Source organism: Raphanus sativus, chromosome 2 (genome assembly GCF_000801105.2).
Source record: "Raphanus sativus cultivar WK10039 chromosome 2, ASM80110v3, whole genome shotgun sequence".
In the NCBI taxonomy this organism is placed as follows: Eukaryota; Viridiplantae; Streptophyta; class Magnoliopsida; order Brassicales; family Brassicaceae; genus Raphanus; species Raphanus sativus.
The window spans coordinates 9,929,386-10,031,794 of NC_079512.1; the positions used below are offsets into that span (position 1 = coordinate 9,929,386).

The following is a 102,409-nucleotide window of genomic DNA, read 5'->3' on the forward strand; positions in this document are numbered from 1 at the left end:
TTCTCTTTTAATATATAGGAGGATTAACATGATTTCATTTTTAACCATGATTTCATCTCATTATGACTTACACTGAATTTCATGTCCGGAATTATAATAATTATTATGTTTCATTTTTTACACATATTATGATTTCATTAGATTTCAATAACATTTTTTTACTATAATAATTATGATCTTGTGATCGGTAAATAATAACATATTATGGTTTCTTCTAATTTCTTTTCTTATAAATTATAGTTTCTGAGACATTTTAAATTATTTTAAATTACTAATACTCTAATATGATTTTTTTAAAATTACCATTACTCTAAACATATTATGGTTTTAAATTATTTTAAATTACTAATACTCTAATATATTTGCATTGTCACTTAAATATGTCATTATTAAGTTACCATAATAGTACCTTTGAAATATATATCGATTAGTTAAAAACGTATATAACTATATTAATTACATGGTATGTGTTTTTGGAAAGGTTTGGCCGATGGAAAAAATAATTCAAAAAGAAATTAAAAAAAAATCGACCAATAAGATTATAAGAATTAATCCGAGAGTGTCTTGTATGATCGCCACATAAGCAGAAATCACTAAAGTGACTTCTCTTTTAATGTATAGGGAGACTAGGCAGTAATTCGCGCAATAAAATAGTTTATTAGATTATTTATTGTATGTTGTACTAAAAAGTTTGTTGTATAGTTTTTTCAGAGATGTGCATATATTTATACATGCGTACCGATTCAAGTTTGGATACTTAATATTTTAATTATGTATTTTTAACAAAATTTTAATTATACTTAAATCCCAAAATTCAAAAATAAATTAATATAAAACAATAAAAATTAAAATATTGTAAGACTAAATATTTAAATTTACATAAAAATAATTGAACTTAAATATTTGGATGGAGAAAAAAATATTTTTTTAGTATTTTGAACATTTTCGGTTTTTAGATATATATATGTTTGACTATATTGATAAATTTTTAGATATTTTCATATTTTTCAATATCTAAAAAAAATTTAAAATAATTAACATATTTAAATATATAACTGCAATTTAAGATATTATTGGTATCCAAAATATTTTAATTTGGATGAAATTCGGGTATGTTTATCTGGATATTAAAATTTTAGATCCATTTGAATACTTAATCAATTTTTGTTTGCATTTAATATTACATTGAAATCTAGTTCAGTTCGATTCTATGGATTCAGATATTTTATCCAAATTTTTTTCTTCTACTAATATAAAGAAAAACAAAATAATTTTAAAACATATATTTCAGTTTATTTAACATACATAATTATTAGACTATACTTTAATAATAGCAATGAAAATGGTTCGCCATTATGTCAATATTGTTGGGTATATTGCAAAATTGGCGTAGTCTATAGCCATTAATATGTATTTTTTTATAAAAAAATTTTAGTAAATATAATAAAACACGATACAATTGAGTAAAAAGTGTTACAAATGTGTGGAAAATAATGTAATCTCTACATTCGGCACCTGAATTTTTCAACCAATTTCACGAATCTTCCGTTTTAAAAACCTTTCTTATTTCTTATTTTTCTAGTAATTTGATTATGTTTCTAATTTTTGGTTAAGTGTAAAAATTCCATAAAGAAAAGCAATATTTGGCTGAACTAAAGATTCGACTTTGTGTGTGTAGTTTTTTACCTCGGTTTTTTTAATTCATAACCAATCACAATTATTTATTGCATTTATATACAGAAGTCTCAACCACTGCTAAGTTCGGCAATATATGAAACTTCCAATTTTTAAAAACATTCTCATTCCAATATTTTAGTTGATATGAATCTTAATAATTTTGTAATTTTTTTAAAAAATGATATTATTTAATAATTGTACGGAAAGAATTTCAGTCCACTAATACACATATTAAAAATGCGAGAATTAAAAATAAGTTGATTAAAAAATTAGTATAAACATCTTAAATTTTCTACAGGTGAAGTTAAAAAATTAGAATATAAACACATTAATTGTCAAATGATTGTGAGTTCAATCAGCATATTCAAATTGAAATCGATTTGAAACTGTCATATAACCAATATAATGTGAAAATATTAAATGACAATATTTTTCTTTTAATATATAGGGAATAAACATATCATGCCAATTGAGCATTCTTTTCCGGAGAAATTACGCCAACTAACAAAAAATACACAAATTCATTAACTACCTAAAATCACCCTTTCTCTCCTACTATCAGTCTATAACTCTTTCTACCTTTTCTGTACATATGTAGTTTTTATTTTTTGGTTATTCGAAAAATAAACCCTTCTTTTTTAACCTTACCAAAAACCCAAAATCATCCTTTTTTCCTCCTACCAATGAGGAGAAAAGTTCCCTTATTTTTGTACTGTTTATAATTATTTAATCACCTAGATAGAGTAGCGACAAAACTATGTTGTTTTAATGTTATTCTTTTTTTAACTGCAGTTTACAAATAAACAATACATTTACATTTGAAATAATCATCGACTGTTTTTAACAATTTTAATGTTACCCATTGGTACAATATTATATTTGAAGGTTGTGGAACCACTATATCAATTTTAATGTTACCCATTGATACAATATCATATTTCTTATTTAAATTTCTTATTTTTATTGAAAAGGTTACTCTATAATAGAAATAAAATGTAATTCAAAATTTACCATGAATATATTAGTTTCCATAAAGACTCTGATCCTAGTAGTATATATGAATAAAAATATACATAGGAAATAATTATATGTGTTTTAAAAAAATATTTATAAATTCTCATATCATATTTCTGTGTATCAATCGCTTTCTTCAAGTTTGGTCACACAAAAATATTGTAAACTCAATATAGATTGCACAAAATAAAATGTAACATATATTAAATAATTGTCTCAAATAGCTCCACAACAAGTGTTTGTTCTCAAACTAATACTCAAATAGTTAAAATAACCAAAATAAATTTTATTTAAACTATAAAAGAAAATTATATCATTTTCTACAAATACATAAAATTAAAAATATTCAAATGATTATTCATAATAAAACTGAAATATTATTTTTGAAAAAAAAATAATTTAAAAAAAAATTCAAAGATCTTCCTATATTTTATTTCTAATTTTTCTTTTTCAACTTTTTCTTCCAAAATTTACCAAAACAAAATTTATTTTAAGAAAGTTAGGAAGCATTTCCTAAATCTATATGATATTTTTTTTAAATATATTTTCCTGATTAGGTATAGTATCTTCACTAAATATGAATTTTTATTTATTTGCAATCTGAGTCGTTAATCACAGTATGATAGATTTTTGTTCCGAACAGTTGTTTAGTCCACTTGTAATCTAAGTAATAGAATATTTGTTTGATGAAAGAGAAATTCGATAGAGTTTTAGAAGATCACTGACTTAAGCTTAACAGTTTTGATCTGCCGTTAAAACCAATACAATTTGAACAAAGATGATGAACTTTGAATCCAACACATGTACTGTGCAAAGAGCTGCAGAGGCAAAGATACTTGGTGCGTGGGTGGAGAAATTGCCCACCATGATCTTTTTATAGGTAGTGTAGTTTTATAGAAAATGCCAATGTCTCTGTTGGAAACTTTTATTTGTATGTGTATTAAGAGTTATTCTTGGGTTCACCCCCTAGGGTGAACCTTTAGGTTCACCCACCAATAGAAACTTGTCATTTTAGATTCAATATCTTTTAATTAAGGAAATAAATAATTTGTCAAATTATATTATTTTTTCAAAATAAAATTTAAAAATAAATAAAAACAGTATATAAAAACGAATTAAAAAAAAATTAATGTTGTCAACAAAACACTAAACCCTAAACTCTAATACTAAACCCTAAACTCTAATACTAAACCCTAAACTCTAATCATACACCCTAAACCCTTGGGTAAACCATAAACCCTTGGAAAAAACACTAAACATGTTGTCAACAAAACACTAAACCCTAAACTCTAATCCTAAACCCTAAACCCTTGGGTAAACCCTAAACCCTTGGGTAAACTCTAACCCTTAGAAAAACACTAAACATTTGGATAAATTCTAAACTATAAATCTTAAACACTAAACTCCAAATCTTATAAATAAATATTTTTAAAAATAATCTTTACTGAGAACTATTGTTATTTTTATTTATTTAATCTTTTTATTTATTTTAAAAGTATAATATAATTTGGCAAGTTATTTTTGTTTCCTTAATTAAAAGATACTAGATTTAAAATAACAACTTTCTATTGGTTGGTGAATCTAAAGGTTCACCCTAGGGGGTGAACCCAAGAAAAAGTCGTGTATTAATAGTGTTTTTAAATTTTGTCTCTGATAAAATTATTTCTAGATCGCATACCAGAGGAAGGTTAAATGAAAATTTTTCGTTTAGAGCGTCTTCAAAAAAGCTCTATCTCTTTAAATATAGAGGTTCTTGCTTTCCAAAAACAAATTTTAAAATTTTAAATTTAGAGTTTCGAGAAATGAAACTTTATATTTGAAATTTCACTAATCAAAACTTCAAATTTGAAGTTTCATTTTTTATTTGCATTTTGATCCTTATAGTTAGTAATATATACATTTATGATTCTTAAGTATTTTTTTTGTTTATCGTTTAATCTTCAAGTTTTTCATATTTCATAATTATTTTAGATTTATTTTTATAAATTCAAGTTTTACAGTAAAATTATATTAAAAAATATTTAATAAAATTTATTATTTTAAAACTAGAATTAGACAACAAAAATATTACAAAAGAAATTTAATAATTTTTTTTAAAGTTACATGAAGACAAAAATTATTAAATATAGTTAAATATTACAACAACACTAATGGTCAAAAAAATTTGCTCCGGAACTTCACTAAAATATTGTTCAAACAAATTTGTATAACTGAAGATGAAGAAGCATTACAAAAATATTTTTAGAGAATAATATGGTATTCTCTTGTATTTTAATATATGTATATCTATTTATAATTTTATATTATAGTGTAAGATTTTATTAATTTATATTCTTGTAATATGTTTTATGCTCCTTCTTTATAATTTTAAGAGGTCTTCAAGGTTTTTGCACAAATATTAAGAAAACACAAAATTTTAAATAATTTATCTTGGTTACATAAAATAATAGTAAATAAAATTAATTTAACTTATAAAAAAAATATTTTGTAATTGGTTACAAATTTCAAATGACATTAAATTTTATCTAGAACTATGAAAATATCACTTATTTGAGATAAAATTGATAGATAAACACTTTACAATTTTGTAATTGGTTAGCTATTTATATTTCTTTTATAGATCTACATTAATTTTAATAAATATAACAATTATAAAATAAATTACAAACAGTTTTGAAGTTAAGATTTTATAGAAGAATACTTTATAATTTCGGATAAAGAATTTCACAAACTCTAAAATAAATATTGTCTTTAGAGATGCTCTTATAAATATATATATATATATAATGAACCGGCACCGCAACACCCCGTCAGAAACAAAATCCACCGAACTCCAACCAGATTGCATGTTCATTTCTCACGCTAACCCCAGCTAATGATCAAATCCCTTGCAACCGGAATTAAAATACAAGACAAAACTCTGAAATATCAATTCTACTGAGTCCACTTGAAATCATTCGGAGTTGAATCATTATAATACTATTATTCTTCCTCCGCAAAAGTAACTTAACGCCATATATATTTTATCCCATCAGTAAACAAGGAACTTTTTAAAAAATAAAGAAAATTCTTGAAAATCTGAAAATCAAAAGGACGAGAAGCCTATCTTTCTTTGAAAATTTAGGAGAGAAAAAAGTAAAATTCGTAGAGCTTTCAACAATTTCATATTTTTATTTTAAAACTCCCAACTAATTATAAGAAATATCCATTTTTCTTCAACAAAATAATAATTAAAATCCAAAAGAAAAAATCAGTTTCTTCTTTGTTTTTTTCCTCTGTAAAAGAGAAAAAAATAAACGAAAACAAAATTTAAGAAGAAAAAATAAAAGAGTCCCCTACCAATTCGCCCACACACGACACAACAAAGCACAGCCTCTCTCTCTCACATAATCACATGTAGTCATGTACCAACTTGGTCAAAAGTCACTTCTTTTTATACAACTCAAAACTCTCCTCACATCTTGATCTCTTTTCTCTCAGACACACACACACACACACACCTTCTTCATCATGGGAAGGTCTCCATGTTGCGAGAAAGCCCACACAAACAAAGGAGCTTGGACCAAAGAAGAAGACCAACGTCTCATCGATTACATCCGTAATCACGGCGAAGGTTGCTGGCGTTCACTCCCTAAATCCGCAGGTTTGACAAGTTCTCACCGATCATATTCTTAAGTTCCAATTAAAAAAAACCATGCTCTTATATATAAATCTTTTGATTGCAATAGGATTGTTACGGTGTGGTAAGAGTTGTAGATTGAGATGGATTAATTACCTTCGTCCGGATCTCAAACGTGGAAATTTTTCTGATGAAGAAGACCAAGTCATCATCAAGCTACATAGCTTACTCGGCAACAAGTAAACAAAGTTTCTATCTCTCTTCTTCTATCTTTCTTTCCCGGAAAAAAAACTTCAAAATTATTTTTTCAAGAAAAAAAAAAAGAAACTCTTCAAAAATTTTCAAGAAACAGAACAGAGTCACCATCAGTTTACGAAATTTTAATATTTTTTTTTTCAGATGGTCATTGATCGCTGGAAGATTACCAGGAAGAACAGATAATGAAATAAAAAATTATTGGAACACTCATATTAAGAGGAAGCTTCTCAGCCACGGAATCGACCCCCAAACTCATCGTCCGGTTAAAGATAACGTCGCCGTGACTGATGCAAAAACGGCGTCGTCACGATTAACAACCACTGTTATTGTTTCACCTCAAAACGACACCGTTGAATACGCTTTTATAGTCAAACCGAAGACGGAAAATTCCTCCGATAACGGCGCGTCCACAAGCAGCACGACAACGGACGAGGATCTCCGACAAAACGGAGATAGTTATTACAGAGATCATTCAGGAGATATGGAGCTGAATCTTGACCTAACTCTCGGGTCCGGGTCCGGGTCGACTTCTTGGGTCGGGTCTAAGCCGTGGCGGGATACGGCGATGGCGGCGCGTTTGTCACTCTAGTAAGAATTACGAAACGGCAAAAATCTCCCAAAAATGGGTATTTTTTTAGATTTGTCTTCTTGTGTGGGTCCTTTTTGAATATCTATAGACATTGTTTTACTTCAGTTCTTGGCATTTTGTTTTGATTCTGTTACATACTATTATTACCTCTTGAAGTAAACAATATTACAATAGTCATTTTGATACTTCTAACCAATTGTGATGATTTTAATAGTTAGTAAACAATATTACATTTTGTACGAAAGATATATTATTTTACCGTTGTGGTAAATTTTTTACATTGTTTCTTAAATATTAACTACTTACCAGTCGGTAAAACAAGAAGTCAAAACATGCTTTAAACCGGTATCAATTATAACATCACTATCTTCTACTTACTTTTTTAACTATCCTACAATCGTTTTTTTGTTTTTTTGGTAAGAATGTTAAGTTCTTAATAAGTGTCGATTTGACAAAAACCATCAAAACTCTCTCTCTTGAAATCCTCTGACCTCTCTCTAAGACAAAAGCTCCGCCGTGATTACCGATTCCGGCCGACGGGTGGGCTATCATAGCCACCGTCGGTCCGGCTCTTCAATTTGTTTTTTTCTCTTTTCTTATGTTTAGTAGTTTACCGGATCGGTTTTATCTGATGTTTTTGACTCCGGCGGCGCGCTTGTCTAACGGTGGTCGTCTGGCTTCGATTCTGGCGTCGCCATCTTCTCTATGGTGTGTACGGCCGGTTTTCGGTGGTTCTCTGACGTTTCCAAGCTTTCGTATCCAGGAAGAGATCTCGATTACTTATCGATTGATTCTCCACGCTGGAAGTAGTGGGGTGATGAAGTTGGATGCGGTTTTCCCGCATGCCGAAAGTGTGGTCTGGTAAAGCGGCGCTCGTCTAGCGGCGGTCTTCAGCTGGAGATGACTCGCTGAGGAACCCCGCTGAGGAACCCTTTATCTTCAATACTGTTGTTGGAGGTGGATTGTTGGCGACAAAGTTGACGGAGAAAGAGTCTTCGATTTGGTCTAGTGGGATGTCGGGATCCGGTGACCGGAAGTCTACACCGGCGGTTTCGGTTTGATGCGAAGTGGAAGCGACACGTGTAGCGTGCGTTGGTCAAGACGGACGCGTGGAAGCTTAGCATCGATCTCGGACACGTGTGTTAGGATGGCGCCGTTTAGTTTTTATAGGTTGGGCTTAGGCTCATTTTCGTTTTAGCCTTCTCGGACTTTTAGTTTGTCGGGCTGTTGCCTTGTTTGTATGTATCGGTTTGGGCTCGTCCTCTTTTGGACCTGTCTGTTTTTAATAAAATCTTCAGATGGCAAAAAAAAAAAAAGTGTCGATTTGACAATCACCAAAAGAGTGTAATATTGCAAAGTATAAAACTAATATTATAGAGATATATATGAACATTTTTGATTTCCAAAAAAGTATTATAAAAAATAATAAGCATTACCTACCAGGAGTGAAATGTGAACAGAGTTTTGGACTATTTCGTATATTACTTTATTCTTTTCTTACATGTCGATCTAGATAGGTCATAGATAATGCTGATGCAGAAGGCTTCCAGAAACTTGAACTAGTTTATAATTACCGGGGAACTAGTGGCAAATTGTACCTAATTATCTATTACTTTAAAGTTATATTTTCAGCGTAATGGCAAACCAAATAAAATTTTTCACAAAAGTAATTCAACTAAATTATTTTAAGTTTCTTAATATTTAAATATTTTTCCTATCCAATTGAATACTTAGTTAACTATTCTTTTATTTTAAATGCAAAATTGTAAGACTATATCTATTATACTTAAACTATATTTATTTTAATCGAAGATATTAATAAATTTCAAATAAAATACAAATTTTCTCTAAAAGTTTTACAAAGAAAGTTAACTAAATTATGAATAATCTTAAAATGTGTAGAAGTTTTAAGTTTTAAATATATTTTTTTGTTTAAATAAAAAAATACTTTCCTCTGAATTGAGTTTTTTCTTAACTTAATATTTTTTCCGTAGTTTACTTATTTTCTTTCTTAAAATTTAAACTAAAATTAGAATTTTTATGATTTTTCTTATATCATAGAGATTTTAAAATTTTCATTTGAAACTTATTAATATTTTTTTGAAACTACAAACTTATTAATATTTTGACTAAAATAAACATAATTTGGGTTTGAAAATAGGTATAGTTTTAAAAGTTTGCATATCAAAATTAAAAAAATAATTAGTATACATATTAAAATGCATAGCAAAATTGTTTAGGTATTAAAAACTTAATAAAATTTAGTAGAAATATTTTAATAGAATTCCCCTACTGTAAAATTACAATATGGACTCAACCCGACATTGCTGAATGCACAGGAAATGGAAAGTGAAGAAGCAGCTGACTGATACGGAGAGACGGAAAAAGATAAAAAGAAAAAGAAAATTTATATTAACAAATAAAAATATAAAAGGAGAATAAGATAAGGGAAAAGACATGTGACATGTTTTATGAAGGTAGGTGGCCGAATCTGTCATTATAAGTTATAACCATACTGTTACCAAACTAATTGACTTTATCTAATTTGTTTTCATCTAGTCTTGATATATATATATCCGAAACAAATATAGTAATCCGAGTCTCGATAGAACACATAATATCAAGAAACTCTAATATCAAAATGGTCCTAAAGGCAAAGCAAAATATTAACCCACATAAATGTTTCTCTAGCCAATGTTTGGTCGACGTCACATAGGAAAAAAACAATATAAATGTAAAACTATAGAAAGAATCATGTGCGCAAGAGGAGGAAGAGGGTATGGGAATGTGGATTTAGGTGAGATCCAGCCAAACATGATTCCCTCCTTTCCTGGAAATAAAAAGTTGTCACACTCTATTTTATAATAATAAAAACTTCCCATAACGACTTTAAAGTTATAAGAATTGATATTTTCTTGTTACATCTTCTAGATAGACTAGATAATGAGCTTTATCACCAAATTTAATCTTCAATATTCGTATTCTGTAGATTGGCGGTGAGGGATTCTCAAAACAGATTCAAAAATCTTAATATTAACATAAGTTTTGTAACAGTCTGAAATTTCAACTTAATTTTTTTGGGTTTAAAGGAAAACCTACCACAGTCATGGTCCAACATGATAAAATTTAAGGTCTTCTTTTCCCTCTTATAAATAAAAGAGGTTTCAACATTCTCAGATTGTAAAAATCTAATCATAATGTTAACGGAACTACAAGTATGGCCAAACTTCTCAACTAAATTAGAAAGATTCAAAAACTCTTAAGATGTGCTATATGGATTTCAAGAATCTGCTACATTCCAAAGACACATAATGTGATAGCTGATTCATTAGTTAAGACTGCTCATACTTTTTATAGATTTTTTTGCTACTTTGATTGTTTTATTTCGATCTGATTATTCAGGCCATCTCAAGTTTGAGTAGTAGAATAATTGTTTGTTGTAAAAAAATAAAATAATAAAAGAGGTTTTCCTGTTTTCTTTTATTCGGAAACTAAAATATAACTTTGTAGAGATCTAGAGAAGCCAAGAGAAATCTAGCCAGTGAGGAAAGAGAGAGTGGGAGGAAAGATGAAAATCTAAGGAAGGAAAAATCATAAAAATGAAAAATATGAACATGTATCTAAAGTCGAGAATATGTAGAAATGCAAAGAAAAAAATAATAGGATAAAGATAATGAAAATATATTGAATGCTAAAAGTTCTGCAAATAGATAGAGTTACAGATATAATATCAGTAATAGTTTCTAGTTTCAATGTATTGAGCCTAATTTGAAAGCTTTCAAATTTCAGTGGTTTAAATTAAATTATTTAAATTAGTTTTTATTTGAGTATTTGAAAAAACCAAGCAAACGTCTTCTTAAAATGCAAACACATGAGACTAATGTTAAATTGCTCCCATTTAGTTTGTTTAAAGCAAGTTCCAATGTATTAAGCCTGGAGTTATAAAAATCGGTCTAGGCGGCGTCTAGACAGCCTAGTTCGGTGCTACCCGAAACTATTTTCTTAAATCTTTTTTGTACTGATTTATGTGATTCAAATTGGTTTAATCTATTTTAAATCGGTTAAAACGGTTTAAATCAATCTAAATTAGTCTAAATATGTTAAATTAAATAATAATATTATTACAAATCTACAAAAAAATTTCTAATTTCTTTTTTTATATTAATTTTGATAACTAATCACAATAAAATAAAATAAAAAGTTAAAATTACATTCTTTATGAAATAGAATGCTAAAAGATAATGAAAATATATTGAATGCTAAAAGTTCTACAAATAGATAGAGTTACTGATATAATATCTGTAATAGTTTCTAATTTCACTTAATTTAAATATTTTGTCATACTCCATTTATTTCATAAAGAATGTAATTTTAACTTTTTATTTTATTTTTGACACTACATTTTCAATCCAATTTTTATTAAATATCTTTATTACCCTTTTAAATAAACGATAGATATTTATTCAAATCATTTTTATTTAAATAATAGTTAATTAATTTTTTAAGTTTAATTATAAAATTATTGTGATGAATTATCAAAACTAAATATACAAAAAAAGAAGTTAGACAAATTTGTAGATTTGTAATAATATTATTATTTAATTTAATATATTTAGACTAATTTAGATCGATTTAAACCGTCTTAACCGATTTAAAATAGTTTAAACCAATTTGAATCGCATAAATCGGTATAAATAAGATTTTAAGAAAATCGTTTCGGATAGCACCGAACTAATCTGCCTAGGCGCCGCCTAGACCGATTTTTAGAATCCCCGGGCTTAATACATTGGAACTTGCTTTAAACAAACTAAATGGGATCTCATGTGTTTCCATTTTAAGAAGACGTTTGCTTGTTTTTTCAAAAACTCAAATAAAAACTAATCTAAATAATTTAGTTTTAACCACTGAAATTTGAAAGCTTTCAAATTAGGCTCAATACATTAGATTTTTTTGAGACGACAAAAAAAAAACATTGGATTTTTTTGAAAATCAACTAAATGGGAGTAATACATCATTAAACTCATGTATTTCCTTTTCCAGAAGACGTCTGCTGGTTTTTCTCAAAAAAAAAAACTCAAATAATAATCTAACTAAGAAAGTTAACAGAATCTTGCTAGAAATGAAATACCAAATTATAAAAAAATGTAAGCTTAGTAAGTTTTTCTTTTTCTTTTTTTGCCTAGAGTAAGCATAATAAGTTTAAAACCTTTAAAACTAAAGAAGAAAAATATGAACTATAAGACGCACAATATATTTAATAAATAATTGAAGAATAATAATGAAAGTAGAGAAAATAATATGAAAAACAAAAAAGAGTGTATGAACAAATAAAAATATAAAATTTCAAAAATGAAAAGGAAAGGAATCAATAAAATAAAAGTAAAACATAACAAACATCAAAATGGTTAATCGAAATGTTTTAAAATATTGTAAGATTGGGATTCTATGAGCCAAAAGAATATGACTAACAAACAAGGATAGATTCCGAATTTGTAAAATATTTATTCTGCTTACTAACTTTGTATGTTCCGGGATGTGTAAAATATATAAAAAGGATTGGATGGAAATGGCGGTCCATTATACATTGGAACTGGATGGTTTCACAGGCGAGATGTGATCTGTGGAAGAATGTAGGGAGAGGTAAAAGAAGAATCAGAAGAAGAGGCTGCAGATAGGTACGAGAAAGAGGTAGTGGAGTTTAGAGTAGAGTCTCACGTGTTTCTCTTGCTCCCTCCAAACTCTCGGGATGCTCACCTCTTCTGCTTAACCGCACTTCTAGAGGGGCTGGAGGAGATTTACAGGGATGGGTATGCAGTATGTGATAACAGGAGCACTTGTGGTAATAAACTGGCCTATATATGAGGGCATGTTGTTGAGGAAAGACAAAATGGAAGATGCCAAGGACCGTTACAGTCAAAGCATTTGTCTTGCCTTTGTCTGCTTGCACTTGTATCGCGTTGTCGTAGTGGAAGATAAAAACCAATGTATTGATACAATGGGCATCAGGATTGCAAGTACTAAATAGTGTTTGGGAAGTTTGCAACATCAATTCTTCTATTTTTAAAGATTTTTGCTTTACAAAATCTAAAGAAGAAGAGAGAAATCCTAATAGTCTAACATATATGGACAGATAAAAGTAGCCTCTCCAGTTTTCTATCTTTATCCAAGCTGCCTGCAAATCTTAGAAGATCTGCCATGGAACCAATGAAATCTGAATGGTAGAAACATTAGTTACAAAATAGCACTCTATGGAAGAAAAAAAAGGAGGATGTACAAGTATGATGAAGCTTACTTGCTTGTATATAACAGAGAAGTCGTCACTGGTTCTGAAGGTGACCTGTTTCAAGAAGCTTTGTTCAAGCAAACCCGAAACCTTCACTGGCTTCGTGAATGGCAAGTAGCAGGCGTTCCTGAAGCTGCTCCTTAGATGGATACTCAGGGAGGTCTAGTTGGTTAAAACTGCAGCAGAACAAGTAGAGATGAGAGAGAGAATTATTAATCGGTTTATATGAGAGTAAAGGCTTTGTAGTGATTTCCAACCATGTATGAGCTGATGGCAGCCGCTCTGGACCTCCATATGCTTTGTGGATTTGTAATCTTTGAGGGCCAGATATACCTTGCAATGCCTTGAAACCTTCTAAAGGAACCTGAAAAAACAGAGATACAAGATTTCTGAGGATATGAAGATAATCATATCAACCAAATATTTCAGGTGAATTCGATAGAAGCTGCTAATATTTGGTTTACCTTTGATGTTCCGGTGACAAACTGAAGAAATCTAGCCATGTCTTCTTTGCTAAAAGCTTTAACGACCTCCCAGAACCAATGAATAACAGGGGATCCTGCCGCATAGCTGGTATACTCCGTATTGGCTTTAAGATCATCGACTGAACCAGAAAAAGAAAAGGGAAGATTGTTATTATTACTTAAATGCATAGACAATCACATGTAAACAATATTGAACAATACGATTCAACATACAATCAATCTCAGGCAATCCACTGATGAGGAGCTCGAGCTCTTTATCATTAAAAATGGATACGAGCTCACGAGGTATCAACTCATTAAAGCCTTCAAGGAAGGCGTTGATTTGAGGCCGAATCGCATTGGTAAGTATATGTCCGGCCACAAGGTCGACATATTCATGTTTTGTATCTTCTGTCACCCGTATGTTTCGTCCTCCAGGTTTAAGCTCATAGTCCGTCACCTTTTTTCAGTTAAAATAAAACGAACAATTCAATACGACGGTATAATGAACAGAAAAGCAAACATTTATTTTATCACACACCTCAGTCTTTTCGTAAAGAATGTGTTTTTCCTCATCTGCGTCCATACTAAATGTGAGATCGAGTATGTCATTCACATCATTCTGAATGAACAGAAAAAGGGTCAAAGATGCTAACTTCAATTTCTTGACCTTTTTAATAATAAAGAAGAAGGTAAAATTAAGACTAGCTCCACAAACCTCTAACAGCCACTTCAAATTCTTGTAGTAATCAGGATCCACGGCCTCGATGTCATGATAAGTCACCTTCACACCGAGTATGTGTTTATAAAAGGAACGAGTGAAATAAACATCCAAAAGCTGCCCATCAAACAACGCCTTCGCCACCTGCAATGACATCACAAACACATCAGATAGACCCAAAAAACAAACAATTGGATCACTGCAACGACAAGATCCTGCTATTACCATGCGACCAACAAATTTGAAGTATGACAGATGCTCGGTTTGGTAAACAGAATTGGGATTAGGCTGGAAGGTGGCATCATTTCCAACGGTGGTGAAAAGCAACGCTCCTTTGTCAAATATAACTCTTGACAGTAACTGATACCATTCTCTTGTAAGACCACCAGCATCAATACCTTCCTCACCTTGAAACTGCACATTCAGACGTCCTTTCAGATCCTGTGGGGAGCGCATGCGTAACTGGTTGTATGAATCTTCCAACAAATAAGCTCGGCGGACGCTAATCCGCAATGGCCCAGAAATGTGTTGATCATGCTGGTGTCTTATCCTTGATCTGAAGTAGACTTTCTTGTTATCAAAATCAATCAGCCTTGGTGCCTTGAGCATCACTGAAAGGGACTTCTCCAGTAAACTTGGATTTTGCCTAACAAACGAATTCAACAGTCGCCTATGCTTCTCCGCAAACTTTGAAAAGGTAAAAGAGCCATCAGTTTTTTTCTGAGACTCTGCACTGGTTTTAGATGATGAACTGTGAGAAGACTCCTTTACTTCTCCCGCTGTCACATTCCCATGATCCTGCTGTAATATTGACGGAGTTTGAATTTTCTCACAGAGAACAAAGAAAGCCTCAATAAGAGGTAAGAGCCTTTGAGTTCCTGGAGAAAGAGAGGACGGAGGAGAGACCCCTAGGACATGATCACCGGAGTTTGCATTGGAAACGGTTGTTGTAGCGGCAGTATGATCCAGCTGCAACTCATTCATGCTGATGCACTGGCTAAGTTCTTGCCAAAGGGGCTCCAATGCCACGTTTAGTCTCTGCATGATGTTCTGTTCCTCTTGCTCTGTTTCCTTTTCGGTTCCCACGTTGCTATTATCAATAGGGGAAGTTAGTGAGCTAAGCACTTGTAGAACACGGAGAATTGAAGCACCTGCCATGGAACCTGTACTATGACTAATCTTCTGCGTATTGCTCAGTGTTGCTAGCTCACGCACAGTTGAGGCACTCAAACCACTTGCCAATTGTGAGAGTTCTTTTGTGAAAAACTTGCGATGGGCCACATCTATGGCAGCCAGCTTCTTTAATACCTCTCCTGCTAATGAGTAAATTTTATCCGATAACCTGTAAGGTATTAAAAAATGTGTCAATCTAAAGAATTCAGGGATATAACTGAAACCAGGGATAACAAAACACCTACGTTATGTAGACTACTACATAAATAAATATAAGAAGAAAGAGTGAAGTAAGGAAATCAATTAACAAACGAAAAGAGAGGTTCTTACCCTTCATATCCAAGTAGAAGGCAAAGATTGCAGAGATCTGACTCTGGCAACTGAAGGAATATGTTATATATATCAGTACAGTTCTTCCTACTTTCCACAGATAGCTCAGCATCACCCAGTAACTCAGGTTCTGCATCTTTTTGTGTTTCAATCGAAGCTTCTTCCCCAACCGGATTCTTCTCTGATTTCTCAGGTATTCCTGAGGACGGAGACCAACCCTCAATTCGGGATGCTGCTGTGTAGACAATTACTTGCAGTAAACCCATGACCTGAAACATACAGAACACTTATCTTGTAGATAGACAATACTGATAAAATAAGAATCACAAAAACTATCTAGAGACTGTAGCGAGAAGATTCCTACTCTGCAAATCATGCTGAACATACCAGTGCTAGATGAGATGTACTTTGCAAAAGCTGAGGCCGATTAAGCAATTTTAGGAAGACAACCAGAGGTATCTCCAGATTCTGAGTGTCTGTCGCATGAGTAGCTTTCTCCTTACCCTTGCCTTCACAGACAGTGGGTTTCTGGGACAGCAGTGACGAATCAAAGTAAAATAACATGTCAGCAACAGCCGAATGATTCGTAGCCAAATAGGTCAAAACCTCAAGCACCCGACGGAATACTAAAGGAGGAAGACCTGTGTTAGGAACAAATAAAGTCAGACTATGCTCTGGAAGCCAGCATGAATAGTAACAACGAATATCAATAGGAAGTACTACCATTCAACAGCTGGGATCGTCCATAAACAACATTTGATTGACATCCATAGAGTCGTTGCGGATTACTTATCGCCAACTCGCTCGGTGATGTATCCATCTCTGGCCTAATCATATCCAATAAAATCTGAACCAAGTTTGCTCTTGTAACACTGTGAGCACATAGATTTAATAGAAGTCTCTGCAGAAGGCCTTTCCCTAGCGGCTGATACATTAAAATAACATCATCGTGAGAAGCTATAAATACATAAGATAGTTCCATTAGAATAGTCAATTAGGCGTTTAGAAATAAGAACCAAAATTATTGATTTATTTCTTTGCCAGAAAGGGGTAGGGAAAAAACTAGGAATGCATCTTTACCTGTGCAAGTCGTAGTAGCCTAATAAGAGATTTCAAAGCATCAGCATCCACAAGAGGTGTTCCTTCCATCTCTTTTACTCTCGAGCCATCTGCAGAAGATGAAACATTCCTCTGACCAATACTGACTCCAACACCCCTGTCCATACCCGTCAGTCTATTGTAACCCAAACCATTCCTTCGATTACTCAGCCTATGGCTACTTCCAAAAAGATTACGAGCCTGATAGTGACTCATTGCTCGGTCTCTGAGCATCCGCGCTTCCGCAAGCAAAGGTGAAGGCAAAGCTGCCAAAACTGCTTCCGAAGAAGTTAAGAGAACCTGAAAGTAGAGATACAAGTCTCTTTCACGTTACAACCAGCTCCTAATTCAAATCCAATTACAAAATTCAAATCAAGCTAGAGATACAAACCTCTTCACGCAAATCAGCAGGTAGAGTAGCAATAATTGAGGCGTTATCCATGTCAACTGGTTGTCCTTGTGACTGTTGTACCATCCTTTGGGCTCTTTGTTGAGCAAGAACTTCGGTTTGGATATCTGGGGGAAGGGCTGCCAAAAATTCAGGATCTATGTCGTCTACTGCAGGGGGTTCATAAGTTGGAGGCTGGACAGACTGAGCTTGCTGGGAAGCAAGGACTTCTGCCCGCAAATCTTCAGGGAGCGCATCCAAAAAGGTAGGATCAATGGAATTTTCTCCAGGTGCCCCACCGTCCAAGCTACCTTCAGCAACTTGTACATCATTCCTTGCATCTTGTGTAGCTTCCATGGATAAGAGCTCATTGTTGTCACGAGCCAAGAGTGAAGGTTCCACACTGTGATTTCCCTCTACATCATCACTACTCATATCTACATCCACACTTGGTTGGCAATTAGAATTAGGATCATTTACTGGAAGAGGCATCCCCGTACCAGACACGTTTTGAATACTATACGTATCAGATTGATCCTCGGCAGTGGAGACATGATTCACTGCTTCGAGGCCTGCTTGCTCATTAGGTACTCCATCACCTTCCCCAACTTCCATTCCGTCATTCTCATTTAGTGTACTGTTCAGAGGAAGAGGCTGCATAAGTTCATGCTCCGGTGGACATTCACCTGCATCTTGGACGACAGGAGAAGCTAGATTAGCTTGATCTTGCGAGATACTTCCAGCTGTTACACCAGGTGGGTTATTGACATTGTCATGGTTATTCAACAGTTCAGGCGCTTCGTTCTGTTGACCCGCGTCATTACTATCTCCCAAAACGGTTTCGCTTTCAACAGATGGATGATGCTGCTGCTCTTGGACTTCTGTGCTATTTATTTCCCTTTCGACAATAGTATCTGCTGGAGCACAAACTCGAAGGTTGGAAATAAAATGTTCTTCTATCAACTGGGCAATCGACGCAGATTGGCTACTTGGCTGAGGATGACCTATATCAGTCCAACGACTGTCACCAACCCCTCTTCTTGATGAATCCATACCCAAAACAGAATAGTCAGTCAAAGGAGGAGGTGCCAAACTACCTCCTGAACGATCACTGAAAGGATTGCCTGGTACTTGATCAAACGGTAAGACTGGTGTATCAAACATGTAAAACTGTGCTACATCATAGTTTCCCGCTTCTGATTGTCTGGGTAAACTGCCAGCACTTGCTGAAACTGAGGCTGTATTGTTAGTTTGCAAAGGTCTCGAGAAGAGCGGATGCTGAAAGCCATGTACTTCTGAAGCAGATCGATCAAAAGATCTGCCTGTTTGACGTCTACGCTCAAAACCCAAGGGTCTCCGCAGAGCAAACAGATCGTCCACATTCACTCCTTCAAACGGCTCCGCTGTAATATCATCAATAAAACCGTTTCCACCACCAGATCTCCCAAGAATTTGAAAGTGGTCTAGCCCATCAAGAGCTTCCCTCCACCGCACCTCTATTACACGATTCTCATGGAAATCATCCTCATCTTCGTCAATCATGTCATCATTATATTCATCTTGAAGGCCAGTATCTTCAGGGTCTTCCACATCAGTTCCAGCAAGAGACATAACACCAGCTCCATCTTCCACTAAATCTGCATCCTCATCATCCTCCCCTTCGTCTCCCATGTCATCATCTCCATCATCTTCGTCCCTATTTTCAACATGAAAACTCATTTCGATTTGATCACCCTCAATCTCTTCTCGCATGAAATCCATCTGAATAGGTTCAGGCAGTGTAGCCGCTGTCGCCGCCTCGCCTTCTATCCTCATCTCCTGAGGCATAACTTGGGTTCGACTCAAACCCCTTTCACCTTCGCTTTGAGAAGAAACTTGAGACAACTCTTGTCCATTCTCTGCTGCATCAGTTACTTGCTGTAGACAGCCATTGTTCTGGTTTGGCACATCGGCTTCAGCCTCAGTTGGAGTTCCAAGACTGTCATGTCTCTCATTAGAATCTGTGTTCCTTTTCCCGTCTGGTCCTTCTGATTTTAGCTGCTCGGCAGTATTTGCAGCCCTCGTCAGTGTCTCGAGAGACTTGAGAATAAGTGTGACAAGCTTTGGAGCATCAGGGTGGTCAAGATCAATCACGTGAAGAATGCTGGTCAGACATTGGATAGTTCCCCCATCTATCATGCTCTTTGCAACATCAGGTGAGCAACCACAACCAGGTAAGTTGCTGGAAGAAGAATTCTTCATTAAGATCGAATAAACCAGGTTGGCAAAAGCAAGAACTCTTTTATCAGGCAACAGAACACTTTGACTAGAACTCTTTCCCAATAAAGCAAACCCAGATAAAACTCTCAAAAGCTCACTGATTATTCTTCTACGTCCTTCACTGGAACGGCTGCACAAAACGACCAGAAACCAAGACGCTTTTTCAGACAACTTCTCCTTCCATTCTTCAGGTCCAACAAGCTTTTCGAGAGATATAGGAAGCAATCGATGAATGACATGGTAGATTAACCCTCCATTGCCAGGAGAATCATCATGCAGATTGGTTCCCCGAAGCTGAGATATCTCTGTATCCTGTCTCAGTATGACACCGGCACCATGCAAGTACATGAGAACAATATCACTCAACAACTTCAATATAAATGTTACCCTGGCCAATTCTTCAGATTTTTCAGATCCAAGTTCTGCCTTCTCCGGATCACCAACTTTTGATTTACCCTTTACTTTAATTGCTGGCTCATCGACCTCCATCGAGATTAAACCAGTTTCAACATCTGCATGCCTCTTCACCCCAGGAAAACTTAAGACAATGTCAATAAGCTGATCGATAACTTGAACGAAGTTAGGAGAGACTCTTCTGTGGCTTTTTGAACATTTCCCGGACCCATCATGAAGCTTATTTTCAGATATTCCAAGGGGTTCGTTCAAAGATAACCCATGGTCACTGCCAGAAACTTTTGGCTTTTCTTTTTCCTTCGACAGTATCACAAAGTCCCTCCCTCCTGATGACTCAAGCAGACAAGTAGAAGCCACAGCTTTCATAAACACCACAGGATCTCTTGATATTACCGGTGCCATTGTTGTCAGAAATGTCAGAGGTAATATCTTACCTATATGTCTCTTCCCACACAAGGTCTGTCGTATTTCTGATTCCATGGCAATTTGGAGTGTTTGTGGATCTTCAACCAGATGCCGTACGATAACAGACGCAAAAGTATCATACCCAGGGAAAAAGCAATTTTTGGGAAGATTAAAAAGTGAAGATAAGCCTCCATTTTCCAGAAACTGGATAGCTAAAGCATGAGATTTTGTTAGACGAGCACATAACTGAAGAGCAGCCTGCATGATCATTGCTGGAACACACTGCTTTATAAGGCCACATGCGATTAGTAGAGCTTTTCGACCCTCTTCCATGGCCAGATAGCCTGTAGATTTTCCAAAAATTGATTCCAAGGCCTCATTTGAATCCCCGTTAGCAACATCAAAAGATAACGCTTTCTTTAAAGCTGCTGAGTCTTGCTGACAACCGCTTAGCTTTAAAGATCCACGTTGATTTTCTTCCACACTTTCAGACGAGATTCTAGTCTGTGCCTGCAACATCATGCTCAAGATAAGAAGCAAAGCACTAATGCATTTTGGAGCCAGAATCTTAATTCCAGATTCACTCTTTAGCTTGAACTCTGTTAAGATATCAATTACTACAGTCACAATACCATCCTGTGCAGCAATTTCTCTGGTGTGATCATCCTCTGAGAGAACTAATGCTAGAATGTGTGGTATCATAGTCAACGCACCAGCATCCTTGGAGAAATCAAGTTGTACTAGCTTCAATTGCTGAATAAGATAAGAAATGATTTTCGGTCGATCCTCTCCTTTGTTTCGGCTACAGAGTGTTACAAACAAATCCATCAGTGGAAAAGCCATAGAATCATCACTCTGAAATAACTTCACTGATGCAGCAATAACTTCATCACTAGATGGTTTTTTTGGAACCAATTCTTCCGGCAGAACATCTACTAATTTTTCTGAACCATCAAGTTTTGGAGTTTCAGATGCATTGCCAAGAGATAGTGCCAGTGCTTGAGCCAGCTCATTATCTTCTTGCACAGGATCCTCAGGATTGGTAACCAACCACTCCATAGCCATTTCAACATTGTTTGTTCCAACTCTTCTTAACGCGTCTTCTGCTCTTGACCTTGAAAATCCCATTTCAACAATTGTACCAACAATGTTTTCATCAGGCTGTAGGGGCAAGGCTCTTTGGTTTGTACCCCGGGTAACACCACCTCGATTTTGTGTAGCATCCACAACACCCGAGTATATATGTGTAACAAGGGAGGTAACTGAAGCCACAAAACTAGGATTGCAATTGGGAAACATAGGATGGTTCCATACAGGTAATATGACATCCAGGACCTGAGACTGCAGAACTCGCACGAAAGTCTCGGGTTCCCTTGGTACAGGAAAAAGTCCGATCGACAAACCAATTGAAGCTTGCTCTTGCTGGACAAGGAGTTGCGTTTGAGAAGTGGGGGCTGGAGATAAAAGAACTGTAGAGTTAACAAAATAGTCCAGTGCTCGGCAATAGTTTTGTAGAGTATCCACCAGCCACGCACTGTGAGACCATGTGTTCCTTTCACCGGGTTTCTCATTCTCAGTTCCAGATGCAGGAATAGAAAACAGCACTGTCCAAAGCAACTGGCTTGTTGCTTCAAATGTGGTGAGAAGTTGCTTAAATGTTCCATGGACGTAAAAACTATTTACCATAGCTGTGAAGCATACCCTTCTTCGAGAATCAAATGTTAGTGAAGTCATGTCATCAACCACTTTTCCAAGGTACCGGCATTTGCATTTTACGGACAGAGAGCTGTCAAGCCCAGTAGTAACACTATACCCCACGAAGTTGAGAGCTTCAAGAAATACTTTAGCTAGGGCAGTACCAAGCGTCTTAGATGCTGAACTCAATGGTGCTCCATCAATTCTGCGACGATTAGAAGAAGTGAATCCTTTCACAAGGGCAGTGAAAAAATAACGTAGGGTACTATTCAGCCTGTCCAAAATTTCAACAACGAGAACTTCAGTGCTTTTCTTATTCAGCTCATGGGAAGATGACGTTTCTGGTAGATCAAGTGGAATCTCAGAATCAAAATTAAAAGGCTCCAGGTGTCGACGAGCTCTCCCACCCCTCATTCGGGCTACTGCATGTCGTGTACGACCATGAATACCTTCGCCAGCACGCACAACGGACATATATTCACGATCCCCACGCCAAATGGACTGAGAGCTACTGCTTCTAATGGATACAGGGTTCCTGCATCTAACTGTTGAAGCATTGCTTGAGTCCTCATCATTCTCTCTTTCAGTAGTACTTGATGATGCTGAAACTGAATTATCAGGTCCTCCATCAACACTTTTTGTTTCGTCATCCTGGGTATCACCACTTAAAGCCATCTGCCAAATCATTTCTTTGTATGTTATACCAAGTGCTTTCAGTACATCAGCATCAGCAGCACTTAATTCCGAGATAGCCGAAGACGTTCCTTTCAACAAAAAGTTGGAGAGAGACAACATGCTTTCTAGGCAAGAAAGGGATCTCAAAATCTTCATCTGGACCGCAGACTCTAACTTAAGAAGCTGAGTTCCTTTAATGGCAAGCAAAAGGTCATTGGTGCTATTCAGATGTTCTCGTAGGTAGGAGCACACTGTCCGGGAAAGACCAGCAGAGTGCTGAGGGGAGAACTTCTTAAAAGCAACAGAGAAACCTTGACCAAGAGAGGCTGACAGAGGCATAAGAGGTAAACAGAATAGCTGCAAAACAGCATCAATTCCTTTCTTCTCAACAAAAAGTGAACATACTTCAGCATTTTGAAGAACTGTTTCAAATAGCCGAGCAACATTACATACACAATCTGGAAGAAACAACTCAATGTTTGCTGAAGCAATATCAGAAGATGGTTCCGCCTCATATGGAACCGCCAAGCTCTTCTCATCTGCGTCAATTTCCATCGGAACGGTAGCAGCATCAATAGCCACGTTTGCTGAAACAGAAGTGGTGGCATCCATCCCAGATCCAATAATCAATATGGAGTTCAGGATTTCTATGAACATATCCACTCCATAAGTGCGCAACGAAGATTGGTGTCTAAGGAGTTCATCAAGCCCACTTGACAAAGAACCAGGTGTATCGCCAGTAAGTGCCCGCAGATATGATGGCGAAGTAAAAATTTTGATAAAACACCTCAATGCGTTTTGGTCCTTTACAGCTTGAAGACCGCTACTGTTGAGACACAGAGCATCCAGACACTGCGGAATGCAAGTTATGGCTTCTGCGGAGCAGATGACCTCATCACATATAGCATCCAGAAAGGCAGAAGTTAACCCAGCCGAGTCTAAAGCATTGAAACAAGTGGGATCTTTATGAATGAGATCACTCATGACAGTGGCAGCAAGCGAGAATACTCCACCCCCAAAATCTTTTGCTCTTCGGAAGATAATGCATAAGCACTCAGGCAACAAGCTCTCCTCGGAACCATAGAGGTTAGTGTTACCGGGAGCATAAGTTCCAAGAGATATTGCACGTAACAACGCTTTTAACAGCAATTTCCTGTGATACAAAATAAATGATTCAGAATAAGGAAGCTGTTCAGCATCAGAACGATTAAGAGAACTACCAAGACTATGTGAATACCTCCCATTACTGTCTGGATTGCAATTTTTGTCTTTTGCATCGTCTTCAGTACGAGAGACTTCCAATTTCAACCGAAAGATCGTATCATCTAAGCCACCCAAATCTCTGAACAAAGCAGCGGCTGGATTGCTGTAATCCATAAAGGCTTCTAGTATATGCACAGCGGTACTGACCAGATGCAAATGCTGGGGATCTGTATCTTTGATGAGAGGCACTAAGGTCGGAATAAGACCAGCTTCTCGCATGGCTGAACATCCAGAAGATGATGAAACCAAGACTGTAACGAGGGATAACAAGGCTTCCGCAAAAGCCAGAGACAACTTGGAAGTATTACGAATAACAGAGTCAATCGCTTTCTGCATAAGGCCAGATAGCAAACCACGATGCCCGCCAGAGGTGACTGCAATCAAAACAGTTGGCTGCCGCGTTCGATCTTGCGATAGTGCAACCAAGGAAAGCAAGCATAGTATCCTTATTCTCTCTGGAACAGTATCCTCATAGCTCACCATTGTAACTAACTCATTTACAAACTCAGGTTCTCCATTGAAGAAAGAAACAACATTCTCAGTGTCGCCACTTGCTTGAACCAAGACAATGACAGCGTATAAGCGAATGCATGTAAACTGCTGCCGGGTTGACAAAGATGGGAACGCTCTTGCAAATCTCAATCTGGTCAACAAGGCAAACCTTAAACTGGGAGGAACATTATGATCAATGACTAATTTGTTCAGTAGTTCAACGTCAGACTCTGCACGCAAGCTGACATCAGGTACATGGATTACTTGCAAACCCCCCGGAAGTTCACTTAATTCATTACAAGCATAAAACTCAAAATGAAGAGTACACCCTAGCTGGTGAGAAACCTGATCGCAACTATTTTCTGTAGCACATGATGTCAAGCCAAGACCTTCCTCTTTTCCTCCCCATCCTTGTGCAAGGGAAAACAGTTTTGAATTCAGAGAAGCATCTCTTATGGAGTATTTTCCAATCTGCCTCTTCAAAAAGGCAGCCAGCGTCTGCAGACAGGCTTCAACGACATCTGCATCAGTAGACGCAAGCAGAAGAGAAAGATGTTGCTGCAGCATGAAGGAACAAGTGTGTCAGAATTAGTCAGGTGTACATATCAACAATTAGCATATAAAGCTCATAAGGGCTTTGTGGCGTAGGTTTACCTCATAGGAACTGTAAAAATGTTTGTTTGTGCAATTCTCTAAGACAATTCTAATGACTCGGAGAACTTGAAGAACAGCATCTTTTGGAAAAGAAGGACCAGATTCCTCAAAGTCTTCCTCAATATGCAGATCCTTCCTGCCTTTTATGTGCTTCTCAAAATATGTGTCAAAGTGATTGAAGAGATCCACCCAATGATGGAAGTCACCCTATATCCAGGACAACCAACCATCATCACAAATCTAAACAACGAGAGTAGTAGACAGAATAAAAAAAAAAACTGAATATTAAGGTACCTTGCCGAATTCCCAGCGAAAAGATGAAAGGGGTTCATGTATTTGGTCGAGAGGAACCGCAGTAACAGCATTGATGAAAGATTTGATTTCGGGAGGCTGGTAAAAAAAAAATGAATCAAAGAAAGGTTAACACAGAGAATAGATACAAGATGAAAATAGAATAGAAAAAACCGCATTGTGTTACTAGTGGACCTCAGTTTTAACCTTAGCACAGCAGCCCACTCCAAAACCCATCTTCATAGATAACTGCTGCACACACACATGAAAAAAAAAAAAAGTTAATACGTCTAGTGTATGAATTAGGAAGAGAAAAGAGTATAAGTGAAGTTGAAATGGACAAAGCTGATAAGCAAGTAAGAATGGTCAGTTACCTTGCCTTTTAAGAAGTTATCAGCAGCAAAATCTGAAATCAAAGAGAGATATTAAAGTATATCATAAAAATATTTAAGAAGAAATAGATTGAGAGGGGAATCTAACCAGAGAAGAGGGAGGATTGAAGAAACTGAAAGAAAGTCAAGAGAAGGAACACTAAGGAACGCCCAAAGGAATTTCACTAGAATCAATCAATCAATTAGAAAGGGGATTAGAAGAGTAGTAGGCTTCAGCTAAAGATTTGATTGATCGATCAAGGGGATGGACTTACTGCAGAATTCCCGAAATCATTCTCTTCTGCACGGAGTTTTCACCATCAATCTCCCGATCTTTTGTGTGTGTACGATGATGATCAATCGGGGATTTCGTGAACGGAAAGTCACTCCGGAGCTGAAGCTATGGACGATCAAGGAAACGATTCACGGTCTGTTATCAGCGGCGAAGATCGAATCAATAAACTGATGGAGTCGCGTTGGTCGATCAAACGTGGTGGTGGTGGAGCTGATCTGATCTCTGGATTATCCGATGGAATCGAAGGAAAGACAAGATTGAGAGGTTAACAAGTCTGACAGGTGGAGACTGTTACTAGCGAGCGGGCCTCGATTTTATCCTTATCACAGAAGCCCACTCCAAAGCCCATCTTCATACATACACCTGTAAATAGAGCTTACTGTGAGTTTGGTAATCCAGTTAGTCCTTTGGAAGCACACGTGGCAGCACTTAACTGAACAACATCCTATACATGTAGCAAAAAGAGTTTAACACACTTTAACTGAAGTCCAGCGGCTTCTTAAAGAGAATTATAGGTCTTTGGTAGATTATCTAGAGATGCATTTGCCTGAAAACCCATTTTCACAAGAGATATCTAACAGTGTCATAGAGATAGGAGTTAAATTTTTGACATTGCCAATGATGCTCTGAAGAATGAAAACCTTTTCTTTTTTTTTTTTTTGAACATTATGAAAACCTTTTCATGTCAACGTATTACGAGCAAAGGAAAACAGATGTAGCAATTTGTGAAATCAGTTAAAAAAACAGGAAGGGCAAGCTCTTCTTCGTATACGGGCCGAGTGGAAGTGGTAAAATATTTCATTTATCTGCATGGATTTCAGTTTAAATAAAATATCGGATAATTATGATAAATTAAAATATTCTGGATTGAAATCATACTATATTAAAAGGTACTATATTAAAAGGTAAATAAGCTTCATAGATAGAGTGTCCACGTCACACTAAAAATTCCACCAATCAAGTGCTTCTAATTTACCATGTCACTTACTCAACACAAAACAGGCCTCTCATGTGGGCTGTTAGTAATTTGTGTTAGCCCATCAGACAAACTCTCCTGTTTACAAATGTCGATATGTTTTGTCTTTTCCAATTCTCCATCTTCATTGCCGATCGTTTCACCTCCCCTTCTTTTTCCTCTTATATAATTTAAACCACTTCGTCAATGAATCCAGAATGACCATCACCCTTCCCTCATCATAACCTTCTTCTTAATCTTCTACGTTTTCTCATACATCTGATTGTTCCCCAGAAACGACCTTAAAACACTAACAATCGTCCAATCATAATAATCATAACCGAGCAAATCGCAACTTTGGTGGTCTTTTCTCATCAGACAGAGTAAATAGAACTCATTTTTAGCATCCAAGTAGCTTAAAGGTAAATTTTAGTTTTAGAAGCCCTTCATTTTATTCAAAATTGCTTCCAAAATATTGGTGATTCTGATATTGCATGCGTCACACAACTATAATGTAGAACTCAAGTAATGGAATAGTTTCATTGGTGTTTTTTCATTTATGGTTTCGGTAGTTTTAAAATTCCTAAAGTTCATATATTCAAAATCTGAATCTTCGATGACCCTCTCTTTGTAGTTACATGGTCAACTCTGAGGAGAATGTCAAATTTTAGCAAAAAAGAAAAAACTCTTGAGGAGAAAACAAAAAGGGGAAAGGTAACATCTCCCTTCTTAGGTTTTCAAGGTCCTCATAACTATCTCTACTTTTCCGATTCATGTAACATGGAAATCCTTTAGAGCCGTTGTCACAATTTTGATCTAAATCAAATGCCATTCATCTTCGTACAGCATCATTTCCATCAAGGGCACCCAATTTGATATATGCGCTTGCCCATCAAAAGCAAACAATGGTGAGTACTGATCATGTTCAAAACATGATCATGTTCTGTTAACAGGGGTATGGCATGTAACTGCAGCAGGCTTGAACGGTTTATCCAGATGAATAAGTACCGGTATGAGGTAAACTACAACCATGATTTATACAAGTTAACTAATCAAGTTTCACTAACCAATGTTGACGCAAATTTTGTGTGCTCTGGTACATGGATTCAGAAAAGCGTTCCAGCACATGCTTGATGCTTGTGGTGTGAACAAATCGCTGAAGAATATATGAGATTTAAAGATATTGATTCCAGAGTCGTTTCCGTATACACAAATTGGAAGGAGCATTCACGAATTGCTGCCACTTTGGATAAGGCTAAGTTATTGCTCCTATGCTCTGTTTTTAAACCAATCTTCTTACTATGAAAATAATATCTAAATCTTTCTTCTTTTCTTTTCTTTTATTTTCTGGGTTTTCTGTGTTTTTTGAGCTGATCTGTGTGATTTTTTTTAAAAACCAGAAAATAGAAATGGAATTCTTTTTTGGGTTTCCTAGAGATTCAAAATTTTTCAAATGGGTGAAGGCCGGAGAGGAGGCAAATTCTCGCCAAAAATTAGGTGTATCTGATGAGTCTGGTTACCCGGTGAAAAAGCCAGCAAGGCAACTAGACTTCACTGGTGGTTCTGATGAGATGCTTCTAACGCAAATACTGTAAGTTAGCAGTGTAACTGTACGCTGCTTAAAACGTTAAGTCTGCCCATTCATGTTTACGTTTACTGAAGCTATTACATGTTTATATCTTTACCTTTATCTACTGCCGTTTCTGTAGTCGCAGAACATATTGTGATGGTTGTAACTGTGTCAATCGTTCAACAACGTTGACAACGAACCTGCAAGATGAGATCTCGAAGCAACTCTGGAGTGGAATCCAAATGTGTTCAAGCCGAATGTTGCTAGCAGTCCACATGGGGTTAAAGATAAAAAAAGGTACGTGGTTTGAGGATCATCTACTGATTAAAAAAAAGCATTTACATTTTCAATTGTTGAAAAACTTCAGTCAACTTCTGTTAGATTGCTGGGAAGTTCCTTTAGCTTCTAAGGTATAATGAGATTTAAAAAAAAGTATAGTGAGATACTTAAACTGGGAATTTTTCTTTTGTAGGAGGATATTGGTGAAGTTGTGTTGTTAGGGAAACATAACAAAGGATCCACTGTAAGAAATCATGATGCTTTAAGAAGTATTGTGAGTACTTCCAAGCAATCATTCTTCTGAGAACTGCTAATGCTTTGATTGCAAAAAAATTGAAGGGAGTGAGTAGAGACAAGCTCTGTTTCATGGCGAAAATGCCAACAACATGGCTTATCTCCACCAGTGCATACATTATTGGTGCTATTGGTTCCTCTGGCTTTGCCCCTTCTCCCAACACCTAAGTGAAAGCTTATAGCGCCTCCAAGAATCTAAACATGAAGAAGCTACTTCACTTGTTTGAGGTTCAATTTTACCAGCATTTAAGTCAGCTCTTGCTTGGTAATCTCCTTCTCCTTCTAGACTGGTTCGTTAGTGTTTTCTTATCTCTTGATTTATAAATTGGATTACAGGATAAAGAGGTTTACTTTCAGTGGCAGTGTATCTTCTAGAACCTGGAAAACAAGCACGGTATGCCGTTTCATCCTCCAGAATCTTCAGTCAGAACTTTCTTCTGTTCTTCAATCCCTAAGGTCTCATCCTGATGAAGTTGTGGCAAGTTGGGTAACTTATTTTTTATTTCTTCGTATGTAATTGTCTGACCAGATGGGACCTCGAAACATTTCTCTATTCCCTACATAATATCCTGTTAAATAGTAACAATTCATACAGTGGTATGCATTTGGTTTATTTTTGGTTTATGATTTTATGTAGGAAAGATGACTATGGCCCTGTTTGTTTCTCCATTTAGATGAATTCATTTAGCTGATCCATTTGTGTGCTCCATCTAAATGATCCATTCAAAATTTTGGTCATGTTTGTTTCTCCATTTGGATGAGTCATTTGAATGAACCATTTGAATGTATTTTATGTTTGTTTCTCCATTTAAATGAATCATTCAAATGAGTTTAATAACCAAATTACATATATACCCCTATTTTGGTTTAATCATATATTTGATATCAATTTTAACTACACAAAATTTTATTATTCATTATAAAATATATTTACACTAAAATTATTTTAAAATCAACATTTTGACATTTATAAAATTTTATTTCATAAAATATACTCAAACCTTAATTTTTTTTAATAAACTTTCAAACAACTCAAAGTATATATTCAAATTTTAATAAACTTTCAAACCGTTCAAAGTAGATATTCAAATACTAACAATAATGTTTATAAAACTGAAATTTAAAAGATGTCTAACAATTTAAAGAAACCCATCAAAAGAAAACAATGTCATACGTTTTCCACACTGTCTCATATCTTTGGACCACAAACAAGAACTTCCACATTCTTCACTCATTGCTACAACAATCCAAGAAGAGAAACAACCTGCCATATAAACCATACAAAGAGTTCTTGGTCAGTCAATCAACAATGAGAAAGACATACCTACAAACATAAAAAGACCATAGACACATACTTGTATGATGCTAGTATGGAAGTCTAGTTCCTCTTGCCATCTCCATAGTAATACAGTGACGCACACTCTCCATCAATCTATCACCCTGCGGAATGTATCCGACATGTTCTTCTTCATCATCACCATGTTGTTCATATGATTCCACTCCTTCCCAATATGAAAAATCAGTATCTCTATGTTGCGAATCTCGAATAAAGTTGTGGAGGGCCATGGTTGCTGTCACAATCTTTATCCACTTCTTCAGCTTATACTTGGGATGTTTTCTGTCTAAAACTCTCCATTTGGCTTTCCAAACACCAAAAGTCCTCTCAATCATTGATCTTAAACCGGAGTGCTTGCGGTTGAACAATTCCCTAGTGTTTGATGGTGGACCTCCTCTGTTGAACTGATCTATATGGTATCTAGTCTTGCGATGAGGACCTAAGTAATTAGTTCTGGTTGGATAGCCTGAGTCGACCAAGTAGTATTTTCCAGCTGGTGGGTGAGGAAAAGAAGCTTCTTCAGTAGCACAATATGTTAGCACCTTCGTGTCATGTGCTCTCCCGGGAACTCCAACATAAGCGTAGATGAACCTCATGTCAAAATTACAAATAGCCAGCACATTCATGGTTGGTTCACCTTTTCTACCTCTAAATGGCTCACTATTCCCACATGGTGGACGGACAGCAATATGAGTTCCATCTAAAGCACCTATGCAGTTCCTAAAATAAGGCCAATACTTCTGATAGCACCTTACACAAACTCGTAAATGTTTCCTGGTTCATGCGTAGAATCTCATAGCATTGTACCTCTGACCCATTCATAAAACGTTGCACACGTCGCCAACCTTCACCTCAGTTTGTCCTGACTAATTGCCTATCAGCATCAGCTTCTGTTGCTCCACCCATTTCCTCCAAAAGAGCACACATGTACTGATTCTCATCAAATAACAAGTCCAACTCATCATCCTCAATTAAAAGTCTTAATATGCTCTGCAAATACACAAAGAATTTAGTAACATATATCAGAAAAAACCAAGTCGACGTGTGCAAGAAGCTAACGGATCAACATCAGAAGGTTTAGACTTACGTTACTGTCCATCTTGACTTCTACTTCACCAAGCCGTATCCTCTACTTCATCAAACCTGGAATATCAAAACCAAATGGTTCACCAAAGGTCAGAACCATTGCACTCCAAACAAAAGCTGATTCTCATATAATAAGATAAGTCAAACACACAAGTTAAAAGTTGATTCTCATATAATAAGATAAGTCAAACACACAAAAAGAACAGTAGAGTTTTGAACATATCAAACTCAAACCAAAAGAGAAACACAAAGCATAATAGTAGCAAACAGAAGCACAAGCATAACATAGTCTTCAAGCATCTCTACTTTCACCAGTAGCATACTCTAAGTAGAGAACCTTGTCCTCATCATCTTTGTAGAACAAGAAAGTCTGACGATTGGTAGGGTCCTGCTTGAGATGGTCAATGGCTGCCTTGTACAAAGGAGACCAGTGCCTGATAGCAGACAGTGAGTGTAAAGCTTCCATAGCTGTAAGCTGGTTGCAACTGAACTCAGGCTGGCTCCCTATCATCTTGTTCTTGTCAGTAAGACTATCTGCTACAGCCTGTGCTACTTGTGCAGCCCTTGATCTCTTCCTGTTAGCTTTTGTTCTACTGGATGAAGGGCCTCTACTGGATGAAGGGCCAGCAGTTCTTGATTCAGCTGGAGCACTGGTTTCCTGAGTAGGAGGAACTTGATCCACATCAGTGTCTTCAGCATCATTATTTTCGCCTTCCTGATCCACATGGTCGTCGCCTTGCTTATCCAAACTGTCTTCGCCTTGCTGAGCAGTCCATCCTTCACCTCCACTTACGTGAACCGCTCCAAACACATTCTCCAACAAGTCAACATTTGCTAGTGGATTCTCTTTAAGCTTTCTAGCTGTTGGAAATTCCTAAAACCCACAACAATAGACAGACATCACATCAGGAGACATCAATAACAGACATACATCACTTAACATAAACAAGCAACCACAAACAATAAATAGCAAGCAGAGACTGTACCTTACAAAGTTGATCCCACCAGTCATCGGACATGTTTACATACCCATTTGCATCATAGCCAAGTCCGGTCCTCTTGTTGATCAACCGCTTGAACCCTGAATACTGAGTTTTGCAAGTAGTGTGCTTGATCCCAAATTTTCTCCAAGCATGCCTTTCCCCATAAGCTTCACAGAATTTGTCGATAATGGACTGTCTCCCAACATCATTGAGATTTCCTTTTCTTTCATTTCCTTTCAGCTTCTCCTCAACTCTCAGTTTGAGGTAGAACCGAGTTTGCTCATCAGTCCATGCAAGACTCTTATAGCATTCAAATATTCAATACCAGTTTAAAAATCACATGAGGAGACAACAACAACAGACAGACATCACTTAACTAAACTAAGAGAACCATTCAAATATTCAGTATGAGGAACTAAACTAAGAAAACCATTCAGTTAAAAAATGTACTTACATCAGTACCAGGGACAGAGGTCATTGCAGCGTAAAATCAAAACCTGTCAAATGAGAGTAAAATGTTCACTACAAGAGCAAATAAACTTATATTTAAAAGAAACAAATACTTTTCCAGAAATTAATATCTGTATTCAAATGTAATGTTTGAATGCAAACTAAAGTACTAGTAGACTCGTAGTTGTTCAACACAAAAATGTAAGACCAAGAAAAAAAATAACTAAGGAAATGCTATAAAAAATATGAATGTTGCTTTGCTCTGTTGGTTAACCAACGAAGATGTACAATGAACATTTCTATGAACACAAATGAACATCTCTCTATGAACACAATGATTTCTCTATGAACACAACAAGAAATCTAAAGCTCATTAATCCGCAGTACTATAGCTCATCAAACACAAATGAACATTTGAGATCTCTCTATGTACAAACCCACAAACAAACTCGACAGAGAACAAAGAACAGACCCACAAACAAACTCGACAGAGAACAGAGAACAGACCCACAGAAGATCAAACCGGTGAGAGAGATGACGGCGAGAGAGACACGACGAGAGAGACGGCGAGAGAGACACGACGAGAGAGACGGCGAGAGAGAGAGAGACGGCGAGAGAGAGATGGCGAGAGAGAGAGACGGCGAGAGAGAGATGGCAGAGAGATGACGAGAGAGAGAGAGAGACGACGAGCTTCAAGCTCCTTTCATGGGGGCGAGAGAGACGGCGAGACGCGGAGGAGACGCGGAGAGAGAGAGACGGAGACGAGATATGGTGAGAGAGAGAGGCGGAGAGGAGACACGGTGAGAGAGAGAGAGAGAGAGAGAGAGAGAGAGAGAGAGAGGCAGAGAGCTCAAGCTATGGTGAAATCATCGTTGACGGCAGAGAAAGATACGAGATACTCTTTAGGTTTTAGGTTTGTAATTTCAGGATTTGGTAAAGGGCAAAATCGACATTTCTATATTTTGGCTGAACCATCTCCAGTCAACTGCTTCGTTTCGGTTCATTCAGCTGAATCTTAAACTTAAACCTAATTTTTCGAAAATCATTCAAATGAGTCATCCAAATGAGTTGTACTTTTTGTGTATAAACGAACAAAAAGCTCATTTCCATCCGAATGGATCATTTGAATGAGGAAACGAACAGCCCCTATAGCTATAATGTATGTTTTGCTCATTGCTGATATCCAAAAAGAGGAAGCTTATGCTATTGTCTCTCTCAATATTGGTCAAATTCTTTTTATATTAGAGACACAGAGGATAGTACAGCAGAAACAGAGTAAATAAATCATGCTACGAGAGCTTTATGGTTACTCTGGTTACCTTTGTCAGCTCAGCAAAAGCAAAAAAAGTACTTCACATCTACAAGTGTTTTATATTTTTGCAAACAGAGTAAAATGAAGAAAGCACAAAACGGAGCTTTCAGATGCTTTGGCTGTGATCCAACAGAGAAGAGATGAATATTATGCAAATTGAGTCAACAAGCTCAACCCTTGAAAGTTTATATACTACTCTCTCCGTTTCACAATAGATGAAGTTTTAGGAAGTTTTGATGTTTCAAAATACATGATGTTTTCAACTTTCAATGTTACTTTTTACTTTATTAAAAACTGTGTAACCAATCATATTCAACAGTGTCTTTTGTAATTGGCTAAATAGTTTTAAATTTATATTTTAATCACTTTTTAAAATAAATAACAAATTTGTTAATAATTGTGCATAGCTTAAAACTTCAACTATTTTGGAACAGAGGGAGTATTAACTAGATTATCTTTTCTGTTTGAACAAAAGAAAATTTAAAATTCAAATGATTATTTTTTCTAATATATAACTATGGTGGACACACTGATTACTATGTCTTTGTTATAAAGTTGTATTTTGATCTATTCCATACATACAATTTGGTTCACATTTGAAAGCCTTTGAAAACTTAAAAAAAAAAATTAGATGGCACTTGAAATGTTGAAAAATGATTTAAAACAATAAATTACAACAACTTGAGTTGTTTTTGACATAAGTTACAATGAATATAAGGGTACTTCTAAAATGATACTCCCTCCGTCCCACTTTAAGTGGAGTTTTAGGGAAATTTTTTTGTTTCATTTTAAGCGATGTTTTCAAGTTTCTAGGTAAAAAATAAATACATTTTAATATTTTTAATTATTTATATTGTAGTATAATTGTTTATTGGTTGAAATTACTTTAATCATTATTGTTTTTAGGTAAACGAGAAAAATAGAATAAAAGTTTGTATTTTCTTAATCAACGTGCAAAAACCTCAAAACTCACTTATTTTGGAACAGAGGGAGTATGTTGTTTGGTTGTTAAAATCGATGAAAACTAGATCAAAATATGACTCGCTCTTATAACCGGATTTAGGTTGTGTTGCAAACCGATAAATTCGGTTAAAATCCGGTCTAGCTTGCTAAATCACTAACCCAGTTCAATATGAAAATTCGTTTTTTTCTTCAAATTCAAGTTGAAGGAATTGTACTTTTTAACAAGATTCATAAAATTATACATTGTTCTTAATATCTATCAAAATAAATTAGTTTTTCTTACATTTTATAATATTTTGAAACTTTTTCATTTTATTTTCAGATTCTAACATATAAATTTTATAAAAATAATTTTATAGTTATACATATATATAGTTACTTAATTTATAATTATATTAAAATTTAAAATCTGGTTGGACAGTCGGACCATTGACCCAACTATAATACAAAACCAACGTTCGGTCCGGATTCCAAAATATTGGCGGCAAGGATAAAATTAATATTGTCAAATTTATAAATAAATAAAATAAATAAACTTTATTCATAAAAACAATATATATACAATCTTAAATTTAGGTAGTAAATATTTTAGATTTACATAAAATTCAAGTCATATGTATATACTTAATTTTGTTAGTTAGATATACCCTAAATATTTTTCAGATTCTGATAATATTTTCTTAAGATAGAAAATATAAAACTACAATTGAAAAAACTACACTACTTATTATATAAATTATTCATACCAAAGTAAAATGAATGTTTTGGTAAAAAATATTATAACTTTATTTTGAAAAAACGTTTGTGCATTATTAACAATACTTATCAAACAAACAACTATTTGATTTAACTACAGTGATTTTGTCGATCATTATCTTTTTCTATTTATTCTAACATTCTATTTCTTCTGTCTTTTTTATAAATTTAGTTAAACAATATAAAAATACACGTCAATAAAATGATTAAAATTTTTGTTTAGACATTATCCGCGCGTAGCGCGGAAGAAAGATCTAGTTATTCTAATAATTCGTTTCTTTGGGTTGTTATGATAATTTTAAATATTTCGCACAAAAAAAAATCAAAATTATTTTTGTTACAACATGTGCAGGTAGACGTTTCAATATCCATCAACAACGATATTTCAAACATAAAGAAATTTACATCAGAAATGGTACTTCCTACGAGACATCGAAGAAAACTTCTTTAGACAGAAGTCCGAGATCAATTGATTATTGGACGGAGATTTGAACACCACGTACTTTCATCGTATCTGTCGAGTGCGAGCCAACTCAAATGCAATCAGAAGCTTCCTTACTGACATTCGTGTTTGGATTACTGACCTGATTCAAATGAGTATCATGCTATCTTTCACTTTCAATCTGTTCTGGGACTATCACTCCACTATCCGCTTCAAAAAAAAATATATCCAAGTTGTTCTATTTTTTATAGTTTTGATTTATAAGTGTCATTCTTAGAATATTTGTTAATTTTAAAAGTAAATATCTATTACAATATAGTTGGTTTCTTACTCTTTATAGAGAACTAACTGAGGAGAGACTTTGCCAAATTTTTAGAAATGACATAAATTTTTAGCAATTAATAAAAATATTTCATATTTTTCATCTTCTTAATATTTAGATCAAATCTATTAACAAAAACATTTAACAACTCATAAATAGTTATAGTTAGTTAGTACTTTATTCTCTACTCAATCAAAATTTTACATCAAGCATTATATCCACATATATAAATTTAGCAACAATAAAAAGTAATAAATCAGTTTCACAAATAAATAAAAAATTCAAAATAAAAATCCATTTATGATAGTTTAGATGACTCATCAAATCAACTAACAAAATATAATATACATCAATTAAACTTTATTTAAAAATATATAATATAGCTTGAATTTAGTGAAAAGTTTAAACAACAACTAACAACTAAATGAAAAAAAAACACAATCCAAACTATATAACATTCAAAAATAAATATAAAAAATAGAAAAGAGGGAAATGAAAAATACATGTCAACAAACTGAAAAGAGTGAATTTAACATAATTGTTTTTCACCATACTCAAACGTAAAAACAAAATGAAACAACTTTTGCAAACCACAACCAATGATTACTTAATAAGTAAAAAACTTTTCAGAAAATAATTTGTGAAACTATAAATAGTACAATAAAAACCAATAAAACATACAAATAACTCAAAATTCATAAAATAAAAACATGAACCTCAAAAATATATATGCAATATTCATAAGAATATAATTTAGGAAAATCCATTTACATGATTGGTATCATTTTTATAAAACCAAAATAAAAATGAGTAAATTTGATGCATTTCTTTTTTTATCACAAAACTCAAACCAACGAAAATTAACAAGAAGTTTATGAAAACCTATGACAAAAAAATACAAAATAAAAATGAAGACTTCAAGAATTAAAAAAAAAATCTTCAAGCACAAATTTAACATTGATATGAAAATTAAAACATAAAATTTATAAATCCAAAAAAGAGGTAACACAAAATAATCTGAGAAAAAATAAGCATAGAAATCAAATTATATGATCTAAAATAAGACAAACATACCAAAAGATCTGCACCTTTTAAAATAAAAAGAGTCCCATTAAAGCTCTTAAAATTTTATCAACAATCTAATTATGAAATTTAATTTACGCGACGAGACTAAGGCGGAATCGCATAACATAAAAAATTTAACAGAAAATGATAAAAAATAAAATAAAAATAATATATAATAAAAAAGAATAAAAAAGCTTTAAGAAAAATATCTAATAGAAAATTTCTTGGTGAATTGTGGTTCAACTAGTAGATAAAAAGTATTAACAGATTCAAAAAACAAATGTATAAAATAGAAAAATAATCCGGGATTTACATATTAAATTTAAAGAAAAATAATCCGGGATTTACATATTAAATTTAAATGGTAATTCCAAGCATTTTTTTATTTTACTTGCTTTTACAATAAAATAGAAAAAGAGTAAAAAGATAAGCTAATTATCTTAATTAAAAATAAAAAAAAATTACAAGCATGTGATTTCTAACAAGAACAACAAAAACAAATACTGAAATTAATATTACTTACAATAGCAGGTAAAGTATATTTAAAAGATATTTGTTAGATTTAAATTATTAGTTTTATTTGCTCACTCGCGTGTAAGACAGATTTAACATTAGCAATTAATATTCTTAGCTATATAAATTGTATTTTAAATATTTGGGTATCTATTTTGGTTCTCCTTTTAGTGCCGGTTTTACAAAAAAAATATATAGGAACCACTCAAAATTTGGTGAACATCGGTTCACTTTCGAATTAGTTTTTTCGGTTTAATTCTAGGTATATAATTATTATTTTTTTTGAAGAAGTTTAGGTATATAATATCCTAATCCATTTGCCCAAAAAAAAATATCCTAATCCTAGTGAGGCTTTTTGATAGTCAATAGTGAGGAGGCTTTTGTTATCAAACTGATGTTTGAAAGAGAAGAATCTGATCACCAAACACAAAACAAGACCGGTGTTTAGTCTTGATATACAATATTTACCACTATTGGTACTATTATATATACTAGGAAACAACCCCGCGCGTAAACACGCGCGAAGAGTGATTTTTTTTGTGTTTTAATGGTCAATCTTTCTTAAATATATTTTAAATAAATAAAATTTTACGAAGTAAATAATGGGATTAATATATGTACACAACAAATATGTGTAAATATAATACAATGTGTAAGTAAACAACAAATATTAGTAATGTATTTAAAAGTTTAATTGTTTTTTATAGCATAACTTAAGTTACATAACCTCTTCTATTTTTTTTCTTTTTTCTTTGTGGCCGTTTTACTTCTTCTGTTCCTCCTATCATTGAATTTATCATGAGAAGATGCTTTTAAAATCAAAAGAATAGACACAACTTTTAAATTTTAATATACAATATTTAAGATATTTTATCTACTTTTGAACTATTTAAAAAGACACAACCTTTCATAGTTATAAATATTTAGATAAAATATTAATAAAATGATATGGGCAAGTAAAAACAAAAATACACAACTTTTCATCCCAGAAACTAATAAATATAATTTTTGTAAATGAAACTGAAGTTTCTAAAATAAAACAAAGAATTAAAGATGAATTTCTTAGAAAGAGAAAATAATTATATATCACAATCTATGTAATTGCGATCACTAAATACTCAAGGAAGAAGAATTTCACCTTTTATTAATAGAAAAGAAAAATTGAACTTATTATTTTTCATCACAATAACAAGGGTTTAAAATAAAAAACGAAACAACACAAGTGAACAATTGCATCTCTTCATTGCTTCCTTTCAATGAAGAGTTGTCTTATTACAAATGAAAAGTTGTGTATTTTGTCTTTAGAACTCTTAAACAAAATTACTTAGCTAAAAGACACAACCCTTCACTAAACTCAATTTTAACTAACAACAACTAACAATTTTTCATGTTAAAAATATTTAAGAGATGCAAATTTTCAACTAAGTACTAAAGGTTACAATGATTGATAGTTAATTATTGCATTGGCTGGCTAAGGGATGCAATAGTTAACACCAAAATTTATAATGGTTTATCACTAAAATCAAATAATATATTTAAGTATTTTTTTATGAAAACACACAATTTTTTATAAAGAAAAAAAATACAATTCTTAAAACAAATATATTTTGGTTTTTATTAAAAGACACCTTTCAACATTAAATATGGTTGTTATTATCAGTAAGGAAATTTTTAAGACCATTAGATAAAAAAAAACAATTCTAACCGTGAGGTTCTAACTCTTCAAATCATTTCTAACAAAATACACAAATTATGAAAAGTATGTCTCTTACTATTCAAGAGATGTGTCATTTCAAATAAATAACTGCTCAAAATAGAAAATTTTTAATGATGAAAAAGTATGATTGTGTCTATTTAAAATATGTGTTGTTTAAAATAAGTTTTTAATGATGAAAATGTATGATTATGTCTATTTAAAATATGTGTTGTTTAAAATAGAAGACGGTTAGAAGAAAAAAGTTGCCAAAAACTTTGATGACATCATCATACATAGCAAGACATGTTTATATCCATTAGATCATAAAATAAAGAGAACTCTAACCATTAGATCAAATTTTTCTTTTTCTATAAAAGAAATTGATGCCATAGGAAGACCAAAACTGGTTAGGTGCGAATCAGGTTAAATCAGGTTAGGCGCGATTCGACGGACTTAACCAAAAATAAAAATTAGAGATTTTTTTGTTAAAAATCAGAGTTTTGAATTGGGAATTAGTTTTAATGTTTTTCTGCAATTTTATGGATATGTTTACAAATGCTTGTCGATTCGACCCAGAAAAATATTGATTTCACAAAAATACCAGTTATGTGATGGAGGAGTAGGTTGTTTAGTTACAACTTACAAGAAATTGGGTGTTGTGTACCATTTATTAAAAAAATTTCGCTTGACGAGTGGCCAAATAGTAAATAACTCTTTTTCTTCTTTTATATATCGGTAACTTTTTTTTTTTTTTTTTTTTGTAACTTATATATCGGTAACTTTCCTGCAACTTTTACAATAGATCTGTCACCATCCACTAAAGTATTGTGTTTACTTGTTGTTCTTTCATTATATCTGTAAATCTCGCTTGTATATTTCCATTCCAACCATTAAAACCCGGAAACGAAAGATTTTTTAGTGAAACCGATTTGTGAACCGATTAACGCTAAAACGCCATGGTTGGCCTTTACAACCTACCGACAGTAAAATCAATTCGAATATAAATGCAGAGATGATGAATGAGGATGATGCTCATGGATAGATGGGAAAATAGAAGACTATAATTTTCAATATATAAAATTGTTAAGAGTTGCAACTCGTTAAATGACGCGACTGTAAAATATTTGTGGATTAAGAGACGTGTTGCTTCGGAGAAGACAACAAATGAAGCATTGTTTCGCGCAATATATAGCTGACGTCAGACTATTTTATAAACACAGTATTCTAACCGTTAGATCATCAAACTAAAACAAACTCAACCGTTTGGTAACAAAAAAACAATGACATCAGGTCCAAAAATGAGTTTGCTATTGTATATAGAAAGTTTCAAAGCAATGGAAAATTCATATGCTGATCGATGGCGGAACAAAGACTCATAACTTATGTTTATTGGCAGTGAAACAGATAATTGATAAAATTTAAGTTACCATATATATATATATATATATATATATATATTTTTTGTAAATATACTTTTCTGAAGTGTTTTATATATTTTAAATTTGTAAATGTTTGATGTCTAAAAATAATTTAGCTGGAAATTAAGCACAATGATGATCTGCTGAGATAAAGAAACCATATATAATTTGCTAAAGGATTTTATTCTGAAAAGTTGTGTCTTTTGGGAAGTGACTATTCAGAAAAAGAAAATCAAAGAGATGTTGTTTGCGTCCATTGGCATTAATATTGATGACCTCAGATGACTTAATGAATCTAAAATTTCATCCATTAGATTGAATAATAGCAACAATCTCCACCGTACGATTTCACTTTTATTTTCCTATAAAAAAATAGTGATGTCACATTAGGTTTACTATTATATATAGATTATCAAAGATACTTAGATAAGAAAAGGACCTCTCTGTAACCATGCATCATGATCCTGCGTTGTTACATGTAAACAAATAGGTTTTACTAAAACCGTTTTAGTCTACTTCAGAAACTTCCATACACTGAAGATCTATCTTTTTATAAACAGATCACTGGGCAAGCCATTAACTGTCTATTAACTTCTGCGTCCCTGATACCGACTCATCATTTATTCAAAAAGTTCAGATTTTATTTTTAGTTCCCCAAGAATGACCATGTTCTTCCATGATGAATAGTTTCTCAGTATTTTATCAAAACATGTGGTGCTAAAAGCTTGTACCTTGCTGTTGTCAAGTTGAGGATAATGGTGTATATGTCAGATTATGAACTATACAGATGCTGCTGAAGAATAAGTCTTGAAGAGGTAAGACAGAATCTTCTGGTAATCACCTAACTGGACACCAGTGTTTGGATCAATCAAGAATGGAACCTATGAATCATAACAAGCAACAGCCAGATAAGTAATTAGTAAGAGTTTAGACTCCGTATACAAAGAAACGAAACTGGAAATAAACCTTATCGGATCCCGAAACATTTAGAAGTGATCTCATCCGTGTGGACCCTTCTCCAATGTTGTGTAATACATAAGGGAGCTCTAACTCACACAGTGCTTCACGCACCAACCGTGCATACTGGAAGGGGAAGGGTGAATGAATTAAAACTCTGATTTATAAATAATAGCGATAATGCAGTAGAGGAATGTATGCATCACTAGACTAATCACAAGAAAAATCTTGCATACAAGAAATGAAAAGGAAAAAAAAGCATAATACCGAGTTGTTTTCGTAAGAGAAGAGCTGGAGCATTTCAGGTGGTGGATCTGATGAAGCCTTGTCCCATAATGACATGCCTCTACCAGCTCGGAGAAGTGTTGGCATCCACCCTGTGAACAAGGTGCTGGACAACTCTAGAAGTTAGTGATACCTTGTAGGACTAATTAGTTGTTTAACATGTCTTATTTTATAATTTACATTAAGCATTTTAATATATAACATTTAAACAGAATATCAGAGAGAATCTAATTTGAGATGTAACAAAATTGTTTAACATATGCCCATTCATTTATATTTTAGGAATATCAGTTAATTACAATTTTTACACAATTATTATCATAAAAATCTGCAAAAATTGTCAACAAAAATCGACGCATTTAATAAATTTATCTTTTCATGTAACACACCAAAATTTGTACTATAAAAGATCACATATCTATTCTAATATTTTAACTATCACGTAGACTATTGTATTCTAATAGAATATCATTACAAGTCTAAAAGCCATAAATAATAAGAGAACATATTCAGTGATATTTTATTCAAAAATAATTTTTTAACTACAATCCAAAAACAAATATATTTTAATCAATCCATATAATTTTGTTGCAATCCTTAAAAAATATTTTAAAGTTCTGATTTTAACACACAAACTGGAGTATTACTTAAAATTCACATTGAGAAACATACTCAGATATTTTGATATTTTAAAATATGCAAGTTTCTCTTTATTTCCAACACTAAAAAAAAACTATAAGTAATGCAAACGAAGTTAAATTGCCCGGTTATACTATTTTAATTTTCACAAGTTATATTTATGTACATTTTAGTTACATTTACAAAATTATTTCTCATTTAAAATTTAAATATTCGAAATTAAAAATAAATGTGAATGGTAAAATAAAATACGTAAACATAATATATATATATATATATATATATATTATTTTCAAAATGAAAGATTATGTTAATTATTTATAAAAAACCTCATGTTTTGAAAAGTGTGGGTCAAATGCAAAATTAAATTTATTTTTGATTTTTTCTGTCTAATTTAAATCTTTTATATTTTTTGGTTATAATGAAATACACAATTTAAATATTAAATATATAAACCACTATTAGTTAAAATATAGTATGTATTATTATATTTTATCACATATACAAACTACCAATTTTTGCAACAAATAATTGTACATATTTTAAACTAATTCGTATAACAACAAATATTATAGTTTTTAATAATATATATAGTTTTATATAATATAATTTTCAAATATACAATTTTGAAACTATAATTATTATGACATATTATATTAATGTATATCTAGATTATTAAAATATACATCGCTAAAAATGTATTTCTTTTGAAAACTCCCAAAATCAAATTTAAAATTTGTATACAAATTTCAAAATTGAAATGACCATCTTTAAATTTGATAAAAATTAAAAGTATACTTCAAATTTAATTTACCAAAATAAAATTAATAAAACTAATCCCACAGAAGCGTTCAAGCTAGGAGCTAAAGACAATAAAAACAGATAGCTTGACCTTTCCAGAAGTCCTGTGGAAGGGCCTCTTCCATTACCATATTGATTATATAGGTACTTTACGATGTCACCTGTCAATTAGAAAACAGAAGACAAGCAATGTAAAGATATCCAGAGAAGAGGCAAATAATTGTTGGAACTCAAAACTTACCACTCTCGTACATGGAAGTATCAGTATTGGGGTCAATGAGGAAGGGAAACCTGCACAGAGAATTGACCAATAGTTGTGGAAGGATGAAAAAAGAAAGTAAATGATAGTAGAAGAAGGGTAAAATTACATCTCTTTTCCACCGGATCTTCTAACCATTTCCCTGTGTCTTGCAGATCCTTTAGGACAAGGATAAACCTGAAGACCAACAAATATCAGGATGAAATTTTAGTTTACTGCTTAATTAATAGGGCTATTTATCAGGAAAAGATGTTCCCAGTTATTACTTCTACAGAGAGGTCTAGCTCAGTCATGGCTTCGCGCACCCTCCGGCAAAAGGGACATGCCTCTGTTGTAAAAAAAAAAAAAACCAAGAAACTGTCACAGTAGTGTATATAACTAACTTTCAACTAATTCTATTTTGTTTTTTTTTTTCAAATACCAAATTCAAAAAGCTTCAATCGCAAAGGTGGAGTAGAAGAAACATCTTCACTCACGGATGACACTCGAGATCCCCAAGGAAGTCTTGCAATAGATGCTAAAGAAGAAGTTGCGACCTGCAACCATTAGGAAGAAAACGAAATGTAGAGCTTCTTTTCATGTGGTGTTCTGTAATAGACATTTTTTTTTATAGATGGAGAGGGTTGTTGGAGTAGTAACCTCAAGAGCATGATTCCGTTGCTGAGAAGGGTCACCTCCCTGGAAACAAACAGTCGAGAGAGATCAAAATTAGGGAAACGAACGAAGACAAGCCTAGAAAAGGAGACAGAGAAGACAAGGAAGGGTTTCTGACAGAGAAGAGTTTAAGCAAGGGACAGAGAAGAGACAAGAAGCTTCCGCTCGTAGTGCTTTCACTAGACGAAGTTTCTTCTTCATCAGCTTTCGACTCTGATTTCACGTATACTCTTCCTCTTTCGCGAATCCAGGCCCCGTTTCCTGAAATTCGCTGCTCGGGGAATCGACCAGGACGAAACGTCCGTGCCGGAAACGACGCAGTTGGTCGGCCGAGATTGGCATATGCCACCGGAAAACAAGAGGATGGAAGAATCGACATTGGTCCTGGTCTTGCTGAAATTGGATTTCACCGGAAATCTCTAATTTGATAGCAGAGGACCAAATGCTCACGTGCTATTATTAACTGAAAAAAAGGTTATTATATACTCTTGTCCTCTTTTATCAATTTAATTAAACTTTATTTAAATTAAAATAAATAGTAAAAAATCTAGGGGATGTATTCAATTAATGAGGTGATTTGATTTTTGATGAAGTTTTAAATAATTTAGTGAACTGTAAAGATTAAAATAATTTTTGTTAAACCACTTTAGAATATCACCTAAAATTATGGAATTTGCATTAACTTTTTAACTAAGAAATTCCATTTAAACACTTTAAAATCACTTGAAAACTTTAAAACTCCAAAAAAAAAAATATTTTCAATAACTATAAATTTCAGGGTATTTTATACAATCTAAACTATTAAAGGTGAAGTACAAATAGTACTTAGCCCTTAGTTTTGCACAAATATTACAATGATATGCCACTGATCAAAACACAGCAGTTTTAGACATTAACTAACCCATTGCGTACACCAATAAAATCGCTTAACCAATATTTTCGGTTGAATACAATTAATATTTGACCATCACATACCTTAACTAAATCGTTGAGATGTACACATTCCAAACCAATGCCACTGGGCTCAATTACTGTCGTTTTACAATATTTCTAAATCACTCTGTTTTAATTGATATCGTTTATTAATTAATCCTAATTCTTTCTAAGTAATTACAACTACATGCCACTGAATTTTAATAACTATCTATATAAAATTATCATTAATTATCTATCTACCTAAATATTCTCTAACTAATAAAGGAAAGATTTTGGATATGATGCGTGATTCACTTTTAAGAAACCACCATTCTTTATAATTTTGTAAAACGGTGCTATCAATTTTAAGTATATAAAAGAAATATTTCCAATTACCTTTATTAAATATATCAAGGTTACAATCTCTCCAAATCAATCAATTGAATACAATATTAATTTGCAAACCCATCACTTATTTAACTGATTTAAAATTTAACTCAAAACATAATATATTAATAATATAATATTAATCATATATTTAAATCATACAATGAATTTTTTAATATAACTTTAACTCAACATAAAAGATTTATCAATTTTTTTTTTTAAAATCAAACCAGGCATTGACTCGGTTAAAGTTGGATCAATGGTCAGACCGGTCCAACCATTCCAACCGGTTCAACCGGGTTTCAAATTTTAATCTAATTTGAAATTAAGTAACTATATATATATATATATATATATATATATATATATATATATATATATCAATACTATTAAAACATGAACATTACCTATTGATATATGTGTAGTCCAACTATTTTAATATAATTATTAAAATATCTTATAAATGAATATAATACAAAAGACACAAATATGATTAAAAACATAAATATAAAAATTAATTTTCTAAAAAAATATAAAACAAAAAAATAAACCCACCCTTTTAAGGGCGGGTCATAATCTAGTGTCAAGTTTAATACTGGATAATTTCGAAGCCTGCGAGTGGCATAGACGCGCTCACTTTTTTCTCTCTCGAGTTTCCTCTTCGACCTTTAACGTTTTGGGCGGAGCCTCCGCCTACGGCATCTTTGGATGGAATCGACATTGGTCCTGTTATGTTGAAATTGGATTTCACCGAAATGAATCAATTGATCATTGGTCCTCTACCCAGATATTTATTTCCATATATACTATATTCCAAAATTCATTTTATTTCTATTTATTTTTCATTCGAAATTGATATGAAAACATAACTAAACCTAAACAAATCGGTAAGAACTTACATATCAATAATCTTTGAGACTTTGAAATTGAAAAATTCCCTAAGATAACCGTTTTAATTTATATTCACGATAGTACTCAAGGAAAAAAATGACCACAAAAAATGTTTTACTAAAAGGTAAAAAATGTGTTTATACCATTTGGATTAACTAATCTAGATTTAGAATTTAGAGCCAAAGATGTGAGTTTTGAGATGAATTTTCAAATTTCAAAAAATGGAAAAATAAATATTAAAATTTTAAAAACAAAAATTGGCTATTTTGGTCATTTTATGTTTTTAGGGTTATTTTGTGATAAAAACTTAAAAATTGCTAACTCATAGAATTACCCTTTGAAATTTTATTAAACTACAAAATTTTAATTTAAAAAGAAATTCTAATTTTAGATTTATATTTTTAAAATTATTTTAGTGTGGAAAATTAAATAAAATATAATTTCATTTATAATATTATATATTGGTTAAAGTTTATAGAAATATATTTTTATTAATTTTATTGGACTATGATATAATTTATATTTGATGATTACATATAATAAATACAAGTTCACTTTTATATGTAGTAGGAAATTTATTTTAGAGAAGGATAAACAAACAAAAAAATTTGTGTATGTTTTACACGAGTCGAACCTAGGACCGAGAAATTTATTAGTTTATCGTGTTTATTAATTTATCAAATATTAATTTATAGAGTTTCTACTGTATTAACAGGTATGTCATCTATATTATTAAATTTAAATATTTTGGTTACTTTTTAAAAACATGTATAACATGATAAATAAAAATTGTTTGGAAATATGTATAACATATTAAGTACTTCTTTTTATTTATACATTCAGCCATTTCATTTACACAAATTAAGTACTTGTTTTTTTACTAACAGATTTTCCATTGCATTATAATCAATTAAATTAATTAATTACAATAGTTGTTATTTTTTGTAGTAAATAAAAACACAAACCGAAATATATAGTATATATTATATAAAAAGTTAAATATAATATTATTTTATTTAGTTTAGTTAAATATAAAAATTTTGAGAGTTCAATTTCCAAGAAAAAACATCATAAAATTAATAATAATTCATAGAAAAATTAAAATTAAATTTTTTATTTTATTGTTTCATCTAAATTAAATTTTTAGAAAACAACATGTTAATATATGAATAGTACAATTACATCAAATTGCATCAAGTTATAGAAATTTTAATTTAATATTTTGTACAAATAAAAAAATATTATCAGAAATCTATATTATAAAATAATATTCTATTATATATGTAAATCAAAAATATAAAAAAATATTCATAGGATTTTTTATAAAATCAACAATTTATGAGTTACTTTAGACACAAATTAAATCAAACATCCACACGAAAAACGCATATCAAGTTCTAGTTACTACTTAAAACCTAAATTTATATGCATCCTTCCATTTTAATCTCTATCTGTCTTCTCCATTCTTTTTCTTCTTCTTTAGTTTTACTAGGTGTTTTCCTGCACCATGTGCATTGATAAATTTTTTTAAAGTTAAATTATATAAAAAATGCAATTTACTAATATTTTATATTTTATTATTTTGACCAATAATTAATATAAATATCATTTAATTAAGCAGAAAATTAAGAGAATTTTTTTTAATTATATTTAAGAATATATATGTATATATTAAAATTAGAATCTTAGATAATTTTTTATCTATTTATTTTGGTTAAATGTATTAAATCAACTTGTACAATATTACTAAAAGTCATACAAAAATTGTATAGTTATCAAAAATTACAACCAAACAATATTTATAAAATTTGTAGATATCTAAAAGAAACTAATGATATTACGATTAAAATTTTAAATTTTTGTTTTAAAATGCAGAAAATTTTGAAAATTTTAGATAATAAAAATTGTATAATTATAAAAGTAAAATTAAATAATATTTTGAAATTCAAAATGTCATATTTGAATATATTTATTTTAGTGATGATTTATGAGTTATTACCATATTCTAAAAGATTATCAAAAATATAAATCAACATCAAATGTAATATATAGTTATTGCCATATTCTAAAAAAATTTCCAGAAATATATATCAGCATTAAATATAATTATCCATATCATATTTAACCATACGACATGTTATCAATCTTTAATAGTTATGTCACATATTTTTGTAAATTAAAAAAGTTTCCTAGCTACACGAAGTTTACACTAATATGGTGGAAACCATCCAAAGTATCAAAATGTGTCAACAACTACACGAAGTTGATGTTAATACATGCCACATGTACGAAGTAAATGATAATATGTTGGCAACATCACAATCGGGTTTAATTGATCTTAAACTAAGTTAATGGGGGCAATCCGTAATTTATGAAACTTAATAAATTGAATTGATTTTATTAATAAATTTAATAATTATTAAACTTTATAAAATTACTAATTTATTAAACTTAATAAACTTAACAAAAATAATAGTTTTTAACTTAATAAAATTATTAAACTTAATAAAATTACAAATATAAACAGAATAATTTTTTAACTTAATAAAATTATTAAATTTATTAAACTTAATAAGTTTACTAAACTTAATAAGTTTAATAAATTTAATAAATTTAATAAACTTAATAAGTTTAATAAATTTAATAAAATTTAATTGATTTTATTAATAAACTCAACAATTATTTAAACTTAATAAAATTATAATTTATTAAACTTAAGGAAAATTTTTAACAGATTTACTCAATTTACACAATTTATTAAACTTTTTCCTGAAGTTTAATAAATTATAATTTTATTAATTTTAAATAATTATTAAGTTTATTAATAAAATCAATCAAGTTTATTAAATTTAAGTTTAATAATTTATTGAACTTAAGGAAAAAAGTTTAATAGATTTATTAAATTTATTAAAAATATTTCCTGAAGTTTAATAAATTATAATTTTATTAAGTTTAAATAATTATTAAGTTTATCGATAAAATCAATCAAGTTTATTAAATTTATTAAGTTTAATAAACTTATTAAGTTTAAAAAAATAAATAAGTTTAAAAAATGGTAATTTTATTAAGTTAAAAATATTATTATATTTATTAAGTTTATTAAGTTTAATAAATTTGTAATTTTATTAAGTTTTATAATTTTATTATGTTAAAAATTATTATGTTTGTTAAGTTTATTAAGTTTAATAAATTAGTAATTTTATTAAGTTTAATAATTATTAAATTTATTAATAAAATCAATTAAATTCATTAAGTTTCATAAATTACGGATTGTCCCCATTAAGTTAGCTTAAGATCAATTAAACCCAGTTGTGATGTTGTCAACATATTATCATTTATTTCGTACATGTAGCATGTATTAACATAAACTTCGTGTAGTTATTGACACATTTTGATACTTTGGATAGTTTTCACCATATTAGTGGAAACTTCGTGTAGCAAAAAAACTTTTTTCCTTTTGTAAAAATAATTGTAGAAAAGACATGTAACAAATTAATTCGCAAATAATATCTTGGGAAAAAATCTCTTCCTCAATTTTCTTCAATCTACTATTCCTTATTCAATTATGTTTTCTTTTCTTTTTTGTTCTTCCATATTCTCTCCCTTTTTCTTTGATCCTCGTTGATTTTTTTCCATCTGCTTATTCTCTTTAATCTATACTACTAAAAAAGAATCATTTCCAAAAAATCTACTTATAAAAAGTTATTGGACCCTTACACTAACTAATTATTTTTTGTCCAACCTGATATTTTTAACAATAAGGTAACTTTAATCAAATAAATTGAGTTTTAATGAATTTACTTATTTATTATACAACATTATTCGTAGACAAAAACACTATACCATATAACTAGGATAAGATCCGCGCCTTGCGCGGGATGAAGTTATTATTTTATTATATTTTGAAAAATAAAACAATAGTTCGGTTTCATTTGGATTAGGGGTGTTGAATCCGGATATCGGGTTTCGGTTCGGTTCGGTTTTGTCAGTATTTCGGTTATTAAAATATAACTACTATTCTAAATCCATATTTACTTCGGTTCGATTTGGTTTATATACCGTCGTTTTTCAGTTTATTCAGTTTTATACCAAAAAAACATAATTATTTAATTTGAGATCATATTATATATTATACGAATTTTAGAGTCATGTTGTCAAAAAGTCATTTATTATAAAATATTATATATTTAAATAAAATAATAAAAAAAACAAAAGGCTTCTATCATCTAATAAAATAATCAAATTTAGAATTAATATCAAAGCTCTAAATTTTGAAAATAAAACAAAACAGAAGCATGAAAGAAAAGTTTTTATATTCTTCCATATTTGGTGTTCATCAAATTAATATGTCTTCTATTGAATACAACTCTATTTATTTAAAGATAAAAAAAGTTGTTGAGATATCCAACTAATTGTTATCCATACCTCTTTAGTCAACACTCTTATTTATTATAAAAAAAAACTAATTTGGTTTACGAAAATACTATACCAAAAGTGTATCATTTGTTTGAGCCACTTTATTTTTAAAGACAACTAAATTTTTTTAAAAAATTGAATATTCTTATATTTTCACATTATTTTTTAAAAACCAAGATATAATATATATTGTTACAAAATATTTTAAACAAAAAAGAGTACAATGTAGACATGCTATTTATGAACTATGTCATCTTACATTGTATAGTTCCATATTTAATACACACTTTAGCAAACCATATGTAAAACAAATTATGTATTTTACGTTAAATAATTTTTATAAAAGTTTTTAAATAATTTTTTTTATTAATATAGGCTTAAAACTATTAAAATATCTTACAAATTTATACTATTAAATTAGTAAAATCTACTTAGTATATTAACTCTCGCGAACTCAACAATTGACTCTTATAAAATGCACAGAAATATAATTTGAGAGAGTGGGTCTGGGCATTGGGTCTTCTGGTTGGGTACTGATCAGTTCCTTTCGGATCTAGATTTTTCGAGGTCTAAATATTTGGACATAATTAGGTATTTAAAATTTTCTGGCATGGATTCGGGTTAATTATTTTTCGGATTCGGATCCATAATCAAATACCTGCAAAATACCTAATTTTAGGTATGTGACGGCCCAAATTGATTTGGATATTTTAGGACTCGAAGTACCTGAAAACCTAAAATACTGAAACACAAAATACACAAAAACATAAACAAATACCTGAAAATATTCAAATATTCAAAATAATCCAATTGTTTACCATAAATCTGACTTAGGAACCGAAAATACCAAAAACATTCCTAATACCCAAGTTTTTAATAATTAAAAAAAGATTTTACCTGAAACTCGAAACTATAACCGGAAACCTGAATTTAAAACTTAAAAAAAATATTCATAATACCAAAAATACCTTTCAAATACCAAAAGCATATCTTAATTACCAAATATACACATACTTTGGTTATTGATCAGGTCTCGGATATGACCTCGAATCAAACAGAAACCACGGGTCGAAAATATATCAAATATATACTTTGCTCTTGACCAGGATCCAAACCACACCTATATTTCTGGGTTGATTTTGGTTAAGTTTTTCGGTAAAATGTTCAGACTTAAAAAAATTATATTAGAATGTACATACAAAATCTTATATAAACTAATTCTTAAATTATATAATTTAAAACAAATGTCCTTCGATGCAATGACTTTATAACATAATTATGTACACCAATTCTAAATACTAATTCACAAATTTTATTTATAATTCAAAGAAAAATCCGTTCTTTCGAAACGCGGATCAAAATCTAGTTTCATCTTAAAACTGCATGTTCTACCTAGTTTTTAGATTGTTTTAGTTTTTTCTTCAGTTCTTTCTTGCTCATCTTATTTTTTTATTTTCTCGATAGTTACAAAAATTATAAAATGTATAACTACAAAAAGTTACACCAAGTTGTACTATTTCTTATGCACAACTTGGTGTAAATGTATAACTTGATAAAACTAAACCTAATTATACCAAGTTATACCATTATCTAAGTATAACTTGGTAAAACTGAACTCTAGTTATACCACCAAGTTGTATTGAGACAAATAGTACGACTTAGTATAACTAGAACTCAGTTTAGTTATATCTACAGAATGACATACACAACTAAACACGATAACTAAATTACACACAATTAGTTTCTTCTCCAACCCACAAAAGAAAGTGAGTGAGAGAGAAACACAAGGAGTTTCCATGTACATTAATAACCACATAATTACAGATCTTACTAGCTAGCACAAGCATAGCTGTGGCAATGGCTGCTAAAATATCTAAAAGAAGTGTCCCTTTTGCAGCGAAAACGGACTAGCAGAGCCGATATTCATTGTCAATCTTCCTTCTTCAACTTCAGGTGATTTTTTTTTTAATTCTTTAACAGGGTTTTTTGTTCATGTCTTTAAATTATGCACATGTTCTGTGGTTTTCCTTTGTTGCAGATTTCTCAAGCCGAGATTTCCTTACAGCCTCTTGGATTTGCCTCTCATGCTCTTTCAGAACGTCCTCCATGTTTCCACCTGGAGGCATCAGTGGACCTGAATAGTGCATTCTGTTCTTTTTGCGTACGTATGTCTGAAGCAGCATGAGCAGAAAAATAAAAAACATATTAAGATCCACTATCTAAAGGATCAAAACTAGAGTGTTAACCTAAAGTTTCCAGTGATTGTTTTTTTGTTACCGTTGTGGGAACTACGGCTGCATCGTCTTTATGTGAAGGAGACAAGTACATCCCTGTCGTCGCCACGTTGCTGGATCGGGTAGCCTTCAGCTCTACTACATTATGCCTAGAGCTCTCGTTTTTACTCCATCTTGTTGGATGAATCATTGAACTGGTATGAGAAAGGCCCTTATCTCTGTCGCATCTTCCTGTCTCTCCTCTCGACCCTGTGTTTGTATTTTTTGGTTGTCCTGAAGTAATGAACTCTGGCGTTGTGACTGTACTCTTGGAGTCTCTCGAAACCCTTTTCACCGATTCAGCTCCACGTCCCTTCACAGTGTCAGCCCGTTTCCTGAATTTTATTTAAGAACATATGCTTAGGATTAGTTTAACTGCATGAATCATTTTTTTGTGGTTGTGTATTGGAAGAATATGGATAATAAGGAGATACCTTCTTGCTTCTTCATCCCTGATCTTTGCGTCAAGTTCTTTGCTCGGAGGATACTTGGGCAAACTTGATACATCACAAGGGAGTGGTTCCGTTGTGAAGAACTAAAGAAAACAAAAAAAAAAGATTAATTTTGAATTGAGGAGGCAAATCAAGAACGTAAAACAAAAGGGCTATTTATTAATTATTATACTTTGCTGTTTAGTGTTGATGAAGTTGAGCCTCGCGTCTCTGGTTCTAAAGATAGAAGCTTGTCAACAAGAGCTAGAGCAGAAGATGGCAAACTCTTGAACGTCTCTTGGAGGACACGCTTATAAGGTTGTTGCGGTTTGAAACTTGTCGCAAGTGGTAGCTTTGTCTTTCGCCAGTATTCATCGGATGGTGAACCACACAACTTGAAGATCTTATGCATTTGCTCCACCTAACAGACATATAATTGCTTTTTTTAAACTGAATAATGGTCATATGGATTGATGATGAATCTCTAACATATAATTTTACCTCTGTTCTACCCGGCATGATTGGTTTCCCTAAGAAGAGTTCGGTTAGAATGCAACCAACACTCCACAGATCTATGCCAGCTCCATACTGTGTAGCTCCAAGTAGGAGCTCAGGGGCCCTGTACCACAAGGTTACTACACGGCTTGTCAAGGGCTGATCTTGATCGGTGGGATGATACAAAGTGGCGAGACCGAAATCTCCAATCTTGAGGACACCATCATTGTTCACCAAGAGATTTGAACCCTTAATGTCTCGGTGTAGGATTCCACGGCTGTGGCAGTGTTCAAGCCCGCTAAGCAGCTGTTTCATGTAACATTTGATCTGCAAGAAAAACAAGATTCGTCTCCATGTTAGATTGTAAAACTATTTAGCCATAGTCAAAAGCCTTGAACGTACGTACCTGGGATTCTGTGAATTTGACACCGGGTCTAAGCGCGAGACCCGAAAGATCATGCTCCATGTACTCAAACACAAGGTACAAGCTACCAGAGAGTTTTGAGGTCACAAGACACTCGAGCTTCATAACATTTGGATGGTCGAGTTTGCGCAAAATGTTGATTTCCCTGGCCATGAATCTCACGCTCTCAGGATCCATATTCACGAATCTAACCTTCTTCATGGCTACCATTTTGCCCGTCTCAAGATCACGAGCTCTGTACACTGTACTATAAGTCCCTTGTCCAATCTGAAAAAAATACAGCTTTTATTATAAAGACTAAATATCCCACATCCGTAGTTAGAAGAGATCCTAAATAATATATAGATAGGCTAATTCACTTATCACTAATTAGTTTTAGGTTGAAAATTACATCTTTTACATTTGTAACAAACTAAGTGAATGTGTTGTTTCGAAAAAAAAAAACAAAACAAAACAAACTAGTGAATGTGTGTTTTGGATGTAACAGAGACAATGCAATGCAATAAAAAAAGACTGTAATATGGAAACAAAGAAGAAAAAGGAACTAACTTTTTCCAGCTTCTCAAAGGACTCTGCATGGCGAGGAACCCAACCTTTGATGGCTTCGCCTGCAACAGAGGTTAACCAAGAAGGCCATCCAGCAGCAATGAGCTCGGCCTCAGGGCTATGTGGAACACTTGTGTTGACAGTACCCGGCTGAAGCGTTTGGAATCCTCCTCCTCCTCCTGTCCCAACATCTGCAGTTGAACATCTCCGGTGAGACCTTGTGGGTCTCTCTACAATTACTGTTTTACCATCACTATCGTCTACAGGAACAATCAATCCGCTGGATCTCCCGGAGGGTTTGTGCGCTAACCCCTCAGCTTTGTTGCGTCCACCAGAGCTTCCAGATTTTTGTGAAAAGTCATCTTTGTTTAATGTAGTAGGTGCAATCAGTTGAACTGATGACGTTTCGTTCCAATTTTCTTGAGGTTTCTCATTTTGAACATTCAGTTCTTCTTCTTCTGCTGCTGTTCCTTTTGAGCAAATGCATCCCATAATACTCAGGCCGATTAGCAATCTTTGTGTCTGTCTCTCCTATCTTCATCAAGAACAAACGTTATCCTGAATGATTCCAAAGCACCAAACCCCGGAATCTCAGGTTTGTCAGATGGAAAACAAAGAAAGGTCTCTTCAAAGATATCTGAATGAATAGGAAGAAGATACTTTTAAACCTAAATGGATGTAACTTTATAGACTATGAGGCAGAGGAAACAAAGACTTTGGAGACAAAGCAGTAGTAGTATTTCTTATATGTGATTTTTTAGAGAAAAAAAAAAGAAAACACACATGGAAAATTAAGGAAACTTGTGACTCAGGAAACAAGAGAGGAACGTTACAAAAAAATTGTTTTTTTTCCGTTATCTCACAGCAAGATACACAAAACGTTGCAGCAAACTGTTCGTCCATAACGGAAAAAAACACCGAGAGAGAGAGAGAGAGAAACGACGAACAGAATGTTGTTAAGTTCTGAAATGGAAAATGATTAGGATCAGGAGAGATGGATTCGTTTTTGTTTCGCGAGAAACTAGGAGGAGCCCTAGATTTTATGGAGAAGACATCTCAAAATCTAGCTGTTTGTTTCTAACTTTTGGCTCTTTCTGTCTCAGGATTTGTTAAGAAGCAACAGACTAACGAGTTGTTGTTGTTGTTAGGATAATGACCCACGTAGGATCTTGTCTGTTGGACATCGTGGGTCCTACTTTCTCTATGTTAGTTAATCCGTTCGAACATTATCCCAAAGACTCCTCCGAGTTCAAGTCTCCCACAACGTATCTAGCTGATATCAATCTCTGTATTGACCAGGACATCGACAAGACTATTACAAAATAAACTAATGTTGCATTAGGATAACCGCCTTTAAGAAACTATGCTTAGTCTATAGGTAACACTAGGATAAAACATTTGCACAGGATGAATTTATTTGAAAATTATATAAGAAATATTGTATGAAAAATAAAATTTATATTTTTGATCGAATTAATATTTTTGGTCCTTAAACAATTCTTTAAATTTTTTTGTTAATTACATAATTTGTCTACCGATGAGTTGATTACATTTTTAAAAATATTTAAGGTAAAAAATCACTTATCGCATGCTGAATAATCTCAGGCCTACTATTTGGTTACAATGAAACTATGTCAGCTTGGTTTTATATCATGATTAAGCAATTTAAAATTAATTAAAGTTATAAGAAGTTTATGTTCACGTGTCAATCCTATCTATCTTCAATACTTTTATCTTTTTATGTCGGTTTTTTCATTTTGGTTATTACTCGATATAAATATTCATTTTAGAGTTTATTCTCATTTTGTTCTTTGGTATGAGATTTAGAATTGTTTAAGATATAAAATTATTAAAGAGATACATACTTATGTTAAGATCTGCGTCTTGTGCAGAATAAATATTTTATATTTATTACTTATTTTATGTTTTTCTGCATATTATGAAATAATAAAAATAATAATTATATATTAAATAACTAAAAAATCAATTACTATTATATAATATATTGGCGTGAGCATATAAATCAAATGACCAGACCATGCTTATGTGCTCACAATCATTTTAGAATAAATATATCAAAACAATCAATCTTATCTATGTATATGATGTATAATCAAATTTAAATGATATTAACATAGATATATAGTATACGTTTAATATGGATATTTATTAAATGAGGTTTTTACTTATATGATTTTATGATTATTTGCATATTATTGTAACAAAATTTTACACCAACAAATTATTTTTTAATGTGGGATATTTAGTGGTTTTAATAATTTATAATCAGTTTAAAAAAACAATGAAGATTTAAAAACTAAAATATTAACTTTTCAATATATGTTCGTTGATAATGTCAAAATATAAGTATGCATTTTATATGATGTATAGTTTAATTTAACATAAACACCTATTAAATAAAATTATTCATTCATATGGTTTTATAATCATTATAGCATATTACATAAAAAAAATTTAAACCTTGATCACAAAATTTTATGTGATACTTTTGACAGTTTTAGTAATTTATACTCCTTTTGAAAATTTAAAATACAACATATAAAAAAATCTAAATTTTTATTATATGATTAGTGTAATTGTGTAATTTATTTTAATAATAAAGAATTAAAAATGATAGGAAGTATACAAATTGTTAGCAAATCTTTAATATTTAAAATCATTATTGTCATATATATATATATATATATATTAACATTTGGTAATTCCTTACGTTTTATTTAAGGAAATAATAGATAATAAATTTCAATTTGATAAATGAATGGTCTATAACAGTATTATATAATATAAAATTTTCTAACAATTTAATTTTGGACTAACAAATTATCAATTGATTCTCAAGCCGCCATGTAAGCAAAATTAGCATTCCAATTACGTGACAACTCAGCAGAATACCTTTTTATTAATACAAACTACATGTTATAACTTTTAAATGTTTCTCTATTAATATATAAGAGATGTTAATATATAAGTGGCAGTAGATTATTTTGATGATTTATTCCAATCAACATCACCATCACAAGATACTGGGTTTTTAGACGAGATAGTACCAAGTATTACTCATCAAATGAACCAGCGGCTTCTCCGGTTAGCAACAGAGGAGGAGGTTCGGCAAGCACTATTTATGATGCATCCAGAAAAAGCTCATGGACCGGATGGAATGACGGCATTATTCTTCCAACACAACTCATGGCATATAGTGAAGGAAGAGTTACTGGATTTGGTTAATAATTTTATTACTTCAGGAACATTGGATACAAGGTTGAACATCACCAACATATGTTTAATCCCGAAAACGGAAAGGCCCACAAGAATGAAGGAAATGCGGCCTATAAGTCTTTGCAATGTAGGGTACAAGATTATCTCTAAGGTTCTTTGCCAGAGATTAAAAGCTTATCTCCCATCACTTATCTCAGAAACCCAGTCGGCGTTTGTGGCTGGAAGATTGATTTCCGACAATATACTTATTGCACAGGAAATGTTTCATGGCCTGAGGACCAACAAGTCATGTCAGAACAAATTTATGGCAATTAAGACGGATATGAGCAAGGCTTATGACAGAGTAGAATGGATGTTTATCCAGGCGATCCTTGCCAAGATGGGTTTTGACCAACACTGGATAAAACTTATGATGGAATGTATTTCCTCGGTCCAATATAGAGTGCTCTTGAATGGAAGCCCCAAGGGTCTAATCAACCCACAGAGAGGTCTACGTCAAGGGGATCCGCTATCCCCCTATCTTTTCATCATCTGTACGGAAGCATTGGTGGCAAACATCAAAAAAGCAGAACGGAAAAAACAATTAACAGGAATTAAGGTGGCAAGAGCATGTCCAGCTATTTCACACTTGCTCTTTGCCGATGATAGTTTTTTCTTCTGTAAAGCACAAAGAGAAGAATGTCAAACAATCCTTAGAATCCTGAAGGAATATGAAGAGGCATCGGGTCATCAGATAAATTTTGAGAAATCTTCAATTCAATTTGGGCACAAGGTCGAGGAAACGACAAGGCAGGAATTAAGGGCTATTTTGAGCATTCAAAATCAAGGTGGGATGGGGTTCTACCTCGGAATTCCGGAAGCTCTAGGAGGATCCAAAGTTCAGGTTTTTGGTTTTGTCCAAGAGCGTCTGGATGGTAGGATCAATGGATGGACGTTCAAATTTTTCTCCAAGGGAGGAAAGGAAGTTATCATTAAATCGGTAGTGACAGCACTGCCTAATCATGTGATGTCCAGTTTCCGTATTCCAAAAACAGTAATAAAAAAACTTACGAGTGCAGTGGCACGTTTTTGGTGGAGCCCGGGAGGATCAACTAGAGGAATGCATTGGCAATCATGGGACAAAGTTTGTAAAGATAAGGAAGATGGAGGTTTGAGATTTAAAGATTTCATGGATTTTAATACTGCTATGCTGGAAAAACAGTTCTGGAGATTGATAGAGAAACCTCATACTCTATTCTCCAGAGTTTTCAAAGGTCGGTATTCAGAAATGCATCACCTTTGGAACCAATACGTTCGTACTCGTCATCCTATGGTTGGCGAAGTATCGTCTCTGCTAGATCTCTGGTTAGCAAAGGACTAATCAAAAGGGTGGGATCAGGTTCATCCATCTCGGTTTGGAACGATCCCTGGCTCCCATCCACCCGCCCGAGACCAGCAAATAAAAATCACCACAATGCTTTTCCGGAACTTACGGTGGCTTCACTTATCAATGAAAACTCGAGGACCTGGAATATTCCAGTAATCCAAAATCTGGTAGATCCTTAGGATGTGAATATAATTCTAAGCATCCCTCTCAGTCAATCTCACTTAGTAGACAGAGATGGATGGCACTTTACAAAGAATGGGAAATATACAGTTAAGTCGGCATATCAAATCGAACGAGTGTATCCGGATAGCGTAGGCACGACTATAGAAATTGGTCCATCAATTAATCCGTTGAAGGCATTCTGCTGGAAGGTACGATGTCCACCAAAGATTAAACATTTTTGTGGCAACTACTTTCTGGCTGTATAGCAGTAACAAAAACTCTGCAAGCAAGAGGAATTAGGGGAGATATCATGTGCGCTAGATGTGGAGATCATGAAGAATCCATTAACCATGTTTTCTTTGAGTGCCCACCTGCGGTTCAAGTCTGGGCTTTATCCAAGATTCCATCGGGTCCGGATAATTTCCCTACTAAATCTTTATTTGCAAATATGGATTATCTATTTTGGAGACTTCCATCTGTAATAGATGACCATCATTATGCGTGGATTCTTTGGTATATCTGGAAAGCAAGGAATAACAAAGTCTTCAGTAATTTAGATGTGGATCCTCGGGATACACTTCAACTGCCTGAAACAGAATCAAGACTATGGCAAGAGGCACAACTACCAAAGGAACAGAGAGTTGATCACACTCGATCAGAGATCAGTGATCAACTCCCGGTGATCCAAGGTAGATGGTGCTTCTCAGATGGATCTTGGAAGGACAAAGAGACTTATTCAGGCCAAGGATGGTATAGTACTTTAGAGGGTTTTGATGGCTTGATGGGAGCGAGGAATACAAGATCAAGTCAGTCACCTCTCCACTCGGAGATTGAGGCTCTTGTGTGGGCAATGGAATGTATGAGGAATTTACGGCAGTATAGTGTTACTTTTGCAACGGATTGTTCTCAATTGGTGAAGATGGTTTCGGAACCTGAAGAATGGCCCCCTTTCGCAAGTTATCTAGAAGACATAAAGAGTCTGAAGAGAAGTTTCACGTCCTCGGAGGTTATCTATGTACCACAGACACAAAATAAAAAGACGGACAGTCTCGCATGCAGTGCAAGAAGGCAGACGTCTTTTGTTGTTCACATGGATGCAACCCCTCCAACTTGGTTTACAGAGTCTATATGAGTCTGTATTTGGTCGACAAAAAAAAACGGATTGTTCTTTGACCGAGGGAAAAGAGTTATTCTTAGGTACGATTAATTTTCACCAAACCAATAATATTTTGTTATTTCATATTCAATATTTAAAAAAAATTAATAATATCAAATTATATTATGTTTCTAAATTGAAAAAATAAAAATAAATAAAAAAATAGTAGTAGTTACAAAAAAATAATTTTCGTTTAAATAATTCTAACGCCGTCAGCAAAACACTAAATCCTAAACCATAAATCATAAACCTTTGGATAAACCCTAAACCCTTCGATAAATCGTAAATCCTAAATAAAAACCTTAAACACTAAAACTTTAATCCTAACCCATAAACCCTTGGATAAAAAATAAATAAAAAATAGTAGTAATTGCTAAAAAGAAAGAGAATTTTTTATAATATTGCAGTCATCAAAACACTAAACCCTAATACTAAACACTAAACTCTAAACCATAAACCCTAGACTTTATGATTTATCCAAGGGTTTAGAGGTTAGGATTAAAGGTTTAGTGTTTTAAAGATTTAGTGTTTAGTTTTTTTTTTTATTTAGGGTTTACGATTTATGGTTTAGGGTCTACTATTTTGTTGGCAGCATTAAATTTATTTAAAAAATATTATTTTTTTGCAACTTCTACTATTTTTATTTATTTTAAAAATATAATACAACTTGAAAATATCTTGTTTCCCTTTTAAAACATATTGTATATGAAATAACAAAATACTATTGACTGGTGAACCTACATATTCACCATATTAGGTAAAGAGAAAAACTACATTACACATGGGCATTTTACACAATATTAGAAAGCCGAACCAGAATAACTAAAATAAAAACCAGACTATAATTCTCAAATACCCCCAACAGTTTCAATATTTCTAAACCCCAAATAAATAAACTAAACCGGAATCAAATCAAAACCATATAGATACCCAAATATGAAAATAAATATTAATTATATACACATAAATAAACCATATATAAATATAATTTCACAATCTACTAAAACTATTCAAAGTATGTAAAAACAGAATTATCCAAAATTATCTGATATTTTTACGAAAAATAATCTGAATTATCAGAGATTTTTATCCGAATCAACCTAAATTTTTATCCAAATACTCGATATTTTATATTAATTATTGAACCAACTGAACTAAACCGGAACCAAATGAGACCTAATACTTTTGGATATAAGTCAGTTCATAGTTTTACTAACCTAACCAACCCAAATCTAAAACTGTACAAACATATCCAAACCGAAAGTTGGTGGTCGTTAGATGAATACTAAAATCCTTGGTTGTCCGGTATCATAAATAACTAATCCAAAGCATATTTGATTCATTAAGGCATGTAGTATTGTCGGTTGTCGAATCGTCTATATAATCTTTCTCATATCATAATTGTAATATCATAATGAATCAGCGTTAAAAAAAAGTTCTTAAATAGAAACTTGGAAACATTACCAAAATGAAAAGGCATACCTAAATCACAAATTCTTATATTCTCCAAAACAATAAAATAATAAAATGGTATTTCCTTATCAAATGAAGTGATATGCTTAAGTAAATATCTAACTATTTTTTACTCAGTCTGTTGCTCTCTGTTTCAGTCTGTTACTCCTGCATGAAACTTTGAAAATAATTTATATTGTGAAAAAACTTCTAAAATAACTTACATATTCAAACAGATGGAGTATATTTTAGGCCGCAAAGCTGATGATAAATCATTAGCAGTATAATATTTAAACATCATGTTCCAGAAGTTGTATGTTCTCATTAAAATTTTTAGTAAAGTGATTAGTAGAGCATTAGCAGTATACAATTCTAAAATTATTATAAAAGTTAGTATATAATATATTTATTTTGAAAATAATATATCTTAATTATAATATATATTAATAATATACTTGTTATTAAAATAATGGATCTCATTTAATTATACATATTAAGTTAAATTTTAAATGTGAAATATTATTATTTAAAAAACAAATGGAAATTTTATTTAAAAATATAGAATTTATTTTTGATATAAAATAATTTTGATACTATTAAATCAAATAAATTAGTTATATATAACTTATATTAACTTATATATAAATCATCTTTATTTATTTCTAAACAATATAGATATTTTATTTTATAATATATAAATATATATTATGTTATGTTGTGTTAATAAAAATGAATGATATGTGTAATTATATAAACTATATAATATTTTAAATGTGGAATATTGTTCTTTTAAAAAGTTAAAAATATTTAGTCACAACTTTTATTTTCAAAAATATAAATTTATTTTTTGATTATAAACAGAATTTTTATATTATTAAATAAAAATAAATTAATTATATGATTTTTACATTTTTATTATTATAACTGCAAATGTTCTACCAAAAACTTCGTACGAGAACATTAAGCAAATAATATTTGGAGAACATTATCATCTTATAAATGATTTTCTAAATATTATGTGATAAATATTGATTGGATAATAACGAACATAATACTTATGCTAATGATATGTCAATCAAGCCCTTGGTCCCTTCCTTGGCTTATTTATTAGTATAACCAACTAAAACCAAATTTCTAATACTTGATGCTAACAACTTTCTCAAAATTTCAAACATATAGCATTTAATGACAAAAAATAATAATTAAAAGTTAATTTATCAAATTAGTTAAAGTAAAATTAATATTTTGGTATCGCCAGAAACAAACGCCGACAAGTGGCAATCCGTGACTAGTCTGGATCATTTTGTGGTACTACGATATCCCTGTATAATTCAAAAAAGAAAAATAACTTTTTCAGTTGTAAAATCAATCACACCTGCTGTATTTTCAGATTATGGATCTTGCCATTATAGATTTTACACGAGTCACAAGCCTCCCCTCCCCTCCCATTTGCCAAAAGCCTCCTCACCCACATGTGGTCCTCGCCCTCATCTTTTCTGGCCCCTAGATCCTCGCCCTCATCTCCCCTCTCCCTCATATCTCCTTGTCCCTTTGCACCTCGTTGACGTTGACGTGCTCGCATTAGTCTTGTTCCATTGTAACAAGTTGCCACTGAAACATTTTGAAAATCAAGAAACAAATCAAATTGGAGACTTAAAAGTTTTTGCTGGAAGTTACTATTTGCGATTAAACATGTGTTTAATAGAAAGTTGAGGGTAGCAAAATATTTGATAACTTATATGGGAATAAACCTGGTTTGACAAAAGCTTAAACAATAAAGAAATTTTATTTTCATGAAATATTCTTCATCATCGTGCGAGTTGAGGGTAACAAAATATTAGAGAACTAAATGGAAGTATTCTCGAAATTATTTTGACACATTCCAAGACATTTAAATTTATCGAAATATGTTATATACATAAACTATTAGGATTTGTCTAAAGTATTATACAAAAATTTGGTATGAATTTACACCAAACCAAACATTTTGTAAGAAAAACCCCACTTTGACAAAGTTTCACGACTCAAGATCCAAGACCAACCCAGAGGCAATGCGTGTATGATTTGCATAATCGCCGCGTGAAAAAAACAATGTAAAGGACATAATAATCAAGAACAATAGGATGATTCAATATATGTTTTTACTTGTTACATACGTCACCAAAACATTACACGGACACTGTCAGACATACTTAAGACAACTTCTCCACAAGTATATATCAAACAACAAAAAAGGCATAACCTAAACCGTTCCGCACCTCTAGGCTCTGAGAACCTGAAATGAAGAGGACAAGATCCTGAAGAGACCATCCGGGTTATCCGTGTGAACCTGAAAGAACACAACCCAAATACCGGTTTATCAGTTAGGTAACAGGCAATAGGAATAAAGAAGCAGAGGTGTAACTTTACCCAGTGACCGGCATCTTCCAGGACATGCATTTCTACGCCGCCGCCTTCTTCAGAGGCGATCTCTTCAGCGGAGTGGATCCGTTGAAGGTCTTCTAGTGCCCAACGGTGCAAGCTTCTTTCCGCTTTAAGAAAATTCACATGTACTCCTCTTGGCAGGTTCTCAACAAAGTTCCTTTTATTTTGTGTGAAAAGCAATATTGCCAGTTTGAGTATAGATTAGGGCAGACTTGGTCCACTAAACAAAGGGAGGCTTACCATAGATTTGTGTCTTCGTAGGACTGATAAAGTTGGGAGATCCCGTCTAAGTCAAATGTCCACGAAAAGCTAGAGCACGATGGTCCAGTAGGTCTCAGATTAGTAACAACCCACTGCACACAATACACCAAGATTGTAGCAATGATAGATAGATAATAGAATATGCTGAGTGAATGGATATTATTAAACCTGTGCGACATCATTCGAAAAGCCTTCTTTGATAAGAGCGTTTAAAACTTCTCGCTTTGATGGGACCTTAAACCAAACACAACAGATGTTCATTTAGCATATATAATTTTCTAGATCTTTTTGTTCTAAGAAAAATAATCAAACAGTTAAATAAATATTGCAACCTACCACTTTAGGCAATGTACGTAGAAATGATATGAGCTCTCGTGGATGATCCTCTCCATCTCCTCCTGCACGAACCTTTCCAGGAGTAGCATCCAACACCCAAGCCTATAGTGGAATACAATTGAGGAAAATTAGTGTAAATCCTAACAAGGGTCGTTAAGATATAGACTTAAAAAGAGACTTACTCGGACTGGTCGAGGAAGAGGCTTGGCTGCTTGCTCCACCATGCTTAAAACAACTACACAGATCATAGAAAAGATTGATTAGCTTAACACGTAAGAGTAAATTGAAGTCAATTCATAAATACATTAAAGTCACCTTTCCCTCCAAAGCTGTGACCAACAAGGACCCGAGGTGTTAACCTCAACTGACCAACCTAAAATGAAAGAGAACGATGAATATCGGATATAATATTTTTCAGGATTAACCGGATATAACGTGGCCTGGGGAGAAAAAAATTTACAAGTTTTAGAACATCAGAAGCAGTTGTAGCAACAGAGTGTGGACCTCTCTTCTTGAGAGACGCTGAGTCCCCATGGCAACGCAAGTCTACCAAGAGAAACTGTGATTAACAAGAGCAGATTAGTTATTACAAGCCAGTACATGTGTGTCTGTGTATAGGGTTTTTAGTGCAATTGGTGAAACAAATACCTGCCAAGTTGGGAACTCATGAGCCAATCTTCGAGCAAAAGTGCCTAAGCAGGACCCAAAACCAAAATATGTTATTCAAAATCCAGTGTTATAAAGCTTGTCATTAAATAAAATAGTCTGAGATCTATGGTTATTGAACACAATTTAAGTTATAGATTATATAATGCTTTAAGCGTTTTTAGAATGTTTGAAATTTTAGAATGCTTGAAAGGAGTTTCTTAGTTATAAAAATCAAAATCAAAATTTCATGATTTTAGAGCGTTAATAAAATCACAACAAACGCTCAAATTCACCTAAACTCATTTAAAAATTCAAATCAAATCACCTCACCTCAAGTTCCTAGTTAAATACACTCCTAATAAAAATGTTAAAGAAGACATAAGCTATCCTTTTGGAATGAAGAGGGTGACTGATTAAACAATCTTGATGATCTTATTTAACATTTTGACCAAAAAAAAAAAAAAAAAAATCTTGATGATCTCTTTGCACGTGAAGAGATTCAAGAATTGACTTTGTACCGGTTTCATCATTTCTCAAATCAGATTAAAGAAACTAAGTGCACGATTTTACTAGCAGTCAGTCCGACAGTACTAACCCCAGTTTTTGCCGCTGCCTAAAATCCCATGTAGAAGAACAGCAGTAGGTGTATCTGGAACAGACTTGTCCTCCTTCCATCTCCACTTCACAAGAGCCCCTTGAACAAGATCGTACGCCTGCAAACAAATGGCACAAGAAAAACCAATCAATCAAAGGCCAGGAATTCATATAACATTTTGTAACAGAACAAGGTAAACAAAATCAATACCAAGGTCCTAGGAGGGTCGGCAATATTTTGGCCAGTTGATTGTCTTTCGTCGACTAATGCCATACGTATAGTTGTTCCTCTTGCCTTGTGATTCCCATGTACCAATGCCAACCGATGAATACTTAATCTATCACTCTTTTAACAATAATAGAGAAAAAAAAAAGTTAACTGATTAATGCCAAAAGAGATTGATTGATTGACAAAAGAAGGAGAATTTAACAAACCTGAGAGTTTGGCCCAGTTCTGGTGAAATTAAGAGAGCTAAATGCTGGTGAAGCACATGTCTTTGGTTGAGACCTCAATCCACATCCACCGCTAGAGCTAGCCGTGGAGCACGAGATCGCCGACATTGCGACAGATCAAATCGCAAAGCGACGGGAGAGCAAAGACGGAGAAGGATGAAGAATTATAAGAGGCGGAGAAAGCGAAGGCAATGTGGTGGTGGCTTCTCCACCTCTTGGCCTCTCCCTCTCCCTCGCCGTTCGTTTTTTCTTTTTTTTCTCTGGAGAATCTCTGACGCCTTAACAGGGAATGACGTATTTACCCCTTTTGTCGGCTTTTCATTGAGATCCACTTGGCATGGTCGGTCCAGCCTCCCACCTAACTAACAACTCACATTTTTGTCTTGGCGTGGTCGGGTCCCCTTTTCTTTCTCCAAAAAAATTCATACGCGTTTCTTGTAAAATGAGGTTATTGTAATTACTAAATTTAAATTTGATCAGTGATTTGAAAACGAAAAATTATTTTTTGGTCTAAAATATTTTTAAAAATGCAAACAATAAATTTACACATTATGTATTTAAAAATTGTACAGAATTTAGACTGAACTTGTGTAAATAATTTACTTTAATAGTTTTAGATAGACTAAAATTTTAAAATTTTAAAAGAACTTTAAAATTTTTAAATATTTAAAAGTGAGATGATAAAAAAAATTTATTAAAATTCTGTTTTCAATTTTATTTTCAGTTCTAATGCAGCTATAAATGTTTAAATTTTCAATACTAAAATTGTGAATAGAAATTAGTCTTATTTGAAGTGTTAGATATAGTCATTGTTTGGGATTTTGATAAATAATTTGAAGAAAAATATAAAATATATTATTAATTAATTTTATAAGTTTTACCCTGTATTAAAATATTATATTCATTTAATAAATTATCTTTATAAATTAAATATGTACAAATTTTGTTTTTTAATTTTTTACACTTTACATAATAATATATTCATATTAATATAATTAAATTAAAACCAATATAAGATTTAACTGTACAAAAATAAATAAATTGGATCAATTCATTTTAAATATATTTAGTTAAAATTTGTTTAATTGAGAATGTCCATGCTGCACGACCGAGAACGTTAACCAATTATAATTGTTCAGATCAGTATTATGCCAACAGATCTATAATTCGTCTTCCTACTTTCCAGAGGGCACAATTTTGAGTTGAAGCCATCATACTTTACACTTGTGGGAAAAACATCTTATCATTGTCACCCACATGATCATCCGACGGATCCAATTTTTGATATCAAAGTCAATGGAGTCCCTAAGGACAACCTTTTCTCCAAGCTCTTCAAGTACTCACTTGCTGAATATGTTTTATATTGGCTTAAATAGGTACTACCAAGATCTCATGCATTCTGAACTGACATCGAAAACACTTTCTTGCGTAGTTTGTTTGATGATGCGCGAACTGAGGACTTAAGGAATAGAATTTCTATATTCATACAAGAACCTGCAGTGTTTTCAGAAGCTCATGAATCATATTCAAGTCATATAGAGAGATTGTCCACGTCATGGATTCAACGAGGTACATCTGCTTAGTACATTCTTTAGAGGCATCACTTTGGTTTACAAGATTGCACTAGACACAACAAGTGAAAGAAATTTCAACACTAGGAACTCATATGAAACTGTGAGACTCATTAACTCAACAATATAACTCTTACAAAATATACACAAAATATAATGAGAGAGATCAAGTTTGGTTATTCGGGTCGGGTATAAATAGGTTCATTTCAGGTCAGATTTCTTTAGATCCTCAACATATGAATCTAACTAAGTATTTGAATTTTTTTTGGTTCAGTTCAGATCAGTTTCTTTTGGATCCAGGTCAGTTCGAATCCGTAAATTAAGTAATTATAGAATACATTAATTTCGGTACATAATGGGTCCGGCTCGATTCAGATATTTAGTACCAAAAAAACTCAAAGTACCTGGAAAGTCGAAAAAGAGGAAACACAAAAAATACCCGAAAATCTAACAAATACCTAAAATATTCAAATACCTAAAAATATCCAAAATTTTACTTGAAATCTTACCCAAAGGACCAAATATATTTAAAGTTTAATATGAATACCAAAATATATTTTTTAAAAATTAAAAATTTACCCAAAACCTGAAACTCTAACTACAAACGTGAACACAAAACTTAAAAAAATATTTTTATACTGAAAACATATCTGGAATACCCATATATATATAATATCCACAAAACATTTTGGGTACTTTGGATACACAGCCTCAAAAAAATACATGTGGGTCCAAAAAAATCCAAGAGGTACTTTTCTCCGATCCTAGACCGAACCTGTATATCGTGTTGATTTCGGTTCATTTTCTGTTCCGGATAAAATTTTCGTGCTTAAGAGAGAGTTACGTAAGAAAGTACTTATAAAATATTAAATAAACTAATTGATCAATTATATAACTTTTTAAAAAATTCCTTATTCTATATAATACAACTTTATAACATAGTAACATACAACATGCATGAAATACCAATTTATATCTAATTTTTATATAACTAAAAAACCCACGCTTTCGAAGCACGGATCAAAATCTAGTGTGTTTTAAACTTTTTAACTAAAATAAGAAAAAATATATGTTAGTCTAAATCTTAAATTCAGCATTATTGGGATGACGACTCAACATTTATCGTGTAAAACAATTAATTTAAAGACTAAATTATTACTCCATTTATTTCACATTCCTGCATTTCAAAAGTATTTCGTTTTAGGATTTTTTTTAATGTACTACTTCCGATTCTTAATAAGTATTATTTTGATATTTTTTACACAAATTAAGAAAGTGATTGAAATGTATTTAAATTGATATTAACTATACCTATTTGACCAATAGTATTTGAGATAAATAAAATTACTTATAAAATTAATACAGTTTGCAATTAATTTTCAGCTGAAAATAAGTATAATTTGCATTAGAATTCTAAAATGACATTGTTTATGTAACAGGAAAATGTGTTAAAATGACATTTATTATCAAACAGAGTGAGTAAGAAAATTTTTTTTTGCATGTGAACATGGATAAATAAAGTGTTAAAATTTTTTAATATGCGTAAAAACCTAGCAGCTGACATTATTTAAAAAACAAAAGGAGCATTAAATATTTTTTTTAGTTTTAAAACTTTTCATTACAAATGCCATTTTCATTTTCCAAATGCAAGTATATGATATTGTTTTCAGTTTTACTCATATTACCTTACTTAATTAATTAACACATAATCAAACAAAATAAGACATTCTGTATTTTTCAAGGTGATGCATTTTTGTGTGTTTTCTATGATAATCTTCATGATTTTTGAGAGTTTAGGCGTAAGCATTGTTTAAAAGGGTAAAAGGATTGACAAGGGGTAGAAGGATTTTAACAAACCTGATGTGTGATGCACCAAATTTTAGCAAAAAAAAAACCCCCTAATGTGTCAATATGGAAGATCCTAATAGTTTGAATGGCTGCTATTTTTTATTTTTATTTGACATATAAAATATCAAAAATAGTTTAGATTATTTAAAAAACATTGTAACAAGTTAAGATTTATGATATTTAACAAAAAAATATCAAGACTTAAAAATTTATAAATGTTTATGTCTAATGTGAATAATAAAATAAAACTTCAAATCCAAAATATATTAAAAGTAAAACATCATTAATAAATTGTCGATAACAAAACTGAAAAACATAATTTCTTAATTAAAAATTATATAAAATAGATTTTAAAATCATAATTAAAAACTAAAAAATGAGTAAAAATTGTCTGTTGATTCAACTAGTGGTTCAACCCGTAATCGGGCCTCGGGTTTTAGTGGTTTTTAACGGGTTTTATTGGTTTTTTGAATTTTAGTTTTTCTATACAACCCGAACTAGATTTATCTTGGATCACCGGGTTTACCGGTTCAACCGCGGGTTCGGGTCGGATTTCAAAACACTGTCCGTAGTTCAAAACTTAGGGAAAATGGCAGCCGAGTTATTCTACGGAGGTAGAATTGTAACCATTGGTAGATATTATGTTTTACATGCTGTAGATATTTATGTAGTTAATCGAATCTACAATCTATGAGTTCGTAGACAATAAATTATGTTTTCTGCCATCTGTAGATCAAAAAATAAGATTATGTTCTACTAATATTTAGTCAACAAAAATATTTTTATATGATTGTTTCTTGTTATTTTTTATATAATTGTTTCTTGTTTATGTATTTTTCCATACTTTTGTGACTCTTAAAATAACTTTTTCAAAATTGGGCAGGAGTATCTAAATGCAAAACGGATCAAAAAGAGATTTATGACAAATCTATTTATATAAAATAGACTTTACTCTCTCCTGAGCTATGACACTTAGGACGCCAGGCTGGAAACTCACTCTCTCTCGCGTCGACACGTGGCAACAAACTCGGCGTTTCATTAAACCAGAAGTCGTGTTGGGCTTTCGTGTGTTTTGTGTATTGTGATATATTTGGTCTAATGGGCTCAGGCTTTTGTCACTTTCTCCTCTCCTCTAACCCTAACTGCACGTTTTTTTTTCACTTTGACTCTAAGGCGGCGTCGTCTGAGCTCCCTCTCCATTCCTGAAACGTCCGGCGTTGAAACTTCATGTTTAATCCAATTGATTTCATCGTCCACTACGATGTATTCAATGCGTCTGTCTTTGCTCCTAGGCGATGTGTAATCTTTTGCTATAAATATGTGAGTTCTCCTCATCTCGAATTCATCATATCTTTCTATGTCTTTTGCTAAACAAAATCGTGTTCTTGTGGCTAATACAAATTTTTTTTTCTCAGACTTGAGGTCCGGCCGATGCTCCTCCGTCGTCAGGGCGAGAAACGTCAAGTGGGTGGATATGCTACTGGACGTAAATGTAAGTTCTTTTTTCCAGAACTCTATAGATCTGTCTTTCAATTATTCAGTCGAATTCTCTGCGTTTATTTAATCTGATAAAAATCATAACTTTTTTTTTAAACCAAAACTTTTTGCAGGCCACTATAATGCAAGCGACCATCTACGTTAACCAGCCTCCAACATTCCAGCGTAAACTTGCCGTCGGGACGATGTACACCATCTCTGGATTCGATGTAGCAAGGTGTGCTCAGAACTACCGACTCTCCGACTCCTCTTTGCTGCTCCGGTTCACCGACACGACATCATTTGAAAAACTGATCGGACCGGTTTCTCCTTTGCCTGAAGAAGGCTTCTGGTTCTGTAATCAAACAGAGCTGGTTGGATTGGCTAACACGAATACACATTTTTTCTGTAGACATCATTGGTGAAGTCACTGCGGTTAAGAGTACTGTGACAGAGCCTCCGAAGATAAGAACCGCGTTATGGTGACGATCAAACTGGAAGGGTATTTATTATCTATTAATTTTTTTTTTTGATTATGGTTATCTCGCACTTTTTGATCTTCTGCTTGCTGATGCTAAATGTGCAGTGATGTGGCTATTACACTTTGCCTATTTGACGCTCAGGCAGTTTCCTTTCACAAAAAACTGGAAGACATGACTCATGATCCAAAGGTGATTGTTGCCACTAGCATAAATCTAAAGATGGTTGGAGGTATGAGTTGTTCTATGCCGTACGGTATTACCTGATATTATGGAAATCATATTTCTAAAAATCTTTATCATGATGCGTAGGCCATTTGTTCCTCGATGCAACATCAGGAACCCATGTTGATTTTGACAAAGAAACGAATGCAGGAGAATCCTGTTTCTACAAGTAAACTGATCTGCTACTGTATGTATATGTGTATATCGACATATTTACGCTACTTACATCGTGTGTTTGTACAGATTGGTGGCTAGGGACACTGGACTTCCTTCTGCCGCACCCCTTCCAAAGAGATATGCAGAAGTTGAGCCTGTGACAATTGCTGAGCTCAACACTTTTGTCATCACTTTTCCCTCACAGGTAGTATGGATATCAATGTGTTTCAATATTGTAATAGATTTTACAACAGTCTATCTGCATGTGATGTTGGTGTAAAAATGTAGGAGATTGACTTACTATGAACTTGGAGAGTTTCACGCCAGATGGGATGTCAGTTCGTGAAAACATTGCATCCGGCGAGGACAGTGGTGAGGCATCAGAGAATGCTGGAAAGGAGCCAGTCGGGAGCAGTGGGGAGACATCAAAAATGCTGGAAAGGAGCCAGTTGGTGATGCACATAATACGGCTTCCACGTCTTCTGATTGGTCAAGAAGGCGCGTGTTGCTTAAGATTGAGCATCAGTAGTTACGTTTTGATGCTATGAGCTATAATAACGTTTATGCATTTCATTCCGTCTCGCATTTCGCGTTTTAGCTTTCTACAAGGGTTTTTTTCTAAGTTTTTTTTAAAATATTGACTGTCTTAATTGGTTGGAGCAAGTTTTTAAATATTAGTTTTTTTAATACGTTGACAATCTTCGTATTATAATTCTTCGTCTACTATTCAGTTTGCTAATCAAAAAACCCAAAAAAAAAACGATTACGATAAAAACATTATTATATAACTTTATGGAGTTTATTAGTTGACGCATTAGTTAACGATTTTATAGTTTATATGTAATAGGACTGTATATTGCAGTTCTCATGTTAACTTTATATATGGAGTTTATTAGTTGAGTTTATTAGTTGACGCATTAGTTAACGATTTTATAGTTTATATGTAATAGGACTGTATATTGCAGTTCTCATGTTTTGATTTAAAAAAAAAGTAATATTCTACATTTCATGTTACAGATAAAATATTATTAAGTAAAATATTAATTCCGTCAAGGGACTCACGAATGTTTTGAATTTCAGCAACGAAGAGTCTTCTTCTCCAGCAAAAAAGAAGCTTACAAAAGAAAGAAAATGATCCAGGTTGTTTTAACGTTTCTGTGGTAGTTTGTTTGTTTGTTTTTGTCGTAGGTAGTTTGTTTAAAAGGTTTATCATTTAGTTTGGTTTTTGTTGTATTTTTCATTTGTAAAAATTTGAAAGTTCATGAAGAATAGCCATAAATTATCAAACACCAAACAAATAAAAATATAAATATAAATCCCATGATCAAATTATGATAACAAAATATACATCAAAATATAGTGTTGATGTAGCATTCATCGAAACCAAATCTACAAAAAAATGTCAAACCAACTCAATTCCAAACTGCCCCAAATTCATATTGAGTTGTGTCAACACTTAACATGAAAATCTATTTAAAAGAACAGATAAACTAATCATTCGAGTCCAAACCAAAATAAACAACAAGTTATTCCTCTAATTATGATTTAATTTCTTTTTAAAAAAACAAATAAACAGAACACTAAAATAGAACCTCCATTAATAAATTAAATAATTTAACCCACATATAATCCATCTCCGATCAAACCATTGACCATACTTAAAAACATAAATAACTTTTATACGTACCACTTTAACTCACCATCTCGACACACAAACAACAAGATCAAATAACAATCACACAAAAAAAACAAAAAAAAAATCAATTCCCGTCCGTAGGGCGGGTCGACCCTAGTGGATAATATAAGTATGGAAATCAATAAGTGAAGAAAATGAAATAAAGATTGCGTACGACCTCTGGTCCTTATGGAGTTATGCATAAGAGAGTTCAGAGATATTTTCTTTCATTTTTTTTAGCAAACGATTCTTCATCATATAAAGCAACCAACAAGTGATAGATTAGTCAATGTGGTGGGTCCAAATTACATGGGAGCCACACATGTGTGGCAGCTTTTCTTCATCTCTAGAACCCCTCCATTGTCCCCCGCAAGTCACCGACGCTCCATCCCCCCCAACTTCCACACCCTGGCGGGAATTGTCCATTCATCTTATAACTTCCTCTCATCTTATAACTTTGTTCTTCTGTTCTGTTTATGAGTTAACTTCCAACAAAATAAAGATTTTTCTTCATAATCCATTCTATTTTTTATCCATTAACTCAATATGCAAAACGCTCAAATGGAAAGCGAACTTCAAACCCAGTTGGTAATAACAAAGTTGTTGTCTTTCTATTTTTTCTCTTATGTTTGTCACCAGTTGTTCTGAACATGAAAGTTTTGGTACTAAAGATAAAATATTTGGTTTGATTATGAAATGTTAAAGAAATTTTGATAATCCGTTTTAGGTTGGAAGTGAGACACTTCCTCCTCAAGTAACATGGCAGCGGAAGTTGAACAGCAAAGTAAAGAACCCTTCTGAGTTCAAGATGAGTACAAGCGATTTTCTTCACCTGGTACCATTCTTTCTCCATAAAAGATTAAATCAAAACGAAAATAGAATAAAAGGACAAATTTTATTCAGTTATTTGGATACAAAAAAATAATTCTTATTATTGGTATGAATGAGAGAATATTAACACCTCTTTCTCTCTGCCTTGTTTTGAAGTTTCCAATAGGCTATAGATTGTGGCGTCACACTAAACAAGAAGCAGCAAAAGGAAAAGTAAGTTTTTTTTATTCACAAAAGATTCATCTTTAACTAGTACCAAATTCTCAAGTTTGTTTGATAACTTGCAGGTTTCCATTTACGATATCTTCAAAAAGAAGAATGTAAAAGGCAACCATGGTGTCCCTTTAGGTGGAGTTGGGTATGTATAAACACATGGCATAATATTAGTTCCCTATAACCAACCTTAGATCTTATCTAAATGTTGTTAATAAACCAAACCGAACATTTTTATAGTGCAGGAAGCATCGGAAGGAGTTACAAAGGTGAATTTCAGCAGTTCAAGCTCTTCCCTAAAGTTTGTGAAGAAGCTCCAATCCTCACAAATCAGTTCTCTGTAAGTGTCTTCTCTTGTCCTGACACTTTACAAACACATAAGTGTATACTTTTGATTGCTTCTTTAACGCATTTTTATGATCATTTATTTATAGGTTTTTGTTTCGAGACCCGGTGGTGTAAATTACTCAACTGTTCTATGCGCAACAAATCCAGAGTCTGGAAAGTAAGTTGCATGGATCATTTGAAGACAAGCATTGTTGTTTATTAACTTGAGTTATCTATGTAGTGGTAGAACAGAAGATTCAGGAATAGAGTCATGGGATTGGAAGATGAAGGGGGACAAATCTACGTATCATGCTCTGTATCCTAGGTCTTGGACCGTCTACAACGGTATGAAATGATCTCTAATAGTGGTTCATTATAGATCAACATGCATTAGATTCATGATTCATAAAATGCATGAACTTTGGAGAACAGAGCCTGACCCTGAACTCAGAATAGTTTCTCGTCAAGTCTCTCCCTTTATACCCAATAACTACAAGGAAAGCAGTTTTCCAGTATCCGTTTTCGCTTTTACGGTAAGAAAATTTCCCCGAATTAGGAAAAAAAAGAAGAATATTCCTGATAAAATTTGATATCAGAAGAATAGTATCATATTACATGTATGTGCGTTTGGCTAATGTTTCACAGGCGACTAATCTTGGAAAAGAAGAAGCAACGGTTACTTTGCTCTTTACATGGGAGGTAACTAATTTCAAACAAAAAAAAAAAGATAGATATTGTTCATATCTTTAAACATTCATGCCAATTTTTGTCTGTTTATTTATTTAGAACTCAGTGGGAGGAGCTTCTGGGTTAACTGGAGAACACTTCAACTCATCAACTATGTAAGAATCTGCATCTTGATCTCTACCGTCACAGCTTTTGTTCTTTTGCTTCTGACACAAGAAACTGATCTCTAATGCAATATACCTCAGGGAAACAGATGGAGTACATGCAATAGCTTTACATCACAAGTAAACCTCTTTCATTTGAGCCTTTTGTGATTTAAAATTCCTCTGTTTTGAAGCAAGGATTAGTGTCGGTTTGCGGATATTTTTTTTCTAATTAGTATGATGACATGAATTGGTTAACAGACTCAAATTTAACCAATTTAGTCGGTATGTTTATTAACCTGCAGGACAGCCAATGGACACCCACCAGTTACTTACGCCATTGCAGCGCAAGAAACAGACGATGTTAGTGTCTCTGAGTGTCCATGCTTCTTGGTTTCTGGTTATGCTCCTAATGAAATCACAGCAAGAGCTATGTGGGACGAGATCAAAAAGGTTTCCTTTTTTTTTCCCGCAAACCTTCTTTTTAAATATAATCAAAGAAAGATCTAAATGTTTCTGAACTTCTTCTTTTAGAACAAATCATTCGACCGGTTTCCTTGTGAGCCAGGCTCACCTTCGATACCTGGAACGTCCATTGGAGCAGCCATAGCTGCTAAAGTGAAGGTCCCTCCAGGTTGTGACCGTACAGTCACATTTTCACTCTCATGGGACTGTCCTGAAGTGCGGTTTAATGAGAAGACTTACCACAGGTGTGGCCTAATGATTCAAAATTTAATGTATTTGCACATATCATGCATGTTAAAATCCTTATATTTTTACAGACGATACACAAGATTCTATGGCACTTTAGGCGACGCAGCAGTGAATATGGCTCGTGACGCTCTTCTTAGTACGCTTTGTGCAATTCTATATTTATTTATTTTTTCACTTCCATTGAATGACGATAATATGATGTTTTCTTATTGTTTATACAAAAAAACAAGATTATGGCGATTGGGAGTCTCAGATTGAAGAATGGCAAAACCCTATTCTTTTAGACACTTCACTCCCTGATTGGTAACCTATCTTTGATTCTCATCTCCAACAATCGATGACAAAAAAGATTATAACCTAAGAATTATTTTCAGGTATAGAGTCACTCTATTCAACGAACTATACTATTTCAACTCTGGAGGAGCTATCTGGACAGGTAAATTAGTTAATCACAAACAGACAACACAAGAATCTTTCTGACTCTCTTATTGGTTTCATAGATGGCTTGCCTCACAAGCAAAGTACAGAAACAAGCAAGATTTCAAACACAGAACAACAGAACAGCATCGATGCAGACATCCTCCAGAAAATCAATGCGGTTTGTTATCAGGTTCACCATTACTCTCCTCAGTCTCAAAACGTTGAAGAGAACATTGGGCAATTCATCTACCTCGAAGGAATCGAGTATCTAATGTACAACACTTACGACGTTCACTTCTACTCTTCCTTTGCACTTCTCATTCTCTTCCCTGAGCTCGAACTCAGCATCCAGAGAGACTTCGCAGCAGCGGTTATGTTCCGAGATCCGACCAAGAAAGAGATCATGAGCTCCGGCGAGTGGGTTCCAAGAAAGCTGCTAGGATCGGTTCCTCACGACATCGGTCTAAACAACCCTTGGCTTGAGCTAAACGCGTATAACTTGTTCAACACGGATCGTTGGAAAGACTTGAACGCCAAGTTTGTTCTTCAAGTCTACAGAGACGCGGTTGCAACCGGTGATCAGAGCTTCGCGAGAGCGGTTTGGCCGTCAGTTTACGTATCGGTTGCTTATTTGGATCAGTTCGACAAGGACGAGGACGGTATGATTGAGAACGAAGGGTTTCCAGACCAGACATACGACACTTGGAGTGTTAGAGGCGTTAGTGCTTATTGCGGCGGTCTTTACGTCGCTGCTCTTCAAGCTGCGTCTGCGTTTGCTACTATTGTTGGAGAAAACGCTGTCGCGTTTTACTTCAACGCAAAGTATGAAAAGGCTAAAACCGTTTACGAGAAGCTATGGAACGGTTCTTACTTCGATTATGACAATAGCGGTAGCGACTCGAGCTCCTCGATTCTTGCTGATCAATTGGCTGGTCAATGGTAAGAGCAATATTAACCCAATCTATTAAATCTGGGTTATTAAACTTTTTTTTGTCCGATTTAAAAAAATAAAAAAACTAATCAATCGCGCGTCGCCACGTTGCAATATATTCTGCAAAGAGGGCTCCTTCTCAAGTAGAAGATTCCATTTTTTTAAAAAATGTGGATCCCACAAATATTTTACTCCTTCTATTTTTTAAAGATTCATGTTCTAGGAAAAAAATTTGTTTTAAAAAGATACATTTTTACTTTTTCAATGTATTATTTAATGAAAATTTGTTAACTTCAAGAAAATTAATTGTGTTTATTGGATTTTTATTGGTTAAAGATTATGGAAAATTGTTATTCACAAAAATCAATGTATTTTTAATGTGATTTCTTAATATATGTGAAAAGTCTAGAATATGTATTTAAAAAAAAACAGAGGGAGTATAATTTTTTTTATTAGAGCTTGGGTTAATCCTGCTTAGCGTTTTATCAGTCTCAATCGCAGTCGCTAACTGTCTCTTGAGTATTCGTAGGTACGCGAGAGCGTGTGGACTGAAGCCGATAACGAAAGAAGAGTGGATAAAGAAAGCACTCGAGACGATCCATGAGTTTAATGTGATGAAGGTGAGAGGAGGGACACGTGGCGCGGTGAATGGGATGTCTCCGGATGGACAAGTGGACACGAACTCGCTGGTTTCGAAAGAGGTTTGGGCTGGGACCACTTACTCTGTCGCAGCTTGTATGATTCAGGAAGGACAAAGAGAGAAAGGGTTTCAGACAGCAAGTGGAATCTATGAGGCTGTTTGGTCTGATCGTGGTATTAGGTATAACAAATAAACTCATTTGGATTCGTTTTCACTTGCTAGCTTTTTGTGAGCTTTGTGTGTGTTGGTGGTGCAGTTGCGCGTTTCAGACACCAGAAGCGTGGAACATGAATGATGAATACAGGTCTCTCTGTTATATGAGACCTCTTGCTATATGGGCGATACAATGGGCATTGACGACACCAATGCAAAATTTTGGAGGAGCGAAGCAGAACTTAGTGGTGGGAGATGAAGAAGAAAGTGATTTGTTGTCAAGACAGGACAATGGGTTTAAAGAAGTGGCTCGTTATGTGAAAATTGCAAAGAGCAGTGAACACAGAAGCCGTCTCCAGGAAACGTACGAGGCCATCCTCAAGACACTTCACCTGTAGCTTTACTAGCTACTGACCAGAAAGAAGTCTTAGATGCAATATTTTGCATCAGATGTTATTACCATCAACGTTTCTTGTTCAGTGAGGAACAAAACTCTGGATTCTTGGCTAATGAGAAGCACTCGAACCAAACTTAAGTGACGAAATTGTTCTTCATTATGTAAGCCTTTAGATTTGTGCACAAAAGTCGTAGTGCACTCGTGAATACTTGGTTAGTAGTGCATTATAAGAACACTCTATATGGAGACATTATTCTCACAAACTTCCCATTTGTAGCAGGTAAACTTCCGGCGGTGAAGTACTTAGAGCATATATTAAGTAATTATTACTTTCACACATGCTTTTAAATATAATATTTAAGTAATTATTTGTTGACAAAAAAAAGTAATTATTTATTTTTGATTTTTTTTTAAAAAAGTAACTTAAAAAAAATTATACCACTAAAATGATGACACATTTAGAACATGTTCTTGGCAGAGAACACTTCTTGATTCTGTCTCTTAATTTGTAATTAACTATAATCTATCTATCTATTTTATTGAAATTGAAGTACGAAACAATACTAACTTACTTTAAGTGATTTTTTAAGATTTTCATTATATTTTAAATTATTTCTAGCTATTTCATTATATTTTTCTAAATAAATCGACATCATTTATTAGAGAGGTACAAAATATAATTTACATATTTTCAATTGTTTCACTATGGAGGTGATTGGTTGGGTTGTAACTAGTGACTTTAACTTTAATTTCTATCTACAACCACTTAAGTTACTAATCATGATTTAAGTAGTTTTTAAAGCTAAAGTCCATAAAATAAAATAAAAATGATTGTATAAACCTTATTTTCTAAAGCAAAAAAATATGGTTTAAGGAATTTATTTCCTTTATAAAATATCGTTGTAGGAATATATTTCCTTTTTATCATTTCTCTTATTTAATTTCTACAACTACCTTAGATACAGCTACATCAAAAACTTCTACAGTCTAAATTCTACAGTAAATTTTCTACAGCTATAATCCAATCAATCGGCCCCATGTATCTTTTACATTCTTTTTATCACTCTAACTACTTCATTAATTATCATTACTATAATATTAGGACAACATTTATTTTACATATTATCCATAATAATTCAATATATTTGAATGAAATTGCTCATAAAAATTCATAATTGTTAACAAAGTGTTTTTTTATTTGTTTACATAATTAGTTAGGCATAGACATTTGGATATCTGTTTATCTACGCATTGTTTCTTTCAGGTATCAGATTTTTGGGTTTTGAAACTAGAGTTAATTCAGATATTATAAACTTCCATGTGGATTTCAAGTCGAGTTTTTCCAAGTCTGGATGGATTCGATTTTGATGTGTAGAAACCTAGAATATCCAAAAAAATTAATGCATCTGAAACATGTTTGTATATTTGTACCAAAAATAACCATATTAATCATTCAATTCGGGCATTTTGAATTCAAACTAAAAATAACGAAAAGTAACCATATTATCCGATTTGATTCATATTCGATTTTGATGCATAAGAAACCTAAAAATATTCAAATACTTATACAATTAGTTATATGTTGATACATAAAAAATATATAATACTAATCATAAAAATAAAATATTAATTTATAAAAAAGTAAAAATTTACCTCTGTACAAAACATGCGGATCAATCTCTAGTTATTTGCGGATCAAACTCTAGTTATTTTTATTAAGAAAGCATGTTTGAGAGCACATCATTGATGATAGCAAAACTACACTATAGGGGCAGTGCCGGCCTTGAAAAGAACAATTGTTATTTAAGTATGAAACAACCTATATATCACATAAGTTTTGAGTGGTCTAGTGGTCTGGTGGTTAATATAATAGTTTTATGAACTCTAGATAAAGCTACATCTCTTAAAGATAAATAAAAATATCTTATAATCTTAATTCTATAGTAAATTTTCTACAATTACAGTCCAACTAACCACTTATATCACTGGTGGAATAAAAAATCCGAGTTCCCCTGTTAATTCCTAAACTCGGTATTTTAGTTTAGGAACTAATCAGAAAACATTAAGAGAGATATAAGGCCAAAGTTTCCGTTAAAGTGTTTAAGTTAGGGTTAGGCATTTTAACCAACACCGAATGTCGGTTGTTGGTTCAGTTCTAGTTTTTGTTTTAAATATTGTGTTCTAATTGGTTCTTTTTGGATTATTTTAGATAATTTGAATAAAAATAAGTTAATTAGATATTTTGAATTAAATATCAGATAATTTGGATGAAATGTTATATCTTAAATATAAACTATCCGGGTAATTCAGATAAGTTTAAAATAATTTGGATAAAAAATATTCAGGTAGTTTGTTTTTCAAGTAGTTCAGTTTACAAGTCTTGTTTTACAAATATTTAGTAATTTTGAAAACTAATTAGAATTAATAGTTTTAGGGATGTAAACTATATTTTAAATATTCAGACCTATTAAGTTTTGGTTCGTTTCTGGTTCGTTTTGAGTTCTTTTAAACTGGGCCGAATCATACAACAATTGTTGATCTTTTTATGTCCGGGTCAGGTTTAGTATACACCCAATCATTCAACCCGTCAACGGATTGGAGACGTGGCAATCTATAGATAAAGCTACATCTCTTAAAGATAAATAAAAATATTATTTGTCAACAAAATACATACTCATATAGATTCTGTGAAACAAACCAGCATCTGTGTATCCATGTGAATGAGAAAGACGGTTGTTGTCTGACACATCGTTCTATACTATCCGTTTTTGTATTATCCGTCTGAGGTACATGAATAATATCTAATAAATTATTTTTTTCAATGTCTTGATGTCTTTCAAATAACTTTGAAACAATGACCATTCTTCTGGTTCCGAAACCATCTTCACCAAATAAAAACACTCCGTTGCAAACGTGACTTGAAACTGATGTAAATTCTTCATACACTTCAGTGCCCAAATTAAAGCTTCCACCTCTGAATGTAGAGACGATAGACTTGCCCTAACATTTCTTTCCCCCAATAGTCCATCAAACCCTCGTAAAGTACTAAATGACTCCTGCTCGAAATAAAAATCCTTATCCTTTCAAGAACCATATATAAAGCACCATCTACCTTGAATTATCGGAAGGGGCCTCACCTCAATTTGTTGAACTGTACTCCTTAAACACAAATCTTGTGCCGCCGCCCAAAGTGTTAATTATGTTTCTGCTAGTTTGAGTGTATCCCTGGAATCCATGTCCAAATTACTAAACTCTTTATTATTTATCCCTTTCCATATGTACTATAAGATCCATACAAATTGATAGTCATCCATCTTTAGAATAATTCTCCAAAAGAAATGATCCATATTTGTAAAGGAGAACTGGTAGGAAAACTATCTTTGTTTAATGGAATCCTTGAAAGTGTCTACACTTGAAGCGCTAGTGGACACTAAAAAAAACATGATTTATTGTTTTCTCTATGGCTCCACAGCTATCACACCAAATTCACCTTTCATTCCTCGGGCTTGCAAAATTTTCTTTACAGCTATGCATCCAAATAAAATCTGCCATAAAAAATGATTCATCTTTAGGGGACACCATACTTTTCAGCAAAATGCTTTCGGTACATCCACCGTGGGACCAAAGCTCTCTTGTGAATTTAAGAGAATACCTTAAAAAATATCTTACAATCTAAATTCTATAGTGAATTTTCTACAGTTACAATCCAACTAATCGCCCATATCACTAGTGGAATAAAAAATCCGAGTTCCCTGTTGAATCCTGAAATCAGTATTTTAGTTTAGGAACCAATCGAAAAATATTAAGAGAGATTTAAGGCCAAAGTTTTCGTTTAAGTGTTTAAGTTAGGGCTATGCATTTTAACCAACACCCGAATCCAAACCCGAACTTAACCCAAAAAAACTCAAACAAATATTGAGTTATGAAAGATTGGATATCGAACCCGAACTGGTGATATCCGAACCCAAACGGATATTCCGAACATATGTATACTGGCTTAATTCTATATTTCTAATTTATTTTTTCTCAATTTTATTCAAAATATTTATATCGATGTTGTATATGGCTTAAAATCATATGATATACATATAGTTGTAGATAAAGTGATTTGATATTCTCTTAAAATACATGTCAAATATCTTGTTTTATACATTAACAAAAGTTGCGGCCGATATAAAAAAAAACAAAAGTTGTATTCAAATTCTCAAAACAACTAGTGCTTTTCAATTTTCAAAATATTGTTTCCAAAATCTATTAATAGGTCGACCTATTAAATTTTTTAAAAATCAATTAAGTTTTTTTTTTTTTTTTTTGTCACGAAACAATCAATTAAGTTAATTGTCGATCTTAAAGTATAAAAAAAACTTAATTTATGAAGAATTTGATAGGAATACTTTCTTTTAAACTGGGCCGAATCATATAACAATGGTTGATCTTTTTATATCCGGGTCGGGTTTGGTCTACACCCAATGATTAAACCCGTCAACGGATTGGTGACGTGGCAATCGTTGACTGAAAAAAAAATGGGAGAAACAGCGTGAATAGGTAGAGGATTAGGAAGGTCTTCTTATTTGGCGGCTAGTCTCTCAAATTCCCATCGATTCCAACGGATCATTCATTCTCATTCTCTCTCTACAATTATCTTCTTTCTCCCTTTTTTTTTTCTTCTTCTTCTCTCTCTCTCTCTCTCTCTCTCTCCCTTCCCTTCCTCCGAGAAACCAATCTATTCTCTATTTCTCCATCAACAAGTTTCTCGGAGATCGGGTGTGTGTGTGATTTATTCCCCCCTCCCCTCTTCTTGTGGATCTGTCTTGTGAATGGACAATGTGATGTAAAATCGAATAAAAACACAACGAAGGGAAGAGTTTCCAATTCCAAAATTTCATGGGGATTTGCTTTAGCGCTGAAGAGCAGTTCCAATTTTCTCAGCAGCAAAACTATCACAAGAACAAGTCATCGGGTCTCTCTCTTGCTTTGCCTCTTTTTGTTGATTCTATTTTAATGCTTAAATTCTTGATTTTTCTTGTGAATTTCATTTCATTTCATGTTGGGTAAATTGATGATTTTTCTCTCTGGGTTTCTCGTGAATTTTCGTAATCTATTAATAATTATTAGTTTTTGACTTTTCATTACTCTCAGGGAAAAATACGACAGGAGTGAATGTAATGAATTCAGATTGTAAAGAGTCATCAGTTGGTGGTAAACCGAGTCCGAGTCCGAGTCCGAGTCCGAGTCCGAGTGGGTTGTCTTTGCCTCCTAAAAACATCAAAGATCTCCAGACAACTCCTGGTTACGAGAATGTGGATATATTCACCTACCAAGAGATGAAACTGGCTACGAAGCAGTTCAGGCCTGATTACATTCTCGGCGAGGGTGGTTTTGGTGTTGTCTACAAAGGTGTTATTGATGACAATGTAAGGCCTGGTTATATCTCCACCAAAGTTGCCATCAAAGAACTTAATCCTGAAGGCTTTCAGGGTGATCGAGAGTGGCTGGTATTTATATTTATATAATATGATCGCCTTTTGGTTTGATTTTCTCCATTTTGATTCTTTTTTTTTTTTCTTGCAAGGCTGAAGTTAACTATTTAGGACAGCTTAGTCATCCCAACTTGGTCAAGCTCATTGGCTACTGCTGTGAAGATGAACACAGATTATTAGTCTATGAGTACATGTCTTTGGGAAGCCTCGAGAAACATCTTTTCCGAAGTAAGTGTTCTCACCGTCTTGAAATCTTGGTTTCTTGAAGTGGATTTTGATGAAAAAGCATATGTTTTATCCGCTTGCAGGAGTTGGATGCACTTTGACATGGTCGAAAAGAGTGAAAATCGCGCTAGACGCAGCCAAGGGTCTCGCTTTTCTTCATGGTGCTGAACGCTCCGTCATATATCGGGATCTCAAGACAGCCAACATATTGCTTGATGAGGTCAGCTTTATTACAAGAACATAGACATTCTACTTCTTGTTCTATAGAGTTGTCAGTGAAGCTCAAAAATCTACAATGACTTGCTTGGTTTTCTACTATTTTTTTTTTTTTTTTTTTAAATCTTGTCTATGCTGCCCCTGAAATGGTGTAATAATGCTTGTGCAGTGTTACAATGCTAAGCTCGCAGACTTTGGACTAGCAAAAGATGGTCCTAGAGGAGATCAAACACATGTGTCCACACGTGTTATGGGCACTTACGGATATGCTGCTCCTGAGTATGTAATGACAGGTCTGTCTTCACATTGGTAAAATAAGTTCCCTACTGAAGTCATAGCTCTTTATGGCTACCAGCGTTTGAAAATGACCCTTTTTAAAGTCATATGCATGTTGTTGACATGATCATGTTATGCAACTGCTTTGTAAATAAATGGGTCAATTTTTTTTTTTTGTTATTGAATTTTAGGACACTTGACATCGAGAAGTGATGTTTATGGATACGGGGTACTCCTCCTTGAGATGCTCCTTGGGAAGAGGGCGATGGACAAAAGCAGACCTTGCCGGGAGCATAACTTGGTAGAGTGGGCACGACCGCTATTGAATCACAACAAGAAGCTTTTGAGGATCATAGACCCTCGAATGGATGGGCAATACACCACCAAGGCGTTGATGAAAGTAGCCGATTTGGCATACCAATGCTTAAGCCAAAACCCAAAAGGAAGGCCCCTCATGAGTCACGCGGTAGAAGTCCTCGAGACCCTCAAGGAAGATGGTGATTCTCAGGGGGAAGTCATGGCTAATCTCCATAGCAGGGGCAAGTCCGTAACCTTGTATGAAGCTGCTCCTAGTGATTCCCAAGGGGCAAGAAACGTGGATGGGGATGGGCAGAGGAGGAGAAGACCAGTAAGTGGTAGAAGCAAGAGCGAAGCCTCGGTTGACACTGACCTTTATGTTACTGCTCTCGTTTCATCTGATCCGAACGCTACAAAGACTTGAAATGATTCACAAGTGATTTAAGAATATATAAGATTAAGAAAGTAACAGAGGTGGCTTAAGTGTATACATAAGTTGAGTCTTCATTTTGGGATATTTATTTTGTTTATGGGATTACAAATACTAGTGTAATATGCAATTTTATCAAAATCTTTGAAATTTCAAATGAAATATTTTGGTCAATCTTTGAAACTCAACTGAAAGGGATCGGCATTATATGGTGAACTACTACTATGCATAGGTTGATAGGAACATCACAAACACCATATTCTTTTAGTACATAACATGATGAGCCACTGTACACACACAAGTACGTGCTCTCTACTCTGGTACATAACGTTATGAGACATAGTATAACCGGCTTCTCTCACCTAAGGCTCAAAACCGGCCATGCACCAGGGGATGGCAGAGCAGGGCGGATCACTGGGACCCTTCTTACCTCTGTGAATGCTTCATTGAGTCGAGCTGCCTGACTCATCACCCTCGAAACCTTCTGCAAAAAATCATAAATACAACCCAAGACGTGATAATTATAGAAGAAAGTTAGCAATGTGAACAATCATATCATTAGCTGTGAAGGTGATGACTAAGGGCTATTTGAGCTAAGGAAGATAGTAAGTATAGAAATCTATAACTGACTTAGTCTACGACGGGAACATAATTTGAATACTCGTAAAAGAAATCAATCTAGGATAACAATAAACCAATTTCAAGTAAAATGAAACCACAAACAAAGTTCAGAACCAATCAACTTCAATGTTAATATAGTGTAGTACCTTCTCGTCGATTGCAACTTTGAGATGGAACCTTTCAGCTTTCTTTTTCATATGATAGAGTCTGCGTCCCAAGAGAACAAAACCCATCACAGCTGCAGCCATGGAGAGAGACCAAACAGGACCAATCCTAAGTGCATAGTACTTGACAAGAACAAACGGCATCTTCCACCACACAGTCTCTCTACTTTTACTCTCATCACCAGACCTCACAGCCACGACATCCCCTCCTCCACTTCCCTCAACTGCTTCCCTATCAGAAACAATCTCCTCTTCACCACTCACATTCCCAGAATCCACTTCGTTGCCCTCTGTCTCAGACAAACATTTGCTCGCATCCTCAATATGTTCTTCAACACCAGCTTGGAGATGGTCAGTTTCGGACAAATCCTCGACATGTTCTTCAACACCAGCTTGGCTCTCAACTTGAAGATCGTCTGTCTCCGACAAACACTTGCTTGCATCCTCGATATGTTGTTCTTCAACACAATCTTGGCTCTCGACTTGGAGTTTGTTCGTTTCCGACAAACCCTCGACATGTTCTTCAACACCAGCTTGGATCTCGACTTGGAGATTGTCTGTTTCGGACATGCCCTCACCATCGATAAACCCTAATTCGTTTCCGACACCAGCATCATCACCCGATCTATAAACATCCAACCGATCGAAACCCAAACCCGCCGGATTCGGATACTCCGACCCGTAATCGACCCGAGAAGAATCACCAGATCCTATGCTTTGATCGGCAGAGAAATGATCAGAGACGATCATACCGTCATCGATTACACTTGATTCCATCTCCGATGTGATCGAATCGGTGTCGGAGCCGTGAACGAGCTCCCAATCAAGCATCTCCTCTCCTTCCATGGGTGATTGATTGATAATCGAAGAAAAGTTTAGATTCGAGTTCACGAAAGAAAAAAGCAGCCGACTCTGTCCTTTATCCATTTGCTAGAGACTAGCGAGGGGAGGGAACACGTGGGCGCATCTTATTGGTTAGGTGTCAATCGCTTGCGTCTTCAAGTCTTCAGCCTATATTCGGGGCACGGCATTGAAGTAAAGATAATAATGACTTATATTTTTCTTTGGGCTGAAAAAGCCCAACCGATTGTGACCCTGAATCCACGGCTGGGTCGTGGTTCGATTATAAACTAGAAACAAATTGTATGCTCGTATTAATATAATTTAATAAAGCAACTGGCAGAACAGTAAATGATTTGTATCATATAATATGTTTATTTTAAATAATATGGGTATATATATATATATAATTTTATATTTTTGTTATTGGTAATAACGCATCATTTTCAAATATATTTTAAGTGTGAAATATTATTTTTAGAAATAAAATATTTAAATTGTAAATTTTTTTAATATAAATTTCAGTTTTGGATATAAACATAATTTTTGATATTATTAAATAAGATAAATTAATTATATAAGACAGTTTTTATTTCCTATATATTCTAAACATAAATTTTCTACCAAAAACTCCGTATTATAGTATTGTGAAAAAACATTTGGAAAGCATTAGTATCTTATAAATATTTTTTTAATAAATATTGATTGGATAATAATAAAAATCAAGCATTTGTAAATATTTTGTCGATGGCGTCCGAGTTCCCATGTAAGATTTTCTGTTTTGAACGTATATTATCAAACTCGTTTAGATATTAATCTTTCACTCATGAAAGAATTAAGTTAAAATTCTCAATGAATTGAGCAAAGGCGACAAAGGTTAGTAATTGAATTTCAAACTATACAAATCTGTTCTCAGTGAACTTTGAATTGGTAGTTGGTTTTAGGGTGTTGAATTCAATCACCTAAATTTTATTTGTTTAATATACAACCAGGTTCAATTGATAATTTCTTTGGTTCGGATATAATTTAGAGTGTAAAATCTATTTTGGTTCAAATAATACAAAAAGTTATTGAATTAGTGGGTTTAGAAGATTTAATGAAATTTACATAGATATACAGAATTTTTGTGGGAACTTTTGTATATTTGAAAAAATAATTCTAAACTTTTTCAAAATTATTTATAATTATATAACATTTATTAATTTAAAAGTTTTTGTTTTCTATTGAAATGAAAAGATGATACTGGAAAGTTTAAATACAGATTTTCAACTAATTTTGATCTCTAACAAATTTTTTTTTTCATTTATAATCTTTATGATTTTTTAGTGACTAGTATTGATCCCGTGCATACGCACAGTAAAAAAAATTGTTATATAAAACCAAATTTCAGTTATATATACACTGAAAATTACATGTTTAATCAGAAAAAGATTAGTATACATAAAAAATGTTAACCCACTTATCTCTGACTACTAAACATATGAAAACAGTTTAATTTGTTTGTAAAAATTCACTTAAAATTAGCTCTTGGAGCACAAATATTAGTTTGAAGTTCTTGAACAGAACTGTTTTTTTATTAGTTGCTGCAGTAGATCATGATCCTGTTGGTGCGCTTACATTGTTATCAATCAAAGAGTCTCTCATTCTTGCTAACTTATGTTATGCCATTGAAGGCCTTGAAACCTGCAGGTGGAAGTCCATTTTCAGCAAAACTGATATCGTCTATATAATTCTCAACCAAGATCTATGAAATCAGATTGCAGTCTTAGCACATTTTAATTGCAAACTATAAGCAGTAATAAGGAACATTAAATACAACCATACCTCTGTTATGATAGTTTAATGTCTAGAATCTGGAATGAGCTTTAGCTATTAAACTTAACTACTTTAAGAGCCAAATCACAGTATCGTCTATCTTCCCAATATCACACTAAGAAAATCAGACTATTCGGCAATATATGAATAAGGGAAGGCTAAATAGATTGCAATTCAATTTAAAAAGCAACGAAATCGAGAGTTAAAAAAACTCATTCCCAAGAGCATTAGAAAAGTACAAATTATAGATCGGCCGTTTTCTAGCTTACCAATACTTTATTTACTCAGTTACAAAAAAATAATTTATTAGAGCATCTCTATCCCCACTCCATATTTTACTCCATTTATAGAGTAAATAGAGTGAGAAATGGAGTAATGAACAAAAAATAAAAGCATTACTCTATAAATGGAGTAATGCTTTTATTTTTTGTTCACTACTCCATTTTCTACTCCATATATTCTATAAATGGAGTAAAATATGGAGTGGGGATGGAAATGCCCTTAGTATCTCTATCTGCATATAAAAACCAGTAAACAATTGAAAAAATAATATTAAATTCTAAATTTAATTTACTCATTAGCTTGAGAATAGATGATCTTGAGTACTTAAAGTATGATGCTATATCTTTTAAACTAAATGACATAACTGATAAGCAACACATCAGACATGACTAAACCATGCAAACTCGATTAGAAACTCTAATCTAAATGATATGTTGATGCGAAAGCATAGTTAAGAAATTATATGTATATATATGCGAGAAAGAGAACGTAACAAATACCTTTGAGTTTAATAAATTGATTATCTGAATTTAATGCCTATTTTTCCTGACATTGAAGAGGATGCAATAAAGTTGAAAAATTTATTTGAGATAATAAACACCTTAAACCAAAAACACAATTTCACATAAATGGTTAAAACGTTTTCGATTTACCTTCCTATACCATCCATTAACTCTTCTTCAAAATCAGTATCAGCTTTGATGCTTCTTCAGAATCCCATATATGTCTGCAGCAAATTAAAATAATTTCAAAATTATACAATAGAAATATTTATCCTACAATTTTACTTTGATTTTGCAGCATAAATTTCATATGAACTCCGTACACATTACCATTAATACACGTACATTCTCCAAAATCACACCAGTGTCAATTTCTTCTCTACACAATTTTAAACTCGACCTCCACAATCCATGACGCAAGCAAATGACTGTATCAATTTAAAAATGACTGTATTCCGCTATGTCAATCTAAAAAATTGTTGATAGTGGGTTTTTGAAGTATTAATCCAGGCAATGAACAATAAAAAAAAAAACTGATCCAGAAAAAGTTACAAAGAAACCTGTTTAAGATCAATACTGAAAGTTTAGGAGAGATTTAAAGGATTAGTTGTTTTGCGTCGCTGAACAACTGGGATTTGTAGAAGAAAGCTTTTAATGAACATCGCTTGAAGAAGTTGATACAATTTAATTGTTTTCCTTTTACTACACGTATCATATCCTCTTTACATATAATAAAATTATTTTCTCTTTACTTAAGTATATTTAGGTTAATGAATCAAAACGTGAATAAAAACTATGAGATTCCAGTTTCAAAAAAAAAAAAAAACATCGCTTGAAGAACTGATTTAATTTTTACCATAATTAAAAAAAAAACAGTTTATATGAGAGAGAAGTGGAGATCGTGGCTTGGAGAGAAACAATTTAGAAACCGATAATACAATTTCGTCTGAGAAAAAAACAGTATTAATGATGCTTTTAATTTGACTTTTAATTATTTTAAAGCATAATTACACATGTCAAAATTTTGTTGGCCATGTGACTTGTGCTTTAGTATATAGGGATTTTCTTAAAGGATTTTCAATTTGTTTTGTGATACTTTTTTTTAGTGATGTTAGTTTCTTGTTTGGGTTGAAAATGCAAGAGTCTAATCCGGTTAGAAAATAATATGTAAATTTTATTTTTACACTTTCTTTAGTACCATTATTCAACTTTACCACTAGTCAATGGACATTTCCATAAATACCATATTTATGAATGGGTAAATGACTAAAGTAACCCTAACCTAAAACCTAACTTTCTTCCAAATCATCCTTTGATTCAATCCCTCCGCTTCTCGACTTCCTCCGGCGCCGTCGATGATGCCTCCTCTTCCTCCATTTACTCGTTTACTCGGGAGGACTCGCGAATCTCGCCGTGCTCGCCGACCAGCTCAAACTCAATCGACTTCTCGTACCGCTACGACGTTTTAACAGAGACGCGTCCATGATGAGTCCATGACCTCTCTGCATTACGCCGCATCGATCCCGAGCCTCCGCCTCTTAAGCAAGTGCAAGAGCATCGATTCACTGCGGAAAGCTCACACGATCTTAACTAGGAATGGACTCATGTCTGACATCTCTCGTGCAACAAAGCTCGTAAGTTTATATGGAGCCTTTGGGTATACTAAAGACGCACGCTTGGTGTTCGATCAAATTCCTGAACCAGATTTCTATTTATTGAAAGTCATGCTCAGCTGTTATCACCAGAACAGAACAAAGAGAGTTTCGAAGTCGTAAAGTTTCAAGTTCTTCACTACCAAGTTGGGCAGAAGTATGAGCCTCACTATGATTATTTCTTAGATGAGTTGAACACCAAGAACGGTGGACAACGTATAGCTACTGTACTTATGTACCTGTAAGTAACCAAAACATAAAACTTTTTTTACTCTGACAAATTTCTTTATGCTTTTTTCTTAAATCTTCTTTTGGACAAATACTTTAGCTCGGATGTTGATGACGGTGGCGAGACAGTGTTCCCTGCTGCGAAAGGAAACATTAGTGCAGTCCAATGGTGGAAAGAGCTATCGAAATGTGGGAAAGAAGGACTCTATGTTCTACCAAAGAAGAGAGATGCTTTACTTTTCTGGAACATGAGGCATGATGCTTCTCTAGACCCTTCCAGTTTGAACGCTGAAGAGATTCAACCACCACAAAAAAAAACTCGTTTTTTCTTTCACTTAGAGTAACAATAATATCAGTGTCTCTAAACTTCAATATCCTTTGTTTTTGATTTTCAGATGGATGTCCAGTGGTGAAAGGAAACAATTGGTCATCCACGAAATGGTTCCACGTCCACGAGTTCAAAGTCTAAGAAAAAGAATACTACAATCTGAGGAGAGGTAATCTCTTAAATCTTGAACTATTTATTAACATTGCATCAAGTCTTTATCTTCAACTTCTTTAATATATTTGTAGGTTTTCACGACAGCTCAAGTTTGTGTATTGTTGTATTTTCCCTTTTGAAATGAGAGATCGTTACTTAGGAAAAGAGAGGCTGTTTGTGTTCAAGAGGATACAATTTTCTACTTTTTTTTCTTCTACACTATTTGAGACTTTTGTACACTTTACATGTTCAATCTGAGTTATATAGCTTCAATAACAAAACAGTTTATAAAGTTTGTAATCATTTATAAAGTTCATAAATCATTTATAAATGTTTATAAATTATTTGTAAGAGTTTATAAATTATTTATAAAACCTTATAAAGAAGTTTATAAAGTCTATAACCGTTTATAAATGTTTATAAGAAAATCAGTTAGAAGGTCTTTAAATCATTTATAAGAGTTTATAACCATTAGAAAGGATTATAAGATAATTTATATGGTTTGTAAAATAATTTATAAGGTTTATAATATAAAGGTTTATAAATATCTCCACTTAGACGATTTATAAGGGTTTAAAGAGGTAAAATAAATCAGTTTGAAGAACTCTAAATTATTTAAAAAAATTATAACCATTTTGAAAGTCTAATAATTTTTTTTATAAAAGCTTATAAAATATTGTACAAGGATAGATACATAATTTATAAGGCTTTATAAAACATTCATAAAGTTTATGAAAATAATTTATATCCTCTAGTCCTTTGCTTACTGTTGGCTGTACCCACCAGAAACACTTCCATCCACAAAAACCAATTTTTATTTAATGACCAGTCTATAAAGTGAGAAGAGACTTCACTCACAAAACTCAAACATATAATGTCTGCATTCCAATCTTTTATAAAGCTTTTTCTTTTGTGTCAATGGGTTTAGGAAATATTTATAAGAGTGGATCAAATATATATGAAATATAAAATCTATTTACAAAGGTTTATAAAAAGTTTCAAAAAATTTATAAGTATATTTTATAAGGGCTTATAAATATATTTATACCAGTTTAGAAATCCTTATATAATTATTTATAAGAGTACATAAATTCATTAATAATAGTTTATAAGTGTCTACAAAAAAAATTATAAGGATTTATTAAATTATTTATTACAGATTATAAGGTAAAATAAATCAGTTAGGAGAACTCTAAATCATTTAAAATGTTAATAACCATTTAGAAAGTCTAATAAAAGAATTTATAAGAGTTTGTAAACTATTTTATAAGGGGTTTTATGTTTATATAAATAATTTATAAGGGTTTATAAAACATTCATAAAGTTTATAAAAACAATTTATAAATTTTCTACACCAACTTATGAGGGGTCTATAAATCAGTTTATATCACTTTTAAAACTAAAATTACTTTATAAATAATAATAATTCAACTTAAACCCCCGAATATTTCCTTATAACCCCTAGATCAGTTCATAAGATAATAAATCAGTTTACAAACTCTTATAAATCAATTTATAAAATGTTATAAGTGTATATTAACTTCCTTTGTAAAAATTTAAAAGTTATTGTGTATCATTTATAATCTTTTATAAACATTTACCCATCAAATAAGAGTTTATAATTATTTATAAGTCTATATAAATTGTTTAAAAATAAATGATACTTTATAGAAAATATAACAAATAAATCTTGTAAATCGCTTTATAATTTTTTCATAAAAGTTCATAATTGGCATAACAAATACATCATTTATAAGAGTTTATAAATAATCACTATAAGAGATTTATTTATCTTTATAAGAGTCTATATATCATTTATAAAATTATATAAACTATTTATAAGTTTATAAGTCATTTATAATGGTTTATAAAAAATATATAAATAGACTACAAGTGTCCATAAATATTTTATACAGTTTTATGAAAATTCGTAAATAAGATACAAGAGTTCATAAATCATTATTTTGTAACGGTTTGTAAAATGTATTCATAAGAATTTATTAACTATATAAGTGCTTATAAATAATTTTGTAAGGGTTTATAAATAATTTATCATCAAATTCAAAATTAGAAAATCATCAAAGGCTTTATGACTATAATGACCAGATTTTGAAGCAACAAATATTGTCCAAATTCCAAGCAAACCGTATAAAACCAAAGTTGATAATACATCCAAACAATTTATAAGCTTTTGTAAAGTAGTATTTGAATAACATATATATATATATATATATATATATATATATATATATAAAGGTTTATAAATATCTTCACTTAGACAGTTTATAAGGGTTTATAAAGTTAAAATAAATCAGTTTGAAAAACTCTAAATCATTTAAAAAGTTTATAACCATTTATAAGGGTTTGTAAAATATTTTATAAATGTGTTTAAGGATATATACATAATTTATAAGGTTCTATAAAACATTCATAAAGTTTATGAAAACAATTTATAACCTCTAGTCCTCTTCTTACTCGCTGGCTGTACCCACCAGAAACACTTCCATCCAAAAAAGACCAATTTTTATTTAATGACCAGTCCATAAAGTGAGAAGAAACTTCACTCACAAAACTCAAACATATAAAGTCTGCATTCCAATCTTTAACCACTCAAAAATAAAAATTCACACCATATAGTAATCTCAATATAAAACCCAAAATCATAATATGTTTGAGTTTTTCTGTCAAGTCAACAAGAGTGAACTTAGAGATTTAAGAATATAACAGATTTCCAATGCGTACTCTGAATAATGATGATCTGATGCAGCTCCCATAACAAGCTTCTTAATTTTGCTATAATGGATGAGTTCTAATATCCCTTGCTTCACATCGTTCATCTCTATACACGATATGTAAATATCGTCCTCGTTCACCTGCGATCAGACAACAAGAATCAGGAGGAACACAACAATTTCAAAGCAAGAAGAAAAAGACTTCACTAATATATATGAAGAAGGCAACAGAACAGAACAATACCCCTTCTTGTTGACAGATGTCAAAATAATCATGTAATGTCTCGTACATGATAGCATCCAGTTCTTCAAACTTACGTGCTGAAAACATCACCAAGAAATACATTACATCTGAAGCATCGAAAATTGCTACATGGGGACCATATAAATCAATCGGTAATAAAAATTACCAGTAGGAGAAGCAAATTTTGGCTCATAAACATGGAGGATGCAGACTTTGTTGGCACCAAGGTTCCTCAAAGCCCAAACCAGAGTCGACCTGCTCTCTTTGACATCATTCTTCACAGCAATATGAACAACATCATTTCCCATGGCCATGAGTTCCGCCATTGTTGTTCTTCACCTTTGTCTTTCTGTTCTGTCTTCGTTTCCCCTGTAAAGTGAAAAGGAAAAAACAGAAAAACAAAGAAGCCTCTGACAGAAAGAGACCAAGGATGGTTAGTGGTGACCCTCAACATTCTTCTTGTTCACAGTTTCAGTTTTCCTACGGTGGACACAGTAAAGTCAACGGGTGGTAGCTAAAACACAAGTCAATGCATAACAACTAATATCTATCTCTAAGGAAAATCAAAGAAATACGGGTGCTGTTGCAACCACTCGTTTAATAGCTGAACGAAGAACAAGATTTGGTGTTAGCTTGTGATTCTCAAGCCTCAGATCTGTCATCTGCTTCATAAGTGTAACCATCAGCTGCAATAATCTCTTACAATCACGAGAAATTGGAAATGAATTATATAAGAGCAAAACAAATATCAAAATGAAAAAGTTACTTTTGGACATGTCAGCTTAGTACACTATAGTTGAGCTATTGAGCAGAAGCCAAGTCAAGATCCAACAAAAAACATCTGCCTAATAAGTGGAGGTTCGAGTCCTGACCTTTGAAATGGGACAGATGAAATATGGGGGAGGCTCGTTGGAAACAGACCACTGCGACAAGGATGAAGGCGAATGTGATGATGACTCACCCTTGTCCAGGTATAGATCTATCAAAAGCTTTCAGTTTTTTTGATAGCTTCGTCTCTCTCTTTCTCGACCAATTCTAACCAACGATTGCCCATATAAAACTGTTCTTCGAGTTCCTTTTGGACCCTCTTCATGTCTTTGATTTCTGCTCTCGCTCTGTTTAGTTCCTCCTCCGCTTCTCTGTTCAGGTATAGATTCAAAAGAACTAAATTGAGAGAACTTACTAATCTCCATGACTATCGCTCAGTCGTGCTCGGATTTTCGTCGAGTTTGTCGAAGATTGCCAAATTCGCCGAGAGATCGCCGAGTTCACCGAGATCACAGAATTTGCCGGAGATTTTCGAGTTCGCCGGAGATTGTTCGCCGGAGCTCCCCGAGCTTCTCAATATAATCTCGAGATCTGGAAGAGAAATATAACCAGGTTAAACTAATGAGTTAAGGGTATAATAGTCTTTAAACTATTAATATTTTAAGGGTAAAGTTGATTAGTGTATACATGAAATGTGGTACCTTGAAAATGGTATTATTGACAATTTCTCTAGTATAATGTTTTATTTTATATTTTTGGTGCAAATGTTAAAATACTTTATTTATTTCATCCCCTATATAATAAAGCACAAGTCATTCAACCAATTATATATTGTCACATCATTTAAAACAAAACTAGATCTCGACCCGCACAACCGTGCGGGTGTTTGTTTTCATTTATTTTCATTTATTTTTATATTAACATTTTATTTTTAATTCTAAATTGGTATATATTATAATATATATAAAGTGTGTCTATCATTTTTTAAAACATAATAATTCTGCTGTTTATTTTTTTGTTGAATAAGTTGTTTCAAATTTTCATATGTATTTGTATCTTCTTCTATATAATATATATTTTTGGATCATTATTTCCTTATTTAACTTACCAATATATATAAAGATTGAGCATGATCTGCCCTCTCAAGGACATATATATTTTTTGTTTTATATTTCTTTTCAAAATTTTAAATTTTCATATTTTATTTATTTAAGGAACTATTAATTATATCAATTTAAATTAATATTAAACATAAATATAATTAAAATTTTCAAATATAAAAATTAATTTTTTCCAAAAAAATATACCCACTCTTTCAAAAGACGATCAAAATCTAGTGTACTATTAAAAGTGTAGATTGTAATACTATGTTAAATATTATAGGTATTTAAAAATATATTAGGTCAAAAAATAAAATACAGTTTTTAATAAAACACATTAGAAACCTTAGTTAAAATAAAATAATTTGACATAAACCGTCCACTAACCTTCTATTTACCTATATTATTATCAAGTGAATGACCAAAATAAAATTATTATCAAGTGCTAATATCAAAATACCATCATGATTCATTTTATTTGCCTATCTTATTAATCATATATATAACCATCGACTGATAATTAACTGACAAAAGTAGTTCCCTAGAATTGTGGAATTATCTAAATTACACAAATATAAATCATTTATTAAGTATTCAAATATGTGTTTGTTAACCAATCCTGATATTTAGTAATAATTTATGAGGAATGATTTATTATTGAACCATATATTTAGTAATTAATGAATGGTAAGTGATTTCTAGTTAAAGGTCTATTTTTAAAAAAATCACACATGAATCAAGGTTTTGACTTATCTTTTAATATAATAGATAATTTCAAAAAAATAAATACCAAATGAAATAAAGAAAATGCTAAATAACTTACAATACGTGTCAATTCAAATATCTGCTAGACAATTTTTTTTTAAAAAAGGGTCCACCTCGCCTATTCCACACTTTCACGATCAATATTCACCAGAAATATCGGAATAACTACCAGTCTTGATAACTACCTATATTTTCTTTCTTTTTAGAACAATAACTACATATATTCTATTAGTATTTATATGTGTGTGAGGTTATTCAGTTACCACGTATTGCTAAAAGGTACTGTGTTTTCTCTCCCCTTCTAATTCACAAACCTGATGTGGGAATGCATGCAACGCTTCTGCTCTTCTATTATTTGTTAATTCAAATCAAGTTTTTTTTTGTTTTGCTTCTGCTTTATCTCTTTGGATCTTACTCTTTTCTCTATTCTACTACAGCGTTTTGTTTCTCGAACCTCACTCATCACATGCAAGGTTTTCTTAAAAAAGTCCTCGAGGTTATACTTCTTTTCAAAACAAAAATATGAGTCCAAATGGACAAAATGGATATATATCAAAGCATTCTGTCTCTTACGCTATTGTTCAAAAAATCTATTATATTATGTCTTTGCATGCTTGAAGAAGTAGTATCTATATTATTAAAGTTGAAGTACAAATTGGAGATGTTTGGAAACAATGATAGTATTCTTAGTTAAATTTGTTTGGAAACAAGTATAAGTATTCTTAATTAGGTTTAAGCCTTTTACCAATTTTTGTAATTCTCGTGGCCCATTTTATCGGATCCGTCTATGTGGTTTAATTACCAACATCAACTAAACAATCAAAAATCATAAAAAAATATCATATCATTCCTCATAAATCCGACTGTTACCATAATCTGGGCGAACAATTATAACCATATTTGTAAATCAGACCTATATATTTGCAAAATATTTTATTTCTTAATTTTACTAAACTATTTTCCAATAACCATTATAAAAAATATTTTCAACATATATAAGAAAAATACAATACAAAACCCAATTTCAAATACCAACTCAAATTATGGTTTTTATATTTCATCTTAAGTTTTAAAAATATCATATATGTAATTATTTATATGATGGTACATATAAAATACTATTAATTATATGATTACTTATATGATGGTACGTATTTTATACGATTAATTATATGATGACACATATACGATATATAATAATGACTAAGAATGGGTTTTTGGGTATCCATACGGGTTTGGTTCTGATCAGTTTGCGTTTCGAGTTTTCGGGATCAAATAATCAATATAAAGTACTGTACGTTTGGATTCAAAATCACTTTTAACAACAAACTACACAAAACAAAATATCAACATAAAAGTATTGTACATTTGCATTCTAAGATCATTTATTTTAACAACAAGCCAAATAAATATGTTGATTTGAGAGAGAATAAAATAAAACCAGAAAAACACATAGTTTACCAGAAAAACTATATGTGTCGAATTTATTATAAAAAAAATTTACTAAGATAAATACATTCAATAATTACAAACAAATAATATATTTCATAAAAGTGAAAATAATACCCGCCCTTTCAAGGGCGGATCAAAATCTAGTTTAGTGGTTAATAAATAATGATTTGACTGATCTAGATTTCAAAAAATGTGGAAAGAGCAAAAAAACTAAAACTCCTGAAAAGACTATCATCAAAAATGGACTTACAGGTATACGCATTATATTTTACAAATCTTTTCTTATCATAAATAATAAAGAAGTATCATATTTTTTTCTGGTTTTTCGTATTGATAGATTCTTTGTTCTGACGCAAATAAAATAAAAGCCATGAAGATAACACCAATAGTATCATTATTTCTGGTGAAAGACTCTACATGAACAAGAATATATTTCTTGGTTTATTTTTTATTTTTTATTTTTTTTTCTTATAACCGTGGTGTGATCCCAAAGGCTTTCTAGGTCCAAGGACTAATCACCACGAAGCCCGCAAAATCCACGTTTTCTTACCATTTAAAGCGCTCTTGGTTTATTTACCAAATCAAAATTATGTATAATAAATAAAAAAACTAGAATCAGATT

At 32.6% G+C, this 102,409-nt stretch overlaps 12 protein-coding genes across 28 annotated transcripts; 5 read left to right on the top strand and 7 right to left on the bottom strand.

Annotated features, from left to right (window-relative positions):
* The first annotated feature begins 6,041 nt into the window (after positions 1–6,041).
* LOC108839667 (transcription repressor MYB6) lies at positions 6,042–7,342 on the top strand. The gene is made up of 3 exons (XM_018612420.2): positions 6,042–6,334; positions 6,420–6,549; positions 6,710–7,342. Exons 1-3 carry the CDS (start codon positions 6,202–6,204, stop codon positions 7,155–7,157), a joined length of 711 nt encoding a protein of 236 aa, XP_018467922.1. The 5' UTR covers positions 6,042–6,201; the 3' UTR covers positions 7,158–7,342.
* Positions 7,343–13,120: 5,778 nt separating this feature from the next.
* On the bottom strand, positions 13,121–26,712 carry LOC108839668 (E3 ubiquitin-protein ligase UPL1). Of its 6 annotated transcripts, XM_056997734.1 has the most exons (20): positions 26,409–26,712; positions 26,243–26,318; positions 26,137–26,168; positions 25,958–26,011; positions 25,766–25,861; positions 25,472–25,678; positions 24,300–25,375; positions 17,618–24,215; positions 17,209–17,526; positions 16,852–17,053; positions 16,516–16,769; positions 16,129–16,397; positions 14,851–15,967; positions 14,623–14,769; positions 14,446–14,526; positions 14,139–14,364; positions 13,905–14,044; positions 13,698–13,804; positions 13,450–13,616; positions 13,121–13,368 (listed from the first exon to the last, which is right to left on the bottom strand). In XM_056997734.1, the coding sequence occupies exons 4-19, from the start codon at positions 26,003–26,005 to the stop codon at positions 13,514–13,516; spliced, it is 10,989 nt and encodes a 3,662-aa protein (XP_056853714.1). In that variant the 5' UTR covers positions 26,006–26,011; positions 26,137–26,168; positions 26,243–26,318; positions 26,409–26,712; the 3' UTR covers positions 13,121–13,368; positions 13,450–13,513. The 6 variants fall into 6 exon arrangements, with proteins under 6 accessions (XP_056853714.1, XP_018467927.1, XP_056853707.1 ...); XM_018612425.2 differs by having other exon boundaries at positions 17,618–25,375; positions 25,970–26,011; XM_056997727.1 differs by having other exon boundaries at positions 13,121–13,347; positions 17,618–25,375.
* A 5,368-nt stretch (positions 26,713–32,080) lies between these two features.
* LOC108833471 (uncharacterized) lies at positions 32,081–34,241 on the bottom strand. The gene is made up of 4 exons (XM_018606891.2): positions 33,889–34,241; positions 33,386–33,428; positions 32,935–33,231; positions 32,081–32,822 (listed from the first exon to the last, which is right to left on the bottom strand). Exons 2-4 carry the CDS (start codon positions 33,407–33,409, stop codon positions 32,241–32,243), a joined length of 903 nt encoding a protein of 300 aa, XP_018462393.2. The 5' UTR covers positions 33,410–33,428; positions 33,889–34,241; the 3' UTR covers positions 32,081–32,240.
* Positions 34,242–36,670: 2,429 nt separating this feature from the next.
* LOC108841695 (uncharacterized) lies at positions 36,671–45,912 on the bottom strand. 9 transcript variants are annotated; one of them, XR_001948177.2, is made up of 12 exons: positions 45,582–45,912; positions 45,449–45,487; positions 45,231–45,345; positions 45,076–45,137; positions 44,919–44,986; positions 44,792–44,841; positions 44,642–44,711; positions 43,093–43,216; positions 42,835–42,951; positions 42,600–42,749; positions 42,308–42,332; positions 42,010–42,230 (listed from the first exon to the last, which is right to left on the bottom strand). XR_001948177.2 is itself a non-coding variant. In XM_056997768.1 (11 exons), the coding sequence occupies exons 1-10, from the start codon at positions 45,840–45,842 to the stop codon at positions 42,648–42,650; spliced, it is 1,008 nt and encodes a 335-aa protein (XP_056853748.1). In that variant the 5' UTR covers positions 45,843–45,912; the 3' UTR covers positions 36,671–36,991; positions 42,600–42,647. The 9 variants fall into 9 exon arrangements, 8 of the variants coding, with proteins under 8 accessions (XP_056853748.1, XP_018469958.2, XP_056853741.1 ...); XM_056997768.1 differs by lacking the exons at positions 42,010–42,230; positions 42,308–42,332 and adding an exon at positions 36,671–36,991; XM_018614456.2 differs by lacking the exons at positions 42,010–42,230; positions 42,308–42,332 and adding an exon at positions 36,671–36,996.
* A 7,958-nt stretch (positions 45,913–53,870) lies between these two features.
* Positions 53,871–57,208, bottom strand: LOC108840362 (probable serine/threonine-protein kinase At1g09600). Its single transcript, XM_018613196.2, has 7 exons — positions 56,245–57,208; positions 55,678–55,962; positions 55,278–55,598; positions 54,970–55,197; positions 54,780–54,880; positions 54,350–54,680; positions 53,871–54,243 (listed from the first exon to the last, which is right to left on the bottom strand). Exons 1-7 carry the CDS (start codon positions 56,731–56,733, stop codon positions 54,076–54,078), a joined length of 1,923 nt encoding a protein of 640 aa, XP_018468698.2. The 5' UTR covers positions 56,734–57,208; the 3' UTR covers positions 53,871–54,075.
* Positions 57,209–65,708: 8,500 nt separating this feature from the next.
* Positions 65,709–68,628, bottom strand: LOC108821366 (uncharacterized). The gene is made up of 12 exons (XM_018594408.2): positions 68,313–68,628; positions 68,089–68,223; positions 67,879–67,996; positions 67,284–67,327; positions 67,096–67,194; positions 66,951–67,008; positions 66,818–66,870; positions 66,636–66,737; positions 66,468–66,533; positions 66,279–66,391; positions 66,024–66,195; positions 65,709–65,943 (listed from the first exon to the last, which is right to left on the bottom strand). Exons 1-12 carry the CDS (start codon positions 68,436–68,438, stop codon positions 65,875–65,877), a joined length of 1,155 nt encoding a protein of 384 aa, XP_018449910.2. The 5' UTR covers positions 68,439–68,628; the 3' UTR covers positions 65,709–65,874.
* Positions 68,629–72,697: 4,069 nt separating this feature from the next.
* LOC130503135 (uncharacterized) lies at positions 72,698–74,980 on the top strand. Of its 3 annotated transcripts, XM_056997792.1 has the most exons (7): positions 72,698–73,069; positions 73,165–73,241; positions 73,360–73,727; positions 73,812–73,936; positions 74,017–74,098; positions 74,173–74,290; positions 74,374–74,980. In XM_056997792.1, the coding sequence occupies exons 3-7, from the start codon at positions 73,705–73,707 to the stop codon at positions 74,389–74,391; spliced, it is 366 nt and encodes a 121-aa protein (XP_056853772.1). In that variant the 5' UTR covers positions 72,698–73,069; positions 73,165–73,241; positions 73,360–73,704; the 3' UTR covers positions 74,392–74,980. The 3 variants fall into 3 exon arrangements, with proteins under 3 accessions (XP_056853772.1, XP_056853760.1, XP_056853766.1); XM_056997780.1 differs by having other exon boundaries at positions 74,173–74,980; XM_056997786.1 differs by lacking the exons at positions 72,698–73,069; positions 73,165–73,241 and having other exon boundaries at positions 73,252–73,727; positions 74,173–74,980.
* Positions 74,981–76,073: 1,093 nt separating this feature from the next.
* Positions 76,074–81,551, top strand: LOC108842814 (uncharacterized). 2 transcript variants are annotated; one of them, XM_018615841.2, is made up of 19 exons: positions 76,074–76,348; positions 76,488–76,595; positions 76,748–76,804; positions 76,879–76,949; positions 77,045–77,144; positions 77,239–77,309; positions 77,373–77,476; positions 77,564–77,664; positions 77,777–77,830; positions 77,918–77,973; positions 78,064–78,102; positions 78,267–78,414; positions 78,496–78,671; positions 78,744–78,811; positions 78,906–78,978; positions 79,050–79,111; positions 79,176–80,034; positions 80,556–80,846; positions 80,923–81,551. In XM_018615841.2, the coding sequence occupies exons 1-19, from the start codon at positions 76,307–76,309 to the stop codon at positions 81,215–81,217; spliced, it is 2,775 nt and encodes a 924-aa protein (XP_018471343.2). In that variant the 5' UTR covers positions 76,074–76,306; the 3' UTR covers positions 81,218–81,551. The 2 variants fall into 2 exon arrangements, with proteins under 2 accessions (XP_018471343.2, XP_018471344.2); XM_018615842.2 differs by having other exon boundaries at positions 76,081–76,348; positions 77,050–77,144.
* Positions 81,552–85,811: 4,260 nt separating this feature from the next.
* LOC108842324 (probable serine/threonine-protein kinase PBL17) lies at positions 85,812–88,316 on the top strand. The gene is made up of 6 exons (XM_018615195.2): positions 85,812–86,176; positions 86,356–86,711; positions 86,789–86,924; positions 87,005–87,141; positions 87,307–87,430; positions 87,605–88,316. Exons 1-6 carry the CDS (start codon positions 86,101–86,103, stop codon positions 88,132–88,134), a joined length of 1,359 nt encoding a protein of 452 aa, XP_018470697.2. The 5' UTR covers positions 85,812–86,100; the 3' UTR covers positions 88,135–88,316.
* LOC108842325 (uncharacterized) lies at positions 88,317–89,865 on the bottom strand. The gene is made up of 2 exons (XM_018615196.2): positions 88,908–89,865; positions 88,317–88,624 (listed from the first exon to the last, which is right to left on the bottom strand). Exons 1-2 carry the CDS (start codon positions 89,850–89,852, stop codon positions 88,499–88,501), a joined length of 1,071 nt encoding a protein of 356 aa, XP_018470698.2. The 5' UTR covers positions 89,853–89,865; the 3' UTR covers positions 88,317–88,498.
* Positions 89,866–93,858: 3,993 nt separating this feature from the next.
* LOC130508516 (prolyl 4-hydroxylase 5-like) lies at positions 93,859–94,714 on the top strand. The gene is made up of 4 exons (XM_057004071.1): positions 93,859–93,999; positions 94,098–94,258; positions 94,346–94,524; positions 94,641–94,714. The coding sequence occupies exons 1-4, from the start codon at positions 93,859–93,861 to the stop codon at positions 94,712–94,714; spliced, it is 555 nt and encodes a 184-aa protein (XP_056860051.1).
* A 2,585-nt stretch (positions 94,715–97,299) lies between these two features.
* On the bottom strand, positions 97,300–99,055 carry LOC108839928 (putative U-box domain-containing protein 55). The gene is made up of 3 exons (XM_018612714.2): positions 97,869–99,055; positions 97,703–97,779; positions 97,300–97,599 (listed from the first exon to the last, which is right to left on the bottom strand). The coding sequence occupies exons 1-3, from the start codon at positions 98,026–98,028 to the stop codon at positions 97,411–97,413; spliced, it is 426 nt and encodes a 141-aa protein (XP_018468216.2). The 5' UTR covers positions 98,029–99,055; the 3' UTR covers positions 97,300–97,410.
* Between the last annotated feature and the right edge of the window lie 3,354 nt (positions 99,056–102,409).

Bases quoted from the DNA above. Each gene is read 5' to 3' on its own strand.
- LOC108839667 (XM_018612420.2), top strand. From the start codon at position 6,202: ATGGGAAGGTCTCCATGTTGCGAGAAAGCCCACACAAACAAAGGAGCT. The intron at 6,335-6,419 runs GTTTGACAAGTT...TGATTGCAATAG, and splicing joins TTCACTCCCTAAATCCGCAG to GATTGTTACGGTGTGGTAAG. The intron at 6,550-6,709 runs GTAAACAAAGTT...TTTTTTTTTCAG, and splicing joins CATAGCTTACTCGGCAACAA to ATGGTCATTGATCGCTGGAA.
- LOC108839668 (XM_056997727.1), bottom strand. From the start codon at position 26,005: ATGAAGATGGGTTTTGGAGTGGGCTGCTGTGCTAAGGTTAAAACTGAG. The intron at 25,679-25,765 runs GTACCTTAATAT...TCCTGGATATAG, and splicing joins TTCGCTGGGAATTCGGCAAG to GGTGACTTCCATCATTGGGT. The intron at 17,527-17,617 runs GTTTGTATCTCT...CTCTACTTTCAG, and splicing joins CTGCTGATTTGCGTGAAGAG to GTTCTCTTAACTTCTTCGGA.
- LOC108833471 (XM_018606891.2), bottom strand. From the start codon at position 33,409: ATGACCTCTGTCCCTGGTACTGAT. The intron at 33,232-33,385 runs GTAAGTACATTT...GAATGCTATAAG, and splicing joins CCTCTGTCCCTGGTACTGAT to AGTCTTGCATGGACTGATGA. The intron at 32,823-32,934 runs GTACAGTCTCTG...TGTGGGTTTTAG, and splicing joins GGTGGGATCAACTTTGTAAG to GAATTTCCAACAGCTAGAAA.
- LOC108841695 (XM_056997768.1), bottom strand. From the start codon at position 45,842: ATGTCGATTCTTCCATCCTCTTGTTTTCCGGTGGCATATGCCAATCTC. The intron at 45,346-45,448 runs GTTACTACTCCA...TAATGGTTGCAG, and splicing joins AACGGAATCATGCTCTTGAG to GTCGCAACTTCTTCTTTAGC. The intron at 44,842-44,918 runs GTAATTTTACCC...TTCTCTGTGCAG, and splicing joins AGATCCGGTGGAAAAGAGAT to GTTTCCCTTCCTCATTGACC.
- LOC108840362 (XM_018613196.2), bottom strand. From the start codon at position 56,733: ATGGGATGCATTTGCTCAAAAGGAACAGCAGCAGAAGAAGAAGAACTG. The intron at 54,881-54,969 runs GTATAATAATTA...TGTTTTCTTTAG, and splicing joins CATCAACACTAAACAGCAAA to TTCTTCACAACGGAACCACT. The intron at 54,681-54,779 runs GTATCTCCTTAT...AATAAAATTCAG, and splicing joins AGGGATGAAGAAGCAAGAAG to GAAACGGGCTGACACTGTGA.
- LOC108821366 (XM_018594408.2), bottom strand. From the start codon at position 68,438: ATGTCGGCGATCTCGTGCTCCACGGCTAGCTCTAGCGGTGGATGTGGA. The intron at 67,997-68,088 runs GTATTGATTTTG...ATTTGTTTGCAG, and splicing joins CCGACCCTCCTAGGACCTTG to GCGTACGATCTTGTTCAAGG. The intron at 66,534-66,635 runs GTAGGTTGCAAT...GTTTGGTTTAAG, and splicing joins TACGTACATTGCCTAAAGTG to GTCCCATCAAAGCGAGAAGT.
- LOC130503135 (XM_056997780.1), top strand. From the start codon at position 73,705: ATGGTGACGATCAAACTGGAAGG. The intron at 73,937-74,016 runs GTATGAGTTGTT...CATGATGCGTAG, and splicing joins AAATCTAAAGATGGTTGGAG to GCCATTTGTTCCTCGATGCA. The intron at 74,099-74,172 runs GTAAACTGATCT...GTGTTTGTACAG, and splicing joins GGAGAATCCTGTTTCTACAA to ATTGGTGGCTAGGGACACTG.
- LOC108842814 (XM_018615841.2), top strand. From the start codon at position 76,307: ATGCAAAACGCTCAAATGGAAAGCGAACTTCAAACCCAGTTG. The intron at 76,805-76,878 runs GTAAGTTTTTTT...GATAACTTGCAG, and splicing joins AAGAAGCAGCAAAAGGAAAA to GTTTCCATTTACGATATCTT. The intron at 79,112-79,175 runs GTAAATTAGTTA...TTGGTTTCATAG, and splicing joins TGGAGGAGCTATCTGGACAG to ATGGCTTGCCTCACAAGCAA.
- LOC108842324 (XM_018615195.2), top strand. From the start codon at position 86,101: ATGGGGATTTGCTTTAGCGCTGAAGAGCAGTTCCAATTTTCTCAGCAG. The intron at 86,712-86,788 runs GTATTTATATTT...TTTTCTTGCAAG, and splicing joins AGGGTGATCGAGAGTGGCTG to GCTGAAGTTAACTATTTAGG. The intron at 87,142-87,306 runs GTCAGCTTTATT...ATGCTTGTGCAG, and splicing joins CCAACATATTGCTTGATGAG to TGTTACAATGCTAAGCTCGC.
- LOC108842325 (XM_018615196.2), bottom strand. From the start codon at position 89,852: ATGGATAAAGGACAGAGTCGGCTGCTTTTTTCTTTCGTGAACTCGAAT. The intron at 88,625-88,907 runs GTACTACACTAT...GATTTTTTGCAG, and splicing joins AAGTTGCAATCGACGAGAAG to AAGGTTTCGAGGGTGATGAG.
- LOC130508516 (XM_057004071.1), top strand. From the start codon at position 93,859: ATGACCTCTCTGCATTACGCCGCATCGATCCCGAGCCTCCGCCTCTTA. The intron at 94,000-94,097 runs GTAAGTTTATAT...AGTCATGCTCAG, and splicing joins TCTCTCGTGCAACAAAGCTC to CTGTTATCACCAGAACAGAA. The intron at 94,525-94,640 runs GTTTGAACGCTG...TTTGATTTTCAG, and splicing joins TGCTTCTCTAGACCCTTCCA to ATGGATGTCCAGTGGTGAAA.
- LOC108839928 (XM_018612714.2), bottom strand. From the start codon at position 98,028: ATGGCGGAACTCATGGCCATGGGAAATGATGTTGTTCATATTGCTGTG. The intron at 97,780-97,868 runs GTAATTTTTATT...TGATGTTTTCAG, and splicing joins AAAATTTGCTTCTCCTACTG to CACGTAAGTTTGAAGAACTG. The intron at 97,600-97,702 runs GTATTGTTCTGT...GTCTGATCGCAG, and splicing joins ACATCTGTCAACAAGAAGGG to GTGAACGAGGACGATATTTA.